The sequence below is a fragment of the Symphalangus syndactylus genome, chromosome 20 (genome assembly GCF_028878055.3).
Source record: "Symphalangus syndactylus isolate Jambi chromosome 20, NHGRI_mSymSyn1-v2.1_pri, whole genome shotgun sequence".
NCBI lineage: Eukaryota > Metazoa > Chordata > Mammalia > Primates > Hylobatidae > Symphalangus > Symphalangus syndactylus.
Window position 1 is genome coordinate 38,934,430 of NC_072442.2, and position 112,725 is coordinate 39,047,154.

Genomic DNA, 112,725 nt, shown 5'->3' on the forward strand with positions numbered 1-112,725 from the left:
TTTTGAAAACTAGGATTGAGATTCTTTTTGCCAAAGGCAGAGGAAGAATGAAAAGCTCCCCTGACCGGAGGCTGGGCCGGGGTAGGCTGTAGGGAAAAAGAGAGGAGGGAGCTTCCAGGTGGGGAAGGGCCCGGAGGCTGCTGGTGGCCGCGGGCAGAGCTGGGTGAGTCATTGGGCTTCTCCTGCCACCTAGTGGCTCCTCAGGGCTAAGCCACCCTGCTGTTCCCTCAGGTCCCCTCGGTGGTGTGGAGTGAGGCCAGACTTCAATATTCCTCAACACGGTGTCTCCAGTCCCCTTCTGTTAACCCATTAAACGCCCTGCCCTTTCAGGGACCCTGGCCCATGAGGCATCCCTCACCTGGCCCTGGCGTGTGGGATACGACCCCCTCCTCCAGGCGGAGGGAGAGTGAGAAGCCTTTGTTCTCCTGGCTCCGGGGCAGAGTTGGGGGGTCAAGGCAGACACCTGGGGACAGTGGATGCCACGCTCATGCACCCTGCCCTCGCTGGCTTGATGGCTGCTGATGGGAGATACTGGGGCCCGGGACCATGTCCGTGTCTGCTGCGGGTTCTAGTTAGTTCTATAAATAGGCACTGTTTTGTGCAGGCTCCGGGTTAGGGCTCTCCTGAACCTTCCCATCTCACCTTCTCGGAGGACTTTGCCCTTTTGTCTCCAGTATGGAGAGGGTGCGAACAGAGACCGGCCGCCCGAGGCCTGAGAGCCGGATGGAGACAGCATCATCTGGGCCTCTCGTCATGCCCCTCCCTCCGAGGAGGCTGCCTGGAGTGATGGCCTGGTTGCATCATGCCCGACTCCTGCCTATTAGGTGGCTGTGACTATTGCGGAGGGGTCTGGCCCTGGGTGAGGGGCTTCAGGAGGAGGCTGAGGGGCCTCATGAAGGGGCCACACGTTGGCTGTGAATCAAGGTCAGGCATCCTGCCCTGCTGCCCACTGCCCTCCCCGCCCCTGACACCCACTTCTCTCTCCTGGCCCTGCAGCCTCAGCTGCACCAGGCCAGGATTGCATCATTCTTGGCTTTGTTCTCAGAGCAGCAGGTGCAGGAGTGGGGCCCGCCACCCGCCCCCCCCCTTCCCTCTCATCTCCTTCCACTCCCTCCTGGGTAATCCCCCTCCTTCCTCCCTTCCTAGGCCCATGGCACCCCGGGAGTTGTCTGCCTTACCCGTGGCTCTTAGCTACCTTTCCACCTTCTCCCTGTTCCCCAGGGAGCCCTGGAGGCTACCGAGGTGGAAGGAAGTAGGCTGGGGGGCAGGGATGAGCACCAGGCTGGAAACTGCCATTCTTCATCTCTAGCCCCCACCTGGCTGAAAGCAGGTGCCACCCGCAAATGGGAACACCTGGTTGTAGCCAGGGTATGGCCTCCTAGAATTTGGGGACAAGGTCAGAAATCATCACCTGCTGAACTAAAACTAATAATAATCAACATAAAATGAATTAATTCAGCCCTTTGTAGAAGGCACTTACTTTTTTTTTTTTTTTGAGATGGAGTCTCACTCTGTCACCCAGGCTGGACTGCAGTGGCACAATCTTGGCTCACTGCAACCTCCGCCTCCCAGGTTCAAGAATTTCTCCTGCCTCAGCCTTCCTAGTAGCTGGGATTATAGGCATGCTCCATCACACCCGGCTAATTTTTTTTTTTTTTTTTTTTTTTTTTTGAGACGGAGTCTTGCTCTGTCGCCCTTTGGTGGAGACAGGGTTTCACCATGTTGGCCAGGCTAGTCTTGAACTCCTGGCCTCAGGTGATCCGCTCGCATCGGCCTCCCAAAGTGCTGGGATTACAGGTGTGAGCCACCACGCCCTGCCGGTACTTAACTTTTATTGATCACTTCTGTGCCCACCAGTAAACCAAGCATTTTAGACTCACATTCTCATGTCATCTTTCAACAGCTCTGTGAGGTGGTGCAGTTAGCATGTCTGGTTTACAGATAAGGGAGCTGCAGGGCAGAGAGGTCAGAACACTTGCCCGAGACTATGTGAATATTAAATGGCAGGTCTGGGAGGTGAATCCTGGTCTGCCTCCCTCTTGAAGCCTCTGGAAGAGATGGTTGGAAAATTCGATGCTGACCCACCCGGAACGTTTTTTTTTAAACCCCTAAAAGATTGTTTTTGGCCAAGACACTCATCAAGAGATAAGTATCTTATTTTAATTTTATCAAAGAGATAGAATAAATAATAAATATCCACGGAAGCCTGGGCTACATACTGAGACCCCATCTCTAAAAAAATAAAAAATTAGCCAGGCATGGTGGCATGCACTTGTAGTCCCTGCTACTCAGGCTGAGGTGGGAGGATCATTTGAGCCTGGGAGGTCGAGGCAGCAGTGAGTAGTGATTGCACCACTGCGCTCCAGCCTGGGCTCATAGCAAATGAGCCCTGCCCCTCTCCACACTGCTGTACCTCTGAGGCAACATTGTTGCTGAAGGTTCTGGTCCCTGTGGGGTGTAGAAGAAGAGAAGCACTAGGGGATCCAGCCTGCCAGGGAGGTGGGAGGACTGGGGGGCTGCACTTGTGGACCCTGCAGGCTGGCACGGAGACTGTGGGTGCTACTATCCCTTCCCTATTCAGGGGCTCTGCTTGTGAAGCTTCCTGCAGTGTTCAGGGTGTGTTGATAAGATAGCATTGGGTTTAGCAATCTAGCCACCATGACTTTGGTTAGTAGGAGTTTACTCCTGAGAGCCAGATTAGCATCTCTGAGGACAGACAGCCCCTGATCTTGCAAAGCCCAACACCAGACCCTAGGCCTGGCCAAGCAACAATTGTTTCAGAGGCCCAGCATGGGTGGCTACCGCCACCACCACCTTCTTGTTTTCACTTCCTCAGCACTGAAAGAGAACCTGAGGGAAACCAACTGGAGAGAATGGAGCATGGCTTCCACAGCCAGGGCCCCGCTACACCACAGCCCGGGAGAACGCGGCTCAGGGCGAGGGGCAGGCTTGCTGGCTGACACTCTTCTCTGTCTCCAGTCTCTTTAGCTCAAGACAGGCTCCTTCTGAAGGGACAAAGGGCCCCATTGACCTCATAGCCTTGTGACCCCACCCAAGTCTGTCCCTCCCTCCCCAGGCAGTCAGCAGGGTCCTTGAGTAGCAGACAGGAGCCACAAGGCCGCTGAGAGGGCACTGGCGGGGAAGCCAAGAGAGGCGGCAGCCAGCTGGCTGGGGAAAACTGGGAGTGCGTGGGCAGTGCCCACCAAATCGCCACCAGGGGAAGCCAGGGATGAGGGCTCCGGGTACTCCTGGCTGTAGTCCCAGGAGCAAAGCAGCAAATACCCTGCGGGGCCACAGCATGGGAGGCTGGGGGAGTCCAACTTCAGCCCCAAAGTGGGCTGCTCGGAGCTCAGGGCCTCCCTGGCCCACATTCCTACCTCCCTGCCCCCAACATGTCCCCCACACTCAGCCTATAAAGCCCCCTTTGTCTGAGCCACTGAGGATCTTAACTCTGCCCATCTCAGCTTCCCGCCCCCTCTCCCTCATCCTCTGGTGCCTAACAAAGAGGCCAGGACTCAGTGAGAAGTGGTGAAGCCACCTTCATGCCAGCCTGGGCATTGGCCCAGGGGGTGTGGGCAGCCAGTCCCTGTAAACCAATGCCTCCACCCCACCACCCACGTCAGGGCAGGTTAATTTCCACCCCTGTCCACTGGGGACTGCGTACCCCTGCCCGGGGCAGCGTGCCCACCTCTCACATGACCATTTATGTGATGCCCGTCTAAGTTTGCCCTGTCCTGTCAGAGGCAGAACAGAGGGCAGTGGGTGGTCAGGAGCCACCCCTGATGGAGGGTGTCAGAGAGCGAAGGTGTCTTTTTGCCATCTCCTTGGTCTTCACCAGAGTGGGTGGCCCCGCTGCCCACACGGTAGGTTCTCCAGTAGTATCTGGGGGTTCAGATCCCCCTTCTCTGGGAGTGGATAAACAGATCAGCCCCCTCCTCCTGCTTGGCAAGTGCCAGGAACATGGCTCACTGGGTGGGCAACAGGAATCCCCATCTCTTCAGAACACCCAGACAAGGGCTTCAGAACACCTTAAACTATAGGCTGGACGTCGGCAACAGCTCCCTGTTCCCACAGCGATCTCGAGGTGGGGGTGGCACAGTGTCTCCCTGCGTCCCGGTAGTGCTCTGGGTGTCTCTGGCCTGCTGTCAGTCACCCCCTGCAGCGGGTCGTCAGCTTGGGAGGCAGTTGGTCTGGGATCAACTGGGATCAGCTCTGTTGCCAAGGTGCGGTGAGACAGCTGGCAAGCCCCTCTCTGGCTCTTGTAGCATGAGAGTGGGGTCCTTCTGACTCCGATGAGCCTCAGGAATGAGGAAAGGGGCTTCGCTTGCAGGGGTCTCCTCTCCCCTAGCAGCGCCCCCGGGACGGGCAGAAGAGGGGGTGCCGGAGCGGGCGAGCCCGGGATGTGTGAGGGTCGGGTGCGCGTTGTGTGTGTGTTCGAGTGTGTGTGCCCCCACGTGCGTGCGTGCGATTGTGCGGTTGCGTGTGAGCGCGTGTGCTCGCCGGTGCGCGGTGCTGCCACGGGCCGGGCGGGGTGAGGAGGGGAGGGGGCGGGCGGAGGGGCGGGGCCGGCGGGGCGGGGCGGGGAGGGGGCTCGGGCGCTGACACCAGCCGCTCCTTGAGCTTGGCGGTCGCCGGGTGCAGCTGCCCGGACAGGGCGCATGGAGGGGCCGCCTCCCCCTGCGCCCCCCGGGGCCGGCGCGGCGAGGACGGCATAGCAGGGCCCAGCATGGAGCAGGTGAGCGGGCGCCGGGCGTGGGTGCGCGGCCGAGAGCGCAGAGAGAGCTGCGGGCGTTGTGACCCGGCGAGGTGGGCGCACCGAGCGCCGGGGGCTGCCACCGAGGGAGGGGTTGGGGCATTGGAGCTCCGGGCAGGGCGGGGGCTCTGGGGGAGGAATGGGACTGATGTGACACAGAGCTCACACACACACACACACACACACACACACACACACGAGTACTCCCCTATCACTGACACCCAGGGAGGCGTGTGCAGAGGGCACCTCTCTCCCCACCCCCTTTCCAGAAAGAGATCACCCACACGGAGAAACCCCCATCCTCGCTTGGTAAGGGTACAGCCCCTGCTCCCTGAACCCAGGCCCAAGGAGGCTACAGGCTCTGCAGAATGAAGGAGTGGGTGGGCTCTGTGCCATATGAGGACCGGTTCGTTGACCCCCAGTCCCTCCTGGTGTGACCTCAAGATACGCCGGTCCCCTCCCCCTACACATCAAGGGGTTTCTTCTAGCCCGGCTCCCCTCCTTTCCCAGTCACAGCAGCTGCAGCAGCTGCTGCCACCATTTCGTGTCAGTGAAAAGATGGGGTGGGCTAGGAGGCTTTCTCCAAATGCATCCCAAAGACAGAGCTGCAGCCCCAGCCAGGTTTTGGGAGGGGGATGCTGCCTTCCTTTCACACAGGCTCCATCAGAATACACTGAGTGTGGGCTGGGCTCGGCGGGCGGGGATGAAGACCCCTTCTGGTCAGAGTTCTCATTCCCTGCACGGAGCTCAGCAAATCCCAGACAAGCCGGACCAGTCCCCTTCAGTGAGCAAGGGGCTGTATCCTGACTTGCAGCCCCCTGATCTAAGAGAGGCCAGCAGCCTGATGGGGGGCAGAGCGATGGGGCTGCTCCAGGGGTTGCCTTACTCCCTTCCCAACCCCCACTTGGGGTGAGGTCTCAGGTGGGGTCTGGAGAGGTGGGATGAGTTTTCTGTTTGGGACACGCCTTTCAGTGCTCAGCCGCCCTAACTCCCCTCTTTTCCTGGCCCAAGCTCTTTGGGGCTGTTCTGCCTAAAGCAGTGGCTGGGGGCCCTGGCTCTGAGACCCTCCCCTCCAGGCTGAGCACAGGCCCCCTGTCACTCTGGCAGAGGGCTTGTGGGTGGCCTGTGATGGTGGTGAGGAGAGGGGTGAGGTGGGGTGGAGGGTGAGGAGTCAGGGGGAGGTGGAGTCCGCGGAAGGGGTGACCCTAAGTTCTGGGGAGTTGGAGAGGGGCACTGGGAGGCATAAAGTGCTCTGGGCATCCTCCCTGGGCTGGGTGTGAGTCTGGGGCGGGGCTGTGGCTGGTCCAGTTTCCAGGCCTGTTTGGCATCTTGGGTATTAATTTAAATGGCCAATGGCAGCTCCCCAGAGCACCAGGCCTGGCTGCTATTGTCATTACTGACTGAACACAAAAATAGTGGTAGGGCGGGGAGGGAGGGAAGAGTAGTAAATGTCACTGAATTGCTCACTATAAAATGGCTAATTTTACGTTATGTGAATTTCACCTGGATTTTTTTTAAAAAGAGGGGCAGGGCTAGGGGCCACTACTACTTCCTGTCTAGAGAATCCTAAATGCATCTCACTGGGCCTGCAGCTCAGCCTGAGTTGTTCCTCCAAGTAGCCCATCTGCCCATCATTGGCCTTCATCAGCCCTCCCTAACTGTTCTGGGGATCAGCCTCTTCCCCTTTCCCAGAGGACAGCCTGCTCCTCTGTCCCCTCCCCTGGGAGGATAAACATCAAGAGGAGTCAGGACATTGGGCTTCTGCCCTGGCTCCATTACAGAATCATTGGGAAGCCTGGGACATTCATCCGCTCTGGGCTGCTGTGAAATCTCTGCCAGCTATGCCAAATGGTGGCTTCTTGGTCCTTTCTAGATGTCCTAGGACACCTCTGCCAAGTACAGCAGCTCGGCCTGTCCCCTGGACTGTGACGTCCCTCCCCACAGACATGGACTCTGATGATCAGCACACTCTCCGAGGTGCCTAGGCTGATGTGGTTAACGCCCAGCTTTCTGGATGCACCGGAAGCATGGTGTGTATGGAGTGCGTCTGAAATCAGAGCTTCTTTCATTGCACCAGGGGAAGCTCCTATTTTAAGTTTCCCATGTGTTGAGCCCTCTTGTAAAGCAAAGAATCCTTTTATAGTGCGTGAGCCGCCGATGTGTCTGTTTGGTATGTGTGGATTTTGGCATGGAGGGCTTCCTTAAAGGGGAGCATGCCTGGAATCTCTCACGGGGGCTGGAACTGCTGGGTGGGGTGAGTGCCAGGACTGAGGGGCTTGCCCCACTGTGGTCAGTCCCGCCCCTCTTTTCTCCTCATCTGACTCCCAACACTCCCACCCAGGGCTGGCTCAGGGCCAGACAGAGGAGAAGGGAGCAGCTGCAGGGGGATTTCCAGAGTTTCGACGGGGAGGTGGGAGCCTCCTCTCTAATCCCTTCCCCTTCGCTTCCTCTCTCTTCCCTTCCTCTAGGTTCCCCTTCTTTCCTCTTTGCTCCTCTCCTTCCTCCGTTCCAGAAGGGCAAAATGGAGACAGGGAGGAGGATGGGTTCCATGTGCAGTGATGTGTAGGGACCAGGTGGGCTGGGCAGGGGTTGGGAGCCTGGAACAGAGGCAGGAAGAATTGAAAAGCCCTATGTAGGCCGGGCGCGGTGGCTCACGCTTGTAATCCCAGCACTTTGGGAGGCCGAGGCGGGCGGATCACGAGGTCAGGAGATCGAGACCACAGTGAAACCCCGTCTCTACTTAAAATACAAAAAATTAGCCGGGCGTGGTGGTGGGCGCCTGTAGTCCCAGCTACTCGGAGAGGCTGAGGCAGGAGAATGGCGTGAACCCGGGAGGCGGAGCTTGCAGTGAGCCGAGATCGCGCCACTGCACTCCAGCCTGGGCGACAGAGCGAGACTCCGTCTCAAAAAAAAAAAAAAGAAAAGCCCTATGTAGAACCGTAGAATTTAGCACCCTGAGCTGGAATGAACTCCCTGGCCTGACCCCTCCCAGAGGGATCATTTGATAGAAAGAGCAACATCAGACTTCGGCTAGAATCCTGAATCCTAGCTGGGAGATCTTGGGCAAGCTACTCAGCCTCTCTGGGTCTGTTTCCTCATTTACATAGTGGGGCTAATAATACCCACCTTACAGTGTTGTCATGGGGACTAAATGAAATAATGTTGATAAAGAGCTTGGCACATAGTGGGTGCTCAACGTGTTTTAATTCCTTTCTTCTCTGTCTTGGTGTTTGCAAGCCCCTGCTGAGTAACCGCATGGTTTTTGTAAGGCATCTTTGAGCCTTGCGCACACTCACTCATACACACGGTCCGTGCCACTGGCCTTCCCTGACGGGGTGTCACACAGTGAAAAGCCTGCTGGGCTGGGTTGCCCAAACGCAGCTTCCCTAAAGATGGCCAGTTCAGAGTGCCAGGGGTGGATTTTCTGTCGGCCACCTCCTGCCCTGACATGGGGCCTCGCTGGGTGTGGCTTGCTTACCCTGCTGCCAGCTTACCCTGCTGCCAGCTCAGGGAAGATGCAGCCTCTCGCTCCTGCCGTAGCCAGCTGTCCAGAGGTTTCCTGCGTAGGCCCGAGCTGCTTGGCAGATTACCAGAGCTCTTTGGCCCCAGCCTGGCCATGGGTCTTCAGCCTCCCTCCCCAAGGGGTGTTCAGGTGGGATTCTTCTCACAGGATTCCTGGGGGACCTGACACCAGGGATGAGTGGGAGCTGGCATCATCTTGAGTGGACCATTTCCCCACCCTCCATCATTAAAGATGCTCAGTGAGGTTCACTCTATGGGATGTCTGGGGCCGTAGCCAGCGCCTGCGCCCCACCCTCTCCCTCCTTTCTCTGACATTTGCTAGTAGAGGGCTTTGAGGTCTGGGACAAACCCTGCCTGCCTCCCAAGACCCCTTCTTCCTCCCCTAGTCACTGGAGGCTCCTTCTTGTTTTGCTCAACATTGTGCTTGCACCACAATCTCAGCACAATCCCAGGCACCCTTTGCTGTGTTTGTTGCCCTCCGTGGAATATGGGGACGGTTCCCTCCACACCACCCAACACAGCAGTTTGCATGTACTAGGTGCTCAATAATTTTTGTTTTTGAGACGATGTTCTGCTCTGTCACCCAGGCTGGAGTGCCGCGCCACGATCTCGGCTCACTGCAGCCTCTGCCTCCTGTATTCAAGCGATTCTCCTGCTTCAGCCTCCCAAGTAGCTGAGACTACAGGCACGTGCCACCATGCCTGGCTAATTTTTTGTTTTGCTTTTTGTTTTTTTGAAACACAGTCTCACTCTATCATCCAGGCTAGAGTGCAGTGGCATGATCGCAGCTCACTGTAACCTCCATCTCCCCAGTTCAAGCGATTCTCCTGCCTCAGCCTCCTGAGTAGCTGGGATTACAGGTGCACACCACCATGCCCAGCTAAGTTTTTGTATTTTTAGTAGAGATGGGATTTCACCATGTTGGCCAGGCTGGTCTCAAACTCCTGACCTCAAGTGATCTGCCCTCCTCGGCCTCCCAAAGTGCTGGGATTACAGATGTGAGCCACCGCGCCTGGCCAATAAATGTCTTTTGACTTGATTAAATGGGGCCCCTCTCACTTTGGAGATACAAACTGTGGTGGGGGTGTTGCCTGTGGGGGACAAGTAGAGGACCTGGGGGCTGAAGCCATCAAAGTGCAAGAACCGCTGTCCCCTTTAGTCCTGCCCTGCCATCCTTCTCCACCAGGGGATGCTCTTTCCCCTTTGGTGGAAGGGCCTGAGCTGGGGCCAGGTGTAGGTGCCCGTGCCCCATAACCCACCTTTCATACATTATGGTTTTTCCTTTTAAGCTCACAGAGTTTTTCAGATTCTTTGTCAAATGTGAGCCTCAAATCAGAGGCAGGCCGAGAAGGCCTTATCGTTTTCATCTTACAGAGGGTGAAATGAGGTTCTGAGAATGTACTTGTTCTCAAAAGTCATACAGCTACTGGGGGTGGGGGGGCAGGGAGGGTGCAGCACGAATTTGAACCCAGGTCTTCAGATTCTTGATTCAGTGCTCCTTTGAGGACATCATAAACCTGGCTTCCTCCTCTGGAGCCCCAGCCTCCAGGTACTTTTTCCTCCAGTCCGCTCATCATGCCCTCCTGTGTCCCCTCCGGCTCTCTCTCCTTGGCACCTGCTCCTCAGCCCAACAGCCTGCTGAAGTCTTCCCCACCCAAACAGACACCTGCCTTGTCCACACCCACCTGTGCTGCCCGCCTGTCCCTTCCTGTTAATGCTCAGTGGGCAGATTCCACTCCCTCCTCCCTGGGGCCCCTCCTCCCTGCACAGTCTGACCCCCACACCCACTGGCCCCGAGGCTGTTGTCTCTGCCCCACACAGTGCCACCTTCTCTGGCTGCCTGCTTCCTTCCAGTCCTTGTTGCCTCCTCCTTCTCTGCCTACACCCAAGCCAGGGTTCCTCTCACTCTTCACTCTCCCTGGAGAATCTGAACCACACCCCTGGTCTCAGGGACTACCAGAGTCTCTAGCTCAAGCCTCTCTTCCAGAAGATGGACCCAGGGTTTAAGCAGCCTGCCACCATTCCACCAGCCTCACAGCCTGCGGGTTGAGTGTGTAGACCCTGGAGCCCAAATGCCTGGGTTCAAATCCTGTATGGCCTTGGGTAAGATACTTGAGTTCTCTGGGCCTCATTTTCCTTATCCATAGAATGAGGATTGAGATGTATTTCACAGGCCTTTGTGAGGCTTAATTGGGATCTCACATACAAAGGACGTCGTGCCTGGCTTGTCCCCTCTCTGTGAACACCCTAGACAACCTGATATTCCAAGCCTTGGCCTTGCCCTGGACTCTTCCATTTCCTTCCTCCTGCTCACCAAGTCCCAGAGCCTCTGTTGTTTGTTGCCCCTGCCCCTTGCTTTGGTACATTTCTCCCGGAATCCCTTTGCTTGCTGCCCTCCATTCCTGTTCCCCTTATGTGCCACGGTGGCCATGGCACATTGCTGCTTCAGCTCCCTGCCCCAAACCAGGCTAGCACGGAAGCGCCTCTGGGCAGCCCCTCTAGCATCACACCCCCACCTGTGTTTCCTTCCTCATCCCTCCATGCTTCCTGCCCATAGGCACCCTCCACTTGGCTCCAGCCACGATGCCGATGCCGGAGTCTGCTCTCTCTCCTGCCTCTTGGTTCGCCCTGAGCATCCCTCTCCCTGGAGTGCCTTTTTCCCTACTCCCACCCTCCCCTGCCCCATCCACGAAGCCCAAGAAGCTCAAGGCACCTCCTGGAGAAGCCTCCTCTGCTTCTCCAGCTGAACGTGCTCCTGTGCTGGGAGTTCTCCACAGAGTCACAATTGGAGAAGACCAGGCCCCTCAAGGGAAGGATCTAGGCCTCACCTCTGTATTCCCAGGGCCAACCTACCCCACCCTCTCCTCTCCTCCACCCCCTCACATAGTAGACCTTGTGAATGAAGGATGGTGATTGGGCTGGGGAAGGAGTTTGGAAAGAGGGGGAGTATGAGGAGGGTCCTCAACCAGGGAGACTCTCCCCATGTTGGACTCTATGGCTCCAAACCCTAAAAATGAGGGTACAGGAATACCGTGGGTGCTGGGGCGGATGGCAGGATGCATGGAGTGAGACCCAGAGTGTCGAGACAGGAAGGGGAGCCCGGATGGAGAGGAAGGTGAGGAGGAAGAACAGCCAGAGAAGATAGATGAGGTGGGCTGGGACAGGGTGGGGGTGCAGGTCAAGGTGCAGGAAGAGGTGGGAAGGGCGGCAGGGTGGGGAGAGAGACGCACTTTCTGGGAAGTGGGAGCGGGTGGGGGAGGCTGTGCAGTGCATTGTGGAGGGAGGAATTCGCCTGCCGGTCAGTGTGAGCTCATTTCCTCTTGCCCCCTCCTGCGGGGTCTGAGGGCATCAGGCTCTGGAAAAAGTGAGCCAGCGGCACCCCATGGCCACCACCCTCCCTCCTCCCCCATGGCCTCAGTTCAGTCTGATTTCAGATGCCAACCCTTCCCCCTCACAGAGACAACCCTTTATCCTGGGAGGAAAGGACCTCTGAGCCAAGGTGGCAACAAGCATTGGACCATTGGAGCTACAGGGCAAAAAGAGGCTTGAACAGGGACCTGGTTGAAAGTTAAGCAAGAAAATCCAGGCAGTAGGCCGGGCGCGGTGGCTCATGCCTGTAATCCCAGCACTTTGGGAGGCTGAGGCGGGTGGATCACGAGGTCAAGAGATCGAGACCATCCTGGCCAACATGGTGAAACCCTGTCTCTGCTAAAAATACAAAAAATTAGCCGGGTGTGGTGGTAGCCGCCTGTAATCCCAGCTACTTGGGAGGCTGAGGCAGGAGAATAGCTTGAATCTGGGAGGCGGAGGTTGCAGTGAGCCAAGATGGCACCATTGCACTCCAGCCTGGGCAAAAAGTGAAACTCTGTCTCAAAAAAAAAAAAAAAAAAAAAAATCCAGGCAGTATGACAGATTACAGTTAGACAGCAGGAAGGACTTTCCAGAAGTGGAGGCTAATTCTGGCTGCACATGACCTTGATGAAAAGGGATGAGGAAGGGAGAGGAGTCATTTAACTGCCCCTCCATTATTATGAAACAGAATCCCTTTCTCTTGACCGCCAGGGGATTTAAAATACGTTAAATGAAGCATATGATCTAAACTCCAGTCAGTATCTCATTCCTCAGGTTCACAGGAGTAGGGATGGCCTAATTGTTGTCTGGGGCACCCCAACCTCTCTAAGACCTGAGTTCCCAACCCTTATCAAGGGTAAAGGGGTGGGGGTCTTAGGGCTGCTCGGCTCTCAGGGGTCTCCTTGACCAAGGAAGGTGGTGACTCCAGCAGGCAGAGCTGGCCTTCCCGCTTTCACTGCCTCCTCTCTCCAAGTCCTATTTTATCCTCCGCCTTCTTTTCTACATAATCTGGGAAAAGGAATATGGAAGGCCCTTAAACTGCAAAAGTCATGGGAAAGAGGTAAGCATAAGCTGCAGGAAGTAAGAAGCAGGAAGAATGGGAGTTAGACAGTAGAAAGAATTTTCTAGCTATTTTCTAATAATGAAGGACAAGGCCAGGCGTGGTGGCTCACACCTATAATCCCAGCACTTTGGGAGGCTGAGGCAGGCGAATATCACTTGAGGTCAGGAGTTCGAGACCAGCCTGGCCATCCTGGTGAAACCCCATCTCTACCAAAATCCAAAAGTTAGCTGGGCGGTGTGGCATGGGCCTGTAGTCCCAGCTACTCGGGGAGGCTGAGGCAGGAGGATCACTTGAACCTGGGGGCAGAGGTTTCAGTGAGCCTAGAATGTGCCACTGTACTCCAGCCTGGGTGACAGAGTGAGACCCTGCCAAAAAAAAAAAAAAGAAAAGGAAGACAGAAGGACTGTACCTCCCTGGACTGTCAGGGGATGGGCTGGAGAGGGTCCTTCTGGGGGACAAGAAAAGAAGCTGGCTCAGGGCCAGGGCATCTCTTTAAGCCCAGCTCAGAGTGAAGCCAGGAAGGGTGGCTGTGGAGTGCTGGTGACTGGGAGCCTCTGCTGTCACTGCTGTTCACTGCAGAGCAGGACTGTGGGCTGGTCCCATGGCCTGAGCCCCAGGACTGGCTGGGTGGGGGTCCGAAGGGCTGGGGCACCTGCCAGCCTCTCTTCTATCCGCGACTCCCCTGCCTCTCTGGGATCCTGGGCTGAGACTCTGGCTGGGAGGAGCGTACCCTACACTGAGGGGCACCCCGTCTCCCCACCCCCTGCACTAAATCTGCCCTTGTGTCTCAATGTCTAGGGGTCTCTAAACGGAAGGAGGCCTCTAAGCCTTTTTCTGTCTTCTCCCCTTTCTGATCCTGGGTCTCCTCATCTTTGTTTCTGACTTTCTCTGCCTCTCTCTGCGCTGTCTCTATCTTGTCTCTGCCTTTCTCATGCTTTCTAGGTCTCTGGATCTTTGTTTCTGACCATCTCTGGCTGGCCGTTTCTCTTTGCTTCCCTCTCCCTCCCTCCCTGTCCCTGTGCTAGTTCTGGGTTCGGTGCCCTTGTCCTCTTTCTTGGGCCTGGATGGCCCTCTATCTGGGCCGGTCCCTTAGAGGCCGGGCAAGCGTCTCCTGGAGGCCGCCTCTCTTCCCCAGGCTGGGCTCTGACGTCCAACTCTCAGGAAGCGCTCGCCTCTGCCTCAGCCCGGTTGCAGGTCTGTGACCCTTGAGCGAGGCGGCCGGGGCACCCCGAAGGGAGCGCGGGGTGGGTGGTGGGAAGGGGGAGGGGCGAGGGGGCGGACCCCGGTGGGGCCACACCGCGCTGGGCCCCGCCCCCGGCCCCGCCCCTCCCAGGTCCCTGCCGGCGCCCCCAGCCGTGCCCCGGCCGCAGAGCCGCAGCTGCCACCCGATGAATGGAGTCGCCTTCTGCCTGGTCGGGATCCCGCCCCGCCCGGAGCCCCGGCCCCCCCAGGTGAGGGCGCTGGGCTAGGGAAGTGGGCGGGGCCGGTAGCTGCTGGGGAGCGGGCAGCCAGGCCGGGGTCGCTGCGACCCCGCTCGCCCTGCACAGCCTGGGGCGCACGGTGGGCGCGGGCACCGCGGGCTCCGCTGCAGGGAGCTTCAGCTGGTGGCAGGCCCGGGAGGGGGCCCGAGCAAGAGTTGTCCGGGGTAGAGGGGTGGGAAGGAGGGAGGCAGGCAAGGGGTCGGGACGGGCACGGGGCTGCCAGGGCAGGGGGCACAGACCCAGGTGGCGGTGCCAGGCCCCCAGCGGCTGGGCAGCGGGGGCGGGAGGCCCGCAGCTTTTGTTCGGGTTTTTCAGGCGGGGCGCCTGCCGCCGTTTCCTCTGCCCGAGTTTTCGTTTTCCGTTGGCGAGGCCCCGGCACAGCTGGAGGGAGAGGGGGTGGGGGAGGGGGTTCCCGGAGCGGGACGTCCTCCACCAAGGCGTCCGGACACCCCTCCCCGCGCCACACTCGCCCCCTGCCGGGTCGGACTGCGGGACGGGTTGCCAGGCGCGGTTCCGCCGCCCTCCTGGATCCTGGGGAAGTTCTAGAAACAGGCCCGGGACCCCCGGCTCTGCCGGCGCGGCTGCCCTCCCCTCTGCCCTCTCCGACCGGCTGTGGGTGGGTCAGAGCGCGGGGTGCCAGGGGCATTACTCAGCGCTGGGCTGCTCTGCCTGGGTTCTTTCATCTGCCAGCTGCTGAGGCTGGGGAGGGGCCAGCAGGGGCCTCCCGGCCCCATCCCCCGATCAGGGCCATTCCCTTACCTCTGAGCCTGGCTGCCCGCCCTGCAGGAGCACCCCAGCAGGCCTCCCTGCTCCTAAGTTGAAGGGTTGAACACTGTCAGGCCAACAGTTTCCCTGAGCTCGGAAAAGAAATTCCACGGGGTCCAGGTTGAGGTCAAGGCCTGGGCTGAGGCCTGTTCCTCTTTAGACAGGGCTGAAAGACTTGGGGACCCTCCTCCCCAGCTTTCCCGGCAGTGTTGAAGGTGGGATCTGGTTCTTGCAACTCTTTCGGAGACTGGTGTGTTCCTTGATTACTGGATGTGTGTTCAGTTCTCCCTCAATCTGCATCTCTCCCCGACTCCCTTCAGCCAAAGTGTGTTTCCTAATTATGAACTTGAAATTCAGGATGGACGGGGGGTGGGGGGGAGGTCATTAAGCAGGAGTCCCTTGGATTCAACCCCCCACCAACAACACATACTTCATCTCTACCCCCTGCATCCCTCTCTGTCTCCACCCCAACCCTGCGGCCTAGCTGGGGGTGAGTGGCTTTTGATCCCATGTGGTTCTCCCCTCTGCCAGGGCAACAGACCCCATTCCCCAAAGTGACGGCTCTCACTGCCATGGGCTCATTGGCATGCGATTTGAATCTCGATTATATAACCAGTCATTTCGCCTCCAAAGGCCCCCGGCCCCAGCGGCTTCTACCACTTGCCCACAGTGGGGTTGGGTCCACCCCAAGGTGGCTGGGAATTCCAAGATCCTGCGTCTGAGGCCCTGACCTCTTCTTGGGAACCATGGGAGCAGTAAATCCTCTACATTCAATGCTGGATTCAAAGGCCTCAATAATAATAAACAGGAAGAATGGGAGTGGGCAAGGTAGGTGTTGGTGTCCCATTTCACAGAGAGGGTCTGAGCCTACGTAGTGACAGTGCCCAGGCAAGAACCCGGGACACTTGAGGGTAGTCAGGGCACAAGATGAAGCTTGGGGAGGAAAGCTATTAGGAAGGTGTCTGACTACGGGAATAGGTCAGGCTTGTGTGGATCCCAGCCCAAGCAGAGAAGGACTGGGTGGGGGGAAGAGGCCCTGTGCTTGTGCCCCTCTCCTCGGGCTGACCCTGGCTCACGGGGAAGAAGTGCAGCATTCTTGGCATGGATGGGAGTGGGGATGAGGGAGGGTGCTGGTTCTGAGCAGAGCAGTGCAGGAGTGGGTAGTGGATTGCTTCATCCTACATTGCAGGGATACTCAGAAGGACTTCTTGATGTGTAAGGTTAAAAGAGAGACTACAAAGCAGCAGTGTGGAAGAAGTTACAATGTGAGGGACTGCAGTTAGATACTCAGGAGAACTTCTAGGGAGGGGCTTGTGACCGGCAGCATCCCAGGCTAGCCATGCAGGGAAGTTTCCTCCAGTATAGTGGGTCAGGTGGATTCTTGTGAAGTTGGATTCCAACGTAGAAATCTGGAGATGGTCACTGGAGATATCAAATATTCCAGCAAATATATTCAAATGAGCATTGGTGCCTGGAAACAAAAACTGTTTTTAAGGAAGGGGAATTGCTTTCACAGTATAGCTCATAGTTAATACACAGACAGCAAAAACTCCTGGCCGGGATTTATAAAAACTACCTTATTTGATCCTCACAATATCACTAAGAGGTAGATACCATTATTATCCCCATTTTACAGTTGAGGACACTGAGGCACAGACAGCCAATATTGCAGCCCAAATCACACCCCCAGTGCACTGTGGAGCCAGGGTAGGAATGTGGCAGTCTGGCTCCAGAGTCTGGCTCTCACCCTCACTATCTGGCTTCTCAGGACCTGCTGTGTCCCGCTGTCGCTCCCACCCCAAATCTGTGTCCATTTTGTACACAGCCCAAGATCAAGGTCAGCTTCTGGCTGGATTGCAGCTTGGTTGCTTGTCTTTTGTTCTATTTCTTTACTCCTCCAGTCTTTCCCGCCCTGCCCCATGCTGGCCCATAGCGCTGGGCCAGGGCTCGGCTCACTGGTGTCTCCCTTCCAAAGGGGCATGAAGCCCTGCTCTGTTGGCTGCAGGGGTTCAAAGGTGAGATATTGGCTTGGTCAGGGATTTGGACAAAGCCCGGTTTTAATGATCCTGCTCTCACTGTCTCGGGAGAGAGACATGAATAGGGCCTGTGGGAGCTGGTGCTGCCTTTCCCCTAGCACCCCCCACCCCCTTCAAACAACCCGCCTTTAGATCCAGGCCCCCCTGTTTCTTGTGAAATTGTGCCAGTTTGTCAGCAGGGCAGTACCAGCCTGCGCCAGGCGGGAGTCTCCTCCCTCATTGCCTCAGTGGGACATCAGGCTGAGATGGCCTTGGGGCTGGACTTTGGGGAGATTTTAAAGCCCTTTTGGGTTGGGGTGTATTTACCACCTGTCAGAGTGGGTGAGGACCAAAGGGGTGATCGTGTCCAACTCTCTTACGCTACAGTGGGGAAACAGACTGGGGAGTGCCCAAGGTCCCTCAGCCTCGGCAGACAAGGACCCATCTTCTGACTCCCAGCTCGAAGGCCATGCCTTTCCCTCTGTGGTTGGTTCTGTCCTTCGTGGCCCCCCTTAGTGCAGGGTTCTTGGACTGGGCTCTAAGAGGGAGAGGGGAGGGCAGGGAGGAGCAGGGATGAGTGGACAATGTATCCTGTTCATCTCTGTGTCCCCAGTGGCCAGCACAGAGCCTGGCACAGAGCAGTTCTCCATAAATGTTTGTGAAGTACAAACCAGGGAACAGCCCCGCCTGTGGCCTCCCAGGGCGCCGCATGTCCAGCTCTACCCCTGACACTGTGATGGTCCATCTCATATCCGTCTACCCCACCAGACAGGAGTTATTTGAGGCCGAGAAAAATGATAATAGCAACTTCTTCCGTAGTGCTTACCACTATGTTGGTATATTACCGTCACCCCACTTGACAGATTAAGAAACTGACACAGGCCGGGTGCGGTGGCTCACACCTGTAATCCCAGCACTTTGGGAGGCCAAGGCGGGCAGATCACCTGAGGTCAGGAGTTCGAGATCAGCCTGGCCAACTTGGTGAAACCCTGTCTCTACTAAAAACACAAAAAATTAGCCGGGCGTGGTGATGCGCGCCTGTACTTCCAGCTATGTGGGAGGCTGAGACAGGAGAATTGCCTGAACTGGGGAGGCAGAGGTTGCAGTGAGCCAAGATCACACCATTGCATTCCAGCCTAGGTGACAAGAGTGAAACTCCGTCTCAAAAAAAAAAAAAAAAAGAAAGAAAAAGAAACGGACACAAAGAGATACCATGGCTTCCTAAGGCCACACAGCAAGTAAGTGGCAGAGCTGAAGAGTTGGCCATGTTCTTAACCCCGTTCCAAGGGGCCCCAGAGGTGTCATGTTTGTCTCGGTGTCCACAGGGCCTGGCACCCAGCAAGTCCTCAGAGAATGTTTGTAGACCAAATGACTGAATTCACGAATGATGCTATTACCTTGGCCATAAAGTTAAAAGATTTAAAAAAAAAATTAATTCATGACTAATGGGACAGTGTGTAGGGAAAAACCAGACTCCTGTAGACTAACCCTTTGGAAGTGGGGGTGCTGGGGCCTTGGGAAGGCGGCTTGGAGGTGTATCACACCTTGTTTTCTCACAACAGTGCCTGAGCCAAAACTAGAGAGGAAGGGAAGGTCCACTCGCCCACATCGAAGCATGGCAAGGGCCACCGGGGGCTTCCCCAATCTTCGGCTTCTCTTTGGCTCTCCCTCCCTCTCTTGTTCCCTCAGAGTTCTGAGGGGTCGGTGCTAAGGAAAGAGCATGTGGGAAAAAAACTAAAGGTTGGAATCAAGAGGCCTGTTTATTTTTCATCTGTCTGCCCCTGAGATGTTCAGCTCAATGCATCACTTTGTGGTGGAAGAGTCTGTCTTTTTGAAGTTAGAGGGTTAGACAGAGCCTGGTTTGGGGCAGGGCCTGTCCCAACTATCATTTCTCCACCTCTCACAGAAACGGTGTTGGTGCCGGGCACAGAGGCTCACACCTGTAATCCCAGCACTTTGGGAGGCCAAGGTAGGAGGATCGCTTGGACTCAGGAGTTTGAGACCAGCCTGGGCGACACAAGGAGACCCAATACCTACAGAAAATTTTTAAAAATTAGCTGGGGCCAGGAGCAGTGGCTGACACCCGTAATCCCAGCACTTTGGGAGGCCAAGGCGGGTGGATCACCTGAGGTCAGGAGTTTGAGACCAGCCTGGCCAACATGGTGAAACACTGTCTCTACTAAAATTACAAAATTAGCTGGGTGAAGTGGCACACACCTATAGTCCCAGCTACTTGGGAGGCTGAGGCAGGAGAATCACTTGAACCTTGGAGAGGGAGATTGCAGTGAGCCAAGATCACGCCATTGCACTCTAGCCTGAGTGACAAGAGCAAAATGTAGTCTAAAAAAAAAAAAATTAGCTGGGCATGTAGTCCCAGCTACTCGGGTGGTGGAAGTGGGAAAATCACTGGAGCTGGGGGGTTCGAGTCTGCAGTGACCCGTGATTGCACCAGTGCACTCCAGCCTGGGCAACGTAATGAGACCCTGTCTCAAAAAACGAAACCAAACCAAACAAAAAAGCTCTGCCTGCCTTCAGCCTGCTGAGGTCCAAATTTTAGATGTACTCCTTGTTCACTCTGTGCCCTTGGACAAGTTACTTCATTGTTTTAGCCTCAGTTTTCTTTTATTCTTTTGAGGCAGGGCCTTGTTCTCTTGCTCAGGCTGGAGTGCAGTGGTGTGAGCTTGGTACACTGCAGCCCTGAACTCCTGGGATCAAGTGAGCCTCCCTCCTCAGCCTCCTGAGTAGTTGAGACTACAGGTGCATGCCACCATGCCCAGCTAATTTTTCCAATTTTGTATTTTTTATAGAGACAGAGTTTTGCCATGTTGCCCAGATTGGTCTCAAATTCCTGGACTCAAGCAATTCTCCCACTTTGGCCTCCCAAAGTGCGGGGATTACAGGTGTAAGCCACCACACCTGGCTGGTTTTCTTATCCTTGAAATAATCCCTCAAAATTATGGAGAGGGCTAAATGAGGTAGTATTGGTAAAGTGGCTGACATTTAGTAATCTCAATTATTGGTAGCAACTATTTTTTTAAAAAATCAGTGGATAGAAATGAGAACAATGCACTTTTGGCTCAGTAAAAAGTACTGACCTTTATGGTCAGAGTAATCTAAAGAGAAAGTGACCTGCCTCTGGAGGTAATGAGGCCCCTATCACTGGAGGTGTAGTGAGGTCCGGACAAGCACAGGCTGGAGAATGATGTGCACTGGAGAGAATTCAGCAAAGGCTTGGCACAGGAAACTTTAAGGGCCCTGCCTTGGGATCAGCACTATATGATAGGAAATTAGAGGAGCAGGTGAATCCTACTTCCTACTGTGGGTCATTGAGGAGAGCAGGCAGAGATGTCCCCAGCCTCTGGGAACATCAGGGGTTGGCTGCTATGGTTTGGACTGTGAGGCTCCCCAGAGGATAGGTAGTCCTGAGAGGCTGCCTGGAGGAGGTCTGCAAGGGTGGGTATGGTTCTGATAGGTGGGAAAAGGTGGGATTGCATTCTAGGCCCAGGAAGGGCTTGGTGGCCGAGGGACAGAGAGGAGCCTGGGCCACTAGTCCTGAGGTTGGCCCCAGGGTTGCATCATCATCCTCATGCCTCAGTCTCCTGGGCTGCTGGGATTACAGGTGCGCCACTACACCTGGCTAATTTTAAAAATTTTTTTAGAGACAAGGTTTCGGCATGTTGGCTGGCATGTTGGCCAGGCTGGTCTCGAACTCCTGACCTCAGGTGATCCACTTGCCTTGGCCTCCCGAAGTGCTGGGATTACAAGCGTGAGCCACCGCGCCCAGCTGGATTTTGTCATCATCCTGGGTGCTCAAGGGATTTGGGTGTATGGTGGTGGCAGTGGGGAAACTAGTAATTCCCTGTCCCGCCAACCCCCCAGCTTCTCCTGGAGGAGGAGCCAGGGCTACTCCCTGTGGCAAGGAGCCCGGGCCCGTAAGGAGCGGAACTGGGGAAAGAAAGACTTCTTATGCCCAGTGCATTTGGGGGCGTCCGGGGGTCGGGGAACAGTGGGGCCTTTGTCCCCAACCGCTGGGAATCTGGCCGAGGAGCTGGCCCTGGGTCTGGCTAGGCCCTCGGAAGGCAGGTCCTCTTTGAAGTGACCCTTTCAAAGCTCGGCCTGAATCCCTGGGAGGAGAGACAGCGTGGGGCGGGGCATGGGGATGACTGAGACCCACAGGCCGAGGCCTGAGGGATAGAAACAGACCCGGCCTTGGCCTCTTGGGGTGTGGAGGCTGGCGGGAGGTGTGTGGGCCGGAGGAATGTGGTGGGCTGGGGGACCATGTGGGAGCCATGTGGGAGGACAACCACGCAAGGGGCCTTAGCCCCAAGTGGGGGTCCACCTGGGGAGGGGCCGAGTCCATTCTGGCCCGAGAGTGTTTCTGTCTCCAGTCTGACTTCTGTCTGGCTCTGTGCTCCTGTGTCAACAGCTGCTTCTTCCTTTTTAATTTCCCCAAAAGTGTGAGAGCTTGGAAAGAATCGGGTGTGGATGCCAGACTCAGAGCTCTTGGGAGGAGGGAGAGGTGGGCAATCCAGAGCTTTTCCTGCTCCTGAGAGCCCCCGAAGGTGGGAGGGAGAGGCTGGAGGGGACACCCCCACCTCCCCCATGGAGTCTCCCTTATGCTGAAGGTGGAGGAACTCTGTATTGTTCCCGAAAAGGGACGGAAGGAGGAGGAAAACTACCCAGAGAGGGGACATCTTCCTTTGCTTCAGCTGGAGGAATATCAGAGGCCACCCTCCTTCCCTGTCTCTCCATTTGCCTCATGGGGAAACTGAGGCCTAGAGAAGGGACAGGCCAAGGGGATAGAGCAGAGAGGAAGGGACCAGCAAGAGTGGAAGGAAGCCAGCCCTGTGCGGTTGGGACCATAGGGACTGTGGTGGCTTACGCCTGTAGTCCCAGCTACTTGGGAGGCTGAGGCAGGAGGATTGCTTGAGAGGATGGATGCCAGGTGGGAGGAGGAAGGGGCCTTGGGTTGTTGAGTTGTCATAAGAGGGTTGTAGAGAAGTGCCCAGAGTCCCTTCAGCTCTGACCTGCGGTGATTCCATGAAAAGAGGGAGAGGAAGGAGTGGTTCCTGCTGGTGAGTTCCCAAGGTCCAAGTAGAAAGGGGGACCCCAGGCTTTTGGACTGAGCAATGCACAGGGGAGCCTTTGGCAGCCCAAGGGAGAACCTTGCCGCTGAATCTGATGCTGTTTCTACTTCTTGCCCTGGAACCCGATCTCTCCTTGGCCTCGCGGCAGTCTCTGTACTGGGGAAAATTTGTTGTTGTTGTTGTTGTTGTTGTTTCTGAGACAGAGTCTTGCTCTGTCACCCAGGCTGGAGTACAATGGCGCGATCTCAGCTCACTGCAACCTCTCCCGGGTTCAAGTGATTCTCCTGCCTCTGCCTCCTGAGTAGTTGGGATTACAGGCGCCCACTACCATGCCCAGCTAATTTTTTTGTATTTTTAGTAGAGATGGGCGTTCACCATGTTGGTCAGGCTGGTCTCGAACTCCTGACCTCAGGTGATCTGCCCACCTCAGCCTCCCAAAGTGTTGGGATTATAGGCGTGAGCCATGGTGCCTGGCCTGGGAAGATTCTTATAAATCTCCCTTTCCTCTTCTGGAGGTGTGGCCCTGGGTTCCTCCCCAAGAGAGGCGGAGGAGGGGGCGGAGGCCCCAGGCTGCAATGGAGGCTGTCTGCGCACTGTATCTTGCACTGGCATCACAGAGCTGAGCTTCATTAGCTCTAATGAAGCCTTGGCACTGTGCCCCTCCCACACAGCACCTAGATGTTTCAAGGAAGGCGAGGGGGACAGCTGAGGTTGGGTCCAGAGCCTAGGAGATGGTCGGGGGATGTTTGCAAGAGGGGAGGGTAGGAGGCAGAAAATGGGGACCACACAGCCAGGCTGGGGTTGCCAACATGAGGGAGAAGCAGCCCCTCTTCCTTCCCCACTGGGACCTTTTTCTTCTCCAGTGGCCCAGAGACCTAGGTACCCCCAGTGCTAGGGAAAGCCTTATCTGAGAGACGGGGCGTGGTCTGGGGATGCTGAGGATATTCCCAGGCCTGGCTTGCAGAGAGTGCCCCTCCTGCCCTCTCCGTAATTTCAGCCTGGGGCAGAAGAAGGCCCTGACCCCAGCATGGGAAGCCCGGGGCTTGGGAAAGTCCGGCAGCGGGCCGGAGCCGAGCCGAATCGAACCCACTGTCAGTGGTGATCGCTGGTTGCTTGCGCTCTGCATTCCAGGCTCTCTCTTGGGACCTGGATAAATGAGAAACAACCCCGCCCTCAAGGGCCTCCTTGTCTGCTTTTCCTACCGCCCAAAAGCGAGACAAAAAGTCTCCACAAAGATTGTAGAACCATGAGTTCTAAGATTTGCATCCAGCCCATCGATCAGTCCAGAACACCCCTTAGGGGCCCCCTGCCAAAAATATTAATGTAAAAATGGCCCAGTCTGACTGGGGTGACGGACCTGCAGCCTCCACAAGCCAATGTCTTCACCGTGGTAATCGTTGGAGAGTGAGTGTGGTCACATAGGCGTTAACAGGAGTTTAAAGCTGGAAGCCGGAAGCTGGGTAGAATTGCCGTAGGGATTGGTTAAAAACCAGTTGGTGATATGATTAATCTCCTTTCTCTCATCTCCGGTTTCCAAATCTATCATTAACCTGAGGATTCTATAGTGAAATCCTTTTTGATCGATTTTCAAGTACCGTCATAAGGGGAGTGTATAAATACAGATGCAACAACTGAGACCTGGAGTGGGCAAATAACTTCACTCAAGGTCACCAAGAATCAAATTTCAAGCTGGGCCAGGCATGGTGGCTCACACCTGTAATCCCAGAGACTTGGGAAGCTTCAACAGGAGGATTGCTTGACGCCAGGATTTTTTTTTTTTTTTTTTTGAGAGAGGGTTTTGCTCTGTCACCCAGGCTAGAGTGCAGTGGCACAATCAGGCACACGCCACCATGCTTGGCTAATTTTTTTGTAGCAATGGGGGTCTCCCTACATTGCCTAGGCTGGTCTTGAACTCCTGAGCTCACGTGATCCTCCTGCCTTGGTCTCTCAAAGTATTGGGATTACAGGCATCAGCCAAAGATCAATTTGAGATCGACATGGGCAACATAGCAAGACCCTGTCTCTAAAAAATTAGCCAGGTGTGGTGGTGCACACCTGTAGTCCCAGCTACTTGGGAGGCTGACCTGGGAAGATTGCTTGAACTCAGGAGTTTGAGGCTACAGTGAGCTATGACTGCACTGCTGCATTCTGGCCTGGGCAACAGAGCAAGACCCTATCCACCCCTACCCCCTCCCCGAAAAAAAAATTAAAGCTGAGTCTTTCAGAATCCTAGGTCTGTCTTTGTGGTGACTGCTGTATTCTCTGACAACAAAGAGCCTGGGAGGACACCCCTCACCCAGGGAAGGTAGACCGTCTTTTCCACAGCTGAGCCCTGAAATCCCAGCAAAGGTTGGCATAAGGAAGGGGTGGGGAGGGCAGATGTAATTAGTGGTGGGAGCAGAGAGATGTAGATTAAGTTCTGCTTCTCTGTGTCTTCTGTGATTCAGTGTGGAGTCTGGGTATTCTCGTGAGTGGCGTGGGGGACCCCAGGGTTCTGTCAATGAACATGGCTGAGCCCCTGCCTCCTCCAAAGATGCTCCAGCACTCAGGGGAAGAAGGCTCCACTGTGGGGAAATGAGGCTTGCCAAAGCTTGAAAGATGTTTGCTGGGGCCAGGCACGGTGGCTCACGCCTGTAATCCCCGCACTTTTGGGGGCCAAGGTGGGCAAATCACGAGGTCAAGAGATCGAGACCGTCCTGGCCAACATGGTGAAACCCCATCTCTACTAAAAATACAAAAATTAGCTGGGCGTGGTGGCGGGCACCTTTAGTCCCAGCTACTTGGGCTGAGGCAGGAGAATCACTTGAACTCGGGAGGTGGAAGTTGCAGTGAGCCAAGATCATGCCACTGCACTCCAGCCTGATGACAGAGTGAGACTCCGTCTCAAAAAAAAAAAAAAAAAAAAAAGTGTTTGCTGGGACAAGAAAGGGATGGAGGAGCAGGGGAGAAGGGCGTGCCAGGCAGAGGGACCCAGCATTAGCACAGGCAAGGAGGCATGAACCAGCCTGGCCTCTTAAGGGATTGATGAATACAAGGCCCAGAGGAGAGGGAGGAGGTCAGGTCGGCAAGGCCAATGAGACCAGATCCTGCCCCTTGCCTTCCCCATCAGGTTGTATTCCTCATGCCATACTGAGGAACTTGCTCCCTTAGCTACTTCGGAGCCACACAAGGGTCTCGGGCAGTGGAGGCAGCAGACCAGGTGAAAGAAGATGGGAGCTGAAACTGGAGGTACAGTTGGAAGGGCAGGATAAGAGTGGAGTATGTTGGCCGGGCGTGGTGGCTCACACCTGTAATCCCAGCACTTCGGGAGGCTGAGGTGGGCGGATCATCTGAGGTCGGGAGTTCGAGACCAGCCTGACCAACATGGAGAAACCCCGTCTCTACAAAATACAAAATTAGCCGGGAGTGGTGGCACATGCCTGTAATCCCAGCTACTCAGGAAGGCTGAGGCAGGAGAATCGCTTGAACCTGGGAGGCAGAGGTTGCGGTGAGCCTAGATTGCACCTTTGCACTCCAGCCTGGGCAACAAGAGCAAAACTCCATCTCAAAATAAATAAATAGATACATACATACATAAAAATACAAAAATTAGCTGGGCATAGTGGTGGGCACCTGTAAATCCCAGCTACTTGGGAGGCTGAGGCAGGAGAATTGCTTGAACCCGGGAGGTGGAGGTTGCAGTGAGCCGAGATCGCACCATAGCACTCCAGCCTGGGTGACAAGAGTGAGACTCTGTCTAAAAAAAAACAAAACAGAGTGGGAGTATGTCACCCTCTTCCCCTTTCCAGAAACTTGCTGTACCGTCTCTTTCCCTCGTCTAGAAGGGCCTTCTCTGCCTTTTCATTTCTCCAACCCCTATTCCTCTTTCAATGCGCAGTTCAAATATCTTCTGTAAAGCCTCCCTCTACCACTCAAATATATGGCGACTTCCTCCTCTGTGCGCTAGATCTTGTGCCCGGCGAGGGTAGGGACTTTGTCTTGTTCACTGCTCTATATCCAGCTTCTAGGCCAGGCCCTGTTGAGTGAATGCTGCTGACTGATGAATTGAGTGTTCCCATAGCACTTGACACTGCATTGCCCACCAATAATAATAACAATGGGAGTATTGGTTATAGCAAACAAGTATTGTGGCCCTCAGGGACACTGCTGTGCTGAGCACTTTACACACACCGTCTCTTTAATCTGCACAACAATCCCATGGGCGATGGATTATCTCTATTTAATAACTGTGGAAACAGAAGCTTAGGGAGGTTAGTAACTTCTCCAGTGACATACAGCTTGGAAGTGGGCCTGAGTCAGGATTCAAACCAGCTTCCTCTGAATCCTGCTTAGGAACTTTTTTTTTTGAGACCAAGTCTTGCTCTGTCACCCAGGCTGGAGTGCGGTGGCGCGATCTCGGCTCACTTCAACCTCCACCTCCCAGGTTCAAGCAATTCTCCTGCCTGGCTAATTTTTGTATTTTTACTAGAGATGGGGTTTCACCATGTTGACCAGGCTGGTCTAACTCCTGACCTTAGGTGATGAGCCTGCCTCGGCCTCCTAGAGTGCTGGGATTACAGGCTTGAGCTACCGAGCCCAGTCGGAACTTTTTTTTTTAGACAGTCTTGCTCTGTCACCCAGGCTGGAGTGCAATGGCGCGATCTCTTCTCACTGCAACCTCCTCCTCCTGGGTTCAAGTGATTCTCCTGCCTCAGCCTCCCGAGTAGCTGGGACTATAGGCACGCACCACTGCATCTGGCTAATTTTTGTATTTTTGGTAGAGACAAGGTTTCACCATGTTGGCCAAGCTGGTCTCTAACTCCTGGCTTCAAGTGATCCTCTGACCTCGGCCCCCCAAAGTGCTGGGATTACAGGCATGAGGCACTATGCCCAGGCTCTGCTTAGGAACTTTTAAACACTATGCCCTACAGCACCTTTATTTGTTGCGTGTCTATGTCTTTGGTTTTATAAAACCAGGAACTGCTTTTGTTGGTTTTTGAAAATCCTCAGACGACGGGACTGATTTGTTGAGCAACTTTTACATGCCAGGCACTCAACACTGAGTCCTCTCCAGGACCCAGTTTACAGCTGAGGAGACTGAGGCTTGGAGAGGGAAAGGACTTGACCAAGGTCATGCAGTTGGGACCTGAAACCTGGCCTCTGACTCGTCTTCCCTTGTGTCACTGGCCCCCCTAGCCCAGTGCCAGGCCCTTGGTGGCACCCAGTGAACAGTCCTAGGATGAAAGAAAGAGGAACCAGCTCTGAAGGTGACCACTTTCCTTGGGGGCACACAAGGGGCCAGACAGGGGCCATGGACTGGGCCTCTAGCCTCTAAGCCCAGTGTGTGTCCCACCGGGATCACTGATGAGGAGAGGGATCTAGAGGCCGGGACTGGGGATGTCATAATTTCCAGGTGCCCAGCTGTCTGTCAGACCTGTGAGCTCCAAGGAGTGGCTGACCTGGTGCTGGGGTGGTCAGGGATGGTGTCCGGGGCAGGCAGAGCCTTACCGTGACCTTTAGAGGCCTCCAGAGGCTGCACAGCATCAGTGGGATTTTGGCCACGGGTGACCAGAAGGAACCTCCAAGCCTGGGAAATGCAGCTGCGGGGGCCACAGCGCGGGTGGGCAGAGGCCCTGGGTTGTGCTGCAGGCTGGGCACTGCCTTTTGCTGAGTGACCATTCGGCCTATGCTCCCAGCCCCACAGGGATCCACCAATCAGACCTGCCTGCTGCTGTGTATTTGCATCTCATTTGCATGACAACACCCCTTGCTCTGTCCCCAAGTGTGCCTCCCCAGCCCATGGCCCATTCCCCATTTCAGGCCCCCTGTGCAGAGCTCCCGTGGGAGGGGCAGAAAGGCCCACCTGGGCTGCCAGCCTGGCGCACTATTCATAGCTCAGGGCTGGCGTACTTCACATACTTGGCGTTTCTCTTGTCTGGCTGGCCCAAGGCAGCCGCCCCCCTGTTGTCCTCCCCTCCCTCCTCTCTTCTCTCTTCCCCCCTTCCCCTCCTCCCTTAACCTCTTCCCCCACCTTCTTCCTCTCAACCAATCTTCCTGAAACCTACAGATGTCCAAGTCCCTCGTCATGGAAGAGCCCACATAAGGAAACTGAGGCCCCAGAGAGGGCGGGGCCTGGAGGGAGAAACCGGTAGTAATGAGGCATATAATGAGGTGGCTGAGAGTCTGGGCTCTGCCCACAGCTTCAATCCCGAGCTGACATTAGCTGTGGCACCATGGCAGATTCCTTAGCTTGCTAAGTTAGACAAGCGTTTCAGAAAGTCAAGCTGAGACCTGGAGGGTAAGGGTTGAGTCAAGGGAAGAAGGGGACGGGGAGGGGGCAGGCAGGCACTGTATTATATAGTCCAGGGAGAGGGGAACTTGGATGTGGGGAGCAGGCCCTGAGTCTCAAGACAAGGGCTTGGCACGTTGTAGAACCCACGAGGAGGGCTCGTGGCTGGAGTGTGGCCAGCTGGGGTGAGGGCACAGAGATGCAAAGAGGATTGAAGCAGCTCCCCCTTTTTTCCCCACCCCTTTCTCCCCCACTCCTTTTTTTTTGAGCCTGGATCTGGCTCTGTTGCCCAGGCTGGAGTACAGTGGCACAACCATGGCTCACTGCAGCCTTGAACTCTTGGCTCAAGCAATCCTCCCACCTCAGCCTCCCAAGTAGCTGGGACTACAGGTGTGCCCCACGGCGCCTGGCTAATTTTTAGTTTTGTTTTTGTGGAGATCTTACTATGTTGACTAGGCTGGTCTCAAACTGCTGGGCTCAAGGGATCCTCCTGCCTCTGTCTCCCCAAGTTCTGTGATTACAGGCATGAGCCACCACGCCCGGCCCCCCTTTCTTCCTTATTCTAGCACCCCTGACATCTGGATCTGGTTCCCTCTGAGGAAAGGGTGGGGATATAAAAAGCCCCTGCCTCTGCTAGACCCCTCCTGGGGACAGGGTTCTGGTTACCCCTAACTCTCTGAGGAAAGGCTCATTCATTCTCCAACATTTAGAAACAGTGTGCAGAGCACCCACCCTGGGCCAGGAGCCAGGGATTTGACCACCAGCAAAGCAGACATGGTCCTTGCCTTCCAGGACCCACAGCCCTGTGGGGAGATGTTGGTCAAAATAAGCTCATAAACAAGTAGACACTGACAAGAGGGTGCACAGGTAACTGACCTGGTCTGGGGCCAGAGGAGATGTGCCTGGGGAAGTGACATTTTTGCTAAGAGCAACAGGGTGGGTAGGAGTGAATCAGGGCATGGGTTGCATTCCAGAAACAGCATGTGCAAAGGACCTGAGGCTGGAAGGCTGCCTGGTCCTCATAGGAGGTGGAAGGAGGCCAGGGTGGCCAGAGCACAGAGGAAGAGGGTGTGGTGAGTGTGGGGGCCAAGGCGCGTCCCACAGGGCCTGGTGGTCATAATATTAAAATAATCAATCTGGACTGTCAGATGCCAGAGAGGTGACTGCCACTTGGAGCAGGGCAATGGTGTAATGAAGTGAGCAGACTCCAGAGACACCTAGGAAGCAGAGTCTACTCTGATGCGGGGATGGAGGGCTGGGGCCATAACACCTAATTCTTGGTTCTCAGCAACTTTTTCAGGCTAGTATCCCTGTCTTTATTTTATAGCTGAAGAAATAAGGAAACTTGAGTGACCTTGAGTGATGGTCTTGAGGTCACACAGCCAGAAAAGGGCCAGGGCCAGTACCAATGGCAAGTGTGGCCTTTTCTCTGTGTTAGCCTTCTTGATGCCAGGACAGTGGTCACTTTCTCACCAGCCTCCCTGTCCCCACGCCTCGGTGCCCCTGCAGGTCACCCCAGCATTCCCTGCCTAGCATCCAACCCGGTGGAGAGCCAGGAGTTCCAGGTGGTGGGTGCTGTGTGCCACCTTTATTTCCAGAGGTTGTTCTGCTGTTAAATGAGTTAGTGCATTTAACAGCAGCGTGCCTAGGGTATAGTAAGCACTCAACAAGTATTCATGACTGTGTGGCTGTTATCCTGTCTCCAAATGTGGGGCCAGGCAAACTGGCAGGGGGAGGCAGGAGGAGGATCTGGAGCGAGGATGATGCCATCTGTCTTCTTCTGACCAGAGAGCCCAGCCCAGGGGGCTCCCTCATGGCAGCGGCACAGGGGAGGCTGTTTGTCCCTGCAGAGCCACTGTCCCTGCCACCTGTCCAGCTGCCTCTGGGCATCACAGACTGGATTAGGGAGTGGTTCAGTTCATAGGCAGGGCCATATGTGTGAAGGGGAAGGTAGGGGTAACCGGGAGGGATGGGCAGGGCTGGGGTGAGGGGGTGGATGGTTTCAGGGGTGGGGCTGACAGCCTCTCCCTGCAGGGAGCCCCATGTGCCCCCGGGAGACTTTCAGAATCTGCTGAGACCTGCCCTGGGAGGGGACATGGTCTTAGCTTGACTGGGACCCAGCTCTTGCCTGAAGGAAACCACTGTGTGCACCTGTTACCTCTGCCCAGGCTGTCAGACAACAGGAAGCACTCCCGGGGGGCGGGGGGCAGGCGGAGTCACACCTAGAGCTCTCCCCTAGTCTCCTCTGAAATGCGCTGTCCAGTGTGAGACCGGGGGATGGATCTGCTGACCTTAGAGAAGAGTCATTGCAGGCATTCCCCTGCCTCTAGGAATGACTGCTCCAGTCTAGTCTGAAAAGGGGCTCTGGCCTCTCTCCTTGACCAAAGGGAGACCCCGAGATTCCACAGTTGCTCTGTCCTTCTGCAGGGGATTCATCTCTGTAGGAGATGGGGAGGGGAAGATCCCAGGGCAGGTTGGAGCTTAGGGGCCTGGGGAGCGAGGTTGAGGGAATGACCCTTCTGCTCCCTCTGGGTTGTCAAGGAGATGAGGCATGCCAGCGCTGGGCCAGCAGGGGGCTCTGCTGGCCACAGGACCTGCCTGTCGGGCAGCCGAGATGTGCACCCTTCATTGTGCAGGCTCATTTCCAGGAGTGCCTGAGAGGACGCGGCGGTGTCTCTGTGGGCACACACTTGTGTGTATGTTACAGGTGGGTGTGAGCGTGTGGCGCGTTGGAACGGGCATGTGTGTGCTTGGTGGGTTTGAGGACCCCCACACTGAGCCAGGTTTCTGCCAAGAAAACTCTTCCAAGGTCCTGCCGGCAGCCTTGGAAGAGTTTGTGCATGACTGGGGATGGCAGCCTCTGTGGATAGCAGGCCCCCATCAACACCAAGGACCTGATGCGTGCCAGGTTCAGGCTGGGCGATCCCCCTGTGCGGGGACCTCTAGGGCTCCAAAGATGACAGTAGAGACTCTGAGGAGGTGCAGTGGAGAAGGGATGGCAGGGAAAGGTCTTCCAGGCAGGAGGTGCCCAGCTCCTGGGCAACCTCTGTGGGCAGAGCCTTCTCCTGAGCACCAAGGAGAGACCTGTTCATTTGTTTCATCTTTCAACATTTTTTTTTTTTGAGACAGAGTTTTGCTCTTGTCATCCAGGCTAGAGTGCAATGGCGCGATCTCGGCTCACTGCAACCTCCACCTCCTGGGTTCAAGCAATTCTCCTGCCTCAGCCTCCAGAGTAGCTGGGATTACAGGCACCTGACATCATGCCCAGCTAATTTTTGTATTTTTAGTAGAGACGGGGTTTCACCATGTTGGCAAGGCTGGTCTCAAACTCCTGACCTCAGGTGATCCAACTGCCTTGGCCTTCCAAAGTGCTGGGATTACAGGCCTGAGCCACCGTGCCTGGCGTTTTATTTTTTGTGTGTGTTTGATTTCTGACTTGGCCTTTTAAAAAAAATTATAGAATATATAATATGACCGGGTGCTGTGGCTCACACTTGTAATCCCAGCACTTTGGGAAGCCGAGGTGGGCAGATCATGAGATCAGGAGATTGAGACCATCCTGGCTAACACAGTGAAACCCCGTCTCTACTTAAACAAACAAACAAAAAATAGCCGGGCATGGTGGCTCGCACCTGTAGTCCCAGCTACCCAGGAGGCTGAGGCAGGAGAATCGCTTGAACCGGGGAGGTGGAGGTTGCAGTGAGCTGAGAGCACGCCATTGTACTCCACACTCCAGCCTGAGCAACAAGAGCGAAACTCCATCTCAAAATATGTATATATATAAACAAAATTTATAATTTTAACCATTTTTAACTGTAAAGTGGCATTAAGTACATCCATATTATTATGCTATCACCATAAGTGGTGATATTCCACTATCAATCACCGTAAGTGGAATAATATAATATTTATTCATTCATTCCTTTTTTTTTTTTTTTTTTTTGAGACAGGGTCTTGCTTTGTCACCCAGGTTGGAGTGCAGTGGTGTGATCATGGCTCACAGCAGCCTTGACCCCTGGGCTCAAGGGATCCTCCCATCTCAGCTTCCTGAGGAGCTGGGATTATAGGTGCGTGCTACCACGCTCTGCTATTTTTTTAATTTTTTGTAGAGACAGGGTTTCACCATGTTGTCAGGCTGGCCCTGAACTCCTGACCTCAAGTGATTCTCCCACCTCAGCCTCCCAAAATGCTGGGAATACAGGTGCTGGGATTACAGACGTGAGCCACCAAGCCCAGCCAATATTAATCCTTTCACTTAGCATAATGTCTTCAAGGTTCATCCACATTGTAGCGTGTGTCAAATTTCATTTTTTTTTTTTTTGAGACAGGGTCTGGCTCCCCTAGGCTAAGGTGTAGTGGCACGATTTCAGCTCATTGTAACCTCCATCTCCTGTGCTCAAGCCATCCTCCCACCTTAGCCTCCCAAGCAGCTGGGACTACATGTGTGTGCCACCACACCCGGCTAATTTTTTTTTTTTTTTTTTTTGTAGAGATGGAGTTTCACCATGTTGCCTGGGCTGGTCTCGAACTCCTGGGTTCAAGCAGTCCTCCTGCCTCAGGCTCCCAAAGTGCTGGGATAACAGGTGTGAGCCACCCCGCCCGGCCTTCAATTATTTTAAAAGGCTAAATAATACAATTATTATTATTCATATCATGTATGTATTATATGTAATACAATAATACAGACAATTTCATTGTATGGATATACCTCATTTTGTTTGTCCATTCATCCATAGATGGACACTTGGGTTGCTTCCATTTCTTGGCTGTTGTGAATAACACTGCTACGAACATGGGTGTACAAACATTTCTTCTAATCCCTGCTTTCAGTTGTTGTGGATATATACCCAGAAGTGGAATTACTGGATCATATGGTAATTCTGTGTTTAATTTTTTTTTTTTTTTGAGACGGAGTTTCACTTTTGTTGCCCAGGCTGGAGTGCAACCGTGCGATCTTGGCTCACTGCAACTTCCGCCTCCCTGGTTCAAGCGATTCTCCTGCCTCAGCCTCCTGTCCATGTTTAATTTTTTGAGAAACTGCCATACTGATTTCCATAGCAACTCCATCATTGTATTCATTTATTTTTAAACTTTATTTTATTTTTTATTGCTTTTTTAGAGAGGGATTCTTGCTCTGTGGCCCAGGCTGAAGAGCAGTAGTGTGATCACAGCTCACTGCAGCCTCCAACTCCTGGGTTCAAGGGATCCTCCTACCTCAGCCTCCCAAGTAGCTGGGACTACAAGTGTGTGCCATCATGCTTGGCCAATTTTGCATTTTTTATAAAGATGGGGTCTCTATATGTTTCCCAGGCTGGTCTTGCATTCCTGGCCTCCCAAACACTGGGATTACAGGTATGAGCCACTGTGCCTGGCCACAGCCACACCATTTTACATTCCCACAGCAATCCAATTTCTCCATATCCTCACCATTAAGAAATAATTTTTGAGCTGGGCGCAGTGGCTCACGCCTGCAATCCCAGCACTTCGGGAGGCCGAGGCGGGTGGATCATTTGAGGTCAGGAGCTCGAGATTAGCCTGGCCAACATGGTGAAACCCTGTCTCTACTGAAAATACAAAAATTAGCTGGGCATGGTGTCAGGTGCCTGTAATCCCAGCTACTCTAGAGGCTGAGGCAGGAGAATCACTTGAACCCAGGAGGTGGAGGTTGCAGTAAGCCGAGATCTCGCCACTTCACTCCAGCCTGGGCAACAGAGACTCCGTCTAAAAAAAAAAAAAGAAATAATTTTTGAGAGCCCACTATGCACAAAGCTCTCTAGGAGGGCAAATCCGTTCTGAAAACCCAACAGCCATTGTCCTTAGGGAGCTCTCAGTCTAAGGGGGAGACTCAGGCCAGGCCCTTGAGCATCCTCCAATCTGAGGGGAAAGACACAGGCCATGCCTTTTGGGAGACCCTAGACTGATGTGGGGTAAAAATCCCTTGTTTTCGGCCGGGCGCGGTGGCTCACGCTTGTAATCCCAGCACTTTGGGAGGCCGAGGCGGGCGGATCACAAGGTCAGGAGATCGAGACCACGGTGAAACCCCGTCTCTACTAAAAAATACAAAAAATTAGCCGGGTGTGGTGGCGGGCGCCTGTAGTCCCAGCTACTCGGAGAGGCTGAGGCAGGAGAATGGCGTGAACCCGGGACGCGGAGCTTGCAGTGAGCCGAGATTGCGCCACTGCACTCCAGCCTGGGCGAAAGAGCAAGACTCCGTCTCAAAAAAAAAAAAAAAAAATCCCTTGTTTTCAAGGAGCACACAGTCTGATGGAGGAGGCACAGCTTCTTCCCTTTGGGGAGTCTGCAGACAGGCCCAGAGACCAGAATGGAGACCCCAGAGACAGCCAAAGGGCTGCTGAGTGGGTAAATCAGGGGGTACAGAGGGGTTGTGGTAAGCCCTGTCCCATGCCAGCCTGCTGTTGCCTGGGCAATGGCCCTGGTGTTTGCTTTGTGGCTGGCTAGACGCACCCTTTTCTGTAAGTGCTCATTTCCCACCAAGAGGAAAGAGGTCCCTCTTTAGTCTCCCCTTCCTCTGTTGTCCCCGAGGGGGGAACTGGCCCTCCTCTGGCACTGGAGACCCTGCCAGCCTGGCACCTTTGCCATGCTCCTTGCCTGCTGGGAGAGGCCCCATCCTGGAGTCTCATGTTGCCCACACCTTCCCTACTCCCAGAGGGCCCACAAGGTAGTGCTCTGGGCTTGCCAAAGTTCAGCCAAGGAAGTGGGAGACCCTACTGAATCCTCCCTGCTTGGGAGGAACTGGGGCATGTCAGGAGCCTGTAGGAACCTGGGGCTGGCAGTGGGAGGTGGGGGTGATGCCGGGAAGGATGAGCTTGCTTGGGTCTGTGAGCGTCCGCATGTGTCACCGTGTCTTTGCGTATACATGGCTGAGTGTCTGCATGTCTGAATGTGAGTGTGACTGTGATGACTATCCAAAAAGCCGTCAAAACAGCCTGCATTTATTAAATCCCTACTATGTGCTCTGAGCCTGTGCTAAGACTTTCTTTAATTTACTTAATCCTCCCAACAATCTTTGAGGTGGAAATTCATGTCATTACCATTTTATTGATGAGGAACCAAGGCTTAAAGAGGTTAAGTAACTCACCCAAAGTCTCACATCTAGAAAGTGGTAGAGATAGGGCTCTGACTCAGCCTCCAGAGGACTCCAGATCCCATGTGTCAGCCCCTGAGCTGTGCTACCACTGAAAGAACTTGGGAATTTTTTTTTTTTTTTTTTTTTGAGACAGGGTCTTGGTCCGTCACCCAGGCTGGAGTACAGTGGCGCGAACACAGCTCACCATACCCTTGACTTCCTGGGCTCAAGTGATCTTCCCACCTTAGCCTCCTGAATAGCTGGTACCAGAGGTGCACGCCACCATCCCCGATTAAGTTTTTTGTAGAGATGGGGTCTTGCCAAGTTGCCCAGCCTTTTTTTTTTTTGAGACCAGGTCTCACACTGCAGCCTTGACCTCCCTGGGCTCAGGTGATCCTCCCCACCTCAGCCTCCCGAGTAGTTGAGACCACAGGCACGCACTACTACACCTGGCTAATATATATATATATATATATATATATATATATATATATATATATTTTTTTTTTTTTTTTTTTTTTTTGAGACAGAGTCTCGCTGTCGCCCAGGCTGGAGTGCAGTGGCGCGATCTCGGCTCACTGCAAGCTCTGCCTGCCGGGTTCACGCCATTCTCCTGCCTCAGCCTCTCCGAGTAGCTGGGACTACAGGCGCCCGCCACCACGCCCGGCTAATTTTTTGTATTTTTAGTAGAGACGGGGTTTCACCGTGGTCTCGATCTCCTGACCTTGTGATCCACCCGCCTTGGCCTCCCAAAGTGCTGGGATTACAAGCGTGAGCCACCGCGCCCGGCTTATATTTTTTGTAGACACAGGGTTTCGCTGTGTTGCCCAGGCTGGTCTTGAACTCCTGGGCTCAAGCGATCCTCCTGCCTTGGCCTCCCAGAGTGCTGGGATTATAGGCGTGAATCATCATGCCCAGCCAGAATTTGAGGATTTTGTGCATTTGGCATTATCTCAGCCCACCTCCCTGATGGTGGTGGGATGTCTGGAGTGACAAGTGCTTCCTCATCTCCCTTCCCAGGCTTCTGTGGCTCTGGCCTAGTTTGAGGGAGAGAGAGCACAGTCCATCCCAACCCCGGGCAAGAGTGGCCCTAGAGGGGAAGAGCACTGGGTCTGGGGAGACCCTGGGAACCACCCACTACCCGTGGGCCAGACATAGCGCCAGTGTGGGGTGCCCAGGTTCCCGGTGATGGGGGTTATGTGTACATGAAGGGCGCTGGGGAGACACAGGCTTGCTTGGCCGGCTCATCAACTTGGCCTGCTGGGGCTTGTCAGGCGGGAGTCTCTACCCAAGCAATGCTGGGAACCAGGCATCTGAATGGGGCAAAAGGGTGGAAGAGGCCCGAGGGGGCAGCCGCCCTTGACTGAGGAGACTGGAGCAGGGTTCAGAGGCCCAGGCGTGGGCGGAGCGGGCATGTGTCGGTATCGCATTGCCTGCATGCCTGGGATGCACGGATCTGCGGTGGGATTTGCCCTGTCTGTGTGCGAGGTTGTGGAGTGGTCATGAGTCTGCGTTTGGTGGTGTGCAACTGGTGTACAGGACCAGATGGAGCTTCAAACATGCTGGATGACTCTCTTGGGGTGGAGGCATGGTTTGTCACCTGGCAGTTTGGGGCCCACATTCTGGGAAGAGCGCTGAGCAAGCCGGAGGAAGGAAAAGCAGGCAGAATCGACCCTGAGCCCCTCTCTCACTTCCTGAACCACACGCCCTGCAACACGTCAGTTTCCTTCTTGCTCCTATCTCTGACCCTTGGGACTCAGGACGCTCTCCTCCCCTTCCCCAGTGCCTACTTGCTTCTACTCCTCCAGTCTGGACCATCCTCTCCTGTGAGGGATAGCCTGGGAGATGTCTGGACCCACCCTCAAAAAACTGTCACCTCCCAGAGAGAAGAGGCCCTGTGCACCTGAGAGCAGGGCTCCCTTGGTTTGTGGGAGTCTCCCTTGGTGGGGGTGAAGGCAGCCGGCTTTGGCCAGAGTCTAGAACTTGGGGATCCCTAAAGGTTTCAGGAGCTGGGACAATATTCCTGAAAGACTCTCCAAAGTATCTCAGCTCCTGGCCCACAGCAGGTGCTCAAGATGTGGTTAAACAAGAGGGTAATGGAAAAAGATCTGGTAAGCGGTTAGAACCCTGGGATCCGGTCCCAGCTTAGTAAAAATGAGTCCTTGAACTAGTCACTTGTTCTCTTTGAGCCTCAGTTTCTTTTTTAAATTTTATTCTTATTTATTTATTTATTTATTTATTTTGGGACAGGGTCTCACTCTGTCTCCCTGGCTGGAGTGCAATGGCGTGATCTCTGCTCATTGCAACCTCTACCTCCCAGGCTCAGGTGATCCTCCCACCTAAGCCTCCTGAGTAGCTGAAACTACAGACACGTGCCACCACACCTGGCTAATTTCTGTATTTTTTGTACAGATGGGGTTTTGTCATGTTGCTCAGGCTGGTCTCAAACTCCTGGGCCCAAGCGATCTGCCTACCTTGGCCTCCCAGTGCTGAGATTGCAGGTGTGAGCCACGACGCCTGGCCAAGCCTCAGTTTCTGTAACTGAAAAACGGGTACCAAAAAAATCTCTGGTTATCTGATTCTTAGGGTAAGTGTCAAATGAGAACAAGTGAAAGTGCTTTCAAATAGTAAAAGACGATGATCTCTTGGAAGGAGGGAAGACTGGATGCCCTCCTTTTGGGGATGCAGCCTTCAAGCCCCTCCCCAGGGACCCTCAGGAAGATGAGGTTGAATGGATTTTGCAAGCTGGTCAAACTAGAGGGGGATGGGAGGGGCAGCTCAGCAGGGTAATTTCTGATGCAGGGGGAGGAAGCTGGGCAGGGCGTGGGGGGAGGACTCACTCTAGGCAGGAAGGCTTGGAATAGAATCTCAGCTACGCCTGGTATTTCCCAGCCCTGGGCCCCCTCCCCCACCACCCTCTGGGGCCCACCCCACATTCCTTTCCCAGAGGAAATGGGGGAGGGAGCGGAGAGGCTCCCTAGGCCTGGAGGATCATTTATTCAAGCTACATAAGCTTTGAGGCCCCACTGTGTGCACTCTCCCACTGAAGTCCCCACAGAGGCAGCTGGGTGTGGAGGTGGTGCGGGTGGGGAAGGAAGGTGTGGTTTGTGTTGGAGGAATCTGTTACCTCCTTGGCTGGGCCTTGCTCCCCCTGCCAGGTTAGAGGGCAGGAAATGGACATTGTATATGGTTGATCCTTTCCAAGATCTCTGCAGTCTGAACACAGAAAACCCATGTTGCGTCTCCACCTCTCTCCTCCCTGCTGCCCCAGAACCCTCAGCGGTTTTGAATTCCGCTGAGGTGGATTCTTGATCTGGGCACACAGCAGCACCTGTTGGCCATCAGAGGCTCCATGGGGGATGAGAGGGGAGAGTCACTCCATTTCCTCAGAACCAGGGACTGGACTAGCAGCAAGAGGAATGCAAGTTAGGCACCTGGAAGGACTTACTGGCTGCTTGCTGGCAGGACAGGCCAGACTTGGAGCTGAAGACATCTGGTTGCCCTCCGCTTGGGGCCCCAGAGTCTGACATGGCTGGGGACATCTTGATGGTGGTTCCAGCTGGTCTAGGAGGGTCTGGCCTTTGGAGAGTATGAAGGAGTCACAGGGCAGGTCAGGGCAGGAGTGGTCCGGACACTGAATCCTTAGTTTTCTAGCGATGGAAGTGGGGCGGTTGAGGGTGCCGATGGAGATGGAGCGTCCTGCTCTCCCCGGCTGCAGTCCTTTCCCGCTCTCCCCCTAAGCTCTCCTGACTCAGCTCGTGGCAGCCTCACTCTTCCCATCTGGCTTCCGCCAGGGTGGGGGTGGGGGGTCCAGCTCCTGCACGGCGGGGGAGCCCAGCAAACAGCAAACAGGAAACAGGAGAACAAAACCAGCTCCCTGGCTGACACAGGCAGCCGCCCCCACACGCCTCACCCTCACCCTTCCTCTCTCTTTCTTCTCCCTCCCTTGATCCCGACCTCCCTCGTGGTCCGCTCTGCTCCCTTCCCCCTCCCCTCCCACCTCCGTCCCCTAGGCTCCCTTCCCGTCCCTTTGCTTCTCCACCTTCTGACACTTTGTTGTCTGCTCCCTTCCCCTCTCTCTGCCCCCAGGCCCCTCCCCATCTCTGCCCCTCCATCTCCCACCTCCCACCCCCTTTCTGGATTTCCTACCTCCCCATTGGGCCACCCTCCCGCAGGTTCTTGCTGGGGACAGTGGATGGTGGAATGGGAGGAAAGGGGAGCTGCTTCTGCTTGGTGCTGCCTTCTGGTAGCTGCCCCAAAAAGGCCCAACCCTTATGACGCTTCCTCCTGGACTCCTCCTAGATTCGGGAGTGGGGTTGGGCTGCAGCTGCCCCGCTTTCCTGGCTGCTGGCTAGGATTTGGGTGTAGGATAGAAGTTGGGATGAGGGGCCCTGGGGTTGGAGTCCCAGTGGTGCCATAACAAGCTGGGTGCTCTTGGACCTCAGTTTCCTTCTCTACAAATGAGGCCATAGAAATGGCCCCGAGCCACAGCAAGTGGCTGTGGTGATATTGTTGGTGAACAGTCAAGTGGGCTAGAAATGGTGATGGTGATTACACATCCACTGGCCAAGGCCTCTGCTAGCCCCACCCGGATGGGGCCTGGGAAGAGCAAGAGCCAGGAAGGCGAGCAGGGCAGGGGCTAGCACAACATGGCGCTTCCTGTCTGGCTCACATGCCAGGGGTGGGAGAGGGGGCAGCTTTGAATGATTGTCAGCTTGTGGTGACCCTCTAGGTAGAGCTAATGGGTAGGGAGTCCTGGGAAGGAGGGTGGTTCCCACGGGGGTGTTGGGGACTCCACCTGCGCCTAAGGGTGTGTGGCTGTCACTCTGTGCGGGGCAGTGTGTGTAGCACTCGAGGGGCTGTGGCATCCATGCCTGGAGTGCCTGAGCTGTGCAGTGTGTGCGTGGCATCTGCCATGTTGTGGGGGTCCCTGTGGGGTATGTGTGGAGTGCGTGGGTGGGTAAATGTGGATCTGGTGTGCTTGCACATGCATCTCTCTGAGTGTGTGGACCGTATACACTTGGGCGGATGTCTGAGGTGTGTGTATACGATGTGGAAGAGTGTCCTGTGTGTGGGGGGGGATAGTGTGTTTCTGGGGTATGTCCACATAGGGTGAGTGTGTGTGGGCAGGTGGATGTGTGTGGTGCGGGTCTGTACAGAGTGGGTAGGGTGTGCAGCAGAGTGAGGGACACCTGGAGCACGTGTGACTGTTTCTCTGGGTGCACGTGGCTGATGCGCGCGCGTATGCGTGTGTGTGTGTGTGTGTGTGTGTGTGTGTGTGTGTGTGTGCTGGAAGGGTGCAAGGTGTGCGGGCCGGGGGAGAGTGCGTGTCTGGGTCGAGGGCTGCCGTCTGCGTGTGAGGGTGCGAGGGTGTGGTCGTGCGGGGGACTGTGTAGTGCCCTGGCGTGTGGGGTGTGAGTGTGCGATCTGGGCGGCCGCGGACAGGGGCCGCCCCGGAGGGGGAGGCGTCAGCCCTGCGAGACTCGCGGGCGTGTCGGGGCTCGGGCGCCTTCAGCCGGGAGGCGCGGGAGGCGCGGAGCCGCTCCAGCCGTCCTGCCGCCGTCCGCGCGGGCCGTCCGTCCCTTCGGGGCCCCCGGGCCCCGGGCCCGCGGCTCCGGGGGGCGGGCGGGGACCCCTGGGGCCCGCCGGCCGCCCGGGGGGTCGAGGACGCCGTCTGCCGGGCGCCTAGCAGCGGCCCCGGGCCCCCGCGCGGCGCGCGCGGCTCCGGAAGCCCGGCCTGGGGCGTACTGGGGCCGGGGCGGTGGCCGGGCCCGGGAGCCCCCTTCGGCCGCGGAGCTGGTGGGCAGCGCCGTGTGGCGCGTGGAGCGCGCGGGGGCCGGGGGCTGGCGCTGGGAGCGCGCCGTCGGCGTGGACTGCAGCGCCCCGGAACCGCGCTGCCTCTGGCTGCCCTGCCTCAGCCACAGCGACCGCCGCGCGCCCGGGCCGCACCGGGCCAGGGTGAGCGCCGCGGGGCCGGGGCCGGGGCTGGGTCCGGGGCAGGCCTTGTCGGGGTCTGAGTGGGACTGGGTCACCAACTCCCTGCGGCCTTTGAGCTGTGTGCGCCCTGCATTCCAGGACTGATGCCCCTGGAGCGGGGAGTGAGTGAGGCGCTTGAGAGACGGGGCTGAGGGTGGCAGGATCTGTGGCTTGGAGCTCTGCCAGGGCTTCTGGGATGACAACCCCAAGTCTGGGTCGAGGCCTCCAGGGGGGCTCAGCCCTCTCGGTTTCCAGGCAGTGGAAGGATGGAAGGGACCAGAGCGTTTGAAGAGACGCTGGGGCTTCTAGGAATCCCAGAGGGTGTGGGTGGGCAGGGACCCCGAGTCCGAGGCAGGCAGAGGCACCACTGAATGGAGCAGGGCACACGACCCACCCCACCCCTGGTAGGGGACCTGGACACGGCACACGAGGGTTTCCTAGTGGGCCGAGGAGGCTGAGTGGCAGACGGGCCCCTGCAGGTAGTGAGTGCTCTCAGGGCTGACAGGGCTGGGCTGGGGGACTGCGGTGTTTCTGATGTCCGGGATGGACCAGGCTGGTAGGGTGTGAGTCACAGTGGGCGCCATGCCCGGCCTGAACACTGTGCTCCCTGCAATGACCTCTTTATGCTCCCGGGGGGAGGAGCAGGGCTCCTGGGTTCTAGTTTCTGGTGCTGCCAACCCACCACGTGTCCACCTCTGCCTAATTTGTGGCCTAAGGCCGTCTGCCCTGCTGTCACCATCAGCTGGTATTTTTGGACGTCTCTTTCCTTCCTGACATGAGGGTGGGAGTGTTTGGAAATAGATCCAGGCCAGGAGAATTTAATCAGCAATGTCCCTGTGTCCCCTGAGCGACTCCCTCTCAGTCCCCTTGTCTCTGTGCCTAAGTCAGGCAGAGCTGTGTGTGTGTGTGTGAGCTGTGCACCTTTCTAGTTGTTATCAATGGCTCCTTCTCTGTTTTTGCACCTATCACCTTCCCCACCTCAAGATGAGAACAAGACTCAGTTCTATCCCAGGTCATAGGGGAGGAGAGGAAACATGCATGTATTATAGCATGAAGGATTGAGGTTAAACAAGGAAGAACTTCCCACAGAGGAGATGCCAGCTCTGGCTCTTGATGGGTGTCCTGGTGTCTCCTCTTCAAGCAGGTGTGTGGTAGCTGACATTCTCAAGAGCCTAGTTGGAAGAGGTGGGAGGAAGGGGACTGGAAGGAAGGAACAGAGGAAAGGGAGAGGTAGAGATAAGGGAGGGAATGCTGGTAGTGCTTAGTGAGGAGGGGACCTGGAGAGGAAGGCATGCCTCCTGCCCTGGATTACATGCAGGCCCTCCCAGGGAGCAGCCCCCCCAGGCAGCTGGCAGCTCCAGGCAGGATGTGTGCTGGGGGAGGGGCAGGGGGCGTGCGGGGACCTGTCCCAGCCACTTCTCGTCACTGGGGCAGCTGGTGGCTTGAACCTTAATCCAGGACAGCAGCAAAACAATGGGCCCTGCAAACAGCCTCAGCTCTCAGCCTGGGTGGGGGACAGGCAGGGGGCAGCCCACACTGGGGAGGAGCAGGGGCTTCTGGTAGGAGAGGGCAGTTGGTGAGGGGACCCCCAGACCCTTTTCGCTCCCTGATCAGTTCCTTGCCAGGTCAGCAGAGATGGGAAATCCAGGGGATTTCAGACCTCAGCAGAATTCCCAGAGAATTTTCTCCTCTGGGCTCCCCGGGCCCCCATGGGGGTGTGGGGCACCATGGGAAAGGCTAGGCTAAAGTTACAAGTGGAAGATGCTGGACTACCCCTGATGTCAAAACCCCTGCTGAGACCTCCTGGACTGGGGGTCTTCCAGCTTTTGCATGGTCCCTGTCTGGTAGGGGGCACTTATAGCCTCATCTGGGTAGTCTTCCAGACTGTATAGGATTAGAACAGTCTAGAACGGTCTGTCTCCCTTGCCTGGAGCTCCACTCAGCCTCTTGTATATTCCACCTGGCTCTGTCCCCTGGGGCTGTATGAAGCAGGCCTATTGCCTATTGCCTATTGTCTCTGTCACATTTTTCTTTAATCTTCTGAGATTGGAGGATCTAGCCTCTTCCCCAGGCCTGCTAGACAGCAGTCAGGCTCTCCGCCATGCGGAAATCCTTAGCAGAGGGCAGCTGTCTCCCTCCACTGGGTGCCTGGACAGGAGGGTGGATGGTCCATGAATGAACTTCTTGGCATCAGGACATTTGAGTGGCAGATGTTTTTGAGCTTTCTCCAGCTATGAGAAGGGGACAAAAGGGGATGTTGCTAGTGAAGCGGGAGCTCCTCACTCCAGAACTGATGAGCTTCTTCCTCCACACTCAGCCCCTCAGCCTTTCTCCTGTCAGCTGATGCCCCCTGCCTGGTGCCGAGGAGGAGTTGAGGGGAGTAAGGAGTGTTGGTGGTGGGGGCTTCTTGCCCTCTGAGGGGCTTGGACTAGGGGCAACATAGAGGTTAGGCCACATGATGTTATGGATTTAAGAGTCCTCTAGGGGGCTTCTTGGCTTTTCAAAGCCAGGCAGCTTCTCAGTGGCTCCCATCTTCCCCAGTTGGGCTCCGTGAGCACCATCCATCTGACACCCTCCTGTTACCCGCCTTCCTTCTCTGTGTCCCAAAAGGAGCCCTGTCTCAGGCACTGTTTTTCTTCTTGCCCCAGAAACAGACCTGTGTGCCCCTTCCAAAGTCTTGTCTTCAGACACCCTCTGCCAGGTCATCTTGGAGAATCCCGAGAATTTTGGGAGGTCTGACAGGAGGCTTTAGTGTCTCTGAAACCTGCAGCCTTTTTTTTTGAGACGAAGTCTCGCTCTGTCGCCCAGGCTGGAGTGCAATGGCGTGCTCTCAGTTCACTGCAACTTCTCCCTCCTGGGTTCAAGTGATTCTCCTGCCTCAGCCTCTTAAGTAGCTGGGATTACAGGCACCAGCCACCGTGCCCGGCTAATTTTTGTATTTTTGGTAGAGACAGGGTTTCACCATGTTGGCCAGGCTGGTCTCGAACTCGCCTTGGTCTCCCAAAGTGCTGGGATTACAGGTAGAGACAGGGTTTCACCTTGTTGGCCAAGGCTGGTCTCCACCCACCTTGGCCTCCCAAAGTGCTGGGATTACAGGTGTGAGCCACTGTGCCCAGCCACCCCAAGCCTTTCTGGTGAACCAGCCAGGCCTCTGGGCTGGGCTCTGGAGCCTCAGGAAGTCCCTTCAGGTGTCTGATGTCCAGTCCGCTCCCTCTTGGTTCTTGGTCTCCACTGTGTTCCTGCCGCTGTTCTTGAAGGATGCGTGTGTGCCGGTCTGCTGTGCATGTGTGTATCTGCATGTCTGTGATGCATGTGCATTGTGTGTGTAGGACTTTGATTCTGTGCAACTCTGTGCATATCTATGTGTCTACGTAAGTGTGCACATGTGTACTCATTTGTGTGTATCTGTGTGTCTGCATATTTGCACGTGCTTGTCTGTATGTTTGTGGTATGTTCCATCTGCATGAGTGTATGTGGCTGGGGCGGTGTCTGCATAAGTATGTGTCTATCTGGGAGTGCATGTATGTGTGCATGTGTGTGTGTGAGATTGTGCATGAGCTAAGACAACGACAGGCACTTCCTGGGCAGGAAGGCTGTATCCAGGGTCCTGCACATAGTAGGTGCTCAGTGAGCATTTGCTGAACTCAGCTGAACTGAACTGAATGAACTTGCTTCAGTGAGTTATTTTCCTGAGGGCAAAGACATTATGAGGTGACTGAGGGGAAAGGAAAGAAGGAAAAAGCTATTGGGATGATGAAGGTGGGAGAGTAAGGAAGGGGTGAGGAGGAGGTCATGGGCAGGGAGGATGCCTGACAACCCTAGGGTGAAAGACCCCTTCTGGTGCCCCCTCTGGTCCTGTGGGCTGCAGGAGGTGGTGCAAACAGCCAGAAGTGTCAGCCACACGGGCGCTCAGCCTGGCCCCCCTGTCTCCCACAGCTGCCACTGGGCCCAAGAGATGGGTGCTCCCCTAGGCGCCCCTTCCCCTGGCAGGGGCCGAGGACGCTGCTGCTGCACAAAAGTCCCCAGGACGGCTTTGGCTTCACTCTGCGCCACTTCATCGTGTACCCACCCGAGTCGGCCGTGCACTGCAGCCTGAAGGTATGCCCGGCTCGCCACTGCCCTGGTCTGGGGAAGCTTTCATGAGGGAGAGAGACTCTTTTGTGCCAGTCCTCTTCATGGTCCTTTCACCCTCTCAGAGAAGCAGTCCTTCCTGGGGTCCAGCCTGACTCCCTTCTGCTGTGGCCTGGGGAGGAGGACTGCAGGGAGGCAGTGCCAGCCTTGGCTGGGTTATTTGCACTGTGTGACCGTGGACAAACACTTTAATCACTGTGGCCTGGGTCTTCTCAGGAGACAGGGAGGGGTGGCTGGTGCAGGGCAAGGACCTTGCAGGTGGGCAGCCAGGATGCTCACCTCACACCCCCAGATGCTTGTCTCTGGCAGGTGAACAGTTGTCTGGGAGTTCCTGGGACCCCTGATCTACCGGCTGCTTCTGAGCTGGGGTTGCTCCTCCCCTCTCCAGCGTGAGCTCTCAGGGGCCTAGCACACCTGTGGGAGCCCTCCCAGCACGCCCCCGGCCCCTGCTGGCCACAGCTCAGTGCTCTGGAAAGAGACCCAGGCTGGGACATAGGAGCCCAGAGTTCCAGTCCTGGGACAACTCCTCACTCATTGTGAATTTGGGGCCGCCTCCCCATCTCTGGACTCCGTTTCTCCTGCTGGAACCTGAGGACATTTATCAACTTGACCCCTCAGAGTCCCTCCTGCCCTAATGTAAACGTTGTGTTCTCTGAGTCCAGGAACCAGGGGTCCTGACCCCAATCCAAGGCTGTGAGCTAGGGGGAGGGGCCCCTGACAGCGAAGCAAAAGTGTGGGAAGGAGACAGAAGGGGCCCCAGGGAGCAACCAAAGCCCCCGACTAGGGCTCTGCTCCCATCACCACTTCTTTTCCAGCAGGGAGGAGACATTGAGTTTGGAGTCAATGAACCCCTCTATCCACTTTCCCTGGGACTGGGATCTGCCTGCACAGCTATTGGGGGACTCTCCCTTGGTCCCACCTGTCAGAGAACCAAACAGGGGACTTCACTGTCTGTGTTCGTGTGCTCACGTGTCTCTTTGTGTGCACCGCATGCTAGCCATGGACATGCATGTGTGTATCTCTCTATGTGTGCATATAATGTCTGCAAATACATGTCATGTGTACATGTAACTGTGCAGCTCTCACATGCATGCCGGAAGCTCTGGGGCTCCTGCATAACTGTTCTCATTGGCTACAGCTGTGCTTAACAACATAAGTGGGGGCTGATGGTGTGTGGAGGGGGCACAGACCCCTACTTCATGCCCAAGGACACCAGCCCCTTAGTTCTCCTGAACCCCCAGTACTTCCTTCACTCTTTCCCCAGAATGCCCTTCCTTCTGCCCCCTAGCATCTTCTCTCAGGGGACCCTGCTGAATGAAGCGTGACAGCAGAGGATCTAGGGCTGGAAGACCTAGGGCCAGGCAAGCCAGGGACAGGCTGCCTCTCCTTTCCAGAACCTGCCCAGGGCTGGGAGGGGCCTTTGGCCTGGAGGCGGGAGGAGGCTGTGTTCTCCCGTCCTTCATGCTGCCGCCTGGCAGCCTGCAGGGAGCTCAGCCGTCCAAATGCATCTGTCTGCCTCTGCCACCCTCTCACAGTGCTGTCAGCTTGCATCAGCCGGAGTGCACCCCACCTGGGAGGAGGGGGGCAGAGTGCTTGCTCCCCAGAAGGGCCCAGCAGCTTTCCTGTGACCCACCCTGCCCTCATTGGGGTGCCACAGAGGCCTGGGTTCCAGCCCTGGCTCTGCCACTGAGTCTCTGAGTGGCCTTGAACACACCATACCCTGCGAGCTATACAATGGGTACATGTGTGGAGAGGGTTAGAAGAGATGACGCTGAAGGTCCAATCCAGCTCTAAAATGCCACATCCAGCTGAATTAGCCTGTTCCTCTGACCTCCATGCCCTCCTTCCTCATTCCCCCACAAAGTCTAGTGCCATCACCTACCAGGGTGATCCCAGAGGCCTCTCAGTGGGTCCCCTTGACACCCTGCACCCAGGTGCCAGAGTCCTCTCCCCTAACTGGCATTTTCACCTCCACTCTCTCCCACAGAAGAACTTCCATTGGCTCCCTCTTCCTGTCCTGTAAGCCTGAATGCTTTAGCCTGAGTATTGTCACTTGCTGGTGTTGACTTTCTCCTTTAACTCAGCAATTCAGCCCCTGGTGTGCTGTGAGTGCTTATCCCTGCCAGCCAGTGTCTGCACACCTCGCCTCCCTTGTCCACAATGCCTTCTCCCCACCACCCTCAGATGTCTTTGAGTCCCCTCCCCAGGAGGACTCTAATCAGTCCTCCCCTTGGCGTTCCCTGGACCTGATAGCTGTAGTTTGCGCTTGTCATGTGCCTATCTGTGACTGCCCGGGTCTTCTGTGTGTGTGAGCCTGTGTGATGCCTCTCTCGTTGGGCTGGGAGCTCCCCCAGGAAAGGGGTCTTGGGTCAGTTGTTGGATTGCGGGTTCCCCGATGTTTAGGGTGTTGAGGTGATGGGAGCACATGTCACTGGGGAACTTGGCCTCGGACTTGGTGCCCCTCGGACACCCCTCCCGCACCCTCCCCTGCTGGGCTACTTGGGAGGAGATAAGGGGTGGCGGGAACCTGAAGGGGCCCTGCCCACTGGAGCTGGGCCACCCCTGGCTGCTGAGGGCTGGACTGACGCCCACACCCACTCCTCTGTTCCCTGCAGGAGGAAGAGAATGGAGGCCGTGGAGGAGGTAAGGGAGGACTGGCGGGCGCTGGACCTGCACGGGGACTCCTCTTCCAGCTCCTGTCTCTCCCTGTCCTCCCCCAAGACTGCCTGTCCTTTTCTGTGCCCCCCTCTCTTGACTCCTGTTCCTGCCTTTGCTCCTGTCTGTGCCCCTGGTCTGGCCCCCTCTGGGCGCCTCTTCCTCACTCTCCTTGTCCTCCCTCTTTCTTTTCCCACATTTGTCTCCCTTGGGCGTTTCCTTCACAGAAGTTTGCTGAGCTCGGCACACTGTGGGCGGCACTCTGGGGCGCAGATGGGTGTCTGCCACCTGGCCCCTGCCCTCAAGCTGCTGCCAGCCTAGAACAAGGCAGGGCAGAGCTGCAGGGCCTGGGGGCTGGTGGTGGGAGCACTGAGCAAAGGCTGTCCTTGGAGGTGGAGACAGTGGGGACCTGGTGGAAGTCAGGGGGCCCCCTGAGAGGTCTTTCTCTCATACGATGTAAGCCTGACTCCCCTTGCTGTGGCCCTTGCTCCCCAGAGGCCCCTGGTGGATACCCAGGCCCCCAGGGTATTCAAAGCAGAGCGCCTTCTCTGGCAGCCTTCCTGCTCTGCCACTGGGGCTTCTGCTGGGCAGCCATAGGACGCTCCTGCATCCCCATCCAGAGGCCGTGGTGAGGGAGGAGCCCACTGACCTAGAGCAGGCCCATTTCTCTGTTAGCTTAGAGTTAGCAGCACTTAGGAGCAGAGGAACTTTGTTGGGGTGCAATGCGATTTGTGCCCACCCTAGGGGCCTCGGATCTCTGCTTGGAGCCCCTGAGCCTGGGGAAGGGAGGAGGTGGGGGATGTGAGTATTGGGTGTCTTGCTGGGTCTGCGGGAGTGGGCATCCCTGCGAGGAGCGCGTCTGACCCTACCACGTGTCTTCAGAACTGTTATGGCCTCTTGTATGGCACCCTTTCCTCTGTCTCGTGACTCGTGTGTGCACATGTGTATGTGTGAGAATCTGCTTCCCCCACTGGACAGGGAGCTCTGGAAGGACAAGGGCTGTGCTTGTTCATCCTTTTTTTTTCTTTTGAGATGGAGTCTTGCTCTATCACCCAGGCTGGAGTGCAGTGGTGCGATCTGGGCTCACTACAACCTCCACCTCCCGGGTTCAAGCAATTTCCTGCCTCAGGCTCCTGAGTAGCTGGGATTACAGGTGCCTGCCACCGCGCCTGGCTAATTTTTTTATTTTTTGGTAGAGACAGGGTTTCACCATGTTGGCCAGGCTGGTCTTGAACTCCTGACCTCATGATCTGTCTGTCTCGGCCTCCCAAAGTGCTGGGATTACAGGCTTGAACCACTGCACCCAGCCTTTTTTTTTTTTTTTTTTTTGAGACAGAGTCTCGCTCTGTCGCCCAGGCTGGAGTGCAGTGGCGCAATCTTGGCTCACTGCAAGCTCCGCCCTCCAGGTTCACGCCATTCTCCTGCCTCAGCCTCTCCGAGTAGCTGGGACTACAGGAGCCTGCCACCACGCCCGGCTAATTTTTTTGTATTTTTAGTAGAGACGGGGTTTCACCATGGTCTCGATCTCCTGACCTTGTGATCCGCCCGCCTTGGCCTCCCAAAGTTTTTTTTTTTTTTTTGAGACAGAGTCTTACTCTGTCACCCAGGTTGGAGTGCAGTGGCTCAATCCCAGCTTACCACAACCTCTGCCTCCCAGGTTCAAGTGTTTCTCCTGCCTCAGCCTCCTGAGTAGCTGGGATTACAGGCGCGCGTGCCACCACACCCAGCTAATTTTTGTATTTTTAGTAGAGGCAGGGATTCACCATATTGGCCAGGCTGGCCTCGAACTCCTGATCTCAAGTGATCCACCTGCCTTGGCCTCCCAAAGTACTGGGATTACAGGCATGAGCCACCTCGCCTGGTCTGTTCATCCTTTTTAGTGTAGTTTTTAGCACATGAAGAGGACACAGGAGGTGTTTACAGAGTGACTCTTTGTATGTCCCTATAGGTTTTCTTTCTCCCAGGTCTGTGTCCTCCTGTCGGGTTCTGTGCCTCCATAGGCCTGTCCAGGGTCCCCATAGATGCGTGGGCCTGTGCATGTTTGTGACCGGGCGAGTGCAATCATTCTCTGAGTGTGTGTCCCCTGTGTGTGTAGCTGTGCATGGGTGTGACCTTCAGCAGCCACCCCCAGCTAACCTGGCTGATGCCCACCAGGACCCTCCCCCCGGCACCGCCTGGAGCCCATGGACACCATCTTTGTCAAGAATGTGAAGGAAGACGGCCCTGCCCATAGGGCGGGGCTTCGCACAGGTGAGCTGGCCCAGTTACCTGGGTTCTACTTTCTACCTTCTGGCTAGGATTTGATTCTCGGATCCAGGTGTTGGGGAGGCTCCTGTCCCCACAGTGTTAGCCATGCCTGGTACAGGGGTTCTCAGATGGGGCCTTTGATGCCCCTTGGTCATCACTCCTGCTCTACTTGTCCCCAGGAGACCGGCTGGTAAAGGTGAATGGGGAAAGCGTCATTGGGAAGACCTACTCTCAGGTCATAGCTCTGATCCAGAATAGGTGAGTGCCCCTGACCCCTCGTCCCATATTATCTCCCCTCCCCTTTGCCCTGGGGATGCCCTGGAGACCAGGATCCCTTCCTCCTGGACCATGTTCCTTGGCCCAGCCTGACGTTCTGCCTGTCTCTGTAGTGATGACACTCTGGAGCTGTCTATCATGCCCAAGGACGAGGACATCCTCCAGCTGGTGAGTCCGGCCCCTGTGGCCTGAGAGGAGACCCCTGAGCCCTGGGGCAGCACCGGCTCCCCTGGGAGGCAGAGAAGGAAGTGTTTGGAGGGCACAGGCCGACATTGCCCAATTGGGGATGCCAGGCCCCTCCCTGGGCTGGGGCTGGTTGTTGCTTCATTTGGAGCTGCTCTGTGCTGGGGGAGCTGGAGACCTGGCCTTGGCAGGCAGGATTCCTGCCAGGGTATCTGGAAGGAGGGTGGCCCAGCAGGCTCTGCCAGCCTGGCACGTTCTTGTCAGCTCCTAGGAGAGATGCCTGTTCCCTGCACCCCCTCCCTGCCTGGCCCTGAGTGAGGGTGTCTCTGGTGGGTGTGTCCACACAGGCACCGAGCACACATCGAACATTGCCCAGCACATCCCACCCCACCGTCATGTGCACCACACAGTACCCGAGCAGCACACACAGGTGCACAGCCACACGGCACAGCCCCACAGTCCCACCCGCTATATAGCATGAAGCCCACCACAACACACACACAGCACCAGGCACGCGCCACAATACAGACAACCACACGAGCACCCACTGCCACAGTTCACCTCACACAGCGAAGTGCACCACAACACACACCCACAAACATTAAAACACAACACACTCACCAGCCCCTTGGCTCCCTGCAGTACAAACAGCATAGTACCTCGCACACTCGGACCTCCATAACTACACACCCATGCCGCCCTATCACAACATGTATGCCCACAAACACCACGGCATCCTGCCCATCTCAGCACATGCGCCCACCCGTGTCACAGGACTCCAGATTTATACATTCGACACCTCAGCATACCTAGAAGACAGCATCCAGCCCACCACACAGAGAGCGTGGCCCAGACACTGCACGAAGCAGGCCCTGCACTCCCAAGTGTACCCTTCCACACACACACACACACACACACACTCACACACACACTCACACACTGCCTCTTTGTGCCTGGAGCCCGGCGGTCCGCTCTGCCCGGTGCCCACCTCCCTGGTCTCATGGGTCCCAGCCAGATGGCGGCTTACTTGCCCCTGAGGTCACTGTCCCCGGGGAGGCCCTGGGAGCTGCTGTGCTGGCTTCTGCCTTGGACGCACTCTCATAATCACTGTAATCACAGTGCCATGGCTGGCAGAATGCCCCTCTGGAAACCTCCACCCCTGACCTCGATTGTCCCCTTGCTCTTCCTGGGGAGAGGGAGGAAGGAGGGGGGGCTCTGAGATGGACTGCTCACCCCAAGTCTCAAGGCCCTGCCTGTACAGCTCCCCCAGGCTGAGGCGAGGCCAGCTATGGGGGAGTGACAGGGCGGGACCCTAGGATGTCCCCCACTCTCTCCAGCTGGCAGGGGCAAGGAGTGGAAAGGGCAGTAGCCTCAAGCTCTGCTGCCCAGGCTGGGGTGGGCTGGCAGCGCCAGATGTCAGCATCTGGGGGCCTCCACTGGCCCCCACATCTCCGCCAGCCAGAGGGTGGGGCCCAGGCATTCCTGTGGTTGGAAGCCAAGGCTGGAGGCCAATCGGGCCTCGGCAGCTGCTGACGCCACCACCGACGCGGCAAGGCCCCTCCACACCCATCCTCTCCTCCCTCCTCCTCCCGCCAGCCAGCCGAGAGAGAGCCGGGTGGGGGTGAGGGGGAGCCGCAGGGAGGGCAGACGGAGGGGGACCGGAGGCCCTGGCCAGGGCGACACAGTGGTCAGTAGGGGGGTTAGCTGGAGCTGGGGGGCAGGCGGAGGTGGGCTGGGATGCTGCCGCCGCCGTGATGATGCCGGGAGCCTGGGGAGACGGCGGGATGGCAGGAGGGAGAGGTATGTGTGTGCCGGCCCCTGTGCCAGCTGGAGGGGGCTGAGTGTGTGGGGGTGTGGTTTAGCTTGTCCTCATCACATGATGTTTGTGCCTGGGACTGGAGGTGTAGTTATTTGTGTGTGTTTCATTGTGTTTTACTGTGTGTGTGTGTGTGTCTCTGGGTGTGTATCTTCCGGTGTCTCCTCGTAGTGTGGTGTGTATGTGTGTTTGGTTTCACCCTCCCACCCTTTGGTTCTTCGCCTTGAGTTAGGCTCCTGGGCAGCTCAGCAGGGGCCAGGCTGGGCCCAGGCCACAAGGCTGCTGTCCCTGGGAGCTGACTCCTTTTTTGGCTGGGCCTGGGCGCTGGCCCTGTCACTCCTTAGCAATGCGGCGTCAGCCTCAGTTCCCAGTGCCAAATTCCAGGCCCAGGGGTGGCAGAAGGTGGCTCAAGTCCCCTCCTTCAAGCCTGGCAGGAGATGGGCAAACTCCTCCTCACCCCTGTGGCTCAGGAGCCAGCTCCCCATTCCCGGGGATGGAGGGACAGCTGGGCTCTGCCAGCCTCTGCCCCACCCGGACACACCCCTAGCCGGCTTTCTTCTCTCATCTGCCACCTTGACTGGTCTCGGCGGGGTTTCCCGGCTCCACCCGAGGAGCTTTGGGCATTGGTGGACATAAGGGGGCAGGCAGGCAGTGGAGGCCAAGACTGGGGGAGGACCCCAGGAAACAGATGCTGGAATGTTTGTGGCTAGGGCAGTCCTTGTCATAGTCTTAGCGAAATCCCACTTTTGCTGGAGTTTGCCTTGTCTCAAAGGCTTCTTGCTTCTTCTTTGTTCTCTCCCTGGACATGCCCTTCCACCTCCAACCACTTGTGCTGCCCCCTCGTTCCCCCCACCGCTTGGTCCTCTCCCTTCATTCCCCTCCTGGGCTCTTTGACCTCCTCGGGCCGCCATTCCCCTACCCCGTGGGACTTGTCTGGCCCTGCTTACCTGTCTCTGTGTCTCCGGCCAGGCCTACTCCCAGGATGCCTACCTGAAAGGGAACGAGCCGTATTCTGGAGAGGCCCGCAGCATCCCAGAGCCACCCCCGATCTGCTACCCCCGCAAGATCTACGCCCCTCCCACCCGGGCCTCCACCAGGGCCACTATGGTGCCTGAACCCACCTCAGCACTGCCCAGTGACCCCCGGAGTCTTGCTGCCTGGAGTGACCCGGGGCTCCGCGTGCCACCTGCTGCCCGTGCCCACCTGGACAACTCTTCCTTGGGGATGAGCCAGCCCCGCCCCAGCCCTGGCGCCTTCCCCCACCTCGCCTCGGAGCCCCGGACGCCCCGTGCCTTCCCGGAGCCTGGCAGCCGGGTGCCCCCCAGTAGACTGGAGTGCCAGCAGGCCTTGTCACACTGGCTGTCAAACCAGGTACCCCGCAGGGCGGGGGAGCGACAGTGCCCAGCCATGGCCCCCCGGGCCCGCAGCGCCTCCCAGGACCGGTTGGAGGAGGTGGCTGCCCCCCGCCCGTGGCCCTGCTCCACCTCCCAGGATGCTTTGAGCCAGCTGGGCCAGGAGGGCTGGCACCGAGCTCGCTCAGATGACTACTTGAGCCGGGCCACCCGTTCTGCCGAGGCACTGGGGCCAGGGGCACTGGTGTCACCCCGCTTTGAGCGGTGTGGCTGGGCTTCCCAGCGTTCGTCTGCCCGCACCCCCGCCTGCCCAACTCGGGACCTGCCAGGGCCCCAGGCCCCGCCCCCGTCTGGCCTGCAGGGCCTGGATGACCTCGGGTACATCGGCTACCGGAGCTACAGCCCATCATTCCAGCGCCGGACCGGCCTCCTGCACGCACTCTCCTTCCGGGACTCACCCTTTGGGGGGCTGCCTACCTTCAACCTGGCCCAGTCCCCTGCGCTGTTCCCACCAGAGGCCTCCGAGCCACCCAGGGTTGTACGGCCGGAACCCAGCACCCGGGCCCTGGAGCCTCCTGCGGAGGATCGCCGCGATGAGGTCGTCCTGAGGCAGAAGCCCCCGACGGGCCGCAAGGTTCAGCTGACCCCTGCAAGACAGATGAACCTTGGATTTGGTGATGAGTCCCCAGAGCCAGAGGCCAGTGGGCGAGGGGAACGCCTGGGCAGGAAGGTGGTCCCTTTGGCCACCACCGAAGACTCTCTGGCTTCCATCCCCTTTATTGGTGAGTGATGGTACATGTGGCTGTCCTGGAGGACTTAGCTGTCGGCTGTCTGTGTCCTGCTGTACCCCATCTGCCTGTCTACCATGGGCAGAACTCGGCTGGGTGCTGGTGGGATCATCTTGTTTCTCTGTCAGTTCATTCATCTGTTCATCCATCCATCCATCTATTCTTCCATCTTTCCTTCTGTTCTCTGTCATCGTTTCTTCCATCCTACCTCTCATTCATTTATCCTTCCAGCATCTTTCCATACACTCTTTCTTTTCTCCTACTCCCCATCCATCCATCCATCCATCATCTGTTCTTCCTTCCTTCTTTCCTTCCTCTCTCCTTCCTTTGTTCATTGATTTGTTCCATCCATTCATCCATCTATCCATCCATCTATTCTTCCTTCTTTCCTTCCTCTCTCCCTCCTTCTTTTGTTCATTCATTTGTTCCATCCTTTCTTCCAGCCATTCATCCATCTTTCTTTCCTTTGACTCTTCCTTCCATTCTCCCATTCTTCCTTCCATCTTCGCTTTGTATCTTTCCCTCTTTGTCCCTTCCATCCACCCTCCATCCCTCCATCCACTCAACAGATATTTGTGTCAGGCCCTGTGCATGGCTCCATGCTCTCCCGGACTGGATGGTCCAGCAGAGGGTGGTGGACATGCAGGGACAATCCATTGGGATGGGCATGTCGTAGGACAGGGAGCTTGAGGAGAAGGGCTCAGAGAAGGGCTATGGTGAGAATCTTGGAGAAAGGACATTTGGGCTAAGACTTGAAAGATGAGAAGGAGTTTACCAGGGGAAGAATATTCAAGGAGAGGGAATAGAATATGCAAAGACCCTGAAGTGAGAGAGGCAGGACCCCCTTCCGGGTTGTGAGGACCCTTTCAGGCCCAAGGGTCTCATTAGTCACTGGGGTTGGCTTTTGAGAGCAGAGGGAACCCTCTAAGGCTTGCCTTACCTTCGACTGGATGCAGGAGAGGGAGAGGCAAGAGAGTAGAGCGGCTGGGTGATGCCCAGGTTTCTGGCCGGGCTTGGAGGTGGTGCCTCACCGCCATGTTGGGAGTGAGAAAGGGAGAAAGTTCAGGACTGTTGAATATGAGGTGTCCAGGAGGGAGCAGGATAGATGGGGCTGGGGAGAAAGAGCAAGATGCAGGGTAATGGAGAGGGATGGTGGTAGATGGGAGGTGAGCTCACCCTACCAGACAGTGAAAGGGAGGAGGCCTGGGGCAGGGGGAAGACACAGCCCTGGCTCCCCCAGCCAGCCTTCAGTGGAGCAGAGACAAAGCCCCTTCTGTTAGTAAGGAAGGCTCTAGGCTGTGGCCGGGAGAGGCAGTCTCTTCTTCCAGAGCGCACTCTGTCTGAGGGGGAGATGTCATCTCTGCCCTTGAGGAGCCCCATCTGATGGGGGAGATTTTGCCCTTAGGAAGCTCTCAGTCTGAGGGGGAAGACACTGCCCCTGCCCTCAGGAGGCTCTTGGTCTGAGAGGGGAGACATAATTCATTCTCTCTGAGTGCCCTCAGTCTGATGGGGCAGACACCATCCCTGCCCTCAGGAGGCTCCCAGTCTGATGGGGGAATATTGGCTCTGTCCTCAGGAGCCTGGTCTAAGGAGGGTGGCTCAGCCCCACTCCTGAGGGGAAGGATTCCATGGCCACAGTCTGGACAGTGGGCCAGTCATGCTTGACAGTGGGCATGTTGCCAGCAAGACCCTTTGGGATGTGTCTGAGCCTGGAGGCGAGTGGCATGGGGGCTGGCAAGGCTAGGGTAGAGGCAGGCAGGCTCCGCTCTCTGCCGCCTTCACACCTTTCTCCTTCCACGCGCATAGATGAGCCCACCAGCCCCAGCATTGACCTCCAAGCCAAGCACGTCCCTGCCTCTGCTGTGGTCTCCAGTGCCATGAACTCAGCCCCTGTCCTGGGCACCAGCCCATCTTCCCCAACCTTCACCTTCACCCTCGGACGCCATTACTCGCAGGACTGCAGTGAGCGCTCCCCACACCCCCAGCCCCACCATCTCCCGTGCTGCCCAGTCCCAGGGGTCTCTGTTGGGCCTGCTGCTTGATGTCTGGCCTCTTCCTCTGGTTTCCGCTTCTCCTGGGGCCCCTTGGGAGAGTCACCTCCTGCCCCTGCCCAGAAGGGAAGGCTCTGGGAAGCCCCTGACCTGCTGCCCCGCTGACCCTGAGGCCCGATGTGGGCGGCTTTGCAGGCAGCATCAAGGCTGGCCGCCGCTCCTCCTACCTGCTGGCCATCACCACGGAGCGCTCCAAGTCCTGCGATGATGGACTCAACACCTTCCGCGACGAGGGCCGGGTTCTGCGGTGAGGCCCTGTCTGGACATGGGGTGGGGTGGCCACAGCCACCCTGGCCAGCTGCTCTGGGGCAGGGCTCTTGGCCCTGGGGTCCTCTATGCATGGAACAGTGGGCCTCCCCTGCTGGAAGGCCTCTGAGCCTTGGGGTTTGGTGGGTGATGAGATAGTGAGGGCCCAGCTTTGCTGCCCACATCCCTCACCCTCGACCCTCGCTTTCCAGGCGCCTGCCAAACCGCATACCCAGCCTGCGGATGCTCCGGAGCTTCTTCACCGACGGGGTGAGCTGCAAGTGTGTGGGCGTGCGCACACAGGAGTGAGGGTGTCGGGAGAGAGGGTGTCAGGGAGGTGGGGCCACAGCCTCGGCATGGGGGTTCCTGCTCCAGCTCCTGCCTTCCCCCTCCTCCCTGCACCCCTCACCCTCGTGTCCACTGCGGGACCTGCCCTCTGCTGTGGGCCCCGACATCCCTGAATGACACAGTGCAGCCCCACTCAGAGACCCCCGTCTGGACTGCCTCTTTCCAGACCCATCCCCCATAGCCACATGACTCACTTCTCCACTGTCTTCGAGGCTTTTTAGGTCTTCCCTGAAATTCCAGCCTCCGCTCCTGACATTTCACGCCTCCCTTCGCTACTCTATGTTTTCCTCCTCAGCACACCTCATGCACAATTGGTGTTTCCCTTCCTCCCTGCCTGACTCCCCAGCTAGAATAGAAGCTCCCCAAGCTTATATTTGGGGCTTCATTTGTTTCCTTCACTACCCTTGTCAGTATTTGCATCGTGTCTTGTCTTCATGGGATGGGGTCGGGGTGGACACTGGAAAGGTGTGGCTGGGACACAGGGTTGAGATTGGTGGACAGGTGGAGTTCCCAACCTCAGGACCTGGGGAGGCAGGATCAGGCCTGTGATAGCCCTGGCTGTTTGTTTGTTTGTTTTGAGACAGAATCTCACTCTATTGCCCAGGCTGGAGTGCAGTGGCATGATCTTGGCTCACTGCAACCTCCACCTCCTGGGTTCAAGCTATTCTCCTGCTTCAGTCTTCCGAGCAGCTGGGATTATAGGCGTGTGCCACCACGCCCAGGTAATTTTTGTATTTTTAGTAGAGTCTGGGTTTCACCGTGTTGGCCAGACTGGTCTCGAACTCCTGACCTCAGGTGATCCACCCACCTCAGCCTCCCAAAGTGCTGGGATTACAGGCATGAGCCACCGCACCTGGCCTCAAGTGATCTTGCTTCAGCCTCCCAAAATGCTGGGATTACAGGCATGAGCCATCACACCTGGACATATTGGTGTTTTTAAAATCATATATATATTTTTCATGCATGATTTTTCTTTTTTTTTTTTTTTTTTGAGATGGAGTCTCACTCTATTGCCCAGGCTGGAGTGCAGTGGCACGATCTCAGCTTACTGCAACCTCTGCCTCCTGGGTTCAACCGATTCTCGTGCCTCAGCCTCCCGAGTAGCTGGGATTACAGGCATGCGCCATCACACCTGGCTAATTTTTGTGTTTTTAGTAGAGATGGGGTTTCACCATGTTGGCAAGGCTGATCTTGAACTCCTGACCTCAAGTGATCCACCTGTCTCAGCCTCCCAAAGTGCTGGGATTACAGGCATGAGCCACCGTGCCCGTCCCACCTTTCCCTGGCTGTTTTTGATTATAGATGGACTGGAAAAGCCATCTTGATGTCAAGCGCTCTGTCTCACTGGTTGGTTGAACACCCCGGTGATGTTGGCACCTAGCTTATTTCTTATCACTTCTGCTTACTTAACTCTTCCTTGACTTGCGCCCTCTGGCTGGAGTCCTGTTGACACTGTCACTTCCTCTGTTTAACTCCTCGTGGACATGACTACCTGCTCCACTCACTCAGCCTTTGTTGATGTTCCCACTTCCCCTGTTTATTTAACTCCTCGTTGACACGATCACTTCCTCCATTTCCTTAATTCTTCTAAGTCTATAAAGTTACGGGAGGCTTCGAATTGGCTCCTCTAGCGTGGTGAGGCGTGTGGTCTGCTGACAGGTCATAGCCTTTCCTCCTTTCTGGCTTTTCCTTTACGTATGTCTCATGACCTCAACACAAGTGGTCCAGAGAGGACAAGCAATGCCCATGAGGTCGCACAGCACATCGGGGTGTAGCACAGGCGTATATCAGGCCTGTGTGGCCACAAGTGGTCCATGGGGTTCCTGAGATGCTGGCATTGTGGGAACCACCCTGAATTGTCCTTTGTTGTCTCCCTGCAGTCCTTGGATAGCTGGGGCACCTCTGAAGATGCTGACGCTCCTTCTAAGCGACACTCAACCTCTGACCTCTCAGATGCGACCTTCAGCGATATCAGGAGAGAAGGCTGGTTGTATTATAAGCAGATTCTCACCAAGAAGGGGAAGGTAAGATGGGTGGAGGAATGAGGTGGAAGCTGGCTCCAGCAGAACCCTCCAGCTTCTCCTAGGCCTACCCTGACAGCCTCTGGAGCCAGAGAGAGCCAGTGTAGGTTGTTGCATGAAGGATGGAGGTTAGATGCTAGGAAGAACTTCCTGGCAGGGGGATTTAAAGAACTTACGTAAAAGAAGTTAACAAGAGAGGTGGATTTTGCTGTGGGATAGATCTGATCAAGTCGGGCTTGAAATTCTGGCAAAACCATCCCACAGTGGCCCTGGCTTGACAGGCCATCCTGAAGATGGCCGCTGGGGCTCATGGAAAACAAGGAGCAAGGCCAGAGTGATTTCCGTAGGAGAGCTAAGGCCCAAGAAGAAGGCAGGCAAGTCAGCAAAGGGCTTAGTGTTTATCCTAAGGGCAACCAAAATCTCTCAGGGGCTCTTGCCAAGGGAGTTACAGCTTTAAAATATCCATCTGGCTCCCTGGGAGTGAGTTAGGGAGGGGCCACGCTGGAGGCAAGAAGACCAGTGAGGAGCCATCGTGGAGATCCAGGTGAGAGGTGAAGGGGGCTTCAGGGGGTAGTTGGGGAGGGTCTGGGAGGGAACCAGCAGGACCCTGAGAGGAGAAGGGCAGGGCCCCTGGATCCATGGGATATAAATCCTGGCCCCAGGCTGCACTGTGGGCTGGAGAAGTGGGAGGAGAGACCACGGCCTTCCCTCCTGGCGATTAGGATGAACCGGGGTTTGACTCTTGACTGCATCACCCATTGCTCTGAGAGCCTGGGTGACTCACCTGGCCGTGACTCAGTGTCCTCGTCTGTAAATGGAGCTAACAGTAATCCCTAGCTCATAAGCCTATTGCTAAGGATTAAATGAGATGATCTAAGTAAAGGGTTTACCCAGTGCCCAGCACTTGGAGCGCTGTACTTCTGCTTACTGCTATTTGTTTTCTTTTTTTGAGACGGAGTCTCACTCTGTTGCCCAGGCTGGAGTGCAGTGGCGCAATCTCGGCTCACTACAACCTCCACCTCCTGGGTTCAAGCAATTCTCCAGCCTCAGCCTCCTGGGTAGCTGGGACTACAGGCACTCACCACCAAACCTGGCTAATTTTTTTTTTGTATTTTTTTAGTAGAGATGGAGTTTCACCATGTTGGTCAGGCTGGTCTCGAACTCCTGACCTCAAATGATCTGTCTGCCTTGGCCTCCCAAAGTGTTGGGATTACAGGTGTGAGCCACCATGCCCAGCCCGCTTACTGCTATTTGAATTTTCTACCCTGCCTTCTGGGGTCTTGGGGGTCCCTGGAAAGAACATAAGCTTTGAAGCAGACAGACTTTGAGTTCCTATCTGGCCACATATCAAGCATATGGCTTTGGGCACCCCACTTACCTTCCCTGAGCCTCACTTTCTGATCTGTACGATGGGAACAATGTTATCCTACCCCAAAGGCTGCTGTGGATTAAGTGAGGGTGAAGTCGAGGCAGGACTGGCTCTCCTCTGTGGAGAATGACTAAGGCCTCACTGCTTGGGAGCCTCTGTGGAGGTTCTGGGGAGTTAGTGGTGAGGAAGCCAGGGCAGCCCTGCCCTCCTGGGGCTCCTGTCGCTCCTGTCGAGCAGAGAGAATGCATGTGGCGTCATGGTTCCAAGTGCACAGACTGCCATGACGCCGGGGTGCAGGGGCGGGTGGGCGTGGGTAGGGAGGTATCCAGAGGCTGAGACACGAAAGGGGTGAGAAGCCACAAAACTGGGAGACAGTGGAGGGGCCTGACAGGGAAGATGTCTCCTTAGAGGGTCTTGGGGAGAGGTGGAGAGAGGTGTGCTAGGAGCCAGGGCAAGAGGTGGAAGATGAGCCGGGGAATTGGGCACCTGCCCAGAGTGTGGGGCCTTGATACCTAGGAAGAGCCTGTCCAGGGTTTTATTGTTTTGTTTTATTTTATTTTATTTGGTGGTGTTATGTTATGTTATGTTATGTTATGTTATGTTATGTTATGTTATGTTGTGTTATGTTATCTATTTTTGAGACGGAGTTTCACTCTGTTGCCCAGGCTGGAGTGCAGTGGTGCAATCTTGGCTCACTGCAACCTCCACCCCCCGGGTTCAAGCAATTCTCGAGCCTCAGCCTCCTGAGTAGTTAGGACTACAGGAGCCTGCTACCATGCCCGGCTAATTTTTGTAGTTTTAGTAGAGACTGGGTTTCACTGTGTTGGCCAGGCTGGTCTCGAACTCCTGACCTCAAGTGATCTGCCTGCCTCGGCCTCCCAAAGTGCTGGGGTTACAGGTGTAAGCCACCGTGCCCGGCTCTGTCCAGGGTTTTAAATGTGGCCTGGGGATGGCAAGAGACTGGGGTTATGTCTGTGACAGGAGGAGCCAATCCCATTGCCATTGTTCAGGTGAGTGAGGCTGGGGGCCCTGACCCAAGGCGGTGGTGAGGGGCCGGGTGGAGCAGACACTTTAGAGAGAGATTCCAGGGGAAGGAGGGCCAGGGCTTGCCAGCTGCTAGGAGGTACGGAAGGAGGAGGAGGCGATAAGGTTCCTGGATTCCTGGCTTGGGCTGAGGGAGGGTGGTGGGTGGTGGGACCCTCCCTGGGCCATGGCACACCAGAGAAGCAGGTTTGGGGAGAGGAAGCCAAGGGGCTCCACTGGGGCTATGTGAGTCTGAAGGCCCTGGGACAGACCCCAGTGGAGGTGTCCTGGGGACAGAGGCTCTGAGGGCGTGGCACTAGAGGGAGGCCCACCTGGGGACGGCCTTTGTCTGTCAGCACCGAGGAGTTACCTGTGCCTCTGTGCAGGGGCTTGAAGGAAGAAGGCAAGAGACCTGGCTGAGCCTTGAGAGAAGTGGGGGGGCCAGGGAGGCTGACGGAGACCAAAAAGAGCCAGCAAGTTGGCAGCGACCCGTGGGGTGGGAGCCATGAGGCAGGGAGGAACCAGCCATGTGCACTGTGTGAGGAGAGCCACATGTGGGCCAGCCCTTCCAGTCTAACGTGTGAGCCACATGAAGGGTCCTTGTGAGGGTGGCTGGCTCCCCCTGCCTGGGAGCCTGACCCTCAGCTCCTGGGGGCCCTGAGCCCAGTTCAGGGACAGGAGCTGTACCCTTCCTGCTCACTGGCCAGTTCTGGAGGACCAGGCCTCCACTCCCTTGCTGGCCAAAACCCGATGTCACTTGTTCCCTTGGTGCCGTGGCCTGGACGTTAGAGGAGAGTCTTCAAGTCAGCCTCAGGTCCTTGGTCCACCCAGGCTGTGGGCACCCTCTCCGAGCTCCCTCTCAGCCCTAGCCTCTTTCAGAGACATGGACTGTCAGGCAGAGGAGGGAAAGAGACAGTGACTTGTCCCCGCAGCCTCAGCCCCAGCATGGGAGCTGCATGCAGCCTTGGTGACCAACTCCCTCACTCACTTACCAGCCGGAGACACTGAGGCCTGGGAGTGCGGTTGATTTGTCCTAGGTCATCCCGCTGGTTTAGTCTCAGAGAGGTGCCCTTGTCACCACCTCACTGTCACATTAAAATTCTCCCTAGAGGGCTCTGCTGTCTGCTACTCTGAATGTCCCTGTCCCTGTCCAGCAGTTCTGTGATGAGCGGGGCTCATAGCTCAGGATCCACACGATGGGAGGCCAGATGTGTGCTGTGTCCATCTGCCAGCCACGGGGTCTCTGTCTGGTTTGTTCAGAGAGCTGAGGCCTGTGCTGGATGTAGAGCCACCAGCCAGCAGAGAGGAGCTCTTGGTCTGATGGGAGATGGAGCTCCTGCCCTCAGGGTGCTCCAAGGATCATTAATTCATTTATTCAGCAAATACTGATGAGCCCTTGCATGCAGCTGTAGGCCCTGGGATATGGAAATGAGAGGATGGACAAGCTCCCTGTCCCCAGGACAGCCTGAGGCTGCAGTAAATTCTTGGAAAGGATCAAGCTCATCAGAAGCGGGAGCTGCATTGAGGGAAACATATGGTCAGAGAAGGCCTCACCGAGGAGGTGACGTTGGTAATGCTGGAGCTCAGATCTGAAGGGGAAGAAGGAAGCAGCCACATACAGAAGTGAGGGAGGGGGGCTTAGGCAGAAGGAAAAGCAAGCGAGAGGCCCTGAGAAAGGAAAGGCTTGGCTCGCTCACCTGCAAGGGCCCCCTGGCTTGACGTAGTGATAAAGGTGTGAAGATCAATTTGGAGAGAGGCAGGGACCGACCACAGGAGACCTTAGATTTGATTCTGAGGGCGATGAGATCTCTGGAGAAGATGCTAAACAGGGGAGAGATGTGATCTCCTTTTCATTCTAACATGATCACTGCAGCTGCTGCTGGAGAATGGTTGCAAGAGCGAGAGTAGAGACTGGGAAGGTCTGTGCGTCCTCCAAGCAAGAGGCGTTGATGGCGTGGACCGGGTGGTGGCAGGAAAGACAGAAACGGGATATTTTGGAGGCAGAACAGTTGTGACTTCCTGATGGATGGGATGTCAAGGGCAAGGAAAAGGGAGGAGTCAAGGGCAGCTCCCAGGTTTCTGGGCAACTGGATGGATTGACTGGGCTGGAAAAGATGGGGGTAGAGGGTGGAGAAGAGGTTTGATGGTAAGCAATCACGTGGCCTGGCAAGTATTGTGCAAAGTGCCCATGGGACCTGCAAACGAAGACCCTGAGCAGGGTGGGGGTCCCGGGCTGTGGCTGGGGGAGACGCTGGGCTCGGGAATGGCCATCAGCAGATGGACCTGGTTTAAAGGCACGTCCCGGCACAGATGACATCCTTGAGGGAGGTGTGCAGGGAGAGGAGAGGAGAGTCAGGACAAAGTTCTGGAGCTCCGCCTCCTTTAGGGCGTGGTCTGTTACCCTCAGCTCTGCTGACCTTTTGGGCCAGATAATTCCTTGTTGGGGGAGGGAGGCTGCCCTGTGCATTGTGCAATGTTTAGCAGCATCCCTCAGATGCCATAGCACACCCTCCAGCTCCCTCCACACAAATGTCCCGTGGGGACGGGTCTCCTGGCTAACTACAGGTGTAGAGGGTGGGGGAGGGGAAGTAGAGAAGCCTAGGAAGGAGCCAGTGAGATTAGGAAGAAAGCCGGGAATGTGGGGTCTTAGGTGCCAAGATAGGGTCTGGAGAGGGAAGGAGGGACTGGCTGTGTCAGATGCCGCCGAGGGGTTAAGGCAAGTTGGGGAGAAGCAGCCACTGGCTTTGGCCACATGGCGGTTCTGTGTGTCCCTGAGAGGAGCTTCTGGGCAAGTGGAGTCTTGGGTGGGAGGCAGGAAAGTGGGGAGAACAACCCTCTAAGAGTGCGGACAGCTTCTGAGCAGGTTTGCTGGGATGAGGGGCAGCCTGGGGAGGGGCGTGGGCTGGGAATGGCTTCCCGAGGATTTCATGTACGGAGGGCCATGCTGGGTGTCTGAGCGTTGCCACCACTCGGTGAGTGTTGATGCTGGTGTTTAAAGGGGGAGAGGGTTGGGGTCTGCTGGGGGGCTTTAGGGTGATGGGTAGGGGTGTCTAGGCAGGCGAGGGGCTGAGAAAGCATTGGTGGGCTGCGGGCAGGAGGCTGCCCAGGTCTAGCCGGGTGGAGCAGGGGGCTCCTGGTTAGGCAGCGTGGGGTCCATCCCCCGGCTGTTCTCTGTCTGCTACTCTGAGAGCAGTGGGCAGGACTGGCCTCTCACCACTCCTGTCTCCCCCAACCCCGTGTCTCCCTGCAGAAAGCGGGCAGCGGCCTGCGCCAGTGGAAGCGGGTGTACGCCGCGCTGCGGGCGCGCTCGCTCTCGCTGAGCAAGGAGCGGCGGGAGCCCGGGCCGGCGGCGGCGGGGGCTGCGGCGGCCGGCGCAGGTGAGGACGAGGCGGCGCCCGTCTGCATCGGCTCCTGCCTCGTGGACATCTCCTACAGCGAGACCAAGAGGAGGCACGTGTTCCGGCTGACCACCGCTGACTTCTGTGAATATCTCTTTCAGGCTGAGGACCGGGATGACATGCTGGGCTGGATCAGAGCGATCCGGGAGAACAGCAGGGCCGAGGGCGAGGTGAGGGCCCGGCCAGCCCGGCGGCCACAGAGGGCGGGCGGGGTGGCCTCTCACAGGCTGTGGACCTGGGATGCCTGCTCTGAGCCTCACTTCCCTCTGCTAGAAAGGGGGGCTGACAGTGTACCTCGTGATTGTGTCCCCCTAGGTTTTGGGGTGAGGAGGGTGCACGAGCAGGGCTCACGGAGGACCTGGCGTCCTCGGGTGCAGGGACTGGCAGTCACCATCCTGACCCTAATGATGACAGGGATTATTGTGACTGTGTTAGGATCGCCTTGAGCAGGCTCTGGCGTGGAGTGGTCAACTCCAGGCCAGTCTCAGCTTTTCTTAGGAGATGAGGAAGGCAGGGGCCTCCTATGGAGTGTGTTAGGGCACGAGTGTCCCCGCACCAGAACTGCACTGGGCTGGCCTGTCTGCAGGGGGATGAGCACATTGACCTTGTGAGGAGGCTGAGAGCCTTGGCCTTTGGCCACAAGTGGGTAGGGGTGGAGCCAAGGGCCTCAGCAGGGATTTTGGGAGAGGTTTTTTTTTTTTTTTTTTTGAGACGGAGTCTCGCTCTGTTGCCCAGGCTGGAGTGCAATGGCGCGATCTCGGCTCACTGCAACCTCCGCCTCCCAGGTTCAAGTGATTCTCCTGCCTCAGCCTCCCAAGTAGCTGGGACTATAGGTGCATGCCACCATGCCCGGCTAATTTTTTTTTAGTAGAGACGGGATTTCCCTGTGTTAGCCAGGATGGTCTTGATCTCCTGACCTCGTGATCCTCCCGCCTCAGCCTCCCAAAGCGCTGGGATTACAGGTGTGAGCCACTGTGCCCAGCTGAAGAATTTTTTTAATGGCACCCCTTGCGGTCAGCCGTAGCTACACTCCAGGGGCCTGGGTAGGGATTCCTTCCTGTTTACTTCTTTGGCCAGGAACCTGCACAGAAGTGCCTTGAGACACCCACACAAAGTCATGTGGGCGTCCCGGGCCTGGGGTCTCTGCCAAGAGGGCAGTGGGCCTGGGCCTGCTCTGGCCATGGGAGGGGGCGCTAGTGCATGGCCTCTTGCTGAGGACACATCCTCTCGCTGACCAGGCTCTGCTCTCCCCGGAACAGCTTTCCCCACTGCAGGGAGGAAGGCACCTGGAATTTGGGCCTCCTCCTCTGGGGGCCTGGCTTGGCTGTCCCCAACAAGGCGTAGTCAGGGGGGTCCCAAGTCACCATCACTATGGCAGTAGCAGTCCCTCCTGGGGCACCTCCTCCATGCTTGCTCAGTGTCTGCCAGGACGGTGGCGAGTGCTGCATGATTCTGCACCTGGCCCCGAGCCTTCCCTGTTAGCCCCCTATGTTTACTACCGAGGAGACTGAGGCTCAGAGAGGCTAAGAGGCTTCCCCAAGGCCTCAGCTGTTGAGAGGGTGCTGGGGAGTCCAGGCCTGGTCTTTCTCACTCCAGGGTCTGGGCTGTCCACCTGGCAGGTGGACAAGAGGGGAAGCAGGGCTAGGGATGAGCCCTGGGGTGGGCTGGCTGTGGGCACTGACACGATCCACTCTCTCCTCTCCTGCTTCAGGACCCCGGCTGTGCCAACCAAGCTCTGATCAGCAAGAAGCTTAATGATTATCGCAAAGTGAGGTGAGGCCCAGCCCTCGTGGAGCAGTCTCCTCTGTGGGGGTGGTAGGGGGCTGAAGGCAAAGGATGTCTTCCTGGCCCACCTCCAGGGCTGCCCTCTGCTGGGGGAAGGGGTATCTAGGGTCTCCAGGGTGCAGTTAGGCATGGAGGCCTTGCCTCAGGGTGGAGGGGAGGTCCCGAGGGGCGAGAGGCCAGGGTGGGTGGCCTGTTTGGCCACCCCAAATGAAGACCTCTCCTCTCCCCCTTTTTCCTACACAGCCATAGCTCTGGGCCCAAAGCTGATTCCTCCCCCAAAGGCTCTCGCGGCCTGGGGGGCCTCAAGTCTGAGTTCCTCAAGCAGAGTGTGGCACGTGGCCTCAGGACTCAGGACCTGCCCTCAGGGAGCAAGGGTAGGAAGGTGGCCACTGAGACAGGGTGGTGTGTGGGGGCAGGGGGCATGGGGAGGGGAGGGCATGTGTGTGTGTGTTGGGCTGTGTCTGCTCGTGTGTGCCTGAGTGTGTGCCAGGGTTACTGGTATGTCTGTCTGCGTGTGCATGCCTGTGAGGATCTGGGGACTCTCAGGGTCTCGGGGTGGAAGGGCCTGGAGCCTGATTCCCCTCCCTGACATCCCTGCTGGGTGGTCCTCTAATCTTTGCTGGTGTCTCTGCAGGGATGAGAGGCCCACCCTTTCCAAGAGCAACCTTTCCCATTTCACTCACCTCTGGCTGTTAGAAAGTTCTTACCTGGCTGGGCAAGGTGGCTCACACCTGTAATCTCAGCACTTTGGGAGGCCAAGGCAGGCAGATCACCTGAGGTCAGGAGTTCAAGACCAGCCTGACCAACATGGCGAAACCCCGACTCTACTAAAAATACGAAAGGCCAGGCGCAGTGGCTCACGCCTGTAATCCCAGCACTTTGGGAGGCCGAGGCGGGTGGATCACGAGGTCAGGAGATCGAGACCATCCTGGCTAACACGGTGAAACCTTGTCTCTACTAAAAAATACAAAAAATTAGCCGGGCGTGGTGGCAGGCACCTGTAGTCCCAGCAACTCAGGAGGCTGAGGCAGGAGAATGGCATGAACCCGGGAGGCGGAGCTTGCAGTGAGCCAAGATTGCGCCACTGCACTCTAGCCTGGGTGACAGAGCAAGACTCCATCTCAAAAAAAAATACAATAAAAGTACCCAGGCGTGGTGGTGTGTGCCTATAATCCCAGCTACTTGGGAGGCTGAGACATGAGAATCACTTGAGCCTGGGAGGTGGAGGTTGCAGTGAGCCGAGATCACACCACTGCACTCCAGCCTGGGTGACAGAGCGAGACCCTGTCTCAAAAAAAAAAAGAAAGAAAGTTGTTCCCTTGGGCCAGCAGGCATGGTGGCTGGCACCTATAATCCCAGCATCATTTTGGGAGGCTGAGGCTAGAGGATTGCTTGAGGCCAGGAGTTTGAGACCAGCCTGGGTAACATAGCAAGGTCCTATCCCTACAAAATATTTTTTAATATATTATTTATTTATTTAGAGACAGAGTCTCATTCTGTTACTCAGGCTGAAATGCAGTGGCGTGATCTCAGCTCATTGCAACCTCCACCTCTTGGGTTCAAGAGATTCTTGTGCCTCAGCCCCCCTAGTAACTGGGATTACAGGCATGCGCCACCATGCCTGGCTAATTTTTTTTTTTTTTTTTTTTGAGACGGAGTCTCGCTCTGTTGCCCAGTCTGGAGTGCAGTGGCGTGATCTCGGCTCACTGCAAGCTCTGGCTCACTGCAAGCTCCGCCTCCCAGGTTCACGCCATTCTCCTGCCTCAGCCTCCCGAGTAGCTGGGACTACAGGCGCCCACCACCACGCCTGGCTAATTTTTTTGTATTTTTAGCAGAGACGGGGTTTCACCGTGTTAGCCAGGATGGTCTTGATCTCCTGACCGCGTGATCCGCCCATCTTGGCCTCCCAAAGTGCTAGGATTACAGGCGTGAGCCACCACGCCTGGCCCACGCCCGGCTAATTTTTGTATGTTTAGTAGAGACAGGGTTTTGCCATGTTGGCCAGCTAGTCTCAAACTCCTGGCCTCATGTGGTCCTGCCCGCCTCAGCTTCCCAAAGTGCTGGGATTACAAGCATAAGCCACTGTGCCTGGCAAAAATTTTTTTTTAATTAGCCAGGTGTGGTGGTATGAGCTTATAGTCCCAGCCACTCGGGAGGCTGAGGAGGGAAGATTGCTTGAGCCCAGGAATTTGAGGCTGCATTGAGCTATGATCATACCACTGCACTACAGCCTGAGCGACAGAGACCCTGTCTCTAAAGAAACAAAAGTTCTATGGCTTCCGCCTTGTAATTGTGGCCCACGAGGCCACACGGAAGTCCTTGCATTGCTCCGGGCCTCTCTGTTGGAGTAAGCATCCTCCCTTTCAGGCCTTCTCTCTTGCCATACAGTGTCCCATCAGCCCTGGGCATCTGGTTTCTTCTCTGATGTGTGAATGTGGCAGTGAATGTGTGTGACCCTCCTGGATACCCCAGCTCACTCTGTCTCTCTCTGTCTCCCCCACTTCAGATGATAGTGCTGCAGCCCCCAAAACCCCCTGGGCCATCAACATCATCAAGAAAAATAAGAAGGCCCCCCCAAGGGCATTTGGGGTCAGGCTGGAGGAGTGCCAGCCAGCCACGGAGAACCAGGTGGGTCTCTGCCACACGCCAGAGCAGGCCCAGCAGGGAGACCGAGGCACAAGAGGGTCAGAGCAGCAAGGGACATGGAACCAGCTCTCCACCTCATTGTACAAACACAGCTGGGAAAACAGCCCAGAGAGGGGAAGGCCCCGCCTGCCCCAGGCCTCCCAGGGAGGGAGCAGCAGGGCTGAGGCTGAGCCCGGCCCCTTCTCAGACCATGGCGAGGCTTTGGTGTCACTTTTAGCTCCCAGACTGGAGGCAGCAAAAGGGCCTTTTGTTCCCCTCAAGGGTTCCTGGCAGCAGCTCTGGGCCTTGCATTGTCCCCATCTTGGCCTCCCCAGCTCCTCTGGCCCCTGTCCCCCCTAACACCCCTCCCCTGTGTCCCCAGCGTGTCCCCTTAATCGTGGCTGCATGCTGTCGCATTGTGGAGGCACGAGGGCTGGAGTCCACAGGCATTTACCGAGTGCCCGGCAACAATGCAGTAGTGTCCAGCCTACAGGAGCAGCTCAACCGCGGGCCTGGTGACATCAACCTGCAGGATGAGGTGGGTGAAGCTGGGGGGTCTGTGGAAGGGGGGCCGAGATGGTGTGTGAGTGGTGCTCCGCTTGGAGAGTTCTGTGGTCTGTTGTGTTGCATGCATTGTGCCCTATGACATGCCCGGCATTGGTCCAGAACACCAAGATGGGCAAGATGGGACCTGTCCCCGCTGGCCAGCCTGGGGATGGGCATCACCCCAGGCTGAAGCTGACCAAGTAAATGCAGTCATGGCCTGGGGAGCGCTGAGGCAGAGGCTCACAGACGGCAGTTTTGTCCGAGTGTTTAGGATGAATAGAGTTCACCAAAGGCCAGTGAAAGCCAGGTGAGGGCATTCCAGGCAGCAGAATGGCCTGCACAATGGTGTAGACGCGGAAAGTGTGCCAGGAGTCAACCAGCTTTCTCTGTAGAGGGCAGAGAGTAAATATTTTCTGCTGTAGTTTGCTCTGTTGCGTTCCCCCTTTCTCTTCCTCCTCCTTCTCTTCCTAATCCTTTAACAATGTAAAAACCATACTTAGCTCAAGGGCCATCCAAAAGCAGGCTGTGGCTGGATATTGCCTACAGACCATGGTTTACAAACCGCTGGCTTAGAAAAAGGGGAATATATGATATTTTCTAAATGGCCAGCAATTTGGGTGGCTACAACATGGAAAGAGAAGTGGCTGATCGGGCGACATGAGACCAGCCTGTAAAGAGATCTGCAATCACACTTAAGTGTTTCCAGCAGGGCCGGCGATTCTCAAATGGTGTTCCCCAGAGTGCTAGGGTTCCCCAGAGGGGCCTTGGGAGGCTAGGGGCAGGTCAGGACCCCCTGTCCCTGCTAGAGCAACCCTGCTTTGCCCTGTCTGTTGTACTGGGTTTTCATGTACAATGTTATTTGCCCAAAGAGGCTCTGATAAAAAAGATATTTTGGAAAACCATGAACGTGGACAGTGATGTCCCATGAGTCACACACGTGAAGGCTCATGAAATACACAAGTCTTCCTGTCCTTGGAGAATGAGGAGCTGAGACAAGTGTGTATGAAATTGTGGACAAGAGAAAAAGATGATCTCTCATCAGGGACCACACTGTGATGAGGAAGGAGAGGGCGCTCAGGCTGGAGCAGGTGGTGGCTGGAGGGTTTGAGTATTGCAGGAATGAATAGGAGGGGGCAGGTGGACAGGAAGCCTTTCGGGGTGTGAGACGATGGCATTTTCCAAAACCCCAGCAAGGGCCGGGGAGGGCTTGAGGGTTAGGACAGATAGTGGATCTACCTCCTGGGCTTGGAGGTGGGGAGGGTGAGGCCCCAGGGGGACAGAGAGGGCATTTGATGGCTTCACTGAAGACTTTGACCTTGATCTGATGGACAGTAGGGAGCTTTTGATGGTTCTTAAGCTGGGGAGGCATCGTGAGAACAAAGTTCAAGAAAGAGTAATGCTCCTGCTCATGCCCATTGGATACGAATGGGGAGGGCAGGGGTCTGGGAAGAAGTCACTGATTATGGAAGCGCTAAGTGTCGGGAGGACTTGGTGGTCCCAGGGGAAGGGGGAGGATGGGAGTTGGCTGCATGAGAGGGAGGAAGGAGGGGCGAGGAAGAGCCGCATGTTTGAGCTGGGGCTGGTGGTATCTTCCCCTGGCAGAAACCAGGGAGTAGGGCAGCGTGAGGAGAGGCGGAACGGAGGGGCCATCTCAGGGAGTGGCTCCATTGGATTTGGGGTGTGGAAAGTCCCTTGCATGGGGTGAGGGCATAAACAGGCGCTAGATTGAGCGTGGACTAGAGAGTGGCATGGGTCCTGCTGCAGCTGGGGCATGGGATGACCAAGCGTGGGCAGCAGAACAGCAGGGGCCACGCTCTGAGTGGGACAGAAGGAGAGGGCCGCCGGTGAGGCTGGGGTGAGGGCAGACACTTCACTCTGGAGGAGCCAGGAAGCACTGGCCAGGGCATTGGGCTTGGCAGCTGGGAGATGAGAGGAGCCCACACCTGAGGGCTGGGAGGTAATGGAGTCGAGTGGGCAGGAGCCACATTGGGTGTATGTGAGATAAGGGGGCCATGCTGGCAGGCAGCTGGTCTAAGCCAGGGCCAGATGGGGGCATACGAGGTGTATTGGGTGTGTTGTTTTGTCTTGGATATCATTGTGTCATTTGTTGTGGGTCGTGCTGGGAGTGAGTGTAGTGGGGGATGAATCTAACCCCTGGTGAGCCTGCGGGGAGTGTATTGTTTATGGGATTGTCTGGCATTAAGCTGTGGATCCATTGTAATGAGTGTGTGTACTGCTGTGCTGTGTCTCTTTGTTGGGGGTATTAGGTTGCTTTCTGGGCCTGAGTTACTCTGAGCCATTCCCAGCGAGGCGGCTGTGCCCGACTTGGTTGCAATATGGGGTGATGGTGCCCCCTGGAGGACAGAAGGGACAACAACCCGGCCGTTAATTCTTGTACTCAACAACCATTTATTTTAGAGTAGGGTTTCTCAACCTCAGTGGACATTTTGGGAAGAACAATTATTTGTTGTGTGGGGTTACCCTGTGCATTGGAGGAAATTTGGCATCATCCCTGGCCTCTATCCACTAGTTGCAAGTGGCACCTCCCAGTTGGGAAAATCAAAATGGCTCCAGACATTGTCAAATGTCCTCTGGGAGTGGAGTGGGAGTTTGGAGGACAAAATTGCCTCCTTCTGTTAGAACTACTGATTTAGGGCCATGTAAGTACCAGGTTAACTGTCCTAGCTAGGTGATAGGAGCACAGTGGGAAATGAGACAGATGGGATCCTGTCTCCTCTTGGAGCTTACAGTCCTGCAGGGAGACAGGCTTGAACATGGAAACAAAAGCAGAAAATAATGACAAATTGGGTTAAGCGCCGTGAAGGAAACAAAGTCAGGGCTGGGGTGCAGGTGACAGGACAGTGGTGAAGGTGGCTGCTTTAGCTATGAGGGTCAGAGAAGGCTTCTCTGAAGGGTGACTTTTAGGCGGGGATGAGGAGCCAGTTGTGTGGAGGTGGGGAGGAAAGTTCTGGTTGAGGGAACCAGCACATGCAGAAGACCTGAGACAGGAAGGAGCCGGCACAAATGACTGCTGTGTCACGGATGCTTAAACTGTGCCCAGTGGAGGCAGCAGCTGCCACTCACTGTGTCCCCACAGTGCCTGGGACTTTCTGTGGATGGGGAGGTGTTAGAGCCCACGCACTGGCAGGAGCAGGGAGGGGCTGGGGCCAAGTGTGAGGGTGGGCACAGGACCTCTCTGGGGACTCAGTTCTGCAGCCACCATCCTGTTGAGTAGAGAGCTTGGTCTAAGTGGGTCCCAGGGAGGGCCTGCTGGGCTTGATTGGGCTCTGGGGTGAATGATCATGGAGGCATGGGCACTGGGCTGGGCCTGCCTGTGGCCTGACATCTGACCCTTTCCCCAGCGCTGGCAAGACCTCAATGTGATCAGCAGCCTGCTCAAGTCCTTCTTCCGAAAGCTGCCCGAGCCTCTTTTCACTGATGGTGAGTAGGACATGGAAGTGGGGGCGGGGAGGGGATACCAGTCTGTGCCGCACCCTGACCACTACTTTTGCATTTGGTTTGTTGGTTTTAGTCTTTTTTTTTTTTTTTTTTTCTGGAGACAGTCTTGCTCTGTTGCCCAGGCTGGAGTGCAGTGGTGCAATCGTGGCTCATTGCAGCCTCAAGCTACTGGGCTCAAGCGATCCTCCCACCTCAGCCTCCTGAGTAGCTGGGGCAACAGGTGAACACCACCACACCCAGCTAATTTAAAAGTTTTTTTTAGAGATGGGAGGAGTTTCTCACTACGTTGCTCAGACTGGTGTTGCACTCCTGGGCTCAAGCAATCCTCCTGCCTGCCCCATCCCCTCAAAATGCTGGGATTACAGGCATGCGCCATCATGCTGGCTTTTTTTTTTTTTTTTTTAATACAAAAGCTTATTTAAAAAAACATAGATTGTACGGATGTGAATAAAGAAAACAGCACAGGACCCTGTGAATCTCCTGCTCCCTTTCACGGGAGGTTGTGGCTAACACTTTCTGAGCATTAGTGTGTGCCAAGCACAACTCCCTACAGCAACTCCATGAGGAAGGTGCTATTGTCTTCTCTCTACAGATGAGGAAACCGAGGCTCAGAGAGGTTTAATGCCTTGCCTAAGGTCACACAGGTTGTAAATGGCAGAGCCAGGATTCCACCCCAGGCGTCAGGCTCTGACGGGCTTTGGCTGTTTGCCGAACTGCTTATTCACAATCTGTTGTGTTTCTCTCCTGGCCCTCTTATATGCATGGCAGAGATACACACATGCCTGCGTGGGGTTTGGAGTTGGGTGGGTTCAGGGGTGTGCTGGCAGATGTTTAACATCTGTCTCTGGGGGAAAAAAGCCCTAATGCCTAGCGTTTTCCGGCTTCCATGGGGTAAATACTCCTACCATGGTTTATTTCAAGCCACTAACATGATGTCACCAACATGGAATTGGGAAGAGAGGCACACAGTCGCTCTCAGGAGCTGGTGTGAGCGGGCTCCAGCGCACCGCTGGTTGAGTTGTTTTTAACAAAAGCAGAGTTGTAATTCTGAGATTCATTCGTGTCAGTGCAGAGAGCTCTACCTCATTCTTCTTTTAAATCAGCCACATAGATTTTGAATAGACTATAATTTCTTTAAGTACTCCTCTATTGATGGATGTTTAGGTTGTCTTCAAATGTTTGCTATTACACAACCTGTTGCAATGGCTTTCCTTGAATAGGTCCTTGCACACCTGGATCTGTGCTCTCTAAGGAGATTCTTAGATGTAGAATTGCTGGGTCAAAGTCCCAGTAAACCTTTCTGAGAGCAGTGTCAATTGCACTCTGAGAAAGAGGCCCTGGTTTAGACTCCCACTAACAATGTAGGAGTCTGTCTCTCCACATCCCCATCAGCACTGGATATTACAACTATTATTGTTATCTGAAGGCCAGGCGCGGTGGCTTATGCCTGTGATCCCAGCACTTTGGAAGGCCGAGGCGGGTGGATCACCTGAGGTCAGGAGTTCAAGACCAGCCTGACTGTGGTGAAACCCCGTCTCTACTAAAAATACAAAAATTAGCTGGGTGTGATGGTGGGCGCCTGTAGTCCCAGCTACTAGGGAGGCTGAGACAGGAGAATTGCTTGAACCCTGGAGGCAGAGGTTGCAGTGAGCCGAGATCACACCACTGCACTTCAGCCTGGGTGACAGAGCAAGACTCCATCTCAAAATAAGTAAATAAACAATATAATAAAATAAAAATAAAAATACTATCATTTGACACAGGATCTCGCTCTGTTGCCCAGACTGGAATGCAGTGGCGCAATCATGGCTCACTGCAGCCTCAACCTCCTGGGCTCAAGTGATCCTCCCAACTCAGCCTCCTGAGTAGCTGGGACTACAGGTTTGCGCCACCACACCCAGCTAATTAAAAAAAATTTTTTTTTGGTAGTGGCAGGGTCTCACTACGTTGCTCAGGCTGGTCTTCAGCTCCCGGTCTAAAGTGATCCTCCCGCCTCGGCCTTTCAAAGTGCTGGGATTATAGGCTTCAGCCACCACACCCAGACAGCATTAAATATTATTAATATTTTAAACTTTTGCTAATCAGATAAGGGAAATGGTATCTCATTATTGTTTTTATTTTCATTGCCGTCATTACTAGGGAGATTAAATCTTTTTTCATTAGCATATTGGCTGTTTCTATTTTTTCTGTAATCGCTTGATCAGAACATGTGCCCATTTTTCTGTTATGTTGTTTATCTTTTTCTCATGTTGATTTGTGGGAGAAAAGCTCTTTGTGTATTACACATATTAACCCTTTGTTAGTTTTTGCAAATATTTGCTTTGGCCTGCCATTTGCCTTTTCACTTTGCAGTATAGAAACTGAAAACAAATTTTTTGTTGTTGTTGTTTTGTTTTGTTTTTTGAGACAGAGTTTCACTCTTGTCGCCCAGGCTGGAGTGCAATGGTGCGATCTCGGCTCACTGCAACCTCCACCTCCTGGGTTCAAGCAATTCTCCTGCTTTAGTCTCCCGAACAGCTGGGACTACAGGTGCCCACCATCATGCCCAGCTAATTTTTGTATTTTTGGTAGAGACGGGCTTTCACCATGTTGGCCAGGCTGGTCTCGAACTCCTGACCTCCGGTGATCCACCCTCCTTGGCCTCCCAAAGTGCTGAGATTACAGGCGTAAGCAACCGCACCCTGCCTAACAATTTTTAATTTTATTTTTATTTAATTTTATTTATTTTTTTGAGACTGAGTCTCACTCTGTCACCCAGGCTGGAGTGCAGTGGTGCGATCTCGGCTCACTGCAACCTCCGCCTCCCGAGTTCAAGCCATTCTCCTGTCTCAGCCTCCCAAGTAGCTGGGATTACAGGCGCCCGCCACCACACCCAGTTAATTTTTATATTTTTAGTGAAGATGAGGTTTTGCCACATTGGCCAGGCTGGTCTTGAACTCCTGACCTCAAGTGATCAGCTGATTCGCCTCAGCCTTCCAAAGTGCTGGGATTACAGACGTGAGCCACCGTGCCTGGCTGGAAACAATTGTTTAAAATGTGACCCAAGCTGTTCATCTTTTCTTCATGGATTCTGCATCTCATGTTTAGGATGGCCTTAGGATTATAACAATATTTTCTTATTTTTTCCGCAGTGCTTTTATAATTTTCACAACTGGCTCTGCCGTGTGATTGCATTTGTGTATTGTGAGCTAGAAATGATCCCCCCTGCCCCCAATGGTAGCCATTTGTCCCGGGGACATCTGTTGAGGCCCCCATCCTTCCCCCCGACTGGAAGTGCTGCGTTTATCATATAATAAATATCCACATGGCCCTCTTCCCCTGTTTCTAGCCTTAACATTGCTCTGCCTTTTCTGCTGTGCCAGCCGGCTTCAGCTGTGCCATCCATTCAGGATGTTTCAGTCCCTGGTAGGGCAGATCCTCCCGTGTTACTCTTTCTTTAAAAACTGTTCCTGGCTGTCTTTGTGTATTAGCTCATCCAGTTGAATTTCAGAATAGGCTTATCATGTTCCATTTTTTAAAGGCCCCCGTGGACTTGTTCTGAAGGGAGTTGGGGGAATCCTTGGTGGAGGCTGTCTGAAGCCCCTCCTCCTCTCCAGGTGCCCTTCTCTTCTGACCTGCTGAACCTTGGTGTCCATGTCCTGGAGACAGGGGCAGGGACCCCTTTTCTGGGATCAGCATGCAGCTCAGATTGTATTGCCTCCAAAATGAACACAGCTGGGCTACCCCAGGTCAGGTGCACACCCGAGTGTAGCTGTGGTGAGTGCAGCTGTGGTGAGTGCAGCTGTGGTGAGTGCAGCTGTGGTGAGTGCAGCTGTGGTGGGTGTGTTCACATACACAAGAGGCTGTCGCCCACACTGGAGCCCCCAAACTGGAGGAGTTCAAAACACAGCCCTCCCAGCAGGGCCCTCGGCCTGGAGAACAGGGGAAGGCGCTGCCCCCACCTCTCTAAAGAGTCTCCGCTGTGTTCTAGACAAATACAACGACTTCATCGAGGCCAACCGCATTGAGGATGCGCGAGAGCGGATGAGGACACTGCGGAAGCTGGTAAGGAGAGAGAGGTGCTGCCAGGCACGAGGTGGGGCAGCTGCCCGAGCACCTCTGTCCCAAGAGGCAGGGAGTCCGGTGCTGCCCACGACTCCTGTGGCCTTGGAGAAGCCCCGCTCCACTCAGGGCCTCAGTTTCCCCATCCATACAAGAGAACGGGGGGTTAGAGGGTAGGTTCCAGACTCCCTGACGCATGGTAGTGGGAGATATTTGGGGCATGGTGGTGATGGGGGACAGGGGCAGGCCCTTACAGCCTGTCCCCATGCCCCTCCTCTCTCCTGCTCAGATCCGGGATCTCCCAGGACACTACTATGAAACGCTCAAATTCCTTGTGGGCCATCTCAAGACCATCGCTGACCACTCTGAGAAAAACAAGGTAGGTAGGAGTCCCGCATGGAGTCTGGGGGAGGCAAGCACAGGACTTACTGTGTGGGGGCCCTCGGCACACGCTGAGCTCCTGCAGGTCCAATAACTCAGGCCCCTCTAGGCACGCCCTCCTCCTATTACTGCTCCATCCCCATCCCACTCCTACATGCTGGCCAGTGCTTTCCCCCAGAGAGCTATCTCCTGAGTGTCTGAGGGCTTTCCAGAGGCAGGGAACCCTGGCCCCCCATATCTGATGCATTGCCATCCTCTGACTTAGCTCAAGTCCCTCGCATTGCATTTTCCTCATCAAACCCCTTATGCCTTCTGGTTCTGCAGTGGGGAAAATGAGGGGAGTGATAGGAGTTTTTGTGTTTTTTTGTTTGTTTTTTTGAGACGAAGTCTCACTCTGCTGCTCAGGCTGGAGTGCCGTGGCACGATCTCCGCTCACTGCAACCTTCGCCTCCCGGGTTCAAGCGATTCTCCTGCCTCAGCCTCCTGAGTAGCTGGGATTACAGGCACCTGGAAGTGATCGGATTTTTTTTCCCAGGCCTAAAATAACCCCTGGGACCTCCAACATGTTTCCTACTGCAGGGTCTCCCGCTGCTGGCACTGACCACTCAGGGCTGCCCTGTATAGGTATGCAGGTTGGGCACTGCTCATGGCTGCTGGGCCTGGGGATGAAAGGGGCTGAACTGGCCTGTGCTCTGCTCATCAAGCATCTCCGTGCCCATACAAGGGGGTGTCCGCCCTCTAAGCTGGGGACTGGTGAGGATATAGTTGGGGACAGAGGCCTCAGGGGCCAGAGTGAGGGAGGACTGGGTTCAGGATGTTGACAGTGGCCTGCTTTCCCTGCTGCCCAGATGGAACCCCGGAACCTGGCCCTGGTCTTTGGGCCGACACTGGTGAGGACGTCTGAGGACAACATGACGGACATGGTGACCCACATGCCTGACCGCTACAAGATCGTGGAGACACTGATCCAGCACGTAAGCCCCTGTTCCGGGGGGTGCCCGGCAGCCCCTCTGAGCCCCTCGCTCTTGCTCGGCCTGGCGGGGTGTGCCCCAGGAAGGGCTCGGCAGTTTTAGAGCATGCTGCTATGGTGGTATATACTCCTCCAAAGCCATGGGCTGCATTTCAAGGCAAGGCAGGAATGGATCCTGGAATCCCTGCTGCCCTGGGATGTTGTGTCCCCAGCAGGAGAGTCAAGAGGCCCCTGAGCGTCCAAGATGCCTGGGAGAGGCAGAAGAGGAGGAAGGGCAGGGAAGGTGCTACTGGTGGAGGGTGGAAGGGGCAGCTTCAGAAGGTGGCGCCTGGAGAGGTGTCCTGGCAGACACGAGCAGACAGGGGCCAAGGTCTGGCCTGACATCAGGAGGCTCCGGCTTTAGTGACTTTCCCTGCTGGCCCCACTGAGGTTTCGGGGAGGTAGTGGTGATGTCCATGGTAACAAGGGGTGGATGGGGCAGGGCATAGGGCCTCGGCCTGAGGCGGGATCCTGCACCAGTGCTTGGCGTGTACTGGGCTGGCCACCTCCCTTATGGCTTCCTGGATGCCAACAGCCCTGGTCCTGTAGGTTCTTGTTACTGTGCATGGGTGGAGGAGAACCCAGAGTGGCCAGCAGAGGGCGCAGGAGGCCTTGGTTTTCCAGAGCCCAACCCTAAGGCAGCACTGCTGCCTTCTGGGGTGCACACGTATGTCATTATTAATCATAGATTTTCCATTTCCAATTCTTGTTACAGCCCACAAAGGATGAGAACAGAGCCCCTCCTGCCAGGGGAAATAAGACTGGCAGCTGGTCAGAGGAAGGGAAGCCTCAGTCCCAAGCCCCCTAGACACTTTAGGGAAGGAAAGCTGGGCCCTATCACCCCCATTTTACAGAGGAGGAAACAGGCTCAGAGAGGCAAAGCAACTTGTTCATGGTCACACAGCTAATAAGTGGCAGCCAAAGATTTCAAGCCAGGTCTGACTGACCAAAGCCTGTGCTTTCCTCCTGCTATCAACCCAAAGGCCAGACTCCTATGTCCCTCCTTGAGCTGGCTTGGGATGGAGAGGGGGGGCCAGGGGAAGGAGGTGAGGTGGTGGACAGCTGAGCCATGTTAACAGCCTTGCTTGCCCATCTCCCTCCTTCACTGCATGCTCAGGGCTCTGAGCCACAGGAGGGAGGATCACAGCCTGCTGCATCCGGACACTGGGAACACCACTCCAGAGCTGTCTGGGAGGCCAGGGCTGCCCTGCAGCGTCGGTGATCCTGATGAGGCCTTGGGAAAGCTTAGCTCTCCAGGGCACCAGGGAGCCCCAGAACCTCCCATGAGGGTGTGTTTTGGGGGCAGCAGCAGGGAAGAGTTGGTGTCTGGCCCTGTGTTCCTGGAGAAGCCCCTGGAAGCCCAAGGCCTGAGGTCAGCTGAGGTGTCAGGAACTGCAGCCTTCAGGGAGGAAGGAGGCCAAACCCCCAAGGGGGAGTCCCTGCTCTGGGCAGGGTGGAGAAGGTGGAGTTCGTCTCATTTAGCAATGACACTAGTGCCTGGCACACAGTGGATACTCAGTGTTTGTGGAGTATAAATGAATGAGTAAATTGCTAACTGAGGTTACATCAGGCTGGGCTTTTCTTTCTCTCTCTCTCTTTTCTCTGTTTTTTTTTTTTTTTTTTTTTTTTTTTTTTTTGATAGAGTCTCAGTCTGTCGCCCACGCTGGAGTGCAGTGGGCAAATATGGCCCACTTCCAGGCTCAGGCGATCCTGCCATCTCAGCCTCCTGAGTAGCTGGGACTAGAGATGCCACCACCACACCACCTGGCTAATTTTTGTATTCTTTTGTAGAGATGAGGTCTTACTATGTTGCCAGGGCTAGTCTTGAACTCCTGGACTCAAGCTATCCTCCTATCTCGGCCTTCCAAAGTGCTGGGATTACAGGTGTGAGCCATCACCCCTGGCCGGGCTGGGCTTTTCTACTCAGAGATTCACTCCCGAGAGCTAACTGAGCTGGTGTCCTTCCCTTCTCTGCCTCCTTGGCATTTGAATGTAATCAGCCCTGGATGATTGTCGAGGGAATGAGCCACCCACTCTGCAAGCCCCGAAAGCCTGCCCACCCAAGCGTGCCGGCTCTGTCTAGCCCAGAGGCTCCATAGCCAGGGCAGTGCTGCTGTCACTTGGGGCACCCAGACCAGTCTTCAGGTCGGAAAGAGGGTGGCAACTGAGGGGTAAAGAGGAACAGCGACTTGCCCAGGGCCACACAGCAAGATAATGGCAGAGCAGAGAGGAGAGCAAACCCGGGTGTCTGACCTCGCAGCGGGCAAGTTGCCAGGAGCCCCTACCTGTGTTTACAAAGTCAAATGGAACCCAAACAAAGATCACCCCAGGGCATTTGCTCAGGGACTCACTCAGCAAAGGCAACGATACCTAATGTTGCTCAGCCTCAGCACTAGTGACCGCTGGGGTCCAGATAAGTATTTATTGTGGGAGGCTGTTCTGTGTGTTATAGGACATTTAGCAGCATCGCTGGCTTCTACCTGCTAGATGCGGGGAATATCACTCTACTTGTCACAATCGAAGATGTCTCCAGACATTGCCAAGTGCCCCCTGGGGTGGGGGGATTGACGGCAGTGGCTCTGGGGCCAGCCTGCTCCTATGTGCTGTGTGGCCTTGGACAAGTTCCTTACCTGCTGTGCCTCAGTCTCCACATCTGTAAAGTACAGATGACAATACTGTTGGCCTCACACCATTGTGAATGTCTGCTAAAGCACTCACGGCGGTGCCTGGCATGTCCTAAGTGTTGTGTGAGAATTGACTGTCATCCTCTTCGTCGTGGTCATTATTCCACGCCAGAGACAGATCCCCGTGCTGGGAACATGGAGGTGAATGGGAACCTGCTCAGAAGGAATATTGCCAGTGGGTGTGGTGGTGCGTGTCTGTGGTCTCAGCTAGTTGGGGGGGCTGAGGTGGGAGGCCGCAGTGAGCTGAGATTGCGACACTGCACTCCAGCCTGGGTGACAGAGTGAGACCCTGCCACAAAAAAAAAAAAAAAAAAAAATCCATAAAATGATGCTTCTCATTCATTTATTCATTTAATAATGTTTATCAAAGTAAGAGCTGCGTCTCTTTGTGCTCTGGGCTATGCCTAAGGAAGCCCCACAGAAGGACCCACCCCGGCCCTGGGTGCAGGGCTGGGGTCGTAGTCAGGGAGTTCTTGAACTGTCTTAGAGGACCATGATGAGAACTTAGCCAGGCAGAACAGGGAGAAAGGGCATCCCGGCCGAAAGAACAGCACGTGCAGAAGCAGGGTGGCAGGAACTAGTGTGGATTCCTCTTGAGAGCCGTGGCCACCCGGGCGCTTCCTGTAGACGCTGTGGCTTGCAGAGTACTTCTGGGCACCTTCCAACCCGAGTTAAAGGCTGGCTTCTTTGGGCCAATCCTCAGGCTCCCCCTGGTCAGCCTGTCTCTGGAAGCCACACTTTTGAATAACGGTAGCTCACATCTATTACGCATTAACAATGTGCCGCACTCAACATTTTCCATACGGTATTTCATCTCAATCCTCCTCAGGCCTAGAAGGAGGTACTCACATCATGCCCATTTTAGAGATAAGTAAATAGACTTAAAGAGGGAAAGTAACTTGGCTAAGGTGAACTTGAACCAAGATGACTGACTCCAGAGCTTCCATTTTTCTTTTTCTTTTTCTTTTTTTTGAGGCAGAGTTTCACTCTGTCGCCCAGGCTGGAATGCAACGGCGCGGTCTCCACTCACTGCAGCCTCCGGCTCCTGGGCTCAAGCAATCCCCCCACCTCAGCACCCCCAAGTAGCTGGAATTATGGGTGCGCACCACCATGCCGGGCTAATTTTTGTGTTTTTAGTAGAGCTGGGGTTTCACCCTGTTGGCCAGGCTGGTCTTGAACTCCTGACCTCAGCTGATGCACCTGCCTCAGCCTCCCAAAGTGCTGGGACTACAGGTGTGAGCCACTGTGCCCGGCCAGAGCTTGCATTTTTCTTATCTTCCTTCACTGTCTTCTCTTCTATCTCTTTCTTGTTTCCCTTCTGGCCTTCCTGTGCTGTTTGAGTTAATCACATGTCAGATCATGAGCAGTAATAACTGAGGCTCATGGCGCATGCTCAGGCAAGTCCCCTGGTTTCCCCTCTTCATTCCGGACCCACTCTGTTCTCCCCTCCCCCAGGGGCCCACTCTTAATAGGCTAATATGTGTCCTTCCAGGACACCTCCCACTTATTGTAAATGCATGGCTATCCTTAAATGTATATAATATTCTTTGTGTGTTTTAAGTCTACATAAATGAGATTGTAAATTGCCTATTCCTGTTCTTTCATAGGTGTTGAGGGGGGTAAAGGGTAATTGCCTTAATTTTTATTTATTTATTTTTTTGAAATAGAGTTTCACTCTTGTTGCCCAGGCTGGAATGCAGTGGTGGGATCTCAGCTCACTGCAACCTCTGCCTCCCAGGTTCAAGCGGTTCCCCCACCTCACCCTCCTGAGTAGCTGGGATTACAGGTGTGCACAACCATGCCCAGCTAATTTTTGTATTTTTAGTAGAGATGGGGTTTCACCGTGTTGGCCAGGTTGGTCTCAAACTCCTGACCTCAGGTGATCCGCCCGCCTCAGCCTCCCAAAGTGCTGGGATTACAGGTGTGAGTCACTGTACCCGGCCTGTCACTGTCAATTTCTAATGCTTATCAGTTTCTGTGTCTTCCTTCCACCACATCTAAAAGCCAAAAGTGGTGGGGTGCAGTGGCTCATGCTTGTAATCCCAAAATCTACATTTTTTTTTTAAATTAGCTGTGCAAAGTGGCACATGCCTGTAGTCCCAACTATTCAGGAGGCTGAGGTGGGAGAATCTCTTGAGCCCAGGAGTTCAAGGGTACAGTGAGCTAGGATCATGCCACAGCATTCCAACCTGGATAACAGCGAGAGACCCTATCTCAAAAATAAATAAATAAATACAATAAAAGCCAAAAGTGCCTTAGTTATTTCTTGGAGCTTGCCGAAGTTCATCTGTTTACTCGCTCAAGTATTCAGTTAAGAGGGTCTTTGTGTCGTAAACTTTCTGATGTCTCAGGATAGCTTTATTTCAAGGCCGGTGCAGTGGCTCCAGAGAGCAGGAGGTTCACTTAAGGGGTGATTAAAACAATCTGTGGTATGCCTGTAATCCCAGCACTTTGGGAGGTGGAGGTGGTTGGATCACTTGAGGTCAGGAGTTGAGACCAGTCTGGCCAACATGACGAAACCCCGTCTCTACTAAAAATACAAAAATTATCCAGGCGTGATGGTGTGCACCTGTAATCCCAGCTACTCAGGAGGCTGAAGCCAGAGAATCACTTGAACACAGGAGGCAGAGGTTGCAGTGAGCCAAGATTGTGCCACTGCACTCCAGCCTGGGTGACAGAGTGAGATTCTGTTGAAAAAAAAAAAAAAAGAATAGCTTTATTTTACACTCAAATTTAAATGAGAGTTTAGCAGGGTATAAAATTCTAGTTTCCTTCAACACATCGAAACTTACTTTCTTGTCTTCTTGTGTCTTGCTGCTGAAATTTCCAAGTACCTGTGATACGTGTTCATTTATAAGCAATCTGGATTTTTTCTTTCAGAAAACTTAGAACTTTATCTTCAAGATTCTCAAATTTTACAAAATATATTAAAGTATGGGGGTCTTTATTTTCTCTCTTGTTTGGCCTTTATGAGAAAGCTCTCGCCTCCTGCCCCTCAGGAAACCTCCAACACCTTTTTTCTGTCATTTTCCTTTTCTGGGCTGGGTATGTGACACCCCTGTTGTCAGTGTGGCACCCATGGGTGGCAGGTGGCGTGGGGCATGCTCGGCTGTCACAGCCATGGACCTGGCCAACGCTAAGGGCACTGGTGCCTCCCTGCCCCCCGGCTTGCCGTGGGGAGTATACCATAGGGGTGTGCCCAGGACAGTGTTTAGAGAAAAGTAAAAGCGAAGCTCTCCCTAAGCCTATCTCCCATCTGAGGTGGCCCCTCCCACTCCCTGCCGTGTTTCCTCCCACACTGGGGTCCCACCTTTTCTCACCCCCAGGGTTTTTCATAGTCTGTGGAGTCAGGTTTTAGGGTCCGTCAAGCTCCCTCTGAGCCCTCTTTCGCAGCCCCGCCAGCCTGGGGTTTGTTGAGAGAGAGGCGCCCCTTGCAGCCTGAGCCGGTCCTCTGGAATGAGCAGGTGGAGGAGACTCTTCTTTCTCATGCTGATTTCATCCCTTCCTTTTGTCTTCTCTGCAGTCAGACTGGTTCTTCAGTGACGAAGAGGACAAGGGAGAGAGAGTAAGTGATGCCACGGGCTGGGCTGGCCTGGGGGCTGGTCGGGGTGAGCCCCAGTCCTTGGGGGTGGGGCAGGCAGCGGGACTTAAGCCGGGGAAGGTGCCTGTCCTTGAGGCTTCCCTCAAGTCTGATGGAGGAAACACAGACCCTCTCCTCAGGAGCCCCTAGTCTGATAGAGAAGCACAAAGCTTGCCTTCAGGAGTCCCCAGTCTAACTGGGGGAGATATAGGCCTTGCTCAGAGGGAACCCAATTCAGGAGTGAAGGCAGCTCCTGCCCTCCAGGCTACTGGGAAGGACTTAGGTTGGAGGAGTTCCAGTCTAGTGTGGGAGACACAGCTCCTGCCCCCAGCTGAAGGGGCCGCTCTGGCCTTCGAGGTTCCGAGGTGTTGAGGAAGGCACAAAACTGTCTAATAGGGGACATGTAGGAATCATCCTCGAGAGCACCCGGCTGATGAGGGAGACGGTCCCTGCCCCAGTGAGCCCGGTCTGATGGAGGAGACAAGGGCTCTGTCATCAGGGCACCCCCCTCTCGGGGGTTGGCAGCCCAGCATCCGAGGGCATGCCAGCTGACCCCTCCTCCTGTTCGCAGACCCCTGTGGGCGACAAGGAGCCTCAGGCAGTGCCCAACATTGAGTACCTCCTGCCCAACATTGGCAGGACAGTGCCCCCTGGCGACCCGGGGTCAGGTGAGCGCAGGGGCCTGGGAGGGGGGAGGCGGGAGGGTGGACACTGCATTCCTGAGGGTCCCAGATGCCTGGCCAGATGCCCAGCTTCCCTGTGCCACCCCAGCGGGGCCCTCCCCTGCCAGCCACCATGGAGATGGGGCTGTTGGGGGCCTTCTCCCTCCCTGGGGAAGTGCAGCTTGCCCCGTGCCCGCCTCCTGTCTGCGCAGCTGCCCCGCCCTGGGCAGGGTCGGAGCTTTGTTCACCCTCTCTCACTGGTTTCTTTCCTCAGCCTTTAATTTCTCATGGGCTGGCTGTGTCCTTCTGGGCATGTTCCTCTTTTTAATTTTTCTTCCTTTTCTCCTTGCACCCCCGCCTCTCCCTCCTCCTTTCCCCGTGCTCTCCTCCCACCCCCTTCTCTTCTCCTCCCCCTCCCCTCCTCCAGCGGACCTGTTGGAGATTTAAAGGGTACAGTGCGGTGTCGCGGCCTCGGTCACTAACAGTGGCGGGTGATTATAAGAAGGCTGGGTGGGCACAGAGGCAGGCAGAATGTCCCGGACTGTGAGGACCCCACGCTGACATGCCATTACCCCTGCTTGTTATCCACTTACTCCAGCAGTCCGTGCCCCTCCCATCCTGAAGCCCGTTCTCAGGAGGAAGGAGGCACTCACTGGGCCCAGAGCCCTCCCCGTTGCCTGCACGCCTGGGCATTGGATTGCTGCCCTCCCGCAGTGCCACAGACCCTGCGGCCTCTCTGTGCCAAGTCTCACCACTGCTAGTCATCCAGGCTGGGGACCCATGCTCTCTGGAGACCAGCGATGCCACGCCCAGAAGCTTCTCTTTAACTCGTGCCTCAGTCACCACAATGGGCCGCCTCTTCCTGCTTAAGAAACCGGGGCCCTAAGTCCTGTTTGCAGGGCCTGTGGCCCTCTCATGGCAGAGGACAGATGATTTACATGCTCAGAGACAGATGAGGGCCACTACCTTTGTGGCTGCAGCCACTGACTCCTCCCCCGGCCACGGTTGTCCTTCCCTTTAGTTTTAGCATTTCTGTTCATCTCTGACAGAGGTACACAGGAGCTCCCTAGTCACCAGAGGCAGGCTCAGGAGGGGCCAGAAGACATGGGGGTAGGACGGCAGAGAGGGACCCCATGTCTCTTCTAATCACCCGCCGCCCCCCGTGCCCCGTGTGTCGTGTGTGGTCGCCCATCTTGCTTTTCTCACCTTGTGCAGGGGGAGGGGCCTGGAGAGGGGGCGTCTAACTTGCCTGCTAGAGAGTGTGGATTAACCGCACCTGCCCACTACCCTGTGGGACCCCAGGAGGCCCTTGGACCAACCTGCTCCCTCTCTAGCCTTGGAGAGGACCCGCCAGGACGTGTTCCTGGTTCCTTCTCCACCCCAGTGATATGAAGGGAGTGGGACCCAAGTCCTATAGAAATCATGCTTTTATTCTCCTTCATAACTGGGTGATAACTGGGGACCCTGCCCATGAGGCAGGGTGACCCCAGTTCCGGGGGTGGAATCTATCAAGGCTCTAATCACCAGCCCACTCCACCTCCTGTGTCCCACCCACTTCATTTCTGCCCTTTTATGCATTATTCATGTGGTCCCTCTTCTTTGTTGTGTGCTCGGGGGTGGATGTAGGGCACCCACCTCTCTGTGCACTGTGTGGTCTCCATTTTTCCAGAGCATCTGTGATTTGCTGTTTCACTGTGGTGGTTTCCATGGACTGCATCTGATATTTGGCATTTTCTCTCCAGTGCTTCAGAGTAACAGGGACGGGCGGTGAAGGGGAGAGGAACCAGGCTCAAAGACAATGCCCCCTTGCCCTTAGCCATCGGTAAATGAGGGGCCAGTGGCTGGCAGCCTGATGTCACTTCCTGCCTCTAGAGGAAGTGGCAATTAACATCATTTTCTGCTCCATCCCTCTCCCATAGAAAATGACATCAGAGGTCCATCATACTCCTAGGGCCTGGGGAGATCTCATGTTTCAGAATTCCCTGGTTTCTGAAGCCTTTGAGGAGAGGGAATTGTGTGCATAAGACTCAGCTTTCTTTTTCCCTGATGCAACTTTCATTTTTTTTTTCTGTCTTTCACCAACAGATTCTACCACCTGTAGTTCAGCCAAGTCCAAGGTACGTATAAAGGCAATTCTGAAGGCTTGATCCCTGTACAAGCCAGACCACTTTGGTTTTTGTTCAAGGGAATTGAGAGAATGGCAATTGGACCATGGGGAAAGTTGATGGTCCCTGGGAGGGAAGGTGGGAGGTAGTGAGAATTGCTTACCTTGCCAGTGTTTGGTGAGGCATCTGCTGTAGTAGAAGGACCTGGTCTGGGAGTTACGTGGCTAGGAAGCAATGTGGCTCAGTGGTTAGAAGCACAGACTCTGGAGTCAGACAGTCCTGGGTATGAGTTCTGGCTCCACCATTTAGTAGTTTGGGACAATGGGCAAGTTACTTAACCACTTTCTGATCCTTAGCTTCCTCATCTATAAAATGGGGATATCAATAAATCTGTGGGGTGCTATAATAAATAAAACAGATATCCTTTAAGGTCTTTGGAGAGCCTAAAGCAAGCAGAAGGAAATAAAGAGAGGAGCAGAAATCCATGAAATTGAAAACAGTTGAAAAAAAGCATGAAACCAAGAGCTGATTCTTTGAAAAAAAATCAATGAAATTGATAAACCTCTAGCCAGACTAACAGAATAAAAAGAAAGATGGCACAGATTATCAGTATCAGGGATGAAAGAGGGACATCAATACAGACCCCTAAGTTATTTTTTATTTTTTATTTTTTATTTTTTCGGGACAGAGTCTTGCTCTGTCACCCAGGCTGGAGTGCAGTGGCACCATCTCGGCTCACTGCAAGCTCCGCCTCCCGGGTTCACACCATTCTCCTGCCTCAGCCTCCCGAGTAGCTGGGACTACAGGTGCCCACCATCACGTCCGGCTAATTTTTTGTATTTTTAGTGGAGATGGGGTTTCACCACATTAGCCAGGATGGTCTTGATCTCCTGACCTCGTGATCAGCCCCCCCTTGGCCTCCTAAAGTGCTGGGATTACAGGCGTTGAGTCACCGCGCCTGGCTACAGATCCCTAAGTTATTGAATTTATGGGCATAAAGTTGCCCATAAATTCAGTAAGTTAGATGAAATAGACCAATTCTTTGAAAGATTCAGACTGCCAAAACTCACTTAAGAAAAAATAGGGCCAGGCGCGGTGGCTCACGCCTGTAATCCCAGCACTTTGGGAGGCCGAGGCGGGCGGATCATGAGGTCAGGAGATCGAGACCATCCTGGCTAACATGGTGAAACCCCATCTCTACTAAAAATACAAAAAAAAAATTAGCCAGGCGAGGTGGTGGGCGCCTGTAGTCCCAGCTACTCGGGAGGCTGAGGCAGGAGAATGGCGTGAACCCCAGGGGGCAGAGCCTGCAGTGAGCCAAAATCGTGCCACTGCACTCCAGCCTGGGCGACAGTGAGACTCCATCTCAAAAAAAAAAAAAAAAGAAGAAAAAATAGATAACCTGAATAGTCCTATACCTCCTAAGGAAATTGAATATGTAATTTAAAACCCCCCAACAATGAAAACTTCAGGACCAGATGGTTTCACCGTTAAATTCTACCAAATATTTAAGGAATTTTTTAAATTTTTAAACAATTTACTTTAATAATTTAAAAATATTCTAAATAGAAAATAGTATAATTTTAAATATTGATATATTAGTTATTTAAATATTTGAATTATTTAAACATTATTTAAATAGTTATTTAAGAAATAATACCAATTCTCCACTATCTCTTTTGGAAGATAAAAGGGTGGCTGGGCACCATGGCTCACGCCTGTAATCCTAGCACTTTGGGAGGCTGAAGTCGCATCTTGAGATCAAGAGTTAAAGACCAGCCTGGACAACATGGTGAAACCCTGTCTCTACTAAAAATACAAAAAAATTAAATGGGTGTGGTGGCATGCACCTGTAATCCCAGCTACTCAGGAGGCTGAGGCAGGATAATTGCTTGAACCTGGGAAGAGGAGGTTGCAGTGAGCTGAGGTCGTGCCACTGCACTCCAGCCTGGGCGACAGAGCAAGACTCTGTCTCAAAAAAAAGAAAGGAAAATAGAAGAGGAAGAAACACTTTCCAACTCATTTATGAGGCCAGCATTACCCTGATACCAAAACCTAGCAATGCTTTTGGAAAAGATAGGGCTAATTCATTTGATAATACCAATACAAATACTTGTTGAACGTCTACTCTATATCAGTACTGTGCTGGGTACTGAAAATATTTGAGCCAAACAGATAGGTTCCTGCCCTCACGAAGCTTATCTTCTAATGAGAGACAGACACTAAGCTAATGAAGAAATAGACTGTCTGGCAGGTTTGGAGGCACAGTGGAGGCAGAAACCAGATGGAATGAGCTAATAAAGTGAGGGAGGGAAGAGCGCATACATAGACCACTCTTGTGAGAAGTCCGATTGTGAAGAGATATTTACAGAACAAAAATGGGAAAATATGTGGCTTGAGGGAAACTTTCATTAAAAGATGAAAGCAGCCAGGCATGGTGGCTCACACCTGTAATCCCAACACATTTGGAGGCCGAGGCAGGAGGATCCCTTGAGCCCAGGAGTCCAAGACCAGCCTGGACAACATAATGAGACCTCAACTCTACAAAAAATGCAAAAATTAACCAGGCATGGTGGGGCAAGCCTGTAGTCCCAGCTACTTGGGGGGCTGAGGCAGGAGGATCATTTGAGCCTGGGAGGTTGAGGCTGCAGTGATGAGCCATGATCATGCCACTGCACTCCAGCCTGGGCAACAGAGCAAGACCCTGTCTCAAAAACAAACAAACAAAAAAAGATGAAAGCACATATTTACTTGCCAATGGGAATGATCCAGGTGAGAGAGAGAGAGAGGAAGAGCTGGGTCCAGAGCCCATGAAGCAGCAGTAGCGTGTGCTCCTAGCAGATGCATCCCCAGGTGTAGTAGGAAGAGAGGGAGGTGGCAGGGGCACACTAGCAGGCAGTGTTGGCAGCAGGTCATTGGGGTCGCTCCCAGCTGATGGCTCTTCCCTCAGCGAAGTGGAAGGTGAGGACCTCTGCTGGGCGTGAAGGTGGCAGGGGAAGTCTGAGCAGAGTGAAGGAAGTCTGAAATGGGTCCCATGAAGCAAGGCAGATTTCCTGAAGGGGCCAAGGAGCATCATGGGCAGGCCGAGGCCTCCGAAGGCTGGCTGCGGCCCTTTCTCGAGAGCCAGCACTTTGCCCAGCAGCCGTGCCCCGCCCCTTTGGGCCTGGCTTCTCCACGCTCCCCGGAGAGCCCCTTCTGAGTCCCCTTCTGGCCAGAAGATGTCCTCATTTGCTTCCTGTGACCCCACCATGTCTCCAGTGGACCCAACACTGACCTCCCCAGAGCTCACAGGCCACTGCCTCCCTGAAGCCTCCTGGCTTGAAATTCCTTCCTCCTAAGATGCTAGCAGTTACCGCTTCCCAGTCTGGGCCTGCCTGACTCCTGCATTACTCTGGGAACTCCTGCAGGAGGCCTTCTCGATCATAGGGCCTTGAACAATAGAACGTGCTTTTCAGAGAGTACGTCTTTACCGTAAACTGAGTCAGAGACTTCACTGTGACGCAGTGAGTTCATCATCATCACTAGCATGAGATGAAAGAGAAGGGAATGCATATTTACTGAGCACCTACTAGGTGCCAGCCAGTATGCAGATAACTTTTCACAAACATCGGTTTCATTTCATTTTTACGGAAGACCCTTGAGTTTTGTACCATCTCCATTTTACAGATGGGGAAACCAAGGCTCAGAGAACTTAAGTAACTAGAAGTTTGGGCATATTCTTGGGCCTCAGGCAGGGGAGCTGGTTAGGTGGCCTCCGTCCTTGGCGGTGCTCTGGTGTCTGAGTTTTGATCCTCTACTCTCAGGCTCTGAGTGTTTCTTGATTTTCTGGCACAGGGACTGGCTCTGTCCTGAGCCTGAGCTGAAACCAGCCAGCCAAGCCTCTAAGAAACAGAGGCACGGACCAGGCTGCCGGTCTATTAAGTACAGCCATAGGAATAACTGTTGCAGGGACAGGGACATTGAGTCGTGTGTGCTGCAGTGGTCTCAGTCTCATCTACTGGGGAGACCAGGAATCAGAGTCAGGGAAGCAGGAGGCACCAGGCATCTGAGAGCCTGTGGCCTCCCGTCCCGGCTGTAGGGAAGGGGCTGCCTCAGGCACCAGGGCCTGGCCTCCCGCCAGGCTGTGAGCTCTGAGGGCGGGCACAAATCCTGCAAGTGCCGGACACTCACCACTGCCAGCCTCTGTCTCTCTTGCCTGACTCTAAAACCCAGGTCCGTGATGGTCAAACTGTGTTCCCTGGAGCCACCATGGGGTCGTGACCACCAACAGGTGTATGAGAGGAGCAAGCGTGCAGGGATCCAAGCTCCCACGGCCTCCATCTGAGCCACTCTTGGTTCTGTCTCACATTGCTGGGTTTCTAGGGAGGATTCGATTTGGAGAGTGCTCCCAAGCTCATCAAAAACCCTTGTTCTAGATGTGACAGCCCTGTCTCTAGACTTTCTCCAGGCTGTGTCCAGGACACCCAGGTGGCATCGGTGCCCCAAGTTACAGCCACATTCTGATCCTGCCTCCCTGTGTGGATGGTTAGGCTGTCCCGGGTAGGAGTGTGGGCAGGCACACATGGCAGTCTCTCAGCTCCACAGCGGGTGGAGTGGAGCTGTTCATTACTCAGAAGGCTCCCTTATCATCTTTTTTTTTTTTTTTTTTTGAGACAGGTCTCGCTCTGTCACCCAGGCTGGAGTGCAGTGGCCCGAACACAGCTCACTGCAGCCTCTAACTCCTGTGCTCAAGTGATCCTCCTGCTTCAACCTCCTCAGTTAGCTGGGACTACAGGCACACACCACCACTCCTGCCTAATTTTTTTGTATTTTTTGTAGAAATGGGGTCTTGCTTCTTTGCGCAGGCTGTTCTTGAATTCCTGGCTTCAATGGATCCTGCTGCCTCGGCCTCCCCAAGTATTAAGATTACAGGCATGAGCCACTGCACCACACTCTCCTTATCATCTTAATTCCAAGTTCTTGGGGAAGGGGACCACTTTTGTCTTCTCTGGTGGTCCCTTGCCTACTGCTTAGCTTTCTTAATGGCCTGCAGTAATCCCCGAGCACCCCCACTGGTACAGGGAGAAGTCTAGCTCCTGACCAGGCTCTGTCTGATTTCCCCGGCCCTGCTTTATTCAAGTTCCTCAAATTCCTTGACCCCAACCCTTGCCCCATAAGAAACCTCCCCATGACCCTGACCCTGACGGAGAACTGGCCGTGAAAATTTTTGCATTGACAACAGATACTGGAATGCAGGGATTCTCTATCTACTTCAGGCCCCTTCAAGAATCAGAGGAGGCCGCCAGGCGCGGTGGCTCACGCTTGTAATCCCAGCACTTTGGGAGGCCAAGGCGGGTGGATCACAAGGTCAGGAGATCGAGACCACGGTGAAACCCCGCCTCTACTAAAAAATACAAAAAATTAGCCGGGCATGGTGGCGGGCGCCTGTAGTCCCAGCTACTCGGAGAGGCTGAGACAGGAGAATGGCGTGAACCTGGGAGGCAGAGCTTGCAGTGAGCCGAGACTGTGCCACTGCACTCCAGCCTGGGCAACAGAGCGAGACTCCGTCTCAAAAAAAAAAAAAAAAAAAAAAGAATCAGAGCAGGCCAAGCATGGTGGCTCATGGCTGTAATTCCAGCACTTTGGGAGGCCAGGGTGGGGAGATCACCTTGAGGCCAGGAATTTGAGACCGGCCTGGCCAATATGGCAAAACCCTGTTTCTACTAAAAATACAAAATTAGCTGGGGGTGGTGGTGCATGCCTGTAATCCCAGCTACTCGGGAGGCTGAGGCAGGAGAATTGCTTGAACTGGGGAGGCAGAGGTTGCAGTGAGCCAAGATTGCACCATTGCATTCCCAGCCTTGGCAATAGAGTGAGACTCTGTCTCCAAAAAAAAAAAAAGAAAAGAAAAAAGAGAAAAGTTGTGCACTCTTGCTCCAGAAAGACACCTATCTACACAAATCCTGTGGCAAGTTCAAGGAGTTTATGGACCCCCAAAGCCTACCCAGGGACTCCAGTTAACAGCACCTTCTCCAGAGTATTCCGGCTGGTAATTAGCTTGTTTGGCAGAAGGTGTCAGTCCAGCTATCAATAATGCCTTTGGTCATCGCTGATTCCTAAGTTTAAAGTATTCAACAATATGAATAGTTACAATTTATTAAGCATTTGCTGTGTTACTGTGCTCAGAATTACTAATCCTCACAAATGCCTTGTGAGTTAGAGATAGAATTGTCCTTATTTTGCAGTTGAGGAAACAGAGGCCAGGGGAGCTTCTGTAACTTGCCCCAGGTCTCACAACCAGCAAGTTGCCTGCTCCAGAGCCTCCCCTCTGAGACAGAACCCGTTAGGAGATGAGGCCTGTCCTGGGTGACCCTGCCCAGCTGTGAGATTAGAGCTTGAGGGCAGGGTGGGTATAAAGTCATCTCAGGCTGCTGTAACAAAATGCCATAGCTAGGTGCCTCAGACAACAGAAATTGATTTTCTCACAGTTCTACAGGTTAGAAGTCCAAGATTAAGGTGCCAGTGTGGCTGATTTCTGGTGAGGGTTCCCTACCTGTCTTGTAGATGGTAGATGGCCACCTTCTCACACTGTGTCCTTACAAGGCAAGGCAGAAAGAAAAGAGAGCGCACGCGAGCGAGAGAGCCCAGGCCCTCTGGTGTCCCTTCTAATAAGGGCACTAATCCCATCAAAAGGTCCCACCTTTACCTAAACCTAATTAGCTCTCAAAGGCTCCACCTCCAAACTGGGGGTTAGGGCTTCCACATGTGAGTTTGGGAGGTACACAATTTAGTCCATAGCAGTGAGTGAAACCAGCTGATGACTGGTTGGTGGAACTGGGCTCATTGCTGTCTGGGTCTCTGAGTAAGGCACTAGCCAGGTTTGTAAGCCCACTCCACAGCCATGTGCCTGACACCTGGCAGGTGCTCAGTGTGTGTCAGATGAATACACTGGACAAAAGAAAAAAAGGTTTTAGGCACGGTGGCTGATGCCTGTAATCCTAGCACTTTGGAAGGCCAAGGTGGGAGGATCACTTGAGGCCAGGAGTTCAAGACCAGCCTAGCCAGCATGGTGAAACCCTGTCTCTACTAAAAATACAAAAATTAGCCAGGTGTGGTGGTGTGTGCCTGTAATCCCAGCTACTCGGGAGGCTGAGTCATGAGAATTGCTTGAACCCGGGAGGCAGAGGTTGCAGTGAACAGAGATTGCACCACCTACACTCCAGCCTGGATGACAGAGGGAGACTCTGTCTCAAAAGAATAATAATAATGCTCTAGCCTGGTGCAAGGGTCCCCTGTAAGCTCTGCATGGAGCCCCTGCCTGCACCTGGACCCTTCTGGTGACAGGGACCTCCATCATAAGATTGCTGTGACAGGGAGAAAGTTCATTATAGTGACCTACATCCAGGTCCTTGTCACTTCCGTCCATTGCTCCTGCTGGCCTCCTGCTTTCCTGCAGTATATCATGGATTAACTCCCTGATCTCTCTGTGAATCTGCTGACCTCTGCATTCCTTGGAAGAGAAATCAGTCTGACCTTGTTGCTTCTGGAACCAGCTGGGATGAGAGGGTAGTTTGATCAGATGATCCTAGTGGCCTCTTAAGTTTCTCAGAGAGCACTGGCCAGGAAAGAAAGCAGTATTGGCCACCATATGCTCCAGGCTGTTCCTAGCAGTGCAACCACATTGCACAACTCCAGGGGGCGCCTTCTGGTGTTGTGCATTGTGGACAACCATGGCCCAGGAGCCACATGCCTGTGACTCCTGAGTCCCTGACATGCTCTGGTTTTCTCAGAACTAATTAATGTGAGACAGAGGACAGTGGCTGCAGTGGCCACAAGAGGCCTCTGGGTCTCCATTCATTATTACACCATGGCTGAAGCAAGACGTGGTCTGTGAGGAGGGGCTGAAGGGCAGCGTGACCTTGTCAGGTCATTCCAGCCCAAGACAGGAACCAGTCCCAGCGTCTGCTTCTACAAGGCTTCCTGTGTTAAGGGGACTTCATTCACCAATTGTTTGTTCATTTCATGTTTATTGAGCACCTGTTATGTGCCATGCAGAAACAACCAAGTCACAGCCTTTGCTCTCAAGGAGCTCCGAGTTCGATGAGGCTGATGTGAGAAGAGCTAGGAGCATAGTGAGATGACAGGATCATAGAGAAGTGATCTCCCATCTCAGGCAAAGGGAGGGCTGGGAGGTTGCTGTACAGAGGAAGCCATGTTCGAGCTGGGCCTTGTAGGGTGAGTAGGAGCTCATCCAGCAAATAGGGCAGGGGGACATTAAGGGCTGGCAGCAATGTAACAGTGTAGGTTACATCAAAGGAAGGGTTGGTAGGGCTGTATTTCCACAGTGAGGGCTGTGTTGGGGTTGGGGTCAGGGCAGAGCAGGGCAGTAGGCTGGGAAAGTTGGGGCTGGGTTGTGAAGAGCCCCATGTGCTGAACTGGGGAACTTGTGCTTTATCCTGGTGGGTGCTGGGGCATGCAAGCTTCTGAGCAAAGCTGGGTGAGGATCAGATTCCTGCGTCAGAATGGTGGCTCTGGAGGAGGGACCCGGGCTGGGGTAAGGGTGGAGGCAGGAAACCCTATTAGGAGGGGCAGGAGGGCCCAGAGAGGGCAGAATGAGGGCCTGCCAGAGGAGGAGGAAGAGGAGGAGGAGTTGGCTTTGGGAGCCATTTCAGAAGAATCCAGGACTTGGCTGTGGGTGGAGGGGAGAGGGAGGAGTCACAAGACCGCCCTAAGGTGAGGAACGTGAATGGAGGCAGTTTGGGGCAGGGCTAGGTAGGATGCTGTGGTTCCAGAGAGGTGAGTTTTAAGAGCCTACAGACACCCAGGTAGAAATGGACTCTCAATGGGAAGAAGAGTCGCGGAGCTCAAGTGAGTGTGGTGTTGGACAGGGAGGCCTGGATAGCAGTGCTGCTTGGGAATGGTATTTTCTAGGGAACACGAACAGAGAAGGCAAAGAGGCCAAAAACAGTCCTGGGAACACTGACTGAGTCTTAGTGGGGAAGCGGGGGGCGGGCAAGAAGAGCCTCCCAAGAGGCAGAGGAGAGGCCAGAAGGGCGGATGAAAACCAGCTTCCAGAAGGCCATGGCCGGCAGCATGGGCCCTCCTGGGAAAGCGTGAAAGGCCAAGGCCCCAAAACACCACAGGGTGTAGCAGTGAGGGCTGGTTCAGGTGAGAACAGCGGCACGAAGTTGCCCAACTTGGGATTGGAAATCACAGTTTGGGAGCGGCTCCAATCCAAACCATGACACCATACGGAATCTTTTCAGCCACTTGCAGGGGCGGAGCTGGCAGCGGGATTGACCTGGGATTGGGGATTGGCGGAGTGGGGAGCTGGTGGGGTCCGGCGGAAAGGGAAGGACGTGAACTTGGGCGGGTTGCCTGGAGAGGCCTGTAGATGCTGGGCAGGTGAGAAGGCAGGTTTCCAGGTGGCAGCGGGTGAAGAGGAGGTGGGGGACTTGTGGTCAGAGAGCGCCCCTGCTGGGGAACTGGGGATCAGCATGCAGGAAGCTCGGGATGACACTCCAGGGGCGTGAGGCTGCCAAGCGTTATTCACTGTGGAGACTGCCATCACCAGAGTCGTGTCTAAAGGATTTACACAGGGCTGAATACTGAAAACAGAATGGAAGGGGGCTTTGGGAGACCAGCCCACCTCACAAGAAAGAGCTGAGAGCCTGGATTTGGGCCAGCGGGGGTGCTGAGCCGGCTGCAGGATGGGGCGCGAGGCGCGGGGGTAGTCTCTGGACGGAGGGCGGCATGGGGCTGGAGGAGGAGCGTTTTATGATGCGGCTGTGGGTGCTGGCCTTGGCTGAGGCTTGTGGCGACTGGGCGCCGTGGCGTGGGGGTGGACCGGGGAGAGCGGGGTCGGCAGGGGGCCGAGTCCGGGCGCCCCCCACATCCTGACCTGTCTCCCACACAGGGTTCGTGGGCCCCCAAGAAGGAGCCGTACGCCCGGGAGATGCTGGCGATCTCCTTCATCTCGGCCGTCAACCGCAAGCGCAAGAAGCGGCGGGAGGCGCGGGGGCTGGGCAGCAGCACCGACGACGACTCGGAGCAGGAGGCGCACAAGCCTGGGGCGGGGGCCACAGCGCCGGGGGCTCAGGAGCGGCCGCAGGGGCCGCTACCTGGCGCCGTCGTCCCCGAGGCCCCCGGACGCTTCAGTCCCCCGGCGGCGCCGGAGGAGCGGCCGGCCGCGGACACGCGCTCCATTGTGTCGGGCTACTCCACCCTGTCCACCATGGACCGCAGCGTGTGCTCGGGCGCTAGCGGTCGGCGGGCAGGCGGGGGGGACGAGGCGGACGACGAGCGCAGCGAGCTGAGCCACGTGGAGACGGACACCGAGGGCGCGGGGCCTGGGGGGCGCCTGACGCGCCGGCCGTCCTTCAGCTCGCACCACCTCATGCCCTGCGACACCCTGGCGCGCCGCCGCCTGGCCCGGGGCCGCCCAGACGGCGAGGGTGTGGGCCGGGGCGGTCCCCGCGCCCCGGAGCCTCCCGGCTCGGCGTCGTCCAGCAGCCAGGAGTCGCTGCGGCCCCCAGCGGCGGCGCTGGCCTCGCGGCCCTCGCGCATGGAGGCGCTGCGGCTACGGCTACGCGGCACGGCCGACGATATGTTAGCCGTGCGCCTGCGGCGGCCGCTGTCGCCCGAGACCCGGCGGCGCCGGAGCAGCTGGCGCCGCCACACGGTGGTGGTGCAGAGCCCGCTGACTGACCTCAACTTCAACGAGTGGAAGGAGCTGGGCGGAGGGGGCCCCCCGGAGCCTGCGGGCGCGCGGGCGCACAGTGACAACAAGGACTCCGGACTCAGCAGCCTGGAGTCCACCAAGGCGCGGGCCCCGTCGTCCGCTGCCTCGCTGCCGCCCGCGTCCGGGGACCCGGAGTCCCTGCAGAGCCAGCCCCCGCGCCGCTCGGCCGCCTCCCGCCTGCATCAGTGTCTGTGATCCCCACCTCCCGCGCCGCTCGGGCGCCACCCCTCCCCAGAGCCCCTTGGGAACCAGGAGGCTTCACCAGCCTGCACCTCCTCTTCTGTGGCCCCTGGGTGCATGGTGGGGATGGAGAGCGCAGCAGGCCGTGTCTTTAGTTGGTGTGCTGGAACTGGCAGGGCAGAGGAGAAGGCTGGAGCCGGACTAAGAGTGAATGGAAGGGGGTTCCAGAGGTAATGAGCAGAAGACGAGGGGGCGTGGGCTGCTGGGGTCTGTGTCCCTGCACACATGCGCCCGATAGGTCCTTCTGAGCCTTTCTGTGGCTGCACTTGGGGACCCTTGTGGACCATGGGGTGTGGCTAGGGAACCCCTAAGTTTCAGACTAAAGGAAAGATCCTGGGTGATGCTGGACTTTTGCTTCTTTCTTCTGCCCTCCCACCTCAGCTTGTAAGTGGGGATGTGTGTATGTCTGGGGAGAGGAGGTGTAGGGTGCGTATGTCCATGGGGGGAGAGGCTTGTGTGTGCGAGTGTGTGCAGTCATTGTCCCAAGGTGTTTCCAGTGGCGACTTCTGTCCCCCTACCCCCACCCCGGTCCCCACTTTGCCCCCCAGGGCTCCCTGCCTTTGGTGCACACAGGATGCTGCCCTCCCCCCTTGCCAGAGCCGGAGAAGGAGGTTGGGGCCACTCCAAGGAGGCAGGACTGAAACCCTCACCAGGGTTACTCCCCAACATCCTTTTGCCTGAGTCACCCTCTAAGCGCTTTAACCACGGGCAGCTGCCTGTTCCCCAGTTTTTGGGGGGATCCAGGGTCCCCCTTGCTGGTACCTCCCTCACCCCTCTTTTTGTTCTTCCATCTGTGCCTGTTCCTTCCACAGCCCAGGCACACAGAAGCCCACCTTCTTCCCCTTAGGAGGGGGGATAGTCAACACCCCTGGTGTGTCTCTGTCACTCACACACTGATTTATGGGGTCTGAGCTGGGCTGTTCTTGCAGGATGGACAGGACCCAGGGCCCTCTTCTCCTCATAGGCTGTAAATAGACTTCCAATCACCAGGCCAGCCCCCACACACCCTCACTCATTCCAGGGAAGCCCAGGTAGGTGGTGAACCCGCTGCCACGTCTATCAGTCCTGTTTTATGCAAAAATTTACTGTAAAGTAGATTTCTTTCCCTCCCGCCCCCATCCTTTTATTGTAAATATTGTCTCTAAATGTGTAACATATTATAAAGAATTTATAAGGATTTTTAAAGATGTTTTGCTCATTTACAAAAGTGTTGTAACAGTGTTGGACAAAGCCTTCCACCCCACGTCCGCATGGCTCCTTTCACTGTGTCCTTGACACACCTCTCTGGCAACAACTAAAATTTCCTGCTTCTGAAAAGTCCCGTCTTAAAAGTACAGTCTATATCTTGGAAATAAATGGCCTTCCTCAAGGCACGAGTCAGCTGTCTCACTTGTTTTGGAGGGAGAGGGCTGGGAGACAGGCGAGGTATCTGACCCAGGGAAGGAGGGCAATGGGGACTGGACCAAGGGGTGGCAGGGCGGAGGCAAACGTCTTCCTGGTGACCTTTTTGTAAGTGTCCTGGGGGACTGGTCAATGACACAGGGACAGATATGAGTTGGAAGAGTGGGTGGCCTGGATTGCTGTGGGAGGTTTCCAGGCACCTGCTCTCTGTTTCTACAGAGCCCAGGCAGGTGCACAGGCACCTTCTCAGGCCTACCTGGAGCTTCACAATGGTTCCAGCAGTCCTGCCCCACAGACAGGAGGCTTGGGCCAGCTGTTGTAGGCACTCCAGGCCCAGATAATATTGCAAAAAGAATGGGTTTTGCCCGTTGTCCTCTTCTCATGTGTAAGCTTACAACATGGGGTGGGCATCCCTCTGTGCCGGCAGTGGCTTTGTACTTGCCCCAGCCAGTTTACAGGCTGCTGCCGCTGAGCCTCGCAGCCTTCCATAGGAAGACCAGGTGCCAGTCATTAAAGGGAATCTAGGGGCCGGGCGCGGTGGCTCACGCCTGTAATCCCAGCACTTTGGGAGGCCGAGGCAGGCGGATCACGAGGTCAGGAGATCGAGACCATCCTGGCTAACGCAGTGAAACCCCATCTCTACTAAAAATACAAAAAATTAGCCAGGCGAGGTGGCGGGCGCCAGTAGTCCCAGCTACTCGGGAGGCTGAGGCAGGAGAATGCCGTGAACCCGGGAGGCGGAGCTTGCAGTAAGCCGAGATCGCCCCACTGCACTCCAGCCTGGGCGACAGCGAGACTCTGTCTCAAAAAAGAAAAAAAAAAAAGGGAATCTAGGGAGGGCTGGGGCGGTGGCTCACGCCTGTAATCCCGGCACTGTGGGAGTCCAAGGCGGGAGCCCAGGAATTCAAGACCAGCCTGGGCTACATAGTATAGTCCCTCCCCCTCCTCTATTAAAAATATATATATATATTTAAATCTATATATATATATAAAGAGAATCTAGGGAGGAGCCCAGGAGCTGGGAAGAGCTCAGTTCTCACCGAATCCTATGCCCCATCCTCCCAGGTTGTTTCTGTTGGGCAAATGAGCTTATAGCATTGTAGGCTCTGCCAGCTCCAAGGGCTTTACACGTCTTTTTTGTTTTTCGTTTTTTGTTTTGAGACCGAGTTTCGCTCTTGCTGCCCAGGCTGGATCTTGGCTCACTGCAACCTCCGCCTCCCAGGTTCAAGTGATTCTTGTGCCTCAGCCTCCTGAGGCACACCACCACACCAGGCTAATTTTGTATTTTTAGTAGAGACAGGGTTTCTCCACGTTAGTTAGGTTGGTCTCGAACTCCCGACATCAGGTGATCCACCCGCCTTAGCCTCCCAAAGTGCTGGGATTACAGGTATGAGCCACCGCACCCAGCCAACATGTCTTAAATCAGTCCTCCAACACTCTTGAGCACACCACGATTGTTTTCGCATTTTATATATGAGGAAATGGAGGCACGCAGCAGTGACATAACTTGCCCAGCCCAAGGTCACATAGCTAGTAAGCTGTGGAACCAGGATAAATTTAAGTCCAGAGAAAGGACACAGAGATGGGGTAACAAGCCCATTGGGCTGCCTTCTCCAGACTGTAGTAGACTTTGAGTGAGAATGGATGAAAACCCTGTGCTCTCCTTCAAAAATAAAGTAGGAATAGGCCTGGCACAGTGGCTCATGCCTGTAATCCCAGCACTTTGGGAGGCCAAGGCAGGTGGACAGTTGAGGTCAGGAGTTTGAGACCAGCCTGACCAACATGGGGAAATCCTGTCTCTACTAAAAATACAAAATTAGCTGGGTGTGGTGGTGGGCACCTGTAATCCCAGCTACTTGGGAGGCTGAGGCAGGAGAATCACTTGAACCCGGGAGGTGGAGGTTGAAGTGAGCTGAGACAGTGCCACTGCACTCCAGCCTGGGTGACAGAGCGAGACTCTGTCTCAAAAAAAAAAGAAAGATAGTATAAACATTTTTGTTGTAATTATTTTCCTTTTTGTCTTTAACCCTGTCTTTAAAAGATAACTACATAAAGCAATAATTACAAAACTGTGTTGACATATAAAGGTGTAATTTGTATGACAATAATGGCATGAAGGACTGGAGAGGAATGGAGCTATATTAGAGCAAAGTTTTTAAATACTATTAAAATTAGGTTACTATTAAGGTGAACTAGATTGTTCTAAATTAACATGCTAATTGTAATCCCTAGGGCAACCACTAAAAATAACTCAAAAAATTGTAAATGAAACAAAACGAAAATGGAATAGATGATATATTAAAAAATACTGGCCAGCTGTTATGGCTTATGCCTGTAATCCTAGGACTTTGGGAAGTCGAGGCAGGAAGATTGCTTGAGACCAGCCTGGGCAATCTAGTGAGACCCATCTCTATAAAAAATTTTTAAAAGTTAGCCAGGCATGGTAGCACATGCCTGTAGTCCCGGCTACTTGAGAGGCTGATGTGGGATGACTGATTGAGCCCAGGAGGTGAGACCCTGTATTAAAAAAAAGAAAGAGGCTGGGCACGGTGGCTCAAGCCTGCAATTGCAGCACTTTGGGATGCTGAGGCGGGTGGATCATGAGGTCAGGAGATCGAGACCATCCTGGCTAACACAGTGAAACCCCATCTCTACTGAAAATACAAAAAAATTAGCCAGGCGTGGTGGCGGGCGCCTGTAGTCCCAGCTACCCAGGAGGCTGAGGCAGGAGAATGGCGTGAACCCGGAAGGCGGAGCTTGCAGTGAGCCAAGATTGTGCCACTGCATTCCAGCCTGGGCGACAGAGCAAGACTCTGTCTCAAAAAAATAAAAATAAAAATAAAAAAAAGAAAGAAAATATTTATTTTACACTCAAGAAGGCAGAATCAGGCTAGGGGCAGTGGCTCACGCCTGTAATCTCAGCACTTTGGGAGGCTGAGGTGGGAGGATCACCAGAGGTCAGGAGTTTGAGACCAGCCTGGCCAACATGGCTTAACCCCGTCTCTACCAAAAATACAAAAATTAGCGGGGTGTGGTGGTGTGTGCCTGTAATCCCAGCTACTTGGGAGGCTGAGGCAGGAGAATCGCTGGAACCCAGGAGGCAGAGGTTGCAGTGAGCCAAGATGGTGCCACTGCACTCCAGCCTGGGCAACAGAGTGAAACTGTGTCAAAAAAAAGAAAGAAAGGAAGGAAGGGAGGGAGGGAGGGCGGGAGGGAAGGATCAAGGAATAGGGAACAAAAAAGGCAAGACATATGAAAACAATTAGCAAAATTAGTAAATCCTAGCTTATTAGTGATACATTGAATGTAAATGAATTTAACACCCCAATCAAAAGGCAGAAATTGGCAGAATGGATTATTATTTTTTTCTTTTTATAAGACTGGGTCTTGCTCGATTGCCCAGGCTGGAGTGCAGTGGTGTGATCCTAGATCACTGCAGCCTCAACATCCTGGGCTCAAGCAATCCTCCCACCTCAGCCTCCCAAATAGCTGGGACTACAGGGCCACGTCACCACACTTGGCTAATTTTAAAAACAAAATTTCTGTAGAGACGAGGTCATGCTATCTTAACCAGGTTGGTCTCAACCTCCTGGGCTCAAGTGATGCTCACACCTGGGCCTCCCAAAGGGCTGGGATTACAGGTGTGAGCCACCAGGCCCAGCCCAGAATGGATAAAATAAAATAAAATGATCTAACTGTGAGATATTTACTTTAGAGTCAAAGACACAAGAGCTGAAAGTAGAAGGATGGAAAAAGAAACCATGTGAGGAGTTATTAAAAGACAGCTAGGGTGGCTACACAAGCATGAGACAAACTAGACTTTAAGACAAAAATTCTTACTGAAGGCTGGGCGAGGTGGCTCATGCCTGTAATCCCAGCACTTTGGGAGGCTAAGATGTGTGGATCACCTGACATCAGGAGTTCAAGACTAGCCTGACCAACATGGTGAAACTCTATCTCTAGTAAAACTAAAAAAAATTAGCCGGGTGTGGTGGCGTGCACTATAGTCCCAGCTACTCGGGAGGCTGAGACAGGCACTCCTAATTGCTTGAACCTGGGAGGCGGAGGTTGCAGTGAGCCGAGATAGCACCACTGCACTCCAGCCTAGGCGACAGAACAAGACTCCGTCTCAAAAAAAAAAAAAAAAAAAAATTGTTACTAAAGATACAATATCTTTTATAATGATAAAAGAGCCAGTTTATGAGGAAGATAAAATGATTGTAAACATATATACTCCTAACAACAGAACCCAAAATACATGAAGCAAAAACTAATAAAACTGAAGGGAACTGAACTGAATTAGACCATTCAATATAGTAGTTGGAGACTTCAATATCCCACTTTCTTTTTTTTTTTTTTTTTTTGAGGCGGAGTCTCACTCTGTCGCCCAGGCTGGAGTGCAGTGGCAGGATCTCCACTCACTGCAAGCTCCGCCTCCTGGGTTCATGCCATTTTCCTGCCTCAGCCTCCCGAGTAGCTGGGACTACAGGCGCCTGCCACCACGCCCAGCTAATGTTTTGTAGAGACGAGGTTTCACCGTGTTAGCCAGGATGGTCTCGATCTCCTGACCTCATGATCCGCCCACCTTAGCCTCCCAAAGTGCTGGGATTACAGGCGTGAGCCACCGCGCCCAGCCCCCACTTTCAATAACGGATGAAACAACGAGGCAGAAGATCAACAAGGAAGTAGAAGCCTTGAACAACACTGTAAGCCAAGACCTGAAAGACATCGAAACACTCCACACAGCAGCAGAACACACATTGTTCTCAGCTACGCATGATGCACTCTTCAGGATAGACTTACACTAGGCCTTAAAACAAGCCTCAATAAATGGAAAAGGATTGAAATTATATAAAGTCTGTTCCCCAACTGCAATGGAATTAAATTAGAAAATGACAACCAAGGAAATTAACAAATATGTAGAATTTTTTTTTTTTTTTCAAGGCGGATCTTGCTCTGTCCTCCAGGCTGGAGTGCAGTGGCGCGACCTTGGCTCACTGCAGCCTCCGCCCCCTGGGTTCAAGTGATTCTCCTGCCTCAGCCTCTCAAGTAGCTGGGACTACAGGAGTGTATCACCACGCCCGGCTAATTTTTGTATTTTTAATAGAGATGGGGTTTCACCATGTTGGCCAGGCTGGTCTCGAACTCCTGACCTCCAGTGATCTGCCTGCCTTGGCCTCCTAAAGTGCTGGGATTACAGGCGTGAGGCACCACACCAGGCTAGAAATATGTAGAAATTTAAAAACACTCCTAAATAATCAATGAGTGAAAGATGAAATCACAGGGAAATTAGAAAATATCTTGAGATGAATGGAAACTAACACACAATATAACATAACTTACAGGATGCAGCTAAAGCAGTGCTTAGAGAGACATTTGTAACTATGCCAATATTAGAAAAGAAGAAAGATTTCTAATTAATAACCTAAACTTCCACCTTAAGAAACTAGAAAAAGAAGAGCAAACTCAACCCAAAGAAAGCCAAAGGAAGGAAATAATAAAGATATGAGTAAAAATAAATGAAATAGAAAATAGAAAAAATAGAGAAAGTCAGTAAAACCAAAAGTTTTTTCTTGGAAAAGATCAACAAATTGACAACTGTTTAGCTAGACTGACCAAGAAAAAAAAAAAGAGAGAGAAGATTCGGATTGATACCTCAGGCATGAAAAGGGTGCTATCAATACTTACAAAAAGTAAAGGGGAGCCGGGTGTGGTGGCTCTCGCCTGTAATTCCAGCACCGTGGGAGGCCGAGGCGGGTGGATCATTTGAGGTTAGGAGTTCAAGACCAGCCTGGCCAACATGTGAAACCCTGTCTCTACTAAAAATACAAAAATTAGCCAGGCGAGGTGGCGGGCGCCTGTAATCCCACCTACTCAGGAGGCTGAGGCAGGAGAATCACTTGAACTTGGGAGGCAGAGGTTGCAGTGAGCCGGGATCGTGTAACTGCACTCCGCCTAGAAGACAGAGCAAGAGCCCATCTCCACACACACACACACAAAAGTAAAGGGATAATAAGGGAACACTGTGAACAACTGCACGCCAGCAAGTTAGATAAATAGAAGAAATGAAAAAATTCCTAGAAAGGCATAAATTACCAAAACTGACATAAGAAGGAGATCTCATAAATAATCTGAACATACTTACAACATGGAAAAAGATTTAATTAGTCATTTAAAAGCTTTCAACAAAGAAAATTCCAGACCCAGATGGCTTCACTGGTGATTTCTATCAAATATTTAAAGAAAAATTATTACAAATCTCTCACAAACTCTTTCAAAAAAAGAAGAGGAAGGAACCGTGAGGCCAGTATTACCCTGATACCAAAGCTAGAAAAAAGATATCACAAGAAAACTACAGACCAACATCCCTTGTGACTATAGAAACAAAAGTCCTCCACAAGCTACCAGCAAACCGGTTAGGTGTGATGACTCACACTTGTAATCCCAGCACTTTGGGAGGCCGAGGCAGGCAGATCACTTGTGGCCAGGAGTTGGAGACCAGCCTGGCCAACATAGCAAAACCCTATCTCTACTATTAATAAAAATACAAAAATTAGCTGGGTGTGGTGGCACACACCTGTAATCCCAGCTACTCTGGTGGCTAAGGCACAAGAATTGCCTGAACCCAGGAGGTGGAGGTTGCAGTGAGCTGAGATCACACCACTGCACGCCAGCATGGAAGAGAGAGTGAGACTCTGTCTCAAAACAACAACAACAAAAAGATACCAGCAAAACAAATCAAGAAACATATACAAAGGATTATACACCATGACCAAGTGGGATTTATCCCAGGAATACAAGGTTGGTTTAATATTTGAAAATCAATCGATGAAACACACAAAATTGAGAGAATAAAGAATAAAAATTACATGATCATCTCAATAGATGCTGAAAAAGCAAGACAAAATTCAACACTCTTTTATGATTACAAAATTCAATAAACTAGGAATAGAAGGAAACTTCCTCAACCTGATAAACATACCTATGAAAAATCTGTAGCTAGGCCAGGCAGGGTGGCTCATGCCTATAATCCTGGCACTTTGGGAGGTTGAAGTGGGTAGCTTGCTTGAGCCCAGGAGTTTAAGGCCAGCCTGGGAAACATGGTGAAAGCCTGTCTCTACAAAAAATACAAAAACTAGCCAGGCGTGGTAGTTCACATCTGTAGTCCCAGCTACTTGGGAGGCTGAAGTAGGAGGATTGCTTGAGCACAGGAGATCGAGGCTGCAGTGAGCCATGACTGAGCTACTGCACTCCAGCCAGGGTGACAGAGGGAGACACTGTCCAAAAAAAAAAAAAAAAAAACTACAGCTAATATCATATTTCATGCTATTAAATTAATAGACTGAGAGCTTTCCCTCTAAGATCAGGAAACAGACAAGATGTCCACTTTTACCACTTCTAGTCAACATTCTACTGGGAGTTTTAGCCCAGGCAATTAGGCAAGAAAAAGAAATAAAAGCCATCCACAAATAGAGATGTAAAACTGTCTCTATTTGCAGATGACATGAGATTGTATGCAGAAAATTCTAAGGAATCCACTAAATAGGAAACTCCAAGGGGCCTCAAATAGTGAAAACAAAATTTAAAACGAAGTAGCAGTACTTACATTTCCCAATATCAAAACTTACTACAAAGCTGCAGTAATCTAAACAGTGTGGTACTGGCATAAGCCTAGATATATAGACCTATGGAACAGAATTAAGAATCCAGAAATAAGCCCAAACATTTATGGTCAACTGATATATATATTTTTTACATCCATGATACACACTGGATGTCAATTTGATATTTGACAATGTTACCAAAACCATTCAGTGGGGCAAATGATAATCTTTTCTAAAAAAATGGTGCTGGAGGCTGGGTGTGGTGGCTCATGCCTGTAATCCCAGCATGCTGGGAGGCTGAGGTGGGCGGATCACAAGGTCAGGAGATTGAGACCATCCTGGCTAACATGGTGAAACCTCATCTCTACTAAAAATATAAAAAATTAGCCGGGCGTGGTGGTGGAAGCCTGTAGTCCCAGCTACTTGGGAGGCTGAGGCAGGAAAATGGCATGAACCCGGGAGACAGAGGTTAGTGAGCCGAGATTGCACCACTGCACTCCAGCTTGGGCGATAGAGCAAGACTCCATCTCAAAAAAAAAAAAAAAAAAAATGGTGCTGGGACAACTGGATAACCACATGCACAGGAATGAAATTGGACCACTATCTCACTCTGTCTACAAAAATTAACTCAAAATAGATCATAGACTTTAAAATAAAATCTAAAACTCTTAGAAAAAAACATAAGGTAAATCTTCATGGCCTTGAATGTGACAATGGATTCTTAGATTTGGCACCAAAAGCATGAACAATGGAAGAAAAAACAGAAAAATTTAAAACTTCTGTACGTCACGAGACATAATCAAGAATGTGAGAAGAGGCCAGGCCGGTGGCTCACACCTGTAATCCCAGCACTTTGGGAGGCTGAGGTAGGCGGATCCCTTGAGCCTGGGAGTTCGAGACCAGCCTGGCCAACATGGTGAAACCCCATCGATACTAAAAATACAAAAATTAGCCGGGTGTGGTGGCAGGTCCTGTAATCCCAGCACTTTTGGATGCCGAGTTCAAGACCACCCTGGGCAATACTGCAGGACCCCCACTCTACCAAAAAAACTTTTTTCTCTCTTTTTTTTTCTTTTTTGAGATGGAGTCTCACCCTGTTGCCCAGGCTGGAGTACAGTGGCACGATCTCGGTTCCTTGCAACCTTCACCTCCTGGGCTAGAGTGATTCTCCTGCTCCAGCCTCCCGAGCAGTTGGGATTACAGGCGCCCACCACCAAGCCTGGCTAATTTTTGTATTTTTAGTAGAGACGGGGTTTCACCATGTTGGCCAGGCTGGTCTCAAACTCCTGACCTCAAGTGGTCTGCCCACCTCAGCCCCCCAAAGTGCTAGGATTATAGGCGTGAGCCACCATGCATGGGCAAAAAAATTATTTTTAATTAGTGAGGTATGGTGGTGTATGCCTGTAGTCCCAGCTACTTGGGAGGATGAGGTGTGAGGATCTTCTAGCTGCGACACCAAAAGCACAAGCTATAAAAGAAAAAAAATTGATAGATTGGACTTCATAAAAATTAAAAACTGTGCGTGTCAAAGGATACTATTAGGAAAGTGAAAAGACAACCAATCATTGGATGGAAGAAAAAAAGTGTGTGTGTGTGTGTGTGTGTGTGTGTTTTTTTTCCTGAGACAGGGACTCACTCTGTGGCTCCAGTTGGAATGCAGTGATATGATCATGGCTCACTGTAACCTCGACCTCCTGGGCTCAAGTGACCCTCCTGAGCTGGGATTATAGGCATGCACCACCACACCTGGCGGGAGAAAACATTTGCAAATCATATATTTGACAAGGGACTCATATCTAGAATATATAAAGAACAATAAAAATTCAACAATAAAAAGACAACCCAATTTAAATAAAAATGAGCAAAGGATCTGAAGACATTTATCCAAAGAAGATATGCTAATAGCTATTAAATACATGAAAATATTTTCTTTTTTTTCTTTTTTTTTTTTGAGATGGAGTCTGGCTCTGTCACCCAGGCTAGAGTGCAGTGGTGTGATCTCAGTTCACTGCAAGCTCCGCCTCCCGGGTTCACGCCATTCTCCTGCCTCAGCTTCCTGAGTAGCTGGGACTACAGGCGCCTGCCACCATGCCCGGGTAATTTTTTTGTATTTTTAGTAGAGATGGGGTTTCACCCTTAGCCAGGATGGTCTCGATCTCCTGACCTCGTGATCTGCCCATCTTAGCCTCCCAAAGTGCCGAGATTACAGGCGTGAACCACCACGCCCAGCCAAGATTTTCAACATCAGTTAGTCATCAGGGGAATACAAATCAAAACCGTGAGCTACCTCTTCATACACATTAGGGTGGCTGCAGTAAAAAGACAGACAATAACAAGTGTTGACAAGAATGTGGAGAAATTAGAACGCTTATTACATGGCTGGTGGGGCAGCCACTTTGGAAAACAGTTTGGCAGTTCCTCAAAATGTTAAACCTAGAGTTATTGTAAAACCCAGCAATTATATTCCTTAGGCTATACTCAAGAGAGCTGAAACATATGTCAACGCACACAAAAAACTTGTACACAAATGTTCATGTACTGACAACCTAAATATCCATCAACTGATGAATGGATAAGTAAAATATGATATATCCATACAAGAAAAAATTATTCAGTCTGGGCACAGTGACTCATGCCTGTAATCCCAGCACTTTGGAAGGCCAAAGTGGGTGGATTTCTTGAGGTCAAAGTTCAAGACCAGCCTGACCAACATGGTGAAACCCCTTCTCCACTAAAAATACAAAACTTAGCCCGGCATGCTGGCACACACTTGTAGTCCCAGCTACTCGGGAGGGTGAGATAGGAGACTCGCTTGAGCCCAGGAGGCAGAGGTTGCAGTGAGCCGAGATCACTCCATTGCATTCCAGCCTAGGCCACAGAGAGAGACTCTGTCTCAAAAAAAAAAAAAAAAAAAAGAAAGAGAAAAGAAAAAAAAAAGAATGAAATACTGAGGTAGGAGGTGGGACTCGACTCCAGAGTCAGCTCTTGGACACTAGACCAAATTGAGAACTAGCTAAAACAAGGATGGAGTGGAAGCAGTTCTCCATAAGACACGCCTACCAGTGCAGCATTTCAGTTTACCATTGCCACGGCAACAGCCAGAAATTACCACCCCTTTCCATGGCAACAACCCAATGACCCAAAACTTACCAAACTTTTCCTAGAAATTTCTGCATAATCTACCCTTCAATTTGCAGACAATTAAAAGTGGGTATAACTGTGAGTACAGACCTGCCTCTGAGCTGCTACTCTGAGCACACAGCCTGTGGGGTAGCCCCGCTCCGCAAGGAACAGCACCTCTGCTGCTGTGCACTGTCGCTTCAATAAAAGCTGCTGTCTAACACCACCGGCTCACCCTTGAATTATTTCCTAGACAAAACCAAGAATCCTCCTCTGCTAAACCCCAGTTTGGGGGCTTGCCTGCCCTGTATCAGTACTGATACATGCTACAACATAGATGAATTTTGGAAACATTATGTAGAAAGAAGATTGTCACAAAAGACGACATGTTATATAATTCCATTTGTGGGAAGTATCTGCAATGGGAAATCCATACAGATAGAAAGTAAATTACTAATTCCATAGGACTGTGGGTCGGGGTGAGGAGGTAGGTGGCAGAGAGGAGGGTGCAGGAATGGGGAATGACTGTCAAGTGGTCAGGGTTCAGGGAGTTGAAATCACCTATAGATTGTGGTGATGGTCACACATATCTGTGAATATACTAAAAATCACTGAACTGTAGACTTTAAAAGGGTGCATTTTGTGGTATGTGAAATAAATCTCAATAAAGCCATAACAGGCCAAGCATGGTGACTCATGTCTGTAATCCCAGCACTTTGGGAGGTGGAAGCGGGAGGATCACTTGAGCCCAGTAGTTTGAGACCAGCCTGGGCAATATAGTGAGACCTTGGCTGTACAAAAAACTAAAATTGACCAGGCATGGTTGCACATACCTGTAGTCCTAGCTACTCTGGAGGCTGAGGTGGGAGGTCTGCTTGAATCCAGGAGATCGAGGCTGCAGTGAGCCGAGATAGTACCACTGCATTCTAACCCTGGTAACAGAACAAGACCCTGTCTCGGAAAAATAAATAAATAAATAAATAAATAAATAAATAAATAAATAATTTTAAAAAGCCATAACAGGTCGGTCGTGGTGGCTCGTGCCTATAATCCCGGCACTTTGGGAGGCTGAGGCGGGCAGATCCCTTGAGGTCAGGAGTTCAAGACCAGCCTGGCCCACATGGTGAAACCTCGTCTCTACTAAAAATACAAAAATTAGCTGGGCATGGTGGTAAGTGCCTATAGTCCCAGCTACTCAGGAGGCTAAGGCAGGAAAATCGCTTGAATCCAGGAGGTGGAGGTTGCAGTGAGCTGAGATTGTGCCACTGCACTCCAGCCTGGGCAACAGAGTGAGACTCTGAAAAAAAAAAAAAGCCATATAAACAATAACAAACTGTACTCTAAAACTTGCTCTAGGCCAGGCATGCTGGCTCACACCTGTAATCCCAACACTCTGGGAGGCCAAGGCAAGAGGATCACTTGAGTCTAGGAGTTCAATATAAGCCTTGGCAACTCTGTCTCTGCAAAAATTGAAAAATTAGCCAGGGGTTG

The 112,725-nt window shown here is 54.3% G+C and overlaps 1 protein-coding gene across 3 annotated transcripts; it reads left to right on the top strand.

The window, feature by feature from the left end:
• Positions 1-4,577: 4,577 nt before the first annotated feature.
• ARHGAP23 (Rho GTPase activating protein 23) lies at positions 4,578-100,478 on the top strand. Of its 3 annotated transcripts, XM_063628876.1 has the most exons (25): positions 4,578-4,735; positions 6,627-6,783; positions 45,305-45,466; positions 48,115-48,142; positions 50,309-50,404; positions 50,581-50,659; positions 50,791-50,845; positions 53,646-54,810; positions 56,623-56,778; positions 57,003-57,114; positions 57,326-57,383; positions 59,342-59,485; positions 65,125-65,442; positions 66,984-67,045; positions 67,301-67,431; positions 69,564-69,685; positions 70,065-70,220; positions 73,591-73,669; positions 77,658-77,731; positions 78,018-78,107; positions 78,958-79,083; positions 85,326-85,367; positions 85,954-86,050; positions 88,130-88,161; positions 98,045-100,478. In XM_063628876.1, exons 2-25 carry the CDS (start codon positions 6,781-6,783, stop codon positions 99,062-99,064), a joined length of 4,407 nt encoding a protein of 1,468 aa, XP_063484946.1. In that variant the 5' UTR covers positions 4,578-4,735; positions 6,627-6,780; the 3' UTR covers positions 99,065-100,478. The 3 variants fall into 3 exon arrangements, with proteins under 3 accessions (XP_063484946.1, XP_055114740.2, XP_055114742.2); XM_055258765.2 differs by lacking the exons at positions 4,578-4,735; positions 6,627-6,783 and adding an exon at positions 13,815-14,140; XM_055258767.2 differs by lacking the exons at positions 4,578-4,735; positions 6,627-6,783; positions 45,305-45,466; ... (2 more) ...; positions 50,581-50,659; positions 50,791-50,845 and adding an exon at positions 52,473-52,660.
• Positions 100,479-112,725: the final 12,247 nt, after the last annotated feature.

What these genes read in the sequence shown, in the direction of transcription:
- ARHGAP23 (XM_055258765.2), top strand. Translation starts at nt 14,078, where the DNA reads ATGAATGGAGTCGCCTTCTGCCTGGTCGGGATCCCGCCCCGCCCGGAG. An exon ending in ACGAGGACATCCTCCAGCTG is followed by an intron (nt 50,846 to 53,645) that starts GTGAGTCCGGCC and finishes GTCTCCGGCCAG; the next exon opens with GCCTACTCCCAGGATGCCTA. An exon ending in ACCACTCTGAGAAAAACAAG is followed by an intron (nt 78,108 to 78,957) that starts GTAGGTAGGAGT and finishes CCTGCTGCCCAG; the next exon opens with ATGGAACCCCGGAACCTGGC.